General features: G+C 38.2%; 2 protein-coding genes across 5 annotated transcripts in view; one reads left to right on the top strand and one right to left on the bottom strand.

Moving 5' to 3' along the window:
- The first annotated feature begins 368 nt into the window (after positions 1-368).
- pde5ab (phosphodiesterase 5A, cGMP-specific, b) lies at positions 369-111,693 on the top strand. 4 transcript variants are annotated; one of them, XM_028474651.1, is made up of 23 exons: positions 369-589; positions 1,132-1,182; positions 45,394-45,889; positions 53,581-53,754; positions 59,475-59,564; positions 60,655-60,726; positions 62,803-62,892; positions 63,006-63,143; positions 71,861-71,928; positions 82,816-82,924; positions 83,006-83,090; positions 88,774-88,949; positions 91,143-91,202; positions 92,083-92,229; positions 95,261-95,386; positions 96,746-96,840; positions 96,972-97,059; positions 100,639-100,739; positions 102,382-102,459; positions 104,519-104,582; positions 107,633-107,707; positions 109,455-109,538; positions 109,633-111,693. In XM_028474651.1, exons 1-23 carry the CDS (start codon positions 585-587, stop codon positions 109,750-109,752), a joined length of 2,592 nt encoding a protein of 863 aa, XP_028330452.1. In that variant the 5' UTR covers positions 369-584; the 3' UTR covers positions 109,753-111,693. The 4 variants fall into 4 exon arrangements, with proteins under 4 accessions (XP_028330452.1, XP_028330455.1, XP_028330453.1 ...); XM_028474654.1 differs by lacking the exon at positions 1,132-1,182 and having other exon boundaries at positions 370-589; XM_028474652.1 differs by lacking the exons at positions 369-589; positions 1,132-1,182 and adding an exon at positions 39,008-39,230 and having other exon boundaries at positions 92,083-92,175.
- A 3,119-nt stretch (positions 111,694-114,812) lies between these two features.
- mad2l1 (MAD2 mitotic arrest deficient-like 1 (yeast)) overlaps positions 114,813-115,364 on the bottom strand; it is a 6,508-nt gene continuing 5,956 nt past the window's right edge. Inside the window, exon 5 of the mRNA XM_028474931.1 lies at positions 114,813-115,153. Within this exon, the coding sequence (XP_028330732.1) occupies positions 114,987-115,153 (167 nt within the window). The 3' untranslated portion in view covers positions 114,813-114,986. The remainder of the gene's footprint in view (positions 115,154-115,364) is intronic.

The raw sequence follows: 115,364 nt of genomic DNA, 5'->3' as shown, positions 1-115,364 counted from the left end.
CTCCTACTGATGGCCATTGATGACCAATGGGTCCATGAATATGTCAAACACTAAATAATGATTTATGGGACAGAAAAAAAATGTCAGATGCCAAATGTGGCCTGTAGAGTTGAGTTTGTCCATCACTGAACCAGAGTGATGGAGTGAGAGTCCCAAAGTAATAAACTTATAATCCATCATTTACTTTATTTCTAGACTCAGATTGTTCCCAAGAGAACAGGCTTGTTTTTTATACTGGAGGTAGTTCAAATCTTAAACAAGTGGGGGCAGAGGAGACACTGCCTCACTGCAAATGTTTTCCTCGCTGGAGAACAGAAGGAGGAGGAAGTAAAGCAGGGGAAAAGAGGAAGGATCTGAGAGGATAGTGGTTTGTCTGGTCAGGTCCCTGAGGCAGACAAGAAATCATATATGATCTCTTCCCCCTCACTTCATTGTGGCTTATTTTTTAAAATAAGGTCCTGCTGAAGGCTGACAGAAGGCGGGTGGAGGCAAACAGAAGGACGCCCCCCCCTTCATTGACTCCATCAGCACGTGTGTGTCAGGAAGATTCTTCAGAAAAGTCACGAGGACAATCTGTGGCCACCATGGGGTGAGTATGGAAATGCACCAAAACTAGATTCATCATCTAGAAATTCCATCCGTGTGTGAATTGCTTCTGATGCAAAGCTTAATGACACACTTTTTTACTCTAATTGTTTTCATTATGGAACAATCAAAGTGTAATACTTCACGAGGATGACTTTTAAATTGCAGAAAAGTAGATGAGCTAAACACATGCACATTAGGTGCTCACAATTACAAGCTCCCAGCATATGTTCACACTTTCTCTCCTTGTTGTCGCCCAGTGGCCCAGTGTTGTTTAACTGGTGCCAGGCTGAGCATGTCATCCCTCACACTTTGACAGCGCCTACTTTTGATTTTTTTTTTTTTTTGCTTGTTGCCGCCCACGAAAGCTAACGTAAATAAGCGCAAGCCATCACTTTAAAAAGTAGTCCCAGATCCCACAGTCCTGCCTCAGCAGGGTCGTGGGACTGAATCAGGTCCAGGGACTCTCGGGGGGGAAAAGCACTTCAAAGGCAAAGCTAACAAACCCCATGACCTTTGACCTCCTTCATCTTCTCTGGACTTCAGGGATTGGCTGGCGTCAGCAGAGGGACCAGGAGGATTTTTGTTTTCAGACTGGTCAGTTTGGCATTTACATTGTTCATCTCCGGTCTGGTTTTGATGCTTTTCTCTCCTGGTCATCGTGTTACCCCGAAGCATTTAGAATTCTTGACATTTCTCTATCTTTTCTCTTCTCATCTGTCCTTACGGCTCATCTGGAGCAGAAGAGCGGTTTACATTAGCACTTTCTGGCTACCTGGGTTCCAGCATGGTTTTGTATGACTATATAAGGCCTCAGTTTTCTCCCCTTGTTCTGTAGTTTGGCTTGCCTGAATGGAAATATATCAAGAGGATTTTTTTTTTTTTGCTTCATTTCCATCACATCAGATAACATAAATATCACATAAATATTTCTCTTGATAGGTGGTTGCACACTTTGCTGGATCTACTCTGAGCTTTGGTGTATATGGTGGAGGAATTGGTGCTTTGCGTATCTATGAGTTTTAAAGTGTCAGCTGGGTTGAAGATTTTAGCTGTTAGCTCATTCTTCATAACTAACTTTTTAGGAATCGTTCTTTCAACATCAATTGGTTTTACTCCTCAACTGTGAAACATTTCACTGTGCATGAGTTAAATACCTTTATACAGTATGTGCTTTAAAAATAATATATTGTCAAGAATGAATACAAAAAACTGTACACTACATGTAAACGTGTATATGCAGAGTGCAAATGCAAAGTTGGGAAGTACTTATAAAACAAGAGCACTCAGAGAGAATAAACTTCTGCCGAGTGCCAAATATCCATTTTGCCAGATATTGGCAGTTCAGGTTCAGTGATATATGGACACCCCCATTTATTTTTTTTCATAAAATTGCAATAAATGAAACAAACCTGATCCAATCAGAATGAAACTCGGTGGGGTAATATAGAAACTGACTCAACGTAACTGAGTCAAATTTCATAAAGATCAGTCAATTACAAACCGATATATGATTTTTTAATATATATATTTTGCCAATTATGAGAGAGAGGATTTTATTATTTTATGCAATCTTCTGTGACATAAGGTCTACCTTTGGTTAAAATGTTTCCAAAATCTGATGTAAATCTGTTAACAGACAAACAAACAAATAAATAAACGCTGGATAAAATATTACATCCTTAGCCGGGAGTAAAAACTCAAACAAGTTAATAAACACAGTCACAATTTAGTTTTATACGTAAGGGTGACATTACACTATCATTATTATGACATGACACCTGTCATTAGCATGAATAAGGTGTCATGAAGGCTGTCATAAGGTGTCGTTCTTTTTTTTTTTTTTACCTTGTCTGCACATGCTGTCGAAGGTTAACACTACAAGAAGTGCAATCTTTTAGCAGCAATGCATATTTTATTATTGCAATTAAATAAATTTATTTATTTCATTGCATAATTGTGACCATCACCAGCTCTCCCTAGGGAAGGGTAAGAAATACTTTATTAAAGGGAGGATGTAAAAAAGAGAGGGCAGTGTTACACCAAGGTGAGGGGGTGGAGGGGGGTGGGGAAGTTAACAGGGAAGAGGGATACAAGATAGGAAATGGAATGGGTGGGGAGTAGTTGATAGGTTTCAAGTGATGCGATGTGAAATTGTGGTTGTGTATATTGTGCTTATTGTTGTGTTATCAAGCCAGTTTGGTGACCAGTGTGCGGCTTAGGAATAATGGTGGTGGCTGTGAACAGAGGTAGAAGTGAGTGGAAATTCCATAAAACAGGTATTTGGGAACAACGTGTCTATGGTTGAGCCCAGTATGAGTGTTATCCCACAGGCCAAGGCCAGTGCATCCATGACAAATGTATTTCCAAGAACCGCCACTGCAAAACCCACGAGCCGCCCCCGGGCCCGAAGAAGCAGTCAGGCCAGCAGCAAGGGCGGGCAATCTAGGGGCCCCCGGCGACCACCCCAAGGTGTCGTTTGTAACCCTATCCCCTAACCCTACATGACCCCACTCGATCCCTCCACCTAACCCAAAAAAAAAATGCCAAGATGGTTTGTGTGTGTATTGGTTTTTGTGTGGACATGGCTAGGAAATGGTGAATTCTATTCATCACAAACGCAGAATGAGCTGCCTGTGTTTGTTTAATATCATTTTACCAAACCACCTTTTATTTAACAACTTCATCAGTGAGGATGTTGTTGTCTGTTTTTTCTTCTGTCTGCGTTAACTCCTCCTACATTGTTTGTCCAAATTTGACAAATAAGCTATGCATCGCTTTTATAATTTGTACATTTTAAACTTTTTGACTTTTTTTCTTTCCCATTCATTTCCATTGGAAACTTTTAACCCCTTCATCCCCAGCCATTCTTCAACCGATTTTGACCGTTCACCCTTTAACATGTTCAGCCACTACCATCAACCCATTTCAATCTTTTTCAACCTTCTTGCTAATGCTAGACTAATGTTAATGTTAGGCTAATGCCATTGCTAGGGTAATGCTAATGTTAGGTTAATGCTAATGTTAGGTTATTACCAAGCAAATGCTATTTTTAGGTTAGCGCCAAAGGTAGGTCAATGCTAATGCTAGATTAAAGCTAATGCTAACGCTAGTTAATGCTAATGCTAGCAAACACCACCTGCATCCTCGCTTGCATTTTCTTCAGGAAATGCATATATTATTGTTATAATTTGCTGTTACAATTGAAGAATTAGAAAGAACAATTATGGCGTTCCTCCTAGTTAATCGTATTAAGTGTGTGAGGCAAATTCCTTAGTTCCCAAAAATACTGTTCATTACAATAACAGGGATCTGTTTCTGCTGCTATGCTACGTTTCGACTTTCTGATTGGACAAAGCCACCATGGAGTGTCTTGTGTATTTACAGAGGGATATATTTGCTCTTTCTCCAGCGGCTGAAACCCCTTTTGGGTGCAACACTTTGATTAATGGCTGTGCTCTTCAACTACATTTGGATTAGGCCTGTAAACCTTGCATGGAAGTTATTGCTTTATAATGGGAACGTGTAAGCAAAGGCCATATGCTTTTCATCCCTGCTGGAATGACAATTATATAATGAAAAATGAGAGGGGAAAAATGCAAGATCAAGGATTTATATACAGAGTGTGATGTTTGGATATGGACAAGTGCTGGCATGGCTTTGTTTTTGTTGTTTGGATCCTATTTCCACGGTTTTCTTTCTCTCAGCTGTCTTCCATCTCTCTTGTTTTGGTGTCGATGTAGTTGTCTTGAGTTTACAAGAGTTACCAATTCTCGCTGAGAGTGATATTTTCAAGCTGATTCGAACAAATACGCTGCTCAAAATGGAAAAAAAAAAGTTCCAAGTGACTTTTGTCTAGTGTCTTACTTTTGGAAAACTACAAGTACCTGACCCCATGCCAGTGATAAAAGATATGAATGCAAGAAAAGCCAATATATTTATAACTTAAAATGCAAACATAAATATGGTTCTGAGCAGTGATGTGCCGTGATCACTAGGGTAGGGTAGGCAGGACGTTGCAAATCGAGACCACCAATGTCAACACCAATGACAATGTCATATGTTTCGGCTGGCAAGTGTTTACTCAATTCAATTCAATTTAACTTTATTTGTATAGCGCAACTTACAACAAAGTAATTTCAATGCGCTTATCAAAATATAAAATTTATAAGAAAGAAAAAACCCAACAAGATCCACATGAGCATTTAGCCTCCATACTCTCCCAACAACACGGCAGCGCAGAAACACGAAGAAAATGACAAAAACAACAACAACAACGAACAGCCTCAGTGAGGCGCATCCACAAAGCCAATCCTACCATTCACTGTGGAAAATACAAACAATTTTCTGACCTTACCTTTGCTGAAGGTCTGGTATCCCATCTTTTAAAAGCTGTAGTTTATCCTCAAAATAAAGTTTCTTTATCGTCTCTAGCGCTGTCATCCTGCCTGAAGTGTTATCCCGCCCACTCGCTAGAGAACGTAGCAGCAGCGGCCACATGATACCAATTCACTAATGCACTGTGAAGGTATGTATAGCATTTAGCATAACGCGGTTACGTCCAAAGGCACCGTAGAGAGCTGCCTTTTTACGTAAATGGTTTTCATCTTGGGGAACTGACTGCGCATTCGCAAACACATAAAAACACGCTTTGGGAACAGAAGCAGAGCAGCAATGTGCTTTTGGGAGGGGGTGTGGTCTCTTCCTCCCTTACAATGGAGTGAGACTGTGCAGCGTTTCTGCCGTACCAGGAAATAGCGATGTTTAGTCATTTGAACTATGAAAAGCACAAAATGCTGACACTTTCAAACTTATAGGTACTGTTAGCATCAGAAATTGAAAAAATAAATAATTTATAATTATATTATAATTAAAACAAATAATCAAAATATCAATTCACCCTTGGCTAGGCACTGCCTACCTTGCCTACCCTGACTGCATGTCATTGGTTGTGAATAAGGCATCGTCCCTCTTTGAGTTCTGTTGATAATCCCTCATGAGGTTATACTGAGGTTTTCCATCCTGAGCTTTGTGCCAGCATCCAGAGTAAAGCTCCCCAGGTGGTGATGGTAATGATAACACCCAACACCTACTGCTGTCTATTCATCAGGGCTCTGCCACTCAGGGCCTGGTCCAGTTAGCAGTGGTGCTTGGTTAACAGCAGCCTGCTGAGGGAATAGAGTGCTCTGGTGTTTATTTTCATCTAATAAAATGGCATAGTAACCCGCTGGCAATGATTTATGGCCTAAGACCACAGCGTAACATTAAAGTTGGGTTTTTCTGAACATAAAAAATGGTTTAATCATTTCTTTTTTTTTATGGAAGCCTTCATCTTTTTTTGGAGCTGGTTTTAGCCAAAGTTGGTCAATGTTTTAAGAGGGGGCTGAATCAGACTATTGGCGAATTAAGCAGTTGATTCCATCTTCTCTACTCCTAAATTCTGAATAAAGTTTAGTTCTATTCTGCAATTGGTTTATTTTTCTTCAGCTACTGTGGGTACTCTTTGTTAATCAAATAACTTGTTGCTACAGTGTCTTATCTGTGGTTTGATCAACAACAAAAAAGAATTAACAGCAAAAGAAGACACAACTGGTTTATGGCGAAGAGCATGGGAGTTAATTTTCCTGGACAACACCAGTATAGTTAGCTTTGGTGCTCATTAAAACATGTTTTGATTTTGCTATTTTTCACCCATCTCCATTTGTTCTAAGAACCCCAACAACATAGTATTTGAGGTTTATTTTCCCAAATTAGCCTGTTTTTCAGAGTTTTATGCCTGTGAAAAATGACTTTCTGAGCAGTTCTAAAAATGGGCTGTTTTGGGGCCTTCATGCATATGCATGAGTAGGCGCATAGATGGATTACCGCATGGGCAAAATGGGCACGTGCCCAGGGCCTGACATTCACAGTTTTTTTTTTTTTTTTTTTTTTAAACTTTAATTTAAAAGATAGATTTGTATTATAATTCTGTGGTGTTGAAAAAGCAGTATGATAATAAAAATCATAGGAATGTTAAATAATTTTTAACATTAGATCATTTATGTGTGATTAACGATGACGTACTTTAAGAAATGCCCTATCCTCCTCTGTCGTGAGTGTGAAGGGGGGATTGACCAATCAGAAGAGAGAATTGCTTTAGCGCACCAAGTATATACTTCGTACACTAGTAGTATATAGATGAGTGCACTTGTTAAGGCCAGGGTTAGGGGCGTTGTGGCGGTGGCCTAGTGGTTAAGGACAGCTGGCTTGTAGTCAAAGGGTCACATGGTTCAGGTCTCACCCAGGCCAACACTGTAGGCTGCTGAGAAAGTCCCTCAACCCCCAACTAGGTTGAATGCAGAGAACACGTTTTATATACAGTATGTATAACAACATATATGACAATAAATAAAGGTGAAAGCCTTGATTCTTGTTGTATACTTGAAAGTGAACTTAAAATGACCTGATAAAGGTTGCTTTTATAAACTTAAAATGTGGACTAGAAGTATATATTTAGTGCATTATTAGTACTTGTAAGTGTACTTTTATAAACTTAAAATGACCTTATAAAGTATACTTAAAGTATATTTTTATAAACTTAAAATGTTCCAATTTAGTCATAAAAAGTATTAAATTAGTATACTTTCTAGTATGCTAAGTACATGGTCCATAGTATACTTGGTATACTTATACAACAGCATACTTAATAAAATGAACTTCAAGTATACTACTTTTTGCTAAGGGGAGTTGTGGTTGTAAACTATAATTGGCACGAGTAATAAAAAAACATGTGAGTCTACACATTTGTGAATACAAATGTTAAATGTACAAGTTCACGTTTTTTTCCCGTCATTTGTGACATGAAATTCATTTCATGTATAGGTGTGGATTTTTTATACACAAGCTCACATCACATTCTACAAGCTCTCTCATTTTGCATCTACTCTTCATACTAAAGCTGACATCATGATGCTTCTGAATCTGATGTGTAGTTAAGCAACTCTACTTACACGGGTTGAAACACATGCATCAAGGCACAGACAAACAGATTGTATAAGCGCAGACAAAAATTGTTTCGTTACAATAATGGCCCCATAGCAGGGGCCCGTGGCAGGTTTGTGCCCAGGGCCTGTGGTCATGATGATCCGTGTATGAGTGGGCGTGTCTGTAGACGATTTTCTTTCTGCTAAACACACACTCTTGTTGTAATTTTCAGCAAAAAAACTACACATTACAGTAAAACACATGGATATTTAAGTGGCTGTTGTGATTGTGAGTCCGTCTCAGTGCTTCAGGCTGTGTGTTTATCACAGCAGCAGCAGCAGCAGCAGAGTAATTCAGCTGCTTCACTCATTGGCTGCTAAGTCACTTTCTTCTCCTCCTCAACTCAATTAACTACAGGAAGTGTATTTAAGATGATAATTATTTGTTTTGTCCATCCGCTGCGTCGCATTGTGTCACAAACATCAAGTCAAAGGTGATACGAGGCGATATAACGGATACTAAAAATGGAACAGTTCATTGAAAAATTCTTTGCGTGGGTGTGGGGCATCGCTTGTACTGCACCTGCGGCTGCAGTTGGATATACTTGCATTTGGTACTTACACCGGCAGCAGGCACTTCCAGGAGGGAATTTTGTGATGTCAATAAAGTTTTTCCATTTGTTTTTCAGAAGAGGCAGAGGATTGCTCAGAGATGCAGGAAAGACACACAATAATACTTTGGGGGTATTTTTGATAAGGAATTAACATTGTAACAAGGTTAAAATCTCCAAAAAGTTGATTTAGCATGGAAAAGGCCCTTTAAAAGAGAGATATGAACTTTGTATGACATATTCCCAAGAAACATGATCTGCATAATATACATTTTCTTATGCAATATGATCCGTTTATGTCTCAGTGACATCGATGGGACACACCGAACCTAGCTAAATCATTTTGCTACATAATAGCTCTTATTAGGTTTACCAGATGTTTAGACACTCTTTGCTGGCCAAACATTTTACCTCTGCACTTGTTGCTAAATATGTTTTGTTAATTGTCATTATCTTTCTGAACACTTAAGGGCAGTAGAGCCACAATTTCAAAGAAAGCTCATTGAGTTATGCTAACATTCTATGCTAACAACATGTCAACTTGATGTCCCAGTTTTTCTCACACTGATTTTTTTTCAGTGTCACAACTAAACTTGTGTTACAGCTTACCTAGCTGTAACACGTTGCCATTTTGGCAAAAAACGTTACTTTTTGCCAAATGGTAAAGGCAAACATGCCAAAAAAGCAGAATATTGTCTGTTAAACTGAGCTTTTTTGGTATATTGCTCCTAAGAAATCTGGACATTAATCATTGTTCTTCCCATAGCTCGTATTTTATTGTCATCTTTTAACTTGTTTTTCTTTTCCATTTTGTGGTTTTGAACTGCTGTGATAAAATGGTCACTGATATGAAGGATTGTCATGTTTATCTTATGACTTTGGTTATGTATATAAAGTATTGTAACTAAATAAATGACTGTAGTCATTTGAGTTACTCATAGACACTGTTTGTAAAGAATCTGTTACTTTACTCACACATGTCCTGCTAACGTCTCTCTTGAGTCTCAAAGGGAAAGGTTGCACAGATGACATGGTTCTGCACCATAGCGTAAAATGAATGGTAATATGACTTCATTACCCAGAAGGCATTGCAACGTAAACAAAATGGCGACCGACAAGTGTAAATGAATTTTTGCCTATTTGACACAAACTAAGATACGTTGAGAGATTTTTTTAAAAAAATGTATATAGCTGGTACAAATATTGATCATATAGGACAATAACGTCCTGTTAGCCAGAATTCCTTTAAAACAAACCATCTTTTGTAATGAACTATTTATTTTAATCAGTTTACTAATCATCCCAAACACCAACTAGGTACCCTTAAAGGGCCCATGTTACGTTAAATCAACTTTTCTGTGCTTTAAACATCATAAAAGTGCTATTTGGCCTTCATACACATGCCCAAAGTGTTTGTTTCATTCATTCCCTCAATCGTTAGTTAGAGGGTGATTTGCTCCTTTCTTACTGCAGGGTGAGCCCAAAACCTCGCTCCAATATGATTTCCCACTTTGATGACGAATTTGACGAAGCTCTAAGCTGGAGAAGCCGCGCCTCCAGGAAGCTCTCTGCTGTGATTGACATGTAAATATACACGCCCACAAAGGTGAGCATTTCAGCGTCCTTCGCGCAATGCTATGTATGTATTTTCTACAGTCTATGTATGTACCAGCTAATGCCCCGCCCCCATGCTCTGCCACGTGTTTACAACGCAGCATGAGCTCGGCTACGGAGTGGGTGGGAGGAGGGCGGGCCGTCCTCTGGCCCTACGTCACCATGCGGGGAGGAGGAAGTCAGTGTCCTGTCTATAGACACGCCCACTCATGAATATGCATAAGTAGGCCGCAAATCAGCCTGTTTGTGTAGAGTTGCTCAGAAAGTGACTTTTCAGAGGCTAAAACTCTGGAAAACAGGTGAGTTTGGGAAAATAAACCTTAAATACTATGTTTTTGGGTTCTTAAAACAAATGGAGATGAGTGTAAAATAGCATGACATGGGACCTTTAAATCTGATATCCAAAGTTTCTGAGAGGATGCCTCGATGTCCCGCCCTCAACAGCTCCACTTCCTCCCCCTGACTCTGCAATCTGCCAGAAGCCACGCCTCTACTTTTCTGCACGTGCATCGCGGAACAAAACAAGGTCACATTGATATAGGCCTTCCCATTCTATGCTGCTCTACAATCTGTCATATCTAAGCAGTTCAGAAATACCAAGATAAGGTGATTCCAGACTTTACCTTTAAGGAAGTTGCCTTTGATGGAAAGGAGGAAAATATGGTTTGACAGTCTACACTCAGTGCACACAGATCAATAATAGTTAATGTTTGATTAACTCCGGACGTAGGGATTTTCCAGGTATGAATGAGGATGCCTTAAAGGTCTGGTATGAAGTGCTATTTTCCACATTTATAACTGAGTAAAGATGACACTAAATCAATAGATATCTTTGATTGTTGAGGGTTTTTGCTCCTCTACAGTTTCAGTTTTCTTGATCCTCCTGTTCAATACTACTTTACTAGGTGTGTGTGTATTGCCTTGCATCTGGCGATACGATTCACGTTCCGATACATACTGTAGGTAACGATACGATACGATATATTTGATATTTAAGAACAAGGCGATTATTGCGATTTTTTTAATATATGACTTAAGAAATGACTAATCTGTAAATGTGTACACTTTCAAGAGAACATTATGTATGAAATAGATTTTATTGGCATATTTTACACTCAAAACATTGGCTTTAACATGTCATGTGCCAACAACTTAAAATTAAATAAAACATACAATCTGCCTGTGGCTTTTAAACCAACTTTGACTTTAGTGCAACATGACTTTAGTGCAACATAACTGAGGTATATACAGTATCTAGAACAACAAATAAATGCAGAAAGTTCGTACTTTCTTTTTAGATTTAATTGAAAAAACACAAGCTTAGCTTTTCCACTGCTTTCCTGAAGTGGAAAAGACTTTCCTGGTTAAATAAAGACAAAAAAGAAAATAATAATAACATTTTAAAAAATCGATATGGATGCATTTAGAATCAATCCAAGAAACGCTCAACGTATTATCACGATATATTGCCAAATCGATTTTTTCAACACCCCTACAGGTGACAAACTGTTTGGACCATAAACACTTTTTTATTTTTAGCGAAATAGAAAGTTAAACAGAGAACCATTTACAGTAGTAATTACTGTGCTGTGTCACTTCTAAACAGCATGAACTTTTGTTTAAGTTTTAAAATCGATACTTGAATACCGCATAAATTCAATCCCATCCAAGGTCAGAGTCTTTCTAAGAAGGATTTGCGTGTTTTTTCCAAGAGAAAATGAAGCGACTCCTGAAAGGAAATGTTAGTTCGGTACAAAAAACAAAAACAACAACTTGGTTTTCCCTTGAGAACTACGTCAGTTTTCTTCCATTACCAGTTTAAGGTAGCTTAGCTAGCCTAATCTTCCCTGCCTAATGCTACATGTGCAATAAAATGTGCAATACATGTGCAATAAAATCTTCTCATTGTCAATCAACCGTCACCTGAATTTCTGGTGTAGGTGGAAACTTTAAAGAGTAGCTGTAAAGTGGTTAGTACCATATTATGCTCAATTGGCCTGTTGCCCTAGAACAGACCCCATGTGTAAGCCTTCACTTAAATAATCAGGACAACTATCAAATCCATCACATTAACGGGGCCATATGTAGAATTTGCAAGCAATTTCTGCCACCACCAGGTGGCAAATTCTATTTTTTGGTTTTTGTACGTTTGCATTTATTATTATTATCATTACAAATATAAAGAGACAATAGTGTTTGTGTGTGATCTTTATTTTATTGAAGTAAATCTAAACAGCAAAAACAGTCGAAAAGGAAGTGACATCAATTTATTTAGCGCGCATGTTTGAAATGATCAACCTACTGGCGTATATTTCAGCTAACAGACCACTACAAGCTGAAAAAATAAAGTTGTACACAACGGTGATGGTAGTGAACATTACATCAAACTGTCCGGCAATATTTATTAATGTATATATAACTATGTAGTCTCAAAGAAATCACATATAACATGACAGCTAAAGACATGTTTCTTAACACTCAAATCAAATTTTGATTTTAGGTATTTCAGACATATTTAAAAGTGGAACATTCACAATAATTCTACATATGGCCCCTTTAAAGAAACCAGTGTATAATATTTAACAATATAGAGTACACCACAGTACATTTGTGAATTAAATTATGATAGCATTTCAATTTACATGATTATATTGTAGTATTTATTTTATGTTGCAAAAAATGGCCTTATGTTAATGTGACTATGAGAGAATATGATTGAAATTGATTGTGGTCTTGTTTATTTACATGAACACAAGCAGGCTGCTATGTGTAGTTAGTCCTGGGCAAGATGGCGTTCATTTTGAGACCATTTAACGTAACGGCCGAATGCCAAACATGTCCTATCTCCCTTATTTATATGTTAAGTATAGGCCTACTGCTAGTTTGGTGACTCTTTATTGAATTAATAGGTTTTATGTTTTCTCCCCTTATTTTTGGTATAACAGTTTCAATATACTAAATGTAAAAAACAAAGCAAGAAATACATGAAACCCAAAATGTCAAACTTTAGAATGTTATGGCTTGAGATATTAATGAAAACAAGGAGCTGCTGGGATGCTAATCTAATCATGACATAATGATATAAGGATGTTAAAAGATGATTAAAATAGAAATGAATCAACCATGCTTGACATCATAGATAGATTGTGGATAACAGAGATAAAATCTCATTGCGGGAAATGTAACACAAGGAATCAATTGTGTTCGAAGGAAGTAGCAAAAGTCAACAACAAAAGCTTCCAGAAAACAAACCAACATGTTCCAAGAGGAAAGAGAACATTCACAGGTTTTTTTGTAAGGAGGAGGACTTCAGTAGGTCGTACTGTACTGGAAGAGGTTGTCTTACAGACATCTGCTTTGTTCATTAACACTATTAATAGTTTTTTTCAACCAACTACTTTCATGTACTGCACATAACAAAAACACAAGGCTATCTTTAGCCTTACATAAAGCTAGCTTTGTTTTATAAGCATAAAAAACAGAGGAATAATCTTGAAATCCTCTTAGCTTTCCTTCAGTGAACAGTAAAATGCTTAAACTTATTCTAACCCATTAACACATTTTGTTGTTTAAATCCATTTCTCAAAAGATTAAATCAAATTATGAGAAACACCAAGATAGCTAGTGGCCCAAAAGTAGCATACTTGAAGTTCATTTAATTATGTTTGAGTGTAAGTACACCAAGTATACTATGGACCATGTACTTGTAGCGTACTAGAAAGTATACTAATTTAATACTTCTTCGGACTGAATTGGAACATTTTAAGTTAATAAAGGTATACTTTATAAGGTCATTTTAAGTAGACTTTCAAGTATACTCAGCTATATACTACTAGTATACTAGGTATATGCTTCTAGTCCACATTTTAGTTTATTAAAGTATACTTAGAGTGTACTTTTTTGAGCTGAGAATAAGTATAAGGTTTAGTATTAAAGTACAAGTGTAAGTATTATTGTAGACTATTCTTTATACTTTTCAGTATAAGCCAAGTATACTTCACTATTGTTTTATTAAGTATATAAAATATAGTACATAAAAAGTAAACTTCAAGTATACTGCCTCAGTTTTAGTATAAAATAAGTATACTTGTAGTACAAGTATAAGCTTTATTATTAAAGTACAAGTGTAAGTCTAAGTATTAATGTACTTAGTCTTAGACTATTCTTTATTCTTTTCAGTATAGGCTAAGTATACTTCACTATACTTTTCTTAAGTATATGAAATATAGTATATAAAAAGCACACTTCATGTATACTACCTCAGTTTTAGTATATAATAAGTATACCTTTTAGTACACTTGAATAAACTACTTTTTGCTAAGGGTGCTCAATAGTAGCTTGGTATGCATGGTGTTAATCATTGCTTGTATCTTAAATCTTGACTAACTATTATAACTGTCTTAGCATGTCTTTTCCAAGCATCTTTATTATACTATAATATTAGTAAAGATAGGTGTATATTTTAAATAATGTCTGATTGATCACTTATTACAGATGTTTTATCCATCAAAGAGGAAAAATTGATAAACACAGAGCAGATCAAGGCCAAGTTGAAACAGAACAATAAGTTACAGTAACTCACTAAACTCTACTGTGTAGTTTATCGACCAGCGTGCATTGAGATGAACACTGGCTACTGAAGTGGAACAGGCAGAATGTGTGGAAACTGAACCAAAGTAACAGTATGAGCAAACATATGCTGTTTTACACATGCTCATAAAGGTGTATCAAAACCTTTGGTAACCATGATAGATACTGTACATCCATCCTTTATTGATTTGGTTGGAGTGGCAGAAAAAAATTATAATCAAGAGGGAAAATAGCATTTTATCACAGGAAGAGCATCCTTCATGTATATCCCATCATTTCGGAATAAAACAAGTTATTCTTTTGATTCCTTTGTGCTACAAATGTCAGATGTACGTAGGCAATCATTTGATGACATCACTGATCATTAAGGTCACAAAATGTCTTCTCAACTTCTTCTACCTTCTAACCAGAAATATTATCTCCAAATGAGACCATCGATAATCCGGTAATTCTTTTCAGAGGATTAGAAGCCATCAGGAATAGAGACAATGGCATCAATCTGACTCATAATTGAGATAATTGTCCATGTGATTTGAATAAATAAATAACCATGAGATTTAAATGATCCAACACTGATGAAATAAAAAAGTCTACTGGGAGATTGTCGTTAGTTTAGAGAGGGAAGAAAATTGTATCTGCTTGAAAAGTCAATTTTTTTCACGATTTAACTACATTGCTCTTCTGGCTATAAATGATTTAGAAATATCTCATTCTCTGTACCAGGGGTTATTAGCATTCTGAGAAGCCAAGATGTCTGCTTACAAATGTATAGAAAAAAAGTGTAGAAGAGAAGATTAGCAGAATATGAATAGTCAAGACGTAATAATCATTGTGATGGAACTTATTCAAAAGTCAAATGGTTCTATCTAGTATCATAGTTAGGGCCATCACGCGTTAATTGCGAATAATGAATTACAGGGAAAAATAACTCGCAAAAAATAAATAACGCCATTAAATGCTTTTTTTTTTCTTGACCTCCAAACAGCGTGGAACCATTCTTATTTCAAGAGTTCCCCGTACAGTATACTAATAATACTAATGTACAGGCTACAATACAAGACGGGAGACTACCCTGAGACTACCGAGCTTTTCAACTTCGTTTACATTCATTTTGGCTTTGTGGTGTATTGTCTGCTTCATATGATAGTCATTTAAAAACACCGGATGGAAAATACAAGCCTAGTTGTGTGCAAATCGAGCACGAAAGAGTTTGCCGAACACCTCAGCTTTGCAGCCTCTGCTACAAGCTCAGTGCTAAACAGGTAGCAGCTAGCACATGCTCTGAGCACCCCGTGTTGCCAAAACTGGGCAAGATGACAGGGTTCAGAGCCAAAATGAACAAGTCCTGATGTTTTATTTCATTTGTATTTTCTATTATTTGGAGATTGAATGAAGTACAGTACACATCAATATGACTGTAACAACGAGGTGACGTTACTTATGGACTGTTATAAGTTAAAAAGACAAATTGTGAATGGCAGTGCTTCAATAAATTCAGAATACACATTTTGTTGCGTTGGTTTAATGAATTTGTTTAAAATGTCATTTGATGGTGAAGACAGGTGGTGAAGCACATGGCTCAGGCCCAGTGTTTGGAATAACGGCGTTTAAAATAACGGCGTTAGGTAACAGCGTTTGTTTTTCAGTAACGGGGTAATCTAGCTAATTACTTTTTACACCGTTACATCGCCGTTATCGTTACTGAACATTAAATGCGGTGCGTTACATGTATTGATTGAATAAACTTTTATCTGAAAGCATCCCCGGCTTCTGACTCAGCTGTAGTGAGGAGGCGGGTTAAAAACAAGGTGAGCGATTATGATTGGCTTAGGCGGTGTCATGTTTCATGATAGCCAATCAGAGCCAGTGTTTTTACACATGTGGCAGCAAGAGGAGGCGGGTTAAAAACAAGGTGAGTGAATATGATTGGCTAAGGCGACGTGCCAGCACACGCGACACACACACACACACACAGAGATGGTGAGCGTGGAGCAGTCTGATGAAAAGTTGTCATTTTTAAGGTGGCGATACAAACACTACAATATGTGAAGTGTTCATTATATCCCGTAGTGAAGACTTTGTCCACATCCGTTGTAAGCAACTCAAATTTAATGAAGCACCTCACAACGACACTCGCATAAAAAAAAAAACTGAATTCTGACATATAGCAACTTTTTTTTTAACAGTAACGCAAATAGTTACTTTCCTTGGTAATGAGTTACTTTTATTATAGAGTAATTCAGTTACTAACCCAATACATTTTTGGAACAAGTAGTGAGTAACTATAACTAATTACTTTTTTAAAGTAACGTTCCCAACACTGCTCAGGCCCCAGGACTTGATAAAAACAGAAAATACATTTGAGTGTAATTGACAAATAAATTATCAATGACATGAAATATAAAACAACTAAATATTTTTTGTTACTGTAGGTGTGATTGAGATGTACGTGCTCTCTTCCTCTTTCCTGTGGTGTCCTGGTAAAGTAATTCCCCTGGGCTTTGGACAACTTTTTATAGTTCCAGGTGGGAGAGACCATGTTGAGACTAAGAACAGGGGAGCCCAATGGTTGTCAATATATACTTTTATCATTTAGGGATATGAATAAGGTGAATTATATGAATACAGGGTTATTACTTGTGGTGGGTGTCTGGGAGATTATTTGTGCAAATACAGTATTTATGTTGTACTATATTGAAATTAAATGTCACCCCCATGCTTGGTACATGCTGATTATTGACGCACCTGTATATAAGGACCTTCATTCTGTTAACTAGAGAGTAGAGTTGAGTGGCGATTGAAGTGCACTGTGCAATAAAAAGACAAAAGCTGATGCATCAAAACCTGGAGCCTGGTTTCCTCATTGATTGCCTTCGCTGCTACGGCTGCTCTTTGACAATAACGGGCAGCCCTTGGGACTAGTCTCAAATACAGCGGAATGTAAATGGCTACGCCTGCATCTGTTCGAGTTTGTTAAAAACAATAAATGACTTTATAAAGCCACTTTGTTATACATTAATGTTTAGATCTGCCACAATAATGTAATTTAAATGAAAAGAGCTCAAGTTGAGGGCATTTCTCAGCAGTTTTTAGGTGCGATTACAAAAGAGATTAATTAGATCAATTGATTTCTTGACAGCTCTCATACTCGACCAGTCTTGGTCTCGAGACAACATTTTGGATGTCTTGTCTTGGTTTTGGTGCATTCTAAGTAAGTACAGTCAGTGAGTAATGTTTATTTATATAGCACCTTTCACAGACAGAGGTCACACCAATGGGACAGAGCTGCCATGCAAGGCGCTAGTCAACCACTGGGAGCAACTTCAGTGTCTTGCCCAAGGACACTTCGACACATAACCGGTATAGACTGGGTTAAGGAAAGGTGTTAGGAAAAGGTGATCACATTTATTTTGACGATCAGACGCACTTCCACTATTTGACGTAATAATCCTACGGCCGCACCTCCTTTCATCAGAAAATTTGAATGCTGTTTTATCACGGTCACCACTTAAACACTTCCTGGGGTTAAAGAACAGTGGATAGGAAAGGAGATAGGAGGGACTATTTGGACACGGCCCTGGTCTTAGATTGCGTGGTCTTGAGTACAACGTAGTATTGTCTTTAATCTGTCACATGTGGAAAGATGTGTTCAAACACGTCTGTATTTTCTCTTTTATTTTGAGTTATTTGTTATTACTCCACCCATTATGTCATTTCAAATCTTTCCAAGGGCCAAGAGGGAACAGCTTTTACTGCACCGTGTGCTGTTATCAGGCAGGCTAGATTTTGAGCGAAGCAGCGATTGATTGCCTATTCACCCCCACAGAGGGTAAGTGGTGCCAGATGACAGAATATTATCGTTCATTATCTGACTTGCTTGCAGTGTCTTGATGAGAATTTTACCATTGAACGTGATATCAGTGTTGTATTGACAATGAGAGATATGCTGCTGCTGCTGCTGCTGCTGTTAGATTGACATGACTCCCAGAGTGTGTAACAGAAGATAACACTGCCATTATTCTCTCTGAGACAGAGATGTCAGGTGTCACCTGAGCAGCGAGCAGTAATTGCCAGAAGAGTTTAAGAGCTAATTTCATATTCAGGCAGAATTAGACTAATGGAAGAACACTGACTTTTATTCAAACTTTTAGGAATTGCAGCTTAACCTGCTTTAGGGTCATTCTTGGAGCCAAACATTTCATAGAAATGCAAACAAGTTAAGAAATAAAACTAAAGGGGAACAAAACTGGTAGCTTGCATTTCCATCACATTCCAAAACATGTGTGTTAAGTTCATTTGAGTCTTTGAAATGCCAAAATTGGGTCTATTGAAAGATGCCAAATCTGCTATTTCTTTCGAATCTTACTAATTCCGACTTAAATTACAGTAAGTTAAACATTTCTGCTTTTCATTCTTCTACGGGACTCCCAATCCCACAATGCAATGCACAAAACTTTTCCAAAGTTCAAGTCACATGACCAATTGACAACAAAGTCAATGTTTGTGATGGAGTCAGAAACAATCTTGTGAGCTACAATTTCAACCTCTAACATTTGATTTATGGATCTATGTAGCCTACACTGTGTCTTTATCTGTGTTGGTTAGTTATCATCACCAGCAGCTTGAAGACACACAATATACGGTATTGAAATTTCCTTTTCGCTGTTGCACTTTGTAGACGGTTCCTGGCCACTTTGCTATTGATCCGTAGCTCATTCACATCAACGTATTTTATTTTTTTTAGCTCAGCAGACAGACTCTAATGGTGAAAACAGCTCTGTAGTATGTTGCCTGTGTTACACTGAGTACAGAGAGGGAGACATTGTGCTTTTGCCACCTTTTGATTGATAGTCATATAGGTCATTGGTGCTGTCAGTTAACTTTTATTTTATAGTTTGGTAATGTAATGGTCCCAGCGACCTTGAAAAGGTGCAAGCGGGTCAGAAAATGGATGAATGGGTAATGTAATGGTGATGGGATTAAGTCCCAGTTGGGCCCATCATAAAATTAGGCTTTTGTTTTCCTTCAGACAATGCTCGGTTTTAGTTCCTGACTTCTTCTGGTGTAAATCATTTTAGTTTTTTTCTCTATTGTTCCCACCCAGGTGTTTCTCACTCCCTGATTACCTTCCCTGCACTGCTAAAGGAGTGTCCCAGTAACTGCTTGTCTTTATAAGACTTTTTCCCTGTGCTCTTTTTGTTTTCTTTGGTAAACACTATTTCTGCTGCATTTGGTCAATTTGCTCCAACATCTTACCTTCCTGACACAACTGGCCTATGACCACGGTTACATGGTGTTCTTTAATTCCAAAATAAGTATTCAGAATTAAATAATTCAATTCTGCTTTGTCTTTGCAGCAAATTAGTAATTACAAATTAAGGTTTACATGGAAAACACGTTTAATTGCCTTTATTCAATTCTGCTTTAGGTCTGGGGGTTGGGAAAGGTTCGGATTGGACACGGGGTTAACGTGACATGTCACTTCTAATGGAAAAAACACACAAAACAAACCATTTCTCTTTGACTACAACATAGAAGACACTTTTATTTTGATTGCAGTCAGCTCGACAATAACATACTTTTGTCAGCTGAGGAGGAGAAGGGAGATAGAGTACCGGAGAAGCCAATGGTTAGTACAATGGCTGCTCTACCTCCACTATACAGGTCGCTGAGTGGCAGGAGAACTTTCGGACGACCCGCTCGTCATTAGTGAAGCTCTTTGTTCTGTGTGTGTGTGTGTGTGTAATATATTCTTGAATGTTCATGTGTTTATGGTTCAATTCATCCACTCTTTTCATTATATCATATCTACTAAGGCTCAAAGTTCAATGCTTGGTTTGGGTGGCTATCCTGGATTATTTATTGTGCAAGGACCAGCATGCGCAGAATGACCGAAATTAAGCAGAATGAACGTATACAAGATCAATGAATCATTCAAATTATAATTCAGAATTAAAAATAGAATAAACCAACATGTACTTCGGACTTAAAGTTTCTGAGAAATCTATGTTTATGTATGATTCTTTTGAAATAACCTAACTAGTCATTTACTATGGTCTACTGCCAGTGGTCATTCATATACATTAATGTATATAAGTCCCACAAATGGAAACGATCGCCGAGTGCGCCCAGCCAATAGGCTTCGACTTCCTGTTTTTGAGACTGTCAATCAAAGTGAATGTGGAACAAGGCCACGCGTCAGCAAACAGGTAAATATGATTTTGGCTCTTACCTGACCCATAGACCTAAATCAATGCCACCCAATGCAACCTTGTTATGTTCCGTGATGCGTGTGCAGAAAAGTAGAGGCGTGGCTTCTGATAGTTTGCAGAGGCAGTGGGAAGAAGTGGAGCTGTTTAAGGCGGGACATTGAGACGTTTCTCAGAAACTCCGGATATCAGCTTTAAGTTTACTTTAGAATGGCCATTTTCATCTGGAATTAGGCATTTACAAGGTAATTTTTAATCTTTTTAAAGAAGATTTAAGTTTTATTCTGAATTAAAGGGGAATTAAAGCTCTCATGTAAACTTAGCCAAAGTTAGGGAGGTTGGCCAAGGTAATCTTTCCAACTAACATAACGTACTTTTTTCTTCCTCGTTCCTTTTCAGTTATTTCTATGTCTTAGTTAAATTCAAACAATATATTTCCCATTTCTCTTCCGGTCATTTATACCTGTTTATCCTATACATATGCTGGAGCCTATCCCAGCAGACAGAGGGCATAAGGTCAAGGATAACTCAACTCATAAAACACACTAACTAACCTACCACACAGAATGACACCTCTGAGAATTTGGAGCGGACAAAATGATCTCCCAATATCATAGAAATTACACATTCTTGTAATATTTTAAGTTTTGATGAAAATAGAAATGTGAATAAAATCCTCACCAATCAAATGTCATACGTTCTTGTCGGTCCATGTCTTTATGGTTGTGTGCCTTCCTGTCATTTCAGAGAAAATCTGATTTAAGCCGAAAGAAAACATCTCTCTGTCGCTCTCACTGTGCTCGTGTCCCCACTCTGTGCCGACACAGTGCAGACACACGTCTGTGTTTTCTCAAACATTCAAAGATGAAGAGACGCCATTTAACAAAGCTCTGCTCTCCAAACTGTTCTGCTTTTGGGATCAGAGGTGAAGTTGAGATAAAGGCCAACGTGCGCAGCAGTGGAGGTGTTTAGGTTGAGGCTAAATCCCCAAAAGTGTTGCAAAGTCTTTTGTGTCAGACATGTTAATATAAATGGTATCAGTTCGACCAGAGAAGTTTACTTCAGGCGTGAATAATAACCACAACAGAACAGCGTTTGAGCACTGGTGCAGGCTGAGAGCTTGTTTAGGTATGGCTGGAGTCCGACTCAGCTTTCCCTGCTTTCCTTTGTGTTTAAAGTCTGTTTACTGCACAGCTCGAGATGTAAAAGCCTGAAGGGCAAAGTCCAGAAACACTCAAGAACTCCCTCTGATTCACGCATTTGCACGTGTATCAGTACCTGAGGCTCATTACTGCATTATATAATACTTTAGTTCATGTGCGTGTTCATTTGCATTTGTGTGTGAGTTCTCTGTAAGGCAACATCATAAACTTTGAGGGAACTTAGCATTTTCTCAATGTGCTAGCCTAGCCAAAAACCTAATAGTTACTTTAGCTTTGATAAAATCCTTAAAAATTTAGATTAGAGCAACTAACCACAACATTTATTTCGCATAATCACATAGACTTATCATCTATAGAAAAGCGATCCGGAAATTACACAAAGCTATAGGCTGATTTATCTCAAATAAATAATCTGTAATAGCCCTCCTGGTGGTTTTCATTAGAGTTTTCCCAAATTAATTTGAAAAAAATACAATTCCTAATATAATTTATATAATATACAACTATTTTGAGTGCCATAAAACACAGTAACTGTACAAAATATATATGAATTCATTTGTCACTCTTTTAGAAATAGGCCGTGCCTATAGATAAGTTAAATGTATTCATAGACACTCTATTCATACGCAGCGCACCTCATTGGCCAGTTCAGGTGACGTGATGGGTGCACCACGTGACTTAAAGTTCCGTCAGTTGTATTTTAGCTGATATGTATTTTTATCTACCCCGCGAACCCTTTTATTTTAGCCCCATCCCTAACCCTATCCCGAGGACTGTTCAGGCGGTTTCATCGAGTCCCATAATCAATAAACCTAAATCTAACCCAGAAAATACTCAAAAATGTTTATTTTTGTCGGATATGTATTTTTAATGGTGGATTTTGCAGTGTTAAATATGTTAAAATGAAAAACTGTATGTGTCAAAAGTGCGATTCGATCCCACAGCGCTGTACGCATAGTCCCGGGGCTATGGGTACGTTAACGTATCTCTAGACACGTTCTTTATTGGCGCTCTCGTCATGCGATTTGGTTCTTCTTCTTTTGCGCAATTCTTTTTCACAATACAAACGGTGAAGTGACACTGCCCCCAGCAGTTCATGTATGGTACTGCAGCAAAAATGAAGCAGAACGCAGCGGCTGGCCTGATTTTTATCATGAATTTTCAACATTAATCTAAAAATAAGGATTTTCTCCTTGTATAGAGGACGTTACATTTAATTTTTTTAGACTAAATGCTGGGATTCATTGGATTTTTTAATTCAGTAAGACATGGCATTGCTTTAAAGGTGAGGAGTGTCACTGGCTTGTTTATGTCGCCATTTTATTTTTTTTAATTTTGAAAAAATAATTGACTGTTTGCTGTGATGTTGTGTCTTATAATGGCTTATGTGGTTAAAACGGTGTATGATACTTGTGATATGCTGGTGTATTTGAGAAGCATTTATTTTCTTAAAAGCGTGAATCAGTGAGAACATGCATTTTGACCCGTATTTGGGACGGTAGGCCGTGGAGGGGTCTTTAAACGACGACGCCTTCAACGTTTTTGACGTCAACATTATCAATAATGTTACTAATCTTTTTTGCATTATTGTTCATGTTACACACATTGTGGTTAGAGTGAATATCGAGATGGTTTATATATTCAATTCTATTTCTTTATTTTACCCCCCTTGACAAGAATCTCAAACTCTGCCAATGGTAATAGCTGTAGGCAATGTGTTGAAAGGCCAGCAGGGTTATGCAACTTTGACTCGTGAGAGATCATCTAGTGCCGTGTACAGCTGTCTGAGCTGATCAATCAAAGATTTGTTATTTTGAATAGGTTAGCATAAGACCTTTCAACATACGTAGGTTTAAAGGGAAATGAGCACAATATAGTTCAAAACAATTAATCGTTTTATTGGATACTTTAAAATAATTTTAAATATGTGGGCTACCAACAAAAAGAACTAAAATGACTTAATAACGTAATGTTAATATTTCCAAATATGTTATTGCCTATGTATGCATTTCACAGCAGAAGATACAGTATGTGCAAACTTGCAGTGTACAATACCAGGTGCTTTTTCATATGCAGGAAAAAAAAAAAAAAGTGAAGATGTAGTCTTAAGAATGTTTCATGTTTTTGTTCCTGGATAAACTTGACAGAATAAAGCCACCTTTTTGGTGCAGTTGTCTTAACAATTTCATTTCTGCAAATTACACAGAGATCTGTTGTTCTTGTAATGAACCAGACACACCAGGATGCTGCTCAGCGCTATTTCTGGCCTTTAATGCTCCAGCAAGATTGGTTGAGATCAGTCCAAGTTGGAAACTGGCTCCAAAGCAGCCCTTACTTCCTCCAGAAGCTCATTTTTATTCAATTCAACTGAACTTTATTCATATAGCGCATCATCTCAAGGCACTTATCACAAAATATGGAGTTATGTGTGAATGAAAAAGCCACATGAGCAGCATCAGTGACAATAAGAGGAAAACTCCCTTTGAACAGGAAGAAACTGCCAACAAAAGCAGACTCCAGAGGTAGCAGCCATCTGCAGGATAGGATTAGTGCACTGGAAGAGGAGAACAGAACAGGATGGAGAGAAAGAACTTTAGAGGATCACAAGCTGAACCACAGATCAGGAACCGTCAACTTCAAAAGCCAGGATACCGGAAAATGAACAAGAGCGAGATGAAAGCACAGACAGCAGAGAGAAACACGTGTTACATTTACATATAATCCATTTGAAGCCCTATTTAATCTGTTTTATTTTGCCAGCAAGAGTAAATGTCGATGAGTTAAAGGGCCCATGTTACGCTAAATCGACTTTTCTGTGCTTTAACCATCATAAAGTGCTATTTGGGCTTCATACACGTGCCCAAAGTGTTTGTTTCATTGATTCCCTCAATCATTAGTTCCCACTTTGATGACGAATTTGATGCAGCACTGAACTGGAGAAGCCACGCCTCAAGGAAGCTCTCTTCTGTGATTGACATGAAAACAGACACGCCCACGAAGGTGAGCATTTCAGCGTCCTTCGCGCAGTGCTATGTATGTATTTTCTACAGTCTATGTATGTACCGGCAAACGCCCCGCCCCCATGCTCTGTCTCTTGTTTATAAAGCAGCATTAGCTCGGCTACGGAGTGGGGGGGAGGAGGGCGGGCCGTCCTCTGGCCTACGTCACCATGCAGGGAGGAGGAAGTTAGTGTGTTTATAGACACGCCCACTCACTCAAATCAGCCCGTTTATAGAGAGTTGCTCAGAAAGTTACTTTTCAGTGGCTATAACTAACAGGTGAGTTTGGGAAAATAAACCTCAAATACTATGTTTTTAGAGTTCTTAAAACAAATGGAGATGGGTGAAAAATAGCATGACATGGGACCTTTAACAAAACACAAGTGTCAAGTAAGTGTAGATATCTCTCTCCTTTCCAATTTCACAATTTCAACAAAAATCCAGCAAAATACGATGGGGGATTTGCAGTACTACATTATTTGCAGTGCTATTATATCGCAATTTTTTTCTTGAAAATTATCCTACAAGATTTTGGCAAATTACATTGCAAATTTAGAACATTAGTTGCAAACTCAAGGAATTTTGACCGATTGCCTAACATTTAGGATCTTGTGAAAGTGCAAAGTGCGGAACCACATATTTTAATGTTTGCCTCTGACCTTTGACCTCATTCAGAGGTCAAAGGGATGTAATTGTTCCACATTTTGTAAAAAGTCAGCTCCAAACTGGCAAGTTGGATGTTTCTCGCGTTGTGACATCACAACACGGAAACTCCTCCTCCTGACAATCCTGGCTCCTCCTACCCTATAAGAATGTGAGAATGTGAGCTCCTCCCTCTTAAGCTACCTCAGAGGTAAAACAAACATAGCAGGCAGGTTGATATCACAGTTATTATCTTTATGTTCAGTATATAAATAATCCAATATATAGATAAACCGAAGAGCGCTCTCAATCGGTTTCACTTTTAGTAGCCATTATACTACCTTATATCGCTTTTATGGGATGATCTGACGTGTATGTGACCCAATGCGACGCAGCGGTTGGACAAAACAATAGACTATCGTCTTAAATGGACTATTACTGTGACCAGAAGACGTGAAGAGGAGATGAAAGTGGCATAGCAGCTAATGTGAGTGTTTGAAACAGCTGACTCAGCTGATAGTTGAGAGTTTACTTCCTTGCGGCGCAGTGCGAGTGGTTACAAACAGTTCCATTTTTAGTAGCCGTTATATTGCCTCGTATCACTTTTATGGGATGATCTGACGTGATCGTGACCCAATGAGATGCAGCGGTTGAACAAAATAGTGGATTATTGTCTTAGATGGACTATTCCTGTGGTCAGAGGAGTAAGAAGGAAAAGGAAAACTGTTAATGATTTACTGTTGCTGCTGCTTACGCCCACTCATGCATATGCATGAAGGCCCAAAAAAGAGCCTGTTTTTAGGAGCGCACTGAAAGTGGCTTTTCAGAGAGCAAAAACTCCAGAAAACAGGCGAGTTTGGGAAGATAAACCTCAAATACTATGTTGTTGGGATTCTTAGAACAAATGGAGATTGGTGAAAAATAGCATAATACTGGACCTTTAAGGTTAGGGTTAAAGAGTCACTGGCCACGGTTACATGATGTTTTTTAATTCGGAATTAGTTATTCCGAATTAAACCATTTGGAATTAAAGTGTTCTGCTTTGTGTTTACATAGAAATAGTAATTCTCGAACTGAGGTTTACATGGAAAACTGGTTTATTCGGCTTTAGTTAATTCCGCTTTAGGTCTGGGGGTTGGCAAGGGTTCTGATTGGACAGGGGGCTAACATGACGTATCATGTCTATCGGGAGAAACACACAACAAACCTTTTATTGTCGGCTATAACAGAAAACCACACATGACAACTGTTTTCACCTTTATTTTGATTGTAGTTTTGAAGCAGCAGCTCCACAATAACACTTTGGTCCACGGATTGGAAGAGAGATATGAACTAATCACCGGTAAATAAAGCCCAGTAAAACATTAACCAGGAATAAATAGTTGCTTCCTGGTAAAGATAGTAGCTCTAACAACTGTTACAATGATAAACTTGGTGATATTACAGCCTGTGCAGCAGTATGGGGACGCATTTACTCCGTCTCCGAGTGAACAGGCTTCACCCATCCGATAAAGCCTGTTCCGTTTGCTGATCTCCATGTGTGTGATAAGTCCATGTGTCCGTATTAATGTCCGCATTTTTATGCCTTTGTCCATCCCCTTTTTCATTATATCCATGTCTTTTAAGGCTCTTATTAAATAGTGTTGTCTCTTTCCGGGCAGCCATGTTGGATTATGTTGTCACCCAGTGCGTCATCGCCAAGTCGCGCATGCAAGTGTTGTTAACTGTTTACAAGAAAGAGTAATTATATAATTTGGAATTAAAAAGGGAATAAACCAGCCACCTAATTCGGAATTAAGCTTAATTCGGAATTAAATTAGCATTAGGAATTGTGTTTACAAGGTCAGGTTAAAGAGGAATTAACTTTTATTCCATTTTAAAGAGGAATTAAAGCTCCTATGTAGTCGTGGCCACTGTGAGGACAAGAGTTAGGGTTTGTTGAACTGCAAAGTCTATTAGCAAACGCGTTGATGTTAGCTCACTGTTTTTTTGTTTTTTTGGGGCGTCTGTGCTGCTCCACTTTGGGATTGTATAATGAAATTTCTCTTGCGGGTGAAAAGGTTTACAGCCGTGACCTACTGAAGTTATTCCACGGAGGTGTTGTATGATCAGATACTGACAGCTAGAGACATTACCATTCCTTTGTAGATGCTGCCGAGGCAATAAAACAAGCACAAAGGCTTTCTGTTGAGTAACTTCCATTTAAATGATGAAAATAGTTCTCTAGATCAGCTGTCCTTTAGTTATTTCTGTTTTAAACATAATGCTGCTCTGCAGGGACTTTAAATGAGTCGTAAGACTCAATATCAAAGTATCATTAGCAAAGAGCTGATGAATATTAAAGTGTTTATCTAAAAAAACATGTTGAAGGAAACACATGGAGTTGATTGTATATCAGTTTATTCATAGGTGTAACATTTTATAACGCTCTGTGGTTTTTATTAACTAATATTGGACGTCTACAATGTAATTTGAACTAATTCTATATTCAGTTGATTGTTCCCAAGTTGTGCTTCGATAGACCCATTTGAAATTGCACCTTAGGGCTGGTGATGTCAGGGGTCATGGGGTCCTTTGTGATAAACACAGGCGCTTGTTCAGACGGTGCACCTGACTTAGTCAGTCAGGGCCATTTAACCCTTTTTACACTGTTATATGTAAAGCTGTTTAAGCGTAAATGTGATATCAGTGATATCAACCACAGTTCTAGATCTATTAGTACTCACATTGTGAGTGCATGTACTCCAAATTTGGTTAACTAGTGCACAAGTACATTCTACTAGCGATCGTAGCATTGGATGCTAATCAAGGGGCGGGGAAAAGTACATTCAGGCTTCCAATCAGGGTACTGGATTTGGTTCTAATCCCTCCTACTTCATTTGCACTGGTATTACGAGTGAATTGTTTGGCTTTAATACATGTACTCGTAGCACCAGTAAACAAAACATTTGTTCAGCTAGTAAAGGTTTTTGGCGCACTAGTGCACAAGTAGACCTTGCTAAATCCAAATCGTCTGCTCGTAGATTTATTGTTCAATGAATTAATATTGTATATCACTAATTTACACATGAACAGAGTCATCAATTTCTTGCCTGCATTCCTTCCATTATGGCTTTGGCTGCCACAAGAGTGTTGTGTTTGGCCTGGATTTTAAGTCTTCATAATTTTTTAAGAATAATTGTCTGTTCTTCCATTGTAAGTAGGCTGTTCTGCACAGTTTGCAAATGGTCGGACACTGTAAATAACACACCTCTTATGTGAGTGCACACTGATCCAGATTGGAAACGCCTGTCTTAAATTAACGTGTTGATAACCAGCTTCATAGTACAGCTGCTCTGGGATTGTCAGTGTTTGGTTAAGTGAAGCCTGCTAAGGAAGAGATATCCTAGATATTCTCTATCCAGCTTCGTATTATAGGCCTTTGGAGTCATTAGGTATAGTATAGTTGTTGTTTTCTGTGTTTTGAAGGCATTGGCCATCTGTTCTCATGTTCAGATCCGAGCGTACGACATGCGTTCAACTATATTCGGTATTTATCAATTCAGACGTGAGCGTACGCTACGATCAGATCTCACGTCAGGTCTGATCTTGTGTATGCAAACCTGAGTGTGGGGATTTGTGATACAACACAGGAAACTCTGAGTGCGAAAATAACGTATTAAACAAACCTCAGCTGTCATTTAAGCATGAAAACAGATCAAAACAGATTGTTAAAATGAATTGAACAAAATAAATAGAATTTCCAAAAAGCCCACATTATGACTGATACCACTTTTTTTGGTTTTCCTTACAAGAAACACCTGATAACCCTGCTGGTAAACCGTCCGAACAGGAGGAGACCGGACCTCATTCATGCTTTTAAAATGTAAATTACACCTGAAACTTTTAAGAATGCACTGTATTATTGAATCAGTAATGTGATGAAGTATTAAAATTGTCTGAAGGCATAATAAACACAGACAAGGGACAACATTTCGTCCTTCTTAAGGATTTCATTAATGCATTTTAACGTGTTATTTATTGCCTAAAGCTTTACCTCAAATGTGAGGATTTCCTTTCTTTTCTTGCCAGTGTTTGTTTGACCTCAGTGGGCGGGGCCTCCGAACCAGGAATATTTAATGGCGTAACATCATGTCAATGACGATTGAATTCAGCTGCCGCATTTACAACACCAGATCAAGTCCTGTCGTACGACTAAATGTGCACTTTAATCTGCACCTGTTTAAAGAGCAAGGTTGATAAATGAGTGCCATTGAGTGTATTTCTTCTCGTTTAGTAGATTTTTCTTTCATTTTGTGTATTTCTGCAGTTGTCTGGTGTGTTGTTTCTTGTAATGTATGTTTTTTTTGTTCTTTTTAGAAATTTTACGTATGTATGTTTTTGGAGGGTTTTTTTGCATTTAACTGGGAGGCTGCACAAAACAGTGCCGAGTTGCTCTTGTCTAACAGTCATTAAAGACAGTGGTCGGACATTTTAAAGTTGATATTGTGACCACGTTTCTCAACTAAAACATTTATTTTCCTTGACAAATGCTACACCTGAGCGTCGTACTAAAGTCACGGTTCAGCCCAATCGGATGTTGCTTCTTTTTTTCAATAGTCTTCATTAAACTAGAAGATGAGATGGAAAGCTTCAACCCCCTCCTCCCATTGACCTCGCCATTAAAACTGCTTGTGCTGCCTCTGATTGGCTACCCGTGCTGCAAGTGGTGGCAAGGACCCCAGAGGGGGTAAGGATGGGTTTCCTCCTGGGAGGACCAGCCACCATCTGCTGGTAAAATGACACCCCCAGTGAGGAGGTGAGCCTCCAAATGGGAGGACACTGGAGATCCAGTGCAGTGCTCACACAGCAGTCATTGGAAAACATCCATAAAGCACTGTGCATTAATGACCACCGACCACGAATAGTAGATAATAGTTTGACTTTTGCCTGATTAAAAATATACTGACTGACAGCAGACTAAGTCACATGTTTCCATGAGCTTTACGAAGTGGCCCTCACACTTCACTTCTGCCTCTCAAGTCTGACATTTGATCATTCTGTATTTTTGTAAATCATTTATTTCGATCATTTTTCTAATTTGCACATTTCTATTGTTTGTGAGTGTGAGAAACCGGAGCTGTCTACATCCGTCAGGGGAATTAATTACTGCACATGCTCAGGCTAAAGGATCCACTTGGTGGCTGCTATAAATCAGTGCTATGTAAACCAAATATCAGAGCACAAATAAGTGGGGAAAAAAAGGCTCCAAAGGTCTTTTTTCCCCAGAGATGATTAATGTGCGTCAGGACATAAAAGCCGAGATAAATCCCAAGAAGCTGAGCGTCTGGTTTCCTAATCATCTGCTCAAAACAAGCTCTGTTTGTGCATCTTGTTTACCCTATGGGTCAGTTGTTTTGTTTTGGGTCAGTGACCAACAGGGTTTAAACTCATTTATTCATCCTTCAATCAAGCAGTTTTGTTTTTGTTTTTTTTTATCTAAGGAAGGAAATGGGAAAACCTTGCTCGTGTGTACAGGAATACTATGACTGAGGTAGAATGATACTCTGCTTAATCTGCCGGTTTTCACACTCTTTGTTACCCCTGTTGTTTGCATTCCCAGTTTTATTAACAGAGTTGCTTGGCAGAAATCTTAAGAACAATAAAACGTTAAAGCAATGTCTGCTAAATTTCTAAAGTTCTAATTCTGTATGCAGTGATAGGTCTCCTTTATTTGTCTAAACAATTAAAAAAACTAATACCCAATGTTAAATGAAATGTTAAAACACCTAAACTGCAACATATCACATTTCTATCTAACTTCGTAGAGCGATGAACCTTAGTTTCACCCAAAGAAAAAAAATGGAACACACTGTCTGTCTACAGGACTCCACATCTTACAGAGCAATGCATGAAACTTTTCCAACAATATCAATAAATCAAGTGTTTACAGTAGAGATGATCAATATTTTACATATTTTTTCAAGCAATTGATCTTTGATTTATATAAGGCCAACATTACATCTTTATCTGATAACAAATGAACACCCCGAGCAGCTTTAATCCAATGTGTGAAGAGGGTGGGGCTTGTTGTTAATTGAGCCAATCAGAGGTAAAAAATAAAAAATAAAGAACCCACTCATTATCTTCACTTCAATTGAACATAATTTACTGTCATTTGTGTCCCTAAATGCCGCAGGAATGATAAAGATAAACTGACTTTCTTTCATTTGAGAAAAAATCATGTAAAACAGCATGGTCTATATTATTGTTAAAAATGTGTAAACATGAAAAATAAATCTAAATGTAAATGTTAAATCTAAATGTAAATGTTAAATCTAAATGTAAGTGTTAAATTTAAATGTAAACATTAAATCTAAATCTAAATGTTAAATCTAAATCTAAATGTTAAATTGGTTGTCAAATGTAAAGCTAAATGTTTAGAAATTACACAAAGTGGGTTGCTCAGCGCCACATTTAGCTTTACACTAGATCAGTGGTTTTCCAACTTTCTTGAGAATGAATAAATAATAATAATAATAATAATAATGATGATGATGATGATGATGATGATGATGATAAATAAGAATTAAACAGTGTATAGTACCTCCTGAAAAGACTTATTTCTACTGTTTCTACTGTTTTACGGGACCAAGACGTACTATTGTATTTTTAGTTCATTTTCTAATCAAGATCATCTCCGTAATCATTATTATGAACTAAAAATAAAACAATAAAACACCATGTTTTTAATGCTTTCATTTGTTCTCTATCCACTCCCTCTCAAGTACCCCATGCAATGCCATTGTGTACCCCTAGAAACACTGCACTAGATGACCAATTTCAGAATCAGAATTGTCTTTATTGTCATTGATCACAGGTGAACAATGAAATTATGATGGACTACTCCCTCCCCAGTGCAGTCATGAAAAAAATATATAAATATAAAAAACACCTACAATATGGGAATAATATAAAAACTGTAAACATTTACACCCTATAAATACAATTCCCGATTACAACCAATGAGAAACCTCCCCCCCAACCGCACACGAGATGAGGCCCACCACTGTGGTGTCGTCAGCAAATTTGATGATGATGTTGGATTGGCGGGAGGGGAGGCAGTCGTACGTGAGCAACGCGTAGGGGAAGGGGCTTAGCACGCAGCCCTGGAGAGAGCCTGTGCTGAGTGTCAGGGTGGAGGATGTGTGAGACCCCGTTCTCACCGTTTGTGGTCGGTTTATTACCATTTACAGGAGATATAAATTTACCATTCAGATTTACATTTAACATTTAGATTTAATTTTAGATTTAATATGAACAGGTAGATGTATTTTCTATGTGTACACATTCTTAACAATGATATAGAACATGCTGTATTACATTCATTTTTGTCTCAAATGAAAAAAACCTGTGCTCAATGTTTTAAATATGTCAGCTATGAAAAAGTGACCGAGTTTTTACATTCGGAACCCCATAAAGAACAGCATTAGTTCACTCAAAATTTCGCATTTCAATTTTTTTTTTATTGTCAATCAATCAATCAATCAATCAATCTTTTAGTTGTATAGCGCCAAATCATACCAATGGTATCTCAAGACACTTTACAGTAGAGCAGTACATGTGGATGCACCAGGGTTGGGGTCCATTGTAATCTTACTTGCAAAATTGATAAGTAATAACAATTATGCCATAATTATAATAGTATTTATAATTTTAAAAATCTGTTGCTGTTGTGATCATAATGAAATTGTAATTGAGTTTAGATAATTGACTGTAAAATTGCAATTGCCATAAAAATTCTGTAAAATTTGTCAATTACAATTGAATCCAAAATTGGGGAATCATGTCACAGTTCTATGTACAGCTCCACACATATGTAGTTAACAATTATTAAAATATGTTTTACATCAAGCTTTTCCACATTTTACCATTTAAAAAAAAATAAATCTCGGGGTATACTGACACAAAAAAGGCTCAGATGCCCACACCAAAAATATTAAAACCTATGGTTTCATTGATTAGGAAGAATAACAAGGTAACCAAGAGATGAGAAAAAAATTTGATGAAAGATATTTGTTTTTAGTGTATTTTACAGCCGATTCAGGATCCGTTACTATAAGAAATGCTAACGAAAGCTATGACAAGAGGAAGGGTACTTTTATAGAGTTTTGACAAACGTCAAAAGAAAGGAAATGGTGATTTATTGCCGTGTTTTTGCCTGTACCAATCGGTCAGACCGTGAAAAACATTTAGAGTTTTATAGACTGCCAAAAATGATAACAAATCAGGGAGAACGATGTCAAAAGTTATCAGAGGAAAGGAGACGCTTGTGGTTAGCGAAGCTAGGAAAAAATCTGGACAACATCCAAATTAGTTCAGCCCATTTCTTGTCAGGTATGAGTTGTTGACAGACCCCTATACAAATGGAAACAAGCGCCCAGCCAATAGGCTTCGACTTCTTGTAGCGGAGACTGTCAATCAAAGTGAATGCAGAACTGTGCACGGAAACAAGGCCGCGCGTCACAAGAGAAAACCGGTAAATATGATTTTGGCTCTTACCTGACCCATAGACCTATATCAATGTGACCCGATGCGACCTTGTTATGTTCCACGATGCCTGTGCAGAAAAGTAGAGGCGTGGCTTCTGGTAGATTGCAGAGGCAGGGGGAGGAAGTGGAGCTTTTGAGGGCGGGACATCGAGACGTTTCTCAGAAACTCCGGATAGCAGATTTAATTGCCTGCTACAGTAGCAACACAGTTCTTAAAATGTAGAGTTAAAATGTGCTGTACTTCTCATTGTGGGCGACCGTGGTGGTAGAGGAGTCATCTTTTGATCGGGAGGTTGGGGGTTCAATCCCAATCTATAACTCTCTATATGTCAAAGTGTCCTTGGGCAAGACATTGAACCCTAAGTTACTCCCAGTGGTTGACCAGTGCCTTGCATGGCAGCTCAGTCCCATTGGTGTGTGAATGAGTTGATATAGTAAAGCGCTTTGGGACTACTTCAGTGTAGGCATAAAAGTGCTATATAAATCAAGTCCATTTACCATTTCTCATTATATTCCAATACAAAAGGATGACCCAGATTAGGATAGGGTTAAAACCAGGTAGTTGATGATATCTGGATACGCAATACACGGAAGACTCTCCGGTTTATTCTTCCCACTGTCGCTAATGCTTGTTTATGTGTATTTGTTGGTTTTTATTCTTCTTATTACAAATTTTATGTTTTGACAGCGCTTTGAGATGACTTGTAGTAATTTGAATATATATATCTATAAAAAAAAAGTTACATTGAATTGAATTATAACGCATTTTGAGGAGCTTTTCTGTGGTTTTGGTCATTTATCCATCACAGTGTTTACCTCTGAGTGCCTCCAATATGGCCGTGCATCCGGGTTACTGCCCAGAAGGTGACGTAGGTGAACACTCTAAACTCTGTCACTCTGCTGCCACACAACACGTGACTACACACAGATTCTATTGGCTGATCATAACAACAGCTCTCGGTAACGTTCAAGAGCACTAATGTAAAAACATTACATCACACGCTCTATTAAGTTATTTATTAAAGACTCAGTAATTGTGATTAATTGCAATTGAACTTTAGTAATTAGGGTCCGAAGGTCATACTGGCCGAAGGAACCTATTGTTCTTGCTTTTCTTGGTTTTGCCCCTTAAGATGCCCAAAGTCTCACCAATATTTGCACGCACCTCAGGCCTGCTGAACAATTGGATATTTTGGAGCAATGAAAATAATCGCTAAAAAAATGTGCGCACAACGCGCATTATAGAGGCCAAAAATACGATGGAACCGCACGACCGGCAGGTTTGTCCGATTCATACAAAATTCTCCACATGTATTCTTGACCCCCAAGATCAAACTCAACCAGAACACTTAGGACCCACTGAAGATTAAAAATCATCAAAAGAATTTGCGTATCTCTAACGGTTTGGTCGTGACGCCACCTCAACGTTGCAATGCTAATTTCTGAAGCACGCCACAATTTCAAAAAACCCATAACTTTGACACACAAAGTTCAATCAGCCTCAAATTTCACACAAATGACATTTGCCCAAGCCTATTCATGACTGCCTTGAAACATTTCCCATCATGCCTTGCGTTTTCGACTGGCACCATTTACGGTCATGTTCACTGTTAGCAACTATGGCACGCCATAATAGAAAAATGCATATAACTCTAATATACAAAGTTCAAACCGCCTCATATTTGATACACATGATGATTGTCCAGCCCTAAACAAGAATCAATGTTAAAACTACCCATCATGCCTTGCGTTCTCAGAGGGCACCGCTTTTTGTGGCGTCTTACGCTAACAGCTCTAGCGGGAAGACGACATGTTGTGTTGACTTCAAAATAGTGTTGGATGAATCTTATAAGATGGGAGCAGGTTCCTGATGAAGAAAAAACATGCTGTAATCAGTGGGAGGGGCCTATGATGTCACAGGAAAACCCTTCGCCATCACATTCTAAATGGTGTATCTTGGCTATTTTCCAATGGATTTGCATCAAATTCACTGAGAGTAATTTTTAACTGGTTTTCCGTTTCATACTGGGTTTTTTCCGACAGGCGCCATTTTGCACACCATAATAGAAAAACTGCTATAAATCTCCTACACAACGTTCAAACAGCCTCATATTTGATACACATGATGACTGTCCAGCCCTAAACAAGAATCAATGTGAAAATTACCCATTATACTTTGCGTTCTCAGATGGCACATGCCATAATAGAAAACCGTGATAACTCTCACAAAGTTTGAACAGTCTCATGTTTGATACACATGGGTTAACAACCCCGGCCACTTCTTTGACGCTGCTCGCAGCTTTAGAATATAATTGTAATTAAACATCTACATCTATACTCTCTATCTATACTATAATTCAAGGGAGGTCTGTGGGGATGTGTGGGTGTGTGTGTGTGTGTGTGGAGCAAATAGATCCCCGACGCGTTGCGAGTTCGACCTGACACTCGGTCGACGGGTTCCAAATACCCCGAGTGCGTGTATCTGTTATTTTGGAGTAATTTGGTCATTTCAAAATGTTTATTTTAATCTTATTTCACTTCTGGACGGCCCCAAAATGAAACCTATTCAGCTTTTGACCTCAGGGTGTGAGGGAGCGCTAGCGCTCCATCTGTTGAGAGACGACTTCCGGCATCCATTTTGAAGGCGAAACAGATGAACTGTGATCAACTGCGACACATCTAAAAATAAAAAATAAAAAAACTATCGGCATCCACGTTAATTAATCTCATTTTAGAGTAAGTTGGTGTAGCAAAACGGTCAAATTAACGTTTATTTTATAATTACGGCTCCCTCGGTGAGCGCACTGCTTCCGGTTCCGGGTTCATGACGTCACCGTATCGCAGTTGGGGTAAAAAAAAAAGGTCAATATTAAAAACGTTTTTGTACCGCTATATTTAATGGTTATTTAATATTATTCCCGTGATTCCAAACTTCCTTTAAATCTCGGGTCACGAACTCACTTCCTCCGTCGTCTCCACGACTGTGGACGGAGGCTGTGCTGACAAGCATTCAGAGGAATGTCACGTTTCTGTGAGCGGAAGGGTCCACAACACGGCTCCACTATGATTATTGTTTGTGGACATACTATTCTGGTAAGTAAACATGCATGTTTATCCGTGAACACAGCATTATAAACGCTCATATTTTCACCACATAAGCAAAACAAAAGCACGTGAGGCTTTTACTACGGACCAGAGCATCCCACGCTGGAGAAGTCAAGTCATTTATAGCAGAAAAACCTGCAAAGTCCGTGTTAACGTGCACATAGTTCTAATGTCGGCAGTTAAGAAAGCTAAGCTAAAGCTTATCACATGGTGGTCGAGGTAATAAATCTAGAAGTTGCATCCAAAGAAGGAGAGTTGAATGATGTCACTACATATTAATCTTTCTTATTATTGTTTTATCCTATAGTTACTGGTATTCTCATTGTATTATTATCATTGCCATTACCTTATTTAATATTTATTATTGTATTATAGTTACTGGATTCTCATTATATGTTATTGCTATTATTATTATAACTATTACTACTTCTATTAATATTATATTCCTATCTAATTGTACTTCTACTTTATTATTGTTATTGCTATTCTTATTGTCTTATTTATTATTTTCTTATAACCATTACTATTACTACTTTCACTATTAATATTATATCTCTACATAATTGTACTACTACTGTATTGTTGTTATTGTTATTCTTTTATTCTTTTTTTATTATTCTTTAATCTTATAGTTACTGGTATTCTCTTTGTATTATTAGCATTGCTATATTATCATCATTTTTTATTATCATTGTATTATTAGCATTGCTATATTAGCACATTACCATATCATTATTTAATATTTTTTTAATGTTTTTTTTATCGTATTATTCTTAGATTCTTATTATATTACTTTGTTATTATTATTATTATTATTATTATTATTATTATTATTACTATTTTCGCTAATACTATTATATTCATATCATCATCTTTATTATTATCAGGGCTCTACACAAAATTATCCAGTGGTGACACTGGATTTTCTCTGTTGGTCGAGGGGGTGTACAGTATAGCCATGCATGCTGATGAATAGTTGACTTAACTGGCGTACTGTAGTTTTGTATGAAGTAAAGATTGACAGTGACTCAAGATGTATTTGCAAAATGTTTTAGCGTCAATGTTAAGTTTTTCTGTAACAAGCAGTGGCTGAAGTAATAATAATAATAATAATAATGGGTCCACAACACGGCTCCACTATGATTGTTTGTTTTGCGCAAGGTTGAGTTTTTCTTATATTATTCTATGTGCTAAGAAAGATGCTAGCAGCTACAATGTAAACACACACGCGCGGCTGATGCACGTCCGTGCACTACACCGGGATGAACTCACACAGAGCCGTTTAGAGAGTTGCGACTTTGGTGTTGCAAAACGTTTTTTTTTTCGTGGTACTTCTATGTCTCTCTTAACAACCTGCGACGGATTATGTGCAAGACGCGCGCGAGAGATAACGCACGGAGGAGATGGATGGAGAGACACACACAGTATTTATAATAAAAATAAACTAAATGAGTAAAATAAAACAAAAAATAAACAATATTTATACAAAAAATACACCAAATGACTCCAGAATCACACTACAATGGCAACAAAAAACAATAATTATACAAAAAAAATGCACAAAAAGACAACTGAAAGATTAAAAAAAAAAAAAAAAAAAAAAAAAAAAAAAAACACAATGATGACATTACACCAGGAAAATTTCACCCACATTTTGCACCTGCAAATATACCCCTTATACTCCCACATGAATGCATACTTCCGACGGGCACTGTACTAGTAATTGTAATTGAAAAAAAAAAAAATGCTGGTGACTGTAATCGTAATTGAATATGAATAATTGAAAAAAAAAAACACACACACACACTGTCCTGACATTGTCGCTTCCCTAACTGGAAGCGCACTGCCCTCTCTCTCTCTCCCTCTCTCTTTCTCTCCCCCCCAGTCCCTCTGCTCCTCTCTCTCTCTCTCTCTCTCTCCCCCCCAGTCCCTCTGCTCCTCTCTCTCTCTCTCTCTCTCTCTCTCTCTCCCCCCCCCCCCCCCCCCCCCCAGTCTCTCTGCTCCTCTCTCTCTCTCTGACTCTGTGCGTCCTGTCCGGTCCCGGTGTCCAGCCGTGTAGATGTAGCTCGGTGAGCCTCTCTCTCACTCTCTGTGTGCGTGTGCGCGCGCGTGTGTTTGCGCGCCATGGAGGAACGCTGTTCTGCTGATGAGATGATGGAAGCGTGGCTGGACGACCACTTGGACTTCACCCACTCCTACTTTGTGAGAAAGGCTTCAAGGTAAAAGCATCAGCGCTCAGCTTTGGACACTTTCCAAGTCCGATTATTGAACTCTTTGGCACGCACCCGCTCCGATCCGCGTCACGCGCGTTGGAAATATTGTTTGTTTGTTGTTGTTGTTGTTGTTGTTGTGTGGTTTACGCTCGTAGTGCTGATCGTATCTCAGCGCGCGCGCTCAGGTGCGTGCGTACCTGACGCACAGCTCTCAGCCTGAGCGGTAAATCATTAACGTGTTTTTACTGTTCTCCGCGTGTCCAAGTGCTCAGCGTTCAAACGGTGATAATTATACAGGCCCTGTTCTGGAAATGAAAGGCACTTCATTCTCAGTTGAAAACACTGAGTGGAGCCGGGGGCAAATCAGGCTTTTAATTTGGAAGGCAAACAGAGTTCAGTCAGTCATTTCCTGGTTATTCACGCAATCTTCTATTTTTTTCTTTCTTTTTGTAATGAAGTTGAAAAGATGTGACGGAGAGCCTGGTAATAATTGTGCATGTGATGGCATAGGGAATAAAATCCCTCTTTACTGTTGTGTAAACCAGAGGTGTAACAATATATCCTACTCAAGTAGAAGTATATGTTACTTTATTGAAATTATACTCAATAACAAGTAAGTTATACATAAAATACAAGTAGAAAGTAGCTCAATTAAATACTACTCAAAGTAAAAGTTACTAGTTACTTTCACCCCCCAATGTTTATTTTAATAAATCTTGCTACAGTTCCCTTGCATACAGTAAACATCTCATGTATAAACTTAAAAAGAAAGAGACAAAATCTTGCACAACTGGATCTTAATTTATTTTTTTACAAAGGCATCTGTATAAAATAAAAGGTTTTTTTTCCAAAATGAAAAATGATTTTTAAATAAAATCAAATAAAGCCAACATAGTGCTTGTAGGATCTTCTGGCAATGCTCTGAGAAAATATACACCATTCAAAGCTGTTTTTGCATTGTGCGTTACGATTAATCTGGTTGGTCGGCTATGATGTGATGCATTTGATTGTTGTCACGTCATTTCAAACAAAAAAATATATAATTTACTCAGTAACGGTTGGGTGTAGAAACGTAACGAATTACTTCTTTTAAAACGTACTTAAGTATAAGTGAATTACTGCTTCATAAATTTACTCAAAAGAATACAAGTACCCATAAAAGCAACTGAAGTACAGTACTTGTAATCTGTTACTTTCACCTATGGTGGAATCCAATAAGCAGTAAAATTTCAGAGGGAAGACATGAAAATAAATGCTATACTTTTTGCAGTCTGAATACGTCACAGAAATAATTAAACATAAACCTAAACTACTAAATATACAAATAAATATGCCATAAAACTGTTGTTTTTCCCGTCTGTATATAATAATGTTCGTCTACTGCCTTACTACCTGCAATATTACTCAATACTCATTGTAAAACCCCACTTACCACTTGTTTATATATATTTTTCTGTACTGTTATCTTGACCAATATCTATGATTTATTTTTACTTTTATTATTATTATTTTTTCCCCCTTAAATTTTTCTTTCTGTACTGGTATTTAGCTTTCTTTTTTGCTCTTTCTGTCTTTGCCTGCTGTAACGTGCATTTCCCCACTATGGGATAAAATAAAGTATTATCTAATGTAATCTAATCTGAATGTTCAGGGGTGTCATCTTTTAATGGTTAAAATTCTCAAACATTGTGTTTTTAAGTAGCTTAACTTGTATTGTAGTGTCAACTAATGTTAGTATACTGTTAAAACATTAGTATTAGTGTTTACAATGGGATTTGGGGGTGACAACTTTATGGTACCCCGACTCTGAGTCACTGTAAAGGAGCATGTGGGTCAGAACATGTGTGCCCTTGAATTATTTAAACATGAATACAGCAACACGAAGTAAATAAAGCTAGTTTTGAGTAATCTAACCAATAACCAAATGAGATGGTGACATCATGCACTTTTGCACTGTAAATTACTCAATTCCAACACATCAGCAGTTGTGCAATACAAAATCTTAGTTATATTTTACAAGCATAAGAAAACTAAAGAAGAAGATACATTTTAACCAAATATAAACATAACCCAAAACAGGGTTATACAAAAAGTCATATCAGAAATAAACTAAACTCCCAAAATAACGATAATGAGATGGAAGTATGTCTAAAAACATAGAAAAAAAGATGAAAACTTTAAACCTGGGCTAGAGTAGAAACAAGGCTCCAAGGTAGTTCAAACCATTTAGACACAAAGTCAACCCCCACCTCCTAAATAACCGTCATTAAACACAGGCCAATCGGTAATCAATAAAAGAGCTACAGCAAGTCCAAAGATGGCTGGATGTGTAAAGGTGTATTTGAGTTGGTGATGAAAAACTGTACCTCTAAGAAACGTCTGGCCACCAGAACCAGAAACCAGAATAAAAAATTAATATCTATTCATAAGTGATAAGTTAGAAAATGGTCCAGGTTTTTGGATTTTCTGTTCAGAAAATGATTTAAAAAAAAAAAAAAAAGAGTGGTTATTTGATTTTTCATTTTAGAACTCAAACATTTAGATGAATTTTAAGAAAAAGTTTACTTACTTCCTACCCTTAGTTTACTTCTTCCTACCCCTTTTCAGGCATGCGAATCAGATATGAGATATGTGTGTATGTACTGTATGTTGATAAGTATGTGTGGGTCTAATTAAACAGAGAAAAAAAGAAAGAAAAGAAAAAGGAAAAAAAATTAAACAGAGTTTATATATTTTTTATACAACTACATTTTCACAAGATATAATTAATTTTGTTTATTAACATCAAATGGTATATATATTTTTTGGAAATGTGTAGGTATAGGAATATTTTATATGTATGTGATTGCACAAAATGTATTAAATGTCACATGCCTGAAAAAAAATAATAGTAAAAAAATAAATAAAATGTTCTTCAGGGTCAAGAAGGGATAAACAAAAGTTTTAAAAAAAACAATAATTTTCAGTTGATGTTTATAAAACCAAAAAAATTAAATGTTTGAAGACGAAGCAGTTTTTTTTCCATAAAAATGCCATTTATTTGTATGGTGTGACTGAAAGTTGTCAGTTTAACACCGACCTGTCAAAGCCCACTACAATAGTCAAAAAGTAAAAAATGAAAACATTTTCCTTCGCATTAGCTGCTGGCTTGCCCAATCACAGTGCCTAGTTATAATCCATGAAAACAGTCCCAATCTGGTTTTCAATGTCTGGTTAGAGACTAAATCAGTCTGCAGCAGTGTAACAAAGCGTGTCGTAACCTGTCTAATGGCTGGCCAAACAGCAGCCAAAAGCTGACCCTAAAACCAACATAACCAATGGAAAACCGTCTGCATGAATGAAGAAAAACCAGCAGATGAGTTTCAATGTGATTTATCTTTAGATATATCTTGATGTGATGTTTAAAATATTTTCTTATCACTCAAATCAATCTAAATCTTTCCCTTTTCCATTGTAGTTGGTATGTTTTGCTTCCAGTTGAATTAAAAAAGCTTTTAACGCTTATTCAATATTTATCAGAGAATTGTGTTGAAGCCTTTTTTTCTTAAACTTTGAGTGTATCTTGGCTTTTACTCGAACATATAAGCTAAACCTGTCTTTGTTTAATGGACACAGTCCTTCAGAACCATTAAAGCACTTCATCGTGCCTTTGCTTCTTGAAATCATCAGGTTTTGCTAAACATCTCCATCCTCTCTCTTCCTTATAAAGCATTGTCAGAAAACCGGTTTTCACTCTTAACATTTTGCCGCTTCAAGGAGAGTTGATTGGGTCGGAGAGAAGGATTTGCACACATCAGCCGTTCTGGTTGAGAGGCATTTCTGAGAGCAGTATTGATTCAGCCACACCTCCCTCCTCTGGATACATTAGGGTGGGCTCTGTGGGGAGGCGCGCTACTCCACAGAAAGATGGAGGGACACCCTGATGTTCGGAGAACTGCTTTCACTGTCTCCTGAGTTTATTCAGCTCTCCACTCCTGGCCTGAGTTCGGCCTTCGGTTCAGCTTGAGTCGCACAACCTTCAGTGAAGTGCCAACAATGTGTCGATCCCTCACAATTATATTCACCTTTTAATACAGTTCTTTGAAAATATGTTTAATACGTTCGGAGGGCATGACACATGAATGCACACAACGTCACAAAAGAAACACAACCTTGGCATTATGTAACCATAATTGATGGCTATGACTAATGCGGTTAAGATGTTTCACCGTTTTTCATGTGCTTATCTAATGTCCCTCTGTGACGAAAGAAGACTCTTGTTTTGCTGCGTCTTTTTCTCTGTATGAGATATTGCATCGCACACACTCGATCTTTATACATTCAGGTGATTCAGGTTGGTAGAAGTGAGGAGACATGCAGGGCAGTAGCTCGCCAAGAACAAGAATGCTGACTTCTGGTGTATGTGGCTGAATGCTTCAGGACGTGTTGTCAGAGTTTTTCCTTGTACTCCCATGGCTATGTGTGAACAGAACGCACTATTACACACTGCCAAGCTGAACAGAAAAACATCATTCGACCACAAGTTTTTTCATCTTCGCTGAAACTCTTTCTCGATGCTTTTGTCATCTGATCACAAGGGCCCTCATTTACAACCATCAGTACGTTCAGATCAGAGTGTACGACGTGCGTTCGATCATATACGCGCAAGCTTTGATATTTCTCAATTCTGATGTGAGCTTACGCTACGATCAGATCTCACATCTGGTCTGACCTCGTGTACTCACATCTGAGTGTGTGGATTTGTGCTGCAGCACAGGAAAATCTGACTGAGTCTGAAAATCAAGTATTAAACAAGCCTCTGCTGTCATTTAAACATAAGCAGACACGCATTCAGAACAGATTAAATCACATTATTCAAACAAATAAAATGAAATACAAAGCCCACGCCATGCCGTTTGGTTATCGTAAACTCTACCACCATCCAAGCTGGAGCTCATAGGTTCACCCACTTTGCTCTGTCTTGGAGAATGAGGTCCTCTTTCCTCCGTACAGCACATCACTGGGAGCTGTACGAAGAACACCAGACCTCAATCTTGCTTTAAAATGTAAACTATATCCTAAACTTTTACAAATGTGCTGCAGTATTTAATCAGTACTGTGATGAATTATAGGTGAAATTGGCTGAAGGCATAATAAACACTGACAAGGGACAACATTTAGTCATTTTAAGACTTTTTTTAAGGGTTTTCGATCGTTCATTTCTTTTACTGTGATATTTATTGCCTCAAGCGTGCGGACTGAGTTTGATATACAGTAAATGGCATATTTCTATGTGTCTCCAGGATCTCTGCTGTGAAGTTGTTCGCAACGCACACAGGGGGGCAGACGTCACCTGCTCGGTAGCTGATCCTCTTCCACAGAGCATTTAAAAGTCCTCCTTAAGTCCTGTTTTCACATGTTCAAAAAGCACATCTTTGTTTTGCTCCACCTCAGATGTGAGCATTCGGGTTCGACCGATATTGATTTTTTAGGGCCGATACAGATTTTTTTTCCATCAGTCTTAGCCGATGACCGATATGGACTGCCGATTTTCTTGAGCCAATATTTGGAGCCGATACTACTTATGGTCCTTCAATTTACATCATAAAAATTACCCAATGATGATAACAAATGGTACGAGTCTCAATTTCTCAAAAAGGAACATTTATTGAAATTAACAAAGGTGAGGTCACACGTAACAACAAGTAAAACATATTTAGCAAATATTAAAAACAGGTGATGCAGAACAAGAACAAGTAAAAAATATTTCTGCTCTATGTAAATAATGCGAACGCAGCAGCCCGCATCGGCTTCTTGTGTTACCTCAGTAGGCGGGGCCTCTGAAACAGAAGGGCCTAACAAGTTAATGACTTATCGAATTCAGCTGTGGGATTGATCAACACCCGATCATTTAGACGCTGGGATTGGTCAAATACAAATGTTTCATAAATCATACATTGGTCCTGTCGTATGACCAAATGTGCACTCAAATTTGCACCTGTTTTCATGAAAGAATGACAAATGAGGGCCATGTTGTTTCATAGTTCAGCCTCTGATTGTGTGAGAAAGTTAGCTATTCCTTCTAGAGGCTTATTCAGTTCAGGGTTGTTGGAAAATGTGTGTAACATTTTTTCTCCTGCTGCTCTGTGGACACGAAATGTTTTCTAATGGACCTGTGCTGCCTTTTCAGGGAGATGGTGAATGCCTGGTTTGCTGAGCGTGTTCACACCATTCAGCCCCCGGCCTCCAAAGACAACCCTCCACAGCAGCGAGTGCACCAGTCCTCCCCCATACTCAGCTCCGCCCTCGCCATCCTGGACAACCGCTGCCCATCGCCAGCAACAGTCCCTAGCCCCGGCCCTGGGACCCCAACTCGAAAGATCTCAGCATCAGAGTTCGACCGCCCGCTCAGACCTATTGTGGTTAAAGACTCAGAGGGTTCCCTGACCTTCCTGAGCGACGCTGACAGAGAGACTGTTACTCTGCGTGGCTCGGTCATGGGTGAAGGTGGTGTTAGTGGGGGAGGGAATAATGGAGGGGATAGGAACAGTGGGGGTGATCGTTGTGCACGACTGCTGGAGCTGGTGAAGGATGTGTCAAGTCATCTGGATGTGACAGCACTCTGCCACAAGATCTTCCTTCACATCAATGAGCTGATTGCTGCAGACCGCTACTCCCTGTTTCTGGTAGGAGCCAAACGGGTTCTCCATCATGCTAATGTCTGGTGTTACTGCTAACCTCTAGGGCAAATGCACTTCATATGAGGGAAACCTTAGTAGAATATTACAGTATTCTAAAGCTGCTGAAGATCCAGATAAAAACATAGTGTACTCTAGGTTTCACAGATCAATACATCGAACATCAATTACTCAAAAAGATATCAAGGTTAAAATAATCTCTTGAAAGTTTGTTTTCATCTCCACTGCAAACAATTGACTTATTGACATTTTTGGAAAAGTTTCCCACATTGTATTATGGGATGTGCAGTTCCGTAGACGGTTACATAGAAGTTCATTCCCGACCTTGATTTCTTGTTTCTTCTCCACACAAGAAGGATAGGGATTGTACTAACGGCATTTTTGTTCTAGTTTGTTCTTTTAGTGGAAGCCCCAAAATGAACATCGGCCATTGTCTTGCCGCAACTCCCTGAAAACACCAGCGTGTTTACCGTGGGCATCAAAACAAACTTTTGAGCGCCAACTTTGAACCATTTACATTTTTTTACTGGGCAAACTGGAATACATTATGTCTTAATCAATTTAAGAAAAAAAACTGTCTTCAGCAGCAGCATGACCTGGCTCGATTGGGGGGGGAGAAAAGCTGGTCAATTTAACAGCTTAATTTGGCTTGGTATTTTGGTTAAATTATTCAACAAAAGACACACGATTGGCTCTTAAAGCTGCTCCTTTAGGGCTCTATTCTCCCATGTGCGTAAGTCCAAAAAGCCGAGCAACGGCGCTGTTTTTGACTGCATGCTCTTCTCCCCCTGTACTTAAGTCAGTTGCTGCACGCCATCATCACAGTTACGCACTGTGGGTGGAGCAGCCCTGAAATATGGGTGTTCGCATTCAAATCTGGCTTTACGCGCATTCTCCGGTGTGCGTAAGTCCTTTTCCTCTTACGCGCTTCTAACCCTGGAATAAGTGCAGCGCCCCAATAAGGTGAAACATTAGCTTGCACTAGAAATATGGACTTAGTTACATTTGAAGCCACACGGACTCGTGCGTCGCGCAGCAGCAGCAGCTGTGATCACTCAGCTGCTGCTGTGTGATTAATTAAAACTCTGACAGACACAGATTTCTGTCCACGTTGGTCACACTGCAATAATCTGATCAAATCAACCTGTTATATTGTTTATCAATGAAGGCGTTTCAAATTAAAAGTGAACTTTATCATTTTCACGGATTTCAATGACATTTACAAGCGTTGGGAAAAGTCCATGTTCCGTGATTTCTACACAGCCCAAAAAAATGACTTCACCGCCTCCTTTCCTTCAGCCCGCCTTCATTCACACATACGGGCTTTTGGTCTACCTTACGCACGGTGAGCGTGTCAGCAGCCTGGACCGGAGAATACGCATTGGAGAGAAGTGCGTAATGCAGGCGCACAAAAAAGCGCTTATGTCCAGATGGGAGAATAGAGCCCTTAAACATCACATCTGCTCTGAGTTTCCGGCTCATCTGCAGAGAACGTACATTGTGATGTCAACACAGTCCTCAAAACCTCATTTTGTGCACTCACCAAATAAAATGAACAAAATGACCTCAAAAACACCCAAAATTATAAAAATAAAAATACACTAAAAGAATGACAACAAATTAGGGATGTCCCGATACAACTTTTTCACTTCCGATACGACACCGATATTGCAGTCTTGAGTATTGGCCAATACCAATATCGATCCAATGCAATATCACCACTAATCATACATATTTGTACTATTTATTTTGTAGTGTGGAATGTTAGAAAAGGCTTGATCAAGTGATGTTACTCAAACAGAGAACAATAGTCAGCAACAGTAGGTATGAGCAAAACTGACCCATTTATTATTAACCAATTAGTTACATACATTTGAACCTTCAACATAATATCTACAGTATTGTACAATTGAATAAATATAATATAATATATATTGAAGATTTTAGATGGTCTGATAAAATCCGATATCCAATTTCTGGCTGATATCGGACCGATATCCGATATCAGTATCGGACTGGGACACCCATACTACAAATATACAGAAAAAGATTCAAAACGAGAATATACCAAATGACTCCAAACACACAAAATGACAACAAAATTACAGAAAAGGACTCCCAGAACAGACAAAACAACAACAACAAAAACACGGTTAAAGAAAAATACACAAAATGACGCCCAAGTTTCTCAACATACACAAAACTACAAAATGACAACAGAAATGCAAAAACCCTTTGTTCCCTCCTGTATTATTGTTCAGATCAATAATCTAAATACTGACATGAATAATAGAAATGTGGCCCTCTGTTCAGAGAATCAATCATTGATGTGTACTAGAAGATGCTCATCTCTGACTTAGAGGGTGGAAAAAAAGGATACACAGAGGCAAGAAGTCAGAGTTCACACCTTGAAAATACCTACGAAAATACAATATAATTAACTAAAGTTGTGTTTGTAACTGAAAGTCATCTGTAGTCATATGATATTAGTATGTTCATCTCTAGTTGTCATTATCGCTGATAATGATTAATCATTTATAGGGAGTCCAAGGCTCACAGTTGTCACACAGTGACAGTTTGTACCATAGCTGTTATCAATTGTACACATAAAGCACCTTGTTATTGATTTTAAACCCCTTTGTTGAGATCATGATTGGCTCTAAACAATAAAGTGTCCTCGGCAAAAATAAAGTATTAATTTTTCAACTTTTATGTTTAGTGTCCCTCAGACTGATGGCACATTTGTCTATTTATGGGCAAACCCTGGTTTTGAGATGATAGGAAATGAGTAATTATACTAATGCTAAGCGTTGATCTCAAACAATGGATACTGTATCATATATTTAGAAATGGACAATATTTTCGGACCAATGTTTTCGGCCGATATTTGCCATATAAAATGTAATATTGCTGACATTGGTATCGTTTTTTCCACAGATATTAAAAAAGTGATGTGTGCAGTTCTGCCTCAAACTTTGAGTTTCCTACCTACCTTTCAATGCGGGTCATTTCTTGTAAAAAAAAAACCGGGAGTCTAGAAATGTCTTGTTAACCTCCATTTTGTTTGCTAAAGCAATGTCTGTGAGTGTTTTCAGATCGTAGACAGTGTTTATGATTTCTTATTATAATATACCATAATCTCCGGACTATAGGCCGCTACTTTTTCTAAACAATGACTCGGCTAAATTGTGGATTTTTCCCGGTAGATAGTTGTTACCTATATGGCACTTCCTCAAATACTGAAGTTAGATATAATCTTATTATACAAGGATGATATTGATTTTTAGAGGGGATCACATTAAAAAAAAAAAAAATATATATATATATATATATATATATATATATATATATATATATATATATATGTATATATATATATAGTGACTCGGGCTGTTAATTGATTTGAAAAATCTCAACACCTTGAGAATTTCAATATTTCAAGAAAAGAAGTTTTAAGCATACCCAATCACACAAATAGCCACAAAATACAGGCCTTTATGTTAAAGTGCAGGATATATATCAAAACCGTCAAGGCAACTGGAAGTAAACATCAGTTTGGGTCAGTGTATGTTTTGGTCATTACATTTTCTGTTCAGAACAGGAAATTCAAAGTTTTTAATTTTCATTTTCAAGTTGAAAAACTAAAATTTCTTTATCAGGGACAAGAAGGGATAAACAAACACTTAAAAATTGGTTGATTTTCAATTTTTGTTTCTAAAACCAAAACACAGAAGTACAAGAGGACAAAAACAAACGACCGTTTTTTCATTATCGTGATACCGGAAGTTGTTCTTTTCAAAATAAGAGCACATATACTGTATGAGGACGCTGCTGTTTTTCTGGCACCAAAATTTGTGAATTATCTCTATATTTTCCCTGCCTTTTAAAACCATATATTCCGAAGTAATTTTTGAAATGGCAAAACAAGGTCATCTGCAGAAATTGCTGCAAATATATCGCATCAAAGTGTGAGTGGAAGAGGTTTTTCAGCAAGACGTGAGGAGATTTTGTATGGAAAATTGTTTATGTATATATACAGTATATATATATATCAATCAATCTTCAATCAATCTTTATTTGTATAGCGCCAAATCATAACCAATGGTATCTCAAGGCACTTTACAGTAGAGCAGTCTTAAGGACGGACTCTTCATTTTATGGATACACACATATGCATATATACGTATATACACATACATATGTATCCCACACCCAACATGAATTCATCATGGCGGCAAGGAAAACCTTCTGTTAAGCAGCAGGAACCTTGTGTGGATCCCATTCCTATGATGAACAGCCATCCACGTTATGCTGTGTTGGGTGTGTGCAGAGAAAAGGGTGGAGACAGAGCCGCTGAGTCTCTGTAACTCCACACTGAGGATCCCACGGACCTGCAAGACAAAAGCCAGAAGGAGTACAGGAGCAAACACACAAGGGAGTAAGCAGACATAGAGGGAGTGTTTGAAAGAGGAATGGGACCCTCTCCGGTCCCTCTCTAACCTAAATGACCTCTCTCTTAACGCCCTCTCCAACCTCTCTCCAACCGAGCATGCCAGACCCCCCCCCCCCCCCGGCAGTCTATGCCTATTGCATCTTAATTATGAGCTATGAGCTGGTTCCTAACTAAAAGCTTTATCAAAGAGGAATGTTTTGAGCCTAACCTTAAAGGTAGAGAGGGTGTCTGCCCCCCGAACCGTGGTTGGTAGATGGTTCCAGAGAAGTGGGGCCTGATAACTGAAAGCTCTTCCTCCTATACTACTTTTAGAGATGAATGGAACAACGAGTAGTCCAGCATTTTGAGAGCGTAGTGTTCTGGGGGGATTGTATGGCACTACAAGCTCCTTGAGATAGACTGGTGCCTGTCCATTTAGGGCTTTATAAGTGAGAAGAAGAATCTTGAATTCTATTCTATATTTTATGGGAAGCCAATGCAGAGAGGCTAATACAGGAGTAATGTGATCTCTTCTCCTAGTTTTAGTCAGTACACGTGCTGCAGCATTTTGAACCAGCTGAAGTGTCTTAAGCGACTTGCTCGGGCAGCCTGCTAAAAGAGAATTACAATAATCCAGTCTAGAGGTAACAAAAGCATGGACTAGTTTTTCGGCGTCGCCCTGAGACAGGATAGATCTGATTTTAGCAATGTTACGGAGATGAAAGAAGGCAGTTCTTGAAGTTTGTTTTATGTGAGAGTTGAAGGATAAGTCCTGATCAAATAGAACCCCAAGGTTTCTAACAGTTGTGCTTTGTGCCAGAGTAATGCCATCTAGGGCAGTTAGGCTAGCATAGGTTTCTCTAAGGTGTCGCGGGCCCAGTACAATGACCTCAGTCTTGTCTGAGTTGAGAAGAAGAAAATTTTGGTCCATCCAGGCCCTAATGTCCTTTAGACAGGCCTCAAGTTTAGATAGCTGATTTGTCTCACCTGACTTCATTGATACATACAGTTGGGTATCATCAGCATAGCAGTGGAAGTTAACAGAGTATTTTCTCATAACATTACCAAGGGGGATCATATAGATACAGAAGAGGATTGGACCTAGCACAGAGCCCTGAGGAACCCCGTAGCTTACTTTAGTGTACACAGAAGACTTATTATTCACGTGTACAAACTGGTACCTATCAGATAGGTAGGACTTAAACCAGTTTAGGGCAGTCCCTGTGATTCCAAGTAATTTCTCTAATCTCTCTAGTAGAATATAGTGATCTATAGTGTCAAAAGCTGCACTAAGATCTAATAAAACCAGCACTGAGAGTCGTCCTTCATCTGAAGCCCAGAGTAGATCATTAGTTACTTTAACTAAAGCAGTCTCTGTGCTGTGTTGAGCTCTAAAGCCTGACTGGAAGTCCTCGAACAGGCTGTTGTTTTGAAGAAATTCACAGAGCTGAGCTGCCACAACTTTCTCAAGAATCTTTGAAATAAAAGGAAGATTAGATATAGGCCTGTAGTTTGCTAAAGTGCTGGAATCAAGAGTAGGTTTTTTGAGAAGGGGTTTGATTACAGCTACTTTAAAGGACTGTGGCACGTAGCCTATTGATAGGGATATATTTATTGTCTCCAACAAAGATGGGCAGACTAGGGGAACAACTTCTTTAAACAGCTTAGTTGGGATCGGATCTGAAAGGCAGGTCGATGGTTTGGAGGATGAAATAATAGAGTTAAGTTCCTGAAGTCCTATATGTGTGAAACAGTTTAGGTTAGGCCTATTTACATTTAATGGTACAGCAGGCCCAGGTGAAGGCAGGGAGTGGCTAATTTTATCTCTAATCTTGTGAATTTTATCGTTAAAAAATGTCATAAAGTCCTCACAGCTGAGGGCTAGAGGAATCATGGGCTCAATAGAGCTCTGACTTTGTGTTAGCCTGGCTACAGTGCTGAAAAGGTACCTCGGATTATTTTTATTTTCTTCAATTAGTGAGGAGTAGTATGTAGATCGACTATGTCGTAAGGCTGTCATGTATTTACTATGGCTTTCTTGCCAAAGTATTCGTGACTCCTCTGTTTTATTGGAGCGCCACATTCTCTCTAATTTACGGGTTGTCTGTTTGAGTGTGTGAGTTTCAGAGCTAAACCACGGAGCTTTCCTCTGACGTTTAATAGTTTTTTCCCTCAATGGGGCAATTGAGTCCAAGGTGGATTTTAGTAGACTATATATACATGCATTGTGTTGCAGCAATTTCTGCAGATGACAATTTTGCAATTTCAAAATTGAGTTCGGAGTACGGTTCCAAAGACAATATAAACAGCAGGGAAAATAGTATTTAGATCCCAGAGAAACAGCAGTGCCCTCATATACTGTATGTGCTCTTATTTTGAAAAGAACAACTTCCAGTCTCACCATATTGGAAAAACCGGTGTTTTTTTTTTGTTCCAGTCCTCTGGCATTTATGTTTTTTGGTTTTAGAAACAAATATTTAAAAATCCGTTGATTTTAAATGTTTGTTTGTCTCTTGTTGTCCCTGATAAAGAAATATACCTTGAATGTCAATTTTTGTTTTTCAATTTAAAAACAAAAACTAAATAACCGCTGTTTTTTTGTTTTTGGATTTTCTGTTCAGAATGGAAAATTCAATGACCAAAACATACATTGACCCAGTTTGAAGGACAATTACCGTATTACTTAAATGAACGATGGGTAATAGAAATTATATTAACAGCAAAAAATCTGTCCCATCTTCATGCCAGTTGAATTTGAAAAAGGTACACAAGATTAAGTGCAAATATGTTTAAAAAAAAAGAAAAGCTATTCAAGTAATTATAGAATTGGCTAACTTAGTCACTTAGTCAGGTGTTTTGTTCTGAGTTGATACGTCAAAGATGAATTACTTCTGTGGTTGTTAAATTCTGCTAAAAGTGAAACTTTCCACCTATTATTTTGTCTTCCATCGTCTCTTGGCAGCACGTCCGACCAAAGAAAACTAAACTGTGTTAATTACGTGAATGTTTTTTAAAGAATTAAACATTTCAAAATATATATAAGAATCGGTTAATGTTGATTATTTCGTGTTGGACAATATCAGCTTATTGGATATCTGCAAAAAGCTAATATTGAACGTCTTTACCATTATTTTTTGTATTAACAGGATTTTTCACATAAAAAAAAAATGGGTCCTTTGGGTTTGGGATTTTTAACTTTAGTGCAATTAAATCTTAATTTATAACTATTGCATGTTTATGGTCTTAGGTGGGGGAAGACAGTTCAAACAAGAAGTTCCTGGTCAGCCGGCTGTTTGACGTGGCGGAGGGCTCCACGCTGGAAGAATCATCCAGCAGCTGCATCAGACTGGAGTGGAATAAAGGCATTGTGGGACACGTAGCAGCCACTGGACAGCCGCTCAATATTAGGAATGCTTATGAGGTGAGAATGGCCCTCTGTTGGGTTTGGGCTCATTATGGGTACTTGAAGCCTGTTGTGAGAATGTCTCTAGTGCGCACTAAAGCAAGTCAGCGTTTACTTTGGTGTGTTTACCGACAGAGCACAGACTTTAGTGGATAGAAAAGAAACCACAGTTGTGAAATTAGGCCACAGTGATTCCCTGGAGGTTTCGTGCTCATCAAACTCCCACAAGCACAAAACGAATGATGATTTTTATTATGTAGCTCAGAAGTAGCTGATTACACTTCAATCCCCCCCCCTACAACTGTGTCAATGTGGTGACCTACTGAGTAATCAGATTCACCTAAGCTAAGGTTGTTCAATTTCAAGGTTTATTGCACAATAAATCATTTGGAGGGAAATGAACCCCCAATTCGAGAGGAAGTGTCTGCACCTTCAACATCTGTGTCTACCTGTGCCTACTTTAATGGGGTTATTGAGTTATAGGTGCATAAATTACCTGTAACAACAAACTTGGTCTCACGTATCCCGTCCATAATAGCGTCATTTATTTTTATGTTTTATACATGTATTTTTAGAATGTATATAACGAGGTGTGGGAACCTCTGAGTACCTCACGATACGCGATACAAAGCTCACGATCACGATTATCTCACGATATGACGATACTGCGATTATCGATATATTGGTCAGAAATCAATCTACGATAATCTATGACATAACAAGAAAGAAATGAAAGATTAAGTGAAAAAATACAATTGTTATTTTATAACTCTGAAAGACAATAAATTGACACTATTTTAGTGCAACATTTCTGTAAATAAGTGTCAACATATCAATATAAGTGAATAAGTATCTCCAATAGTGCTTTCTGTAAGCAAAAAATAGGGTCTTTCTTCCCAGTGACACCATTATAGTGCAATATTCCAGTTAACAATATATTGGTTCCTTCAACAGTGACAAAATTTCTGTGAAGACGTACCTGCACATTTTTAGTGAAAAAGCAGAAAAGGTTTTGAAAAAAAAAAAAAGAAAAAATTGATAGCGCGAGCATATAAATAAAAAATATTGCGATATTTTGCCGTATCGAGATATCGTCACACTCCTATATATAACCTATATTTTACCTGGAGAATTTGATTTTATTTGGATTAATCAGCTTTAGAGGTAATGAGAACATGCATGCTGGTATTCCCGGAGTTGCTCCCATTTCTTCAGCTTATAGACTCATTGTGTTAATAAGCACTTAAACAGCTGTAACCCATATAGTAAAGTAGTGCTTTGTGGTTAGATTAGAGGTTCTAAGTGGACCACATGAATGAATATCTGTAGGATTGCCACTCCATCTCTGTGTCAGCTATGTAATGGAGTAGTGACATGTCTAATTGTAGCTGTGGTTAAGGAAGGCTAAGCTTTATTGTCTCGCCAGGTCCAAAAAAATTGATAAATCAATAAGTTTGAAAGTGTTTGATAAAGATACAGTGTATTTAGAAAATCTTTAGGGTTACAGTCAGTTTGATTAGCTGTTTTTTTTGTACTGTGCTGTGTATTATGGGCTTAATGTTAGGCTATGCTAGCTTTAGCGTCTATTAGGGCTGGGATCTAGTGATTCTTTTTTCGATGCATCAATTAATCTAACGATTAATTTTTCCAGTTCGATTCGACTTGATTCGATTATTGATTATCTCCCCATTAATTGACTAAAAGTAATTTATACATGTTGATTTACATATCTAAAATGAAAAAAAAAAAACATGAATTCCTTAACATTGCAATATATGTTTATTGCCCTTCAACTCAAAATTCCAAAATAAAGTTAAAGTATGAATGTAAAAGTACAAAATGATGCATTCAGAGTCCGAAGTAGCATTAAAATAAACTTTCCTTTTACCTTAAGAATTGTGTGTGTGTGTGCGTGTGTGCGTGTGTGTGTGTGTGTTGTCCTTTATGAAGTTTAAGGGAAAAATAAAAGGTCAGACTGCTAAGGAAAAACTCCAATAGATGCCTATGTGTGTCTATTATTTCTGTGAAAACTAAAATAGACTGTTAACAGTTAGTGGGATTATGAAAGGAATATTATTAGAAATCTATAGAAATGTTCAGTTTTTCCAAGGAACGTGATGTTGCCCCTATTGGAAAAAATCTAACAGCTTCATATTTTCAAAGTTTTTTTTGTCAGTTTGGGTCATGGCTCTTTATTTAATGTTGATGTTGGTGGACAAATACTAGATTAAAAGATATATTTATTAGAGTCAAATATTACGCTGGTTGGTGGTACCAAATTATTGGCACATACCAATATATAAATGGGGCCCATTACCCCGTACGTGTCACGGGGGCGCCTACTCCTTCGTTAGTTTTTGTTAGATCGGAATGTAGTGTAGTATGATTACTCTATGAATGAATATGATGAGACGTTCTGAGCCCTTTTTTTAAATGGGGACCAGGGCCCCCCCTTTTCTGGTAGTTTCTAAATTTATCGGAACATAGTCGTGTGATATATCGTTTCAAAGGTGATTCAACTTAGATTACATTTTTTGGCATATTCCATCCATTCCAAGTCGTTTTCTCATTTATTTGTGAGTCAAATATTGCGACACTTGGTGGTACAGAATCATTGACACATTCCAATATATGAATGGGGCCCATTACTCCGTATGTGCCACAGGGCGCCATATTTTTCAAATGACTACTCTTCCGTTAATGCTCATTGAATCGGGCTGTGATTTGACATGGATACTCTATGAGCAGATGTCAAGAGCCTCTCGGCAATCTTTTCGAAAGGATGGGGGGACAGGGGCCCGGGGGCCCATCTCCTTTTTCGGTAATTTCTAAATTTATTGGAACATAGTCGTGTGATATATAGTTTCAAAGGCAATTCAACATGGATTACGAGTTTACGTCGCACAATTTGATTTGTTTTACTTGGTGGAACCAAGTCATTTGACTGACTTTTGGGAAAGTGTTACGTGCTATTTGGCGCCGAACTTGTTGAGTATGCTGATGTCAGGCTAAGTGTCCTCAAAATTTGATCAACCAAACATAATGTATCGACTAAAACACAAAACATACAGTACTATACAAACGGGTATTACACTATACGCACATCTTCACGTTGCTCCAACTTTAACTCAGGATCCTAAGGGGATTATGTTGCATTGATGTCTTGTCAGTATTAGTGGTTGTTGATACAATAATTCCTGTGGTTTGGACACTGGTTTCCCAGCATGGCCTCAGGAATTTTGTGAAGACATCCCATTGGAAAGAATCATTGCGATTACGAAAGTCTTATAAAAGTTGCATCTATTTATATGGTTGGAGTGACTTTCTTCACATGCTCCTTAAATATCTAGCCTAACACATGTTAGATTCAGTTTTTTGTGTCGTTTTGGTTGAACACTTTATTTGGAAGAGTCACGGTTCTCAACAAAGAGAACCAGATGTGGACAATAGTTTGTGTGGATGGAGGAGAGCGGCCCATTGACTATAATTAGATGCAGTTATTCTGTTTCCCTTCAATGTGTGTGGGTGCATAAAATACCATGTCCATGCTGAAATTGATTCTAAAATAAGATGTATGAAGCAACTGCAGTTCCTAAACTGCATCACTTTAGGTTTTCTTCGGAACCATCAAAAGTTTCCGAATGGGATTCTGATCTATGTGCAGGGCAAACAGCTGTGATTAAATAATCTCTTAACTTGATAGACCTGCCGCTGTCATATTGGTGCTAGATAACACAGCTCACCTTTGCAGCTCTTCTGAGGCCTTGGAAGTTCATGGCTAATTTTGGCAGCCAAATGTAGTAATGCATAACTCGAGGCGGGTGATCTTAATGACCAGTGTTGGGCAAGTTACTTTCAAAATATAATACATTACATATTAGTAGTTACTGTCATTTAAAAGTAAGTACAATATTTTTGTCTCAGAATTGTAATGCGTTACACTACTTTTGAGTTACTTTCACCAAAATAACAGTGGAGGGTGATGTGGTATAGCATAATGACTGTGTAGGCTACTAAAAACTTATTATAATAGGCACAGTGAAGGCTCATGGTGCAATACAATAAGTAACAATAACCGTCAGAATCACAAAAGCAGGCAAAGTTAACGTCTAGTAAGTTATGATAAAGATATCATAAATATTTAAAGTCTAGGCCTATTCATATGAAACACAATAGAGCAAGAAACAACTATAATGTAACCTATAGCCTCATGGTATGACAATCTCTTTCTTTTTCTTTCTATTCTTTTTTTCTTTTTTAGTGCACTGTTTTTTACTGCTGCTAACATGGTGACCAGTAAAATTGTGCTCAATACAAACCAGTCACGGGATAACATGACCACCAGTCAAATTGATGATGGGGGCGGCGGCTCCGGTCAGCTCTGCCTGTTGTTTTTAGCTGCCAGCTAGCGGCGTTTCTACTATGAATGTCTCTACAAAAATCACTTCTATACCAAAAACTTCTACACCGCATATTGAAGAGCAGAAATCTGATCTTTATGAGCCTCAGTCTCAGCCATACGCGGCACGGTGACAAGAGTGAGACTTTAGTCACATGATGCGTTCCGGTGAAAAAAATGTGGCCTTTTTTAACATGGCTTTGGCCTGTTTTAACGTTGATTTATACCTTAAGACTGACGTCCTCACCTCCATGCCAGCAGCTCTCCCTGCACTGTGGCCTCCTAATGCTAGTTTTAATCAACCAGAAATTAGAAATGAAAATTGTAACAAGAATTTTAACAAAATACATTTATTTGTCAGTATTTCATTTAACCAACTCTCCATCATTTAGCTGGGGACATGTCTCATGTTGTAGGTGTTTGTCACAGATGTTGATGCCTTGATGACAGAGGCAGGGGGCTCCCACTTAAAACACTGTGGCCCAAGGCAGTGCTACCTTTACCTCAGCTCTCCTTATCTGCAACAGGAAGGAGGTCATTAAAAAGATCATCATGTAAAAGACATTAATAAAACATCAAGTTATTTTTGATTGAAGGAATGTCTTAGCAGCAGACTCAATGCTCATAGAAATACACTATTACATACAAAAATAATCAAATAAGAATAGTTCAAATGAACATTAGATTAGTCAAGGCATTTGTTTCATTTACTATGTACTGTATTTATGCTGACATAACCCACAAGTGCAATTCAGCTACTAGCAGTGATTATAACACTGCTAGTAGCTGGTCTTACTTATGTTTTTATCTCCTTTTAGTAACATATTTGGGGTTATTCACTATAAAGTCCTCTGTCTCAGACACATTCTCCTCTACATCACTTTCACTATGAAAGAGTTGACAGAGAGACATGTTTTACACAGCTAAAACAGCTTGGGGTCAAATTGACCCGAGGAACACCAATGCGTGCAATATGAAACATCATCATGATAATGTTATGCTGAATCAGTTTTACCCATTAAATTAGGAAAAGAAGTCACGAAATTTGAAGCAAAACAAATAAAATCAACTCCTATTTTTTGAATGATTAACATGGAATGGGGTCAAATTGACCCTAAGGATAATAGGAGGGTTAAAGTCACACTCTTTTCATCATCAACATATGAAGATAATAAGAATTGTCTTTCAGTCCTGAGCCTCAAGGATTTACCAAAATAATGTTATATTTATATATATATTTTTTTATTTATTTATATTTTCAGCACTGGTACCAGTCGGGTTGACTTTGCTGAGAGTAGCAGTTGATAGTGGATGATATGTCTTCATGTTTTCTTTCTAGGACCCCAGGTTTAATGCAGAGGTCGACCTAATCACTGGTTACAAAACACAGAGCATCCTTTGTCTGCCTATCAAGAACCACCGAGAGGAGGTGAGATGACACATCAGCAGTTTTTGGTCAAACCACAAAGATATTTAAGAGGCTTGTCAGCCAAGGTTAGTGGACAGCTATTTTTACATTTCCAACCTGATCAGCATAAAAAGGTCACAAGAAAAAGTCCTATTCTGTCATTGTAGGAAAAACTTTCTAGCACTTCCTGTTGTGCTTCTATCAAACAATAAAGGAAAAGAAAAGCTGGGAATCTGGTTTAGTGTAAGTCAGTACCAAAATTCCCTTGATGTCACAATATTCAATTTCTCAACTTAGAGCTAAAGAAGCCTGTTGGATGAGTAATTAAATGTTTGAAGTCTTCAAGGAAAACAGAACTCAAGCCCATCTGCCTTTAATGCCCGCCAGACATTCATAGAGCCTCTGATTTTTCATTGCAATTCATTTCCGTGTCATCTCCGCATCAGTTAACCCATTTATGTTTTGTTACATAAACTTTGACTAAATCAGATGTCATTACAGGCTATTATTAAACTTCCTAAATCATGCCAAACATACATAATAAGATTAATAGAGTTGAATATTGTCATTAATTTCATATTCATACAAAGAAGAAATGTGGCCAAACACGCACTCGCTTTGTTAAAACAAACAAATTGTCTGTAAATCAATTATATTTTCCCCCAAAAATGCATGTGAGGCTATGAATTCATGTTGGGTGTGGGATACATATGTATGTGTATATACGTATATATGCAAATGTGTGTATCCATAAAATGAAGAGTCCGTCCTTAAGACTGCTCTACTGTAAATTGTCTTGAGATACCATTGGTTATGATTTGGCGCTATACAAATAAAAGATTGATTGATTGATATATTCGGCATTACATTGCAATTTTCGGCTTGATTTTGTTTAAATAGAAAAAAACGAACAACAACAATATACAGCCATTGTCGTTTCATGAAGTGAATTTTGTATTTTTCGTCTATTTCCATCATAATCAGAGGAAAATCTGAGGCCCTGCAGACATTTAAATGGGATCAACTTTTGGGACAATATAAATGTTAAATAAAATGTGCTAATAGAATTATCAGTCTAAGTTCTCATTTCTTTTTATCTTTTCTATCGCAGGTTGTTGGAGTGGCTCAAGCTATTAATAAGAAATGCGGGTTGGATGGTGCCTTCACTGAGCAGGATGAAAAGGTAACTGCAAAGATTTGCTCGTAATAGATTTTAGCAATGGTTGATATAAAGGATTCACTGAGACTCAGACTATTTGGGATGCAATAAAACAAAATCTGGGTTAGATGGAACCCAACCCATACTGTACATACATGCTAATTTTTCGAGCATGGGAAAGGACCACAGATTGAAACAATTCAACTGGTTTCAAGGAATTTTAAATAGCACACCTGCAAAATAAGAACAAAAGGTACATTTTCGAAACATCTTTTTACTTTTTGATTGCACTTTTGTTGATTTTTAAGTTTAGTTGAGATTATGAGTTCTTCAACAGTAAACCAAGTCAACCATTATTACCCGCCTGACATTTTTCTTTTATCAAAATCTTCTCTTTTTTATTCCAGGTTTAGTTTACATCTTGTTTTTAAAGGTGGTGAGTGTGTTCCAAAGCCAGACTGTCAGGTGTAAGGGGTGATGTCAAGGTGTGCATGCAGGAGTAGGGCTCATAATTCAAAACTCATAAACAGTAACACAGCAAAGCACCAGAGTCCATTAAACAAAAGGTACTTAAAGAACGTAACAAACCGACTGACTGAGGGAAAAAAAACTGTAGCACAAAGATAGGAGCAGATGGCATGAACAATCCATGATAAGGCAACAGCACTCCCTTAGCGTCCAAACACTCCTCAAGTAGTGACAGGAGGCAATCATGGAAATAGGCACACCTGTGTGGAGACAGAAGGGAGCCTAATAACTCTCCTTGTAGTGCAGAAAACTGACAAAACCAGGTATGTTGACACAAACAGGTATCCATGACCTATACACAGCAAATAAAACTATGCACTTGGACAAGATATAAAAAAGAATCTCATTGGGATTTGAACTCACAACCTGCAGATGTATCCTCAAGAAATCAAACTTTCGTGGGCTTCGAAAATGTCGCGTGAGAGCTGAGAGTTCCTCTGGTGACGTCACAGGCAGTGCTGCTGGGAATAGGAATGTGTTAAAAAAAATATGTAAAAAATGCTTGAAATATGGACTTAAGGGAACAGTTAAGGACTGCATGTCTGCACCCTTATTCTACAATAATCCTTAAAAAAAAGGGTAACACCTTACTTGAAGTTTTATACATTAGGCTGACATTGCCTAATGTGACACGACACCTGTCATTAGCATGAATAAGGTGTCAGAGGGCTGTCATTAAAGGGCCCATGTCATTGATTCCCTCAATCGTTAGAGGGTGATTTGCTCCTTTCTTACTGCAGGGCGAGCCCAAACACCTCGCTCCAATTTGATGACACGTTCCCACTTTGATGACGAATTTGACGCGGCACTGAGCCCCGCCCCCACGCTCTGTCTCGTGTTTATAAAGCAGCATGAGCTCGGCTACGGAGTGGGTGGGAGGAGGGCGGGCCGTCCTCTGGCCCTACGTCACCGTGCGGAGAGGAGGAAGTCAGTGTCCCGTCTAGAGACACACCCACTCATGAATATGCATAAGTAGGCAGCAAATCAGCCTGTTTGTGTAGAGTTGCTCAGAAAGTGACTTTTCAGAGGCTAAAACTCTGGAAAACAGGCGAGTTTGGGAAAATAAACCTCAAATACTATGTTTTTGGGGTTCTTGGAACAAATGGAGATGGGTGAAAAATAGCATGACATGAGGCCTTTAAGTGTTGTTCTTTACCCTAAACCTGCCTAACCCCACTCGATCCCTCCACCTAACCCAAACATAGCTCCAAAGGTGTCATAATTTAGCAAACAACACTAAAATAACAGCCTTCATGACAGCTTATTCACAGATAATGACAGCATAATGTCAGCCTTATGTATAAAACTCCAAATAAAGTGTGACGAATAAAAGAGACATTTGCGGACATGTTTCTCGAATTGAAAGCAATGAAAATAGCAAGATTAACTTTGCAACAAATGAAATGAAACATCCATCCACCCCCCACTAGTAACAATGTCTGAAATGTCTAGAATTAGGGCTCTATTTAACATCAGCCAACCATCCCTTTCTTTGATTGACCTTTGTTTCACAGTCTTTCATCCTTCATCGGTCCTTCCTACATCTTTTTGTGCTCTGTTCCTCTCTGCCAGGACTTCTCCGCTTATTTGGCCTTCTCGGGCATTGTGCTGCACAATGCACAGCTGTATGAGACGTCGCAGCTGGAGAACAGACGCAATCAGGTGAGTGTGAGCCTCAGAGGCCTGCGCGCACACACACGCGCACACACACACACACACACACACAGATACAGCCCTGTATGTGAAGTGCATGTGTGTGATTGTGCGTTGCGCAGGTGCTGTTGGACTTGGCCAGTCTGATTTTTGAGGAGCAGCAGTGTCTGGAGGTTTTACTGCGGAGGATTGCAGGAACAATGCTGTCCTTCATGCAGGCCCGGGCGTGTACTGTCTTCATTGCTGACGAGGACTCACTGGTCAGCAACACACACACACACACACACACACACACACACACACACACTTTGTTCACTGTGAGTTGGGTACGATGTCCATGTTTTTATCGCTGCAGAGCTTCAAAGGTGCCGTGTGCTACACAAACTGGTCCTTGATGGTTTTATGGCTTTCATTAAAAATGAAGTGCTCAGATGAGTTTTATTTATGGGTGAAATGATCTACTGCTGTTTTACAGTTTGTAAACCATTGCAACAAGTGCAAACAGTGGGGTTTATTTCTGGCTCTCATTACCAGCGTCCTCTCATGGTTCTTTCATTAGTTTGTTTGATGTGATTGTTGATTGTTCTGTAGCCAAATGACCCTGCATTGGATGAATTATATTCTCAGGCTTTTATTATGAGCAGTGCCACCAGCTGGATCGTTAGAACAATATATACATGGTAGAACATTTCAGTAGAAATTATGAAAAAAATGTGAATTTGCTTCTAAAAGTTCTAAAACAGAAAAACGACAAAAAAGAATACATCTGAATTAATTTGTCCCTGGCTCAAGAGAGAGAGGAAAATTAACAAATGAAATCCTTCAAAATCTGGGGTTTTCTAATGTTTATTTTTAGTTAAAAATGATAATCATACTGCCCATTACCAGCAAAATGACAACAAAGACACACTAAATGAGAGAAAAATACACAAGATCATTATATTATACACAAAGATAACAGAGAAACAAAGAAATTGACATAAGAAACAACCCAACGGCATCAAAAACACACAGAGAGAGAGAAATTGTTACTGACAACACACAAAACGACAATGAAAACACTCAAAATAAGAGAAAAATATACTGAATACGAAAAAGAGCAAACAACAACAAAATGACACCAAAACAACACAAAATGATGATAGATTTTGCTTTTGAGAGGAAACAAGGAAACCATGGCAACATTTGTTAAACATACAACATTCTCTTTGAATTTACTCTGGAAATGCAATAGTGGCAATATACAGCACCCAATACAATTTATATAATTCAATCTTTTGGTTTTCAATTCAACCCTCCTGCTTGAAATAGATACAATTCAGTTCCATATAATGTGATTTACAGAAATACGATGCAATATTATATCATCAATTTACAATAAGACGTATCTCATTGAAAGGAAGTCTACAACTCAACAGTAGGGCAGTGGACTTCTCAAGACCCAAACTTGGTATTTAGTTGTGGTGTCTTAAGGTGGTTTTAAACTGGTTTTGACAGGTTTGTCATGCTCCAGCCAAAATGTGCTGGCCGGGTTACACTCGCGGTGACAAGAAGACCTTTAAAAGTGGGAAATAAACGGCAGCCTTGTGGAAAAATACGAGACGTTTGTGTCAAAGCTTTGACCTACCTGACAGTTGGCATAAATGCCAAATCTGGCTCTGAGAAATAAATCCAACAATAACCGAGTCTGTTGTGGACATTCCATAATGTCCCTTTCACTTTCCTGACGCACACAGCGGGACGTGGGCACGACCATTTGTTTTGACTGGCCCTCTTTACCAATGCAGCTCTGTCTAGTGCAACAGAAACTCAAAACGACACAGAAAATAAGCACTCACAGAAGGTAAAGCTCCATATTTACTCTCATTAGCAGAGTGAGGATATCTTTCCATAGCCCACCTTACAGGAATAACAGAATAGAAGGATGCATGGATAACCTGATATCTTAATTTCAACTGAAAATAAATACAAACAGCACAACAAAATGTGCCTCTTGGATTATTACAACAGTCACTATTTTAAGTCAGTGCACATTCTGCCATCCTCCAGAATGTGTTTTTCATCATCATCATCATCATGTTTATGACAGATTTAATGCTCTGCAGGTGATTATTCAGGGTGCACTAAAATAGACGGGGGGTGCACAGAAGAGTAACTGGACACCACAAATAGGTGCTGGGTATTTTTGGTAATCGCTTTTTGATTGCAAATGATTTGCAAGGGCTGAATAGTGTTTAAATATATAAGTTAGACGTTTTGATTTCTAGCGCTGTTGAGCATGAGGTCCCCTATGGTGAAATTTAGCTCCCCTACGGAGTGATGTTGTTGATTTTTCTGTTGTTTTTTTCCTTTTTTTAATCGGTACCGTTGTAATAATCGTTGCACACTTGTACATCCAGGTGTGCTTGTGTTGTTTAAACTCTCTTTTTAATCCGCACAACTGAGAAACACATACGTCGGCCACACCCTCCATTTAATACAGGCGATTTGCTCAGATGTTCCCATATTTACCTGAGGAGCCCCAGGACCCCTGCATCCACTTAGCTGCCCCCGATGCTGCCTGTCAGCAAACGGTGCTTCAACCGGACGTAGCTTGAAGCGGCACATGAAGCTGCTCATCATGTTTATAACGCGCAACAGATCATCTTACACGCTCACGGATGTGGGGGGGGTCCCCGAAGGATCTCGATCCACTGTGTGTGTGTTAAAGTAAAGCCAACAGAATCACCTGTTATTCCCCATGAAAATGATTTTACTTTTATTTTTTTAATTTATTGCACAAGTAAGTCTTTGAGGAAGGATTGCCCACAGCAGGTCTGCAATCAACAATTAACCAACAATGCCTTGCTGAGTGTCTTGAGTTAATTAAACTCTTTTAATGTGGCCTGTATGTGTAATTCCAAAGCAGCGTGGAGCCTATATATGCAAATAGATACCTGAGGATAAAGTCGGAGTAGACGGTGTCGGCTTAGTTTTGTCTATAATGTAATTCTTCATTTCAAAAACTATTTTGGGGTATTTAACTTTTACACAGCTTAAATCAATTCCTTTTATTTTACTACTGGTATCGCTGTCTCTTTCTTGTATAGCAAATATAAACAAGCCATATAGAGCATTATTGCATTATGGCCACCTACTGTTGGGGCTTCTAAACTGAAAGATTTGCAGAAGATTCAGTAAAAAAATGTTGTTGTCATCTTGTTTTACGGGGAAAATGTGACCAAAAACAGGATTTTACAAATCACAGAAATTGGTTAAAAGTTGCATTAGAGTGGCCAAAACCAGACAGAAAATGTGATTTAAAAAAATGGAATATTAGGTAGGAAAAGTGGTGTAAAGGGTTTATAAGTGCCGAAAATTGCAGAAAAGGCATTGAAATTTGATGAAGTGGCAGAAGTTTGAGTAATGTAGCAAAAGTGCATTAAAAGGAGCAAAAATATGGCTAAAAAGTGATGAAAACAGGTTAAAATATGACAAGTTTGATGTAGTTGCAGAAAAAGGGTAAAAAAATAAGCATAAATGCGCTCAAACTGTTGAAGTTTCTTGAAGGCATCTGGTGACCCCCCTCCCAGTGTCTTGCAAACCCAAATGGGGTCCTGACCCCAAGGTTCTTAACCTTGGGGTCAGGACTGATGGAGTCCCGACCGATAGATGCCCTGTGGACAGGTAGCCTGACCTTAGCAGTGACCACATGCCTTATTGCTGCCTTGCACGGTCTGCCAGTTTCTGTTTTTTGGATAAATGTGCAAAGTTTGGGATCTTTTTTCAAAACTTTAAACTTTTTAAACCCCTTCAGCACTTTATCCCTGACCTGGCTGCTGTGTTCCCTGGTCTTCACAATGCCTTTTTATTTTTTATGTTTTTAATGTTCTCCAACAAATGTCTAAGGCTTTCACAAAACAGCTGTACTTCTAGTGAGATCAGATTACACACAAGTGGACTGCATTACTTAGGTGACTGCTGGAGGCAATGGGAGTCCTGGATTTTATTTAGGGAGATCAGAGAACAGGGGGCTGAAGACTTTTCATTCCACAGTTGGATTTTTTTTTAGTTCTCTTTAAATTTAAAAACGATGTATCATTTTTCATTCCACTTTACAATTATGCAGCACAAAGTGTTGGTCTATCACCTACAATTCCAACACATATAATTTACATTTGTGGATGTAATGTGACAATTTGTGAAAAAGTTCCATCAATAATAATACTTTCACAGAACAATATAAAAAGTCATTCTGCATTTACATTTGCAAATAGTTAATTTCTTAACTGACTGTATTCTAATGATAACTAGAATATTTGCACATCCTGAAGAAAATGCAAGTGAGGATGTACTGCCCTGCGTCCCACTGCATTAGTTGAGCATTAGCATTAATTAGAATACATTTGTATTAGCATTAATAATAACTACTATTAGCACTAGCTAGCATTAACATACATTTGTATTAGCATTAGTATTAGCTAGTATTAGCATTAGTATTAGCATTAATATTAGCATTAACATTGATTAGCATTAGTTAGCATACATTTGTATTAGCTTTAGTATTAGCTAGTATCAGCATTAGCTAGCATTGCCATACATTTGTATTAGCATTAGTATTAGCTAGCATTAACATAAGTATTGATTAGCATTAGTTAGCATTGATTAGCATTAGTTGGCATGAATTTGTATTAGCATTAGTATTACCGAGTATTAGCATTGACTAGCATTAGCATTAACCTAACATTAACACTAACTTAGCATTAGCACTAACAGCATTAGCTCTAACCTAGCATTAATATCTGTCTAACCTTAGCATTAGCCTAGCAATAGCATGAACCTAGCATTAGCACTAACCTTGCATTAGCAGTCGCCTAGCACTAGCATTTACATACCGTTAGCATTAATCTATTGTTAGCATTGGCCTAGCGTTAGCATTAGCTTAACATTAGCATTAGCCTAAGATTGGCATTAACCTAGCATTCGCTGAAAATTAGCAATAAGGTTGAAATGTGTTGAAGGCTCTAAATTTTCAATAGAAATGAATGGAAAAGAAAAAAAATAATAAGTCAGAAAATTTAAAAGTTACAAATTATACTGTATAAGCAATAGCATAAATATCTGGACCTTTCTAAATTTTTTGAAAGCTTATTTGTCAAAATCGGACAAACAGATAACAATAGTGAGGATGCCTTCTGCATTAATAATAATACAATTCACAAAGTAAATACAACTGTGAATCACATTTTATTAATGCAATATGAATATACCCGGTAGTGTTTTGACTTGAGCCCCTGCAAATCAAGTACACGGGATAAACTGTCTGGGATGATTTTACTACATAATATTGCCGGAATATACTGTACATATATAGGAAATAAAATTTATTTTTTAAACTTTATTTACCAAATGGTTCATAGACCGGTTGCAGTCAGGTGCTCTTACACACATTCCCACACCTTAAGTTCCAACACAACAAGCTCTAATCTTCATTATCAAAGCATAAACACTCTCTGTGAATGCCAGTTTTTTTTATTATCAGTCCTAAAGCCAATAAATAAAAGCTGTCATGCATGTTACACTTAATGCACCTGTTCATGTACATTTAGGTTGCTTAGAAAGCCTTTTTTGTTGAGAGGATAAACCCATTATTCCCAAGTATCAACATGTAAAATGTAATTTTCTAGAATTATTTAATATTTTACTATAATTGTTACACAATGTAAGATTATTCAGCTCCATCGCTGTAGAGGCCCACAGCATTCTCACAGGTCCATTAAGTTTAATCCATTATGTTTAGCTAGCGGCTAACTGTACTGAAGGTTAAGATCTTCTAAATATTGGTTTTATGGTGAATCAACAGCATTGGTGTTTCTCTGTGTAATATTTGTGTCTAGCTTTGGGTTAACTCTTTGGAAACTGTTGGTCTGCTAAGGAGTTTCTATTTGTTACCAAACCATGTGTTTAACTTCCTGTGGTATCGGTTACAGCAGAGTTAGCTTAAATAAGGTCACGCTCTACTTCTTGACAATTAATTTTGTTTTACAAAGGTTCCATAACCTAACGTAACTATCTTTAAAAAAAAAAAAAATAGCGTTAAAACACAATAGATGCCCAAAAAAGGTTTTAACTCTATACAAATATTAGCTAGCTTGTTAGATTTCAACTATTGTACTTATTAGGAAGCTTTATTTCCACTGAGTTGGGTGAAAAGAAGAGGAGTCAGTTAAGTAATGTTCATTATTTACAGGCTGCAGCTCCCAAAAAGGTTTTTTTTTTCCCATTTTGAGACAGATTTAGTCATTGTTTTAGCCTTTTGTTGAAAACTTCAATGAACATAATTTGACCAAAATATTTTTATGTGCAAAAGAACAATAAATAATTGCTAATGATTGATTCAGCAAAATTCAGGTCATGTACAGTAACAAACAATAAGCTAAGATAAACTGTTTACCTGCAGGATTGCACTCATAGCGTTGTATTGTACTCAGGCTTATCACAGCCACTGAAGTTGATATTGTACTATTCCAACAATTTATAATCAGAATACATTCATTTTAAAGATTTTAAATACATTTTTAACCCACTTTGAGTATTAGCATTAGCTGTGCGTTTTAGCTACGCCTGCTACTAGCCAAAACATTGGCCGGACTGTTTATTCTTACAGAAGGAACTAATCAAATATAATGGCTCTTTGCTTTGTCATTTACACTCAAAAAACAACTGTTGTTTGAAAAGGGATATTATCTGAAACACGGGGCAGTTGTGCCTTATCGTCAAAGAAGCAGGCTTGTAACTAGAGGGTTGCAGGTTCAATTGTGCTGTGGGCCCATGAGCAAGGTCATTAAACCTTGGGTTGAGTGAAGAAAACATAAATCACGTATGTAAAATAGCAAAGTCTGTGATATTATGGCTTTTTAATTTACAGGAAATTGTTGTGGTTGAGTCCAGTATTCAGGTAGCCCAATACATGCTAAGGAAAACATACAGTTACCACAATAGCCAAAATGTTTAAAATGGTCTCAGAAATAATGCCTACCTCCAGATCAGTGTATCACAAGGTTTTTGAGACCTTTTAAATCAACCGCGCGCCACACTTTGAAAACCCTTGGGCAACCGTGGCTTGGTGGTAGAGTGGGTCATCCAATAGCCGAAGGGTTGGGGTCATTGTTGTTGTATTCTTAAGCAAGGCACTTTACCCACATTGCCTCGTATGAATGGCTATGAATTGTTCATGAAGGTTGGCATTGCCATTCCTCTGTCAGTATGCCCCAGGGCAGCTGTGGCTACATTGTAGCTTACCACCACTGGTATGACTGGTTATAATTGATAATGGTTTCTGTACGTGCTTTGAGTTTGCTTGAAAAAAGAGCTATATAAATCGAAGCTATTATTATTATTATTATTATTATTATTATTATTATTATTACCTGCCATCAATTGAATTCTTAAAATGGGTGAATTTCTCCCTCCAACCAATGCGCTAGTTGTTTTTGTTGCTAACATTAGGTTCAAAAGGCTGTCTACAAAGAGGAAACATGCAAACTCCCCTAAGAAAGTTCTTAGGATAGACAAAAGTTGTGGTATATGAAGTAAGTGTTATGCTAAAATGAACAACCTAAGTTTTGTTTTTTATTCATTATGTAATACTGCAAATGGATATACAGTATAAGGGTAAATGGATATATTTTTTTCACTACCAAAGTGAAATTGGACTATACACGTACATTATTCTTACTGTATGTCTGATCAGTTAAAGTGGGTTAGGCTGGTTTTCTGCATAGATCTGCTGTGTCTTTGTCCCCGTCCTGACCTTCATACTGCCAGACCATCTGTCTCCTTTTCTTGCCCATCCCACATCTTCTCCCTCGTTCCTTTGGTTTCTCACCAAACATTTACTCAGAGATTAGAGACTTTTACTGGCCTTATCTGCCGGACAGTCCTCTGTACACAGGCGTCAGTTTTACATGTCTGTAGTCTATCAAACGGGACCTGTACTGCTGTGGAATTTAACGGAACCATTCCTGAAGGAAAAGATGGCTGGAAGTCTTGTAACTGACAGAGCAGCTCTTTGAGCACCGTAGCAACAATAACAGGAGTTTTAAGACTTTGGTCTGCATTTGCTCACTCAAATTTACAGCCTTGTGTGGCATCTGTTTGGAAAACGTACAGTGTGGGATAAATTTACCAAACGTATGCAGGATACATGCAAGTGTGTGGGCCAGCATAGACCTGACCTGAGCAATGTCTGTACGGGAATTTTCTATAGTTAGTTTTAATCATGTTTGTTATAGTGTGTTAGAAATACATAGTAGCCAGGATTAGTGACAAGTTGTGCCAGCGCAGATATTTTTATACGCCATTTTATTTGAACTAGATTTATATTCAAGAAAGTGAAATTATAGAATACAGATGTTTAAGTGTGTGTGTTGTTGAATAATAACAATAATTTGAAATTTGGTTAAAAATTAATCTTTTTATCTCTTTTTTTAATTTTTTTATCAATTACTAGACATTTCAGGCAATTAAAATTCGAATTCAAATTTGTTGTTCTTCTCGTTCTTTTTTTAAAAATATCCAAAAAAAAAAAAAAAAAAATCCATTATCCCGTGTCATCCTGTTATAAACTGTCCTCCTTGCCAAGGACCCCAATAAAAGTCAAGTTCAGATTCAGTTTTAAACAGCTTTACTACAGTCACCTAGATCAGGGTCTTTAACATCCTGTCCTCACCTCTTTAAAAATGGTATAATGACCCTTTGTGAAGGATATGGAATTCAGGTTAAGAGAAAACAATTCCCTATATGGGAGAGAACGGAGAAAGGATGAAGGAATGTTGAAGTAAACTCTTAAGACATGCTGTGATGGGTGATGCATTAACCTTGGCTTTTTTTTCATGCTTGTTAGGACAGAGTGTACATCTGAGTGACCCAGGTTATGTGGACACTAATGAAAATCAAACTCGACCGAATCATTAATCATCTTGTTCTTCTTTTGCAGAACTCTTTTTCAAGTGTATTTCACATGGATTATGAAGAGCTGGGTGAAGTCCTTGATGGCCAAAAAAGGTAAGAGGTTCAACCACATCCAACAAATCTGATCAAGTAGAAGGTCAGCCTGATTAGTCTATTGAGCGGTGCCTCAACTGTTTCCATTGCTGATTAGCGCTAATGCTTCCTTGAATTTGAAGAGTTCTTCAAAGGCTCTTTGATAATGTTTGGGTGATGGAGACGTATCTTTGTCACATGGAGGAGAACATAAAAAAAGACATAAGGAGCTGTTTTGGCAGTTATGGTTTTCTTATCTTGCTCATTGAATTACTTTTGTTAAAGCAGAGAGGAGACCACACAAGGAGGCTCAGTCCAAAAGCCATACATTTACAAGACTTACCTGCCAGCCAAATATCACACACAAGCCACAAATAAAAAGGCTATTTTAGTCCATGTGCATTGATTTGACAGCTTCTCAATCCAAACATGTTTATCTTGAGCTTTGTCGCAGTCCTAGAGGCAATATCACACTTATGGACTTGTAATGCGTTGACACAGAAGTGTTAAGGCCTATGTCCGTCATATACTGTATGCAAGTCCACATCTAAGTATTATCTACACATCTGCAGTAGTTGGAACAGTCGGTGAAGCTGTGCTGCAAAGAATGTTTTTTTTTTCTCTATTAAAAACCAGGATTACTTTAGTTCAGCTTACTCTATGAAGTTAATCAATTGTGTAAAGAATGTAAATCATTATTTTAGAGGGTACCTATAGTGGAAATGTACACACAGAATGTATTAAATGTAAAGGGCGACTGTGGCTCAGGTGGTAGAGGGGTCGTCTTCTGATTGAGAGGTTGGGGGTTTGACCCCCTGTGCTATGCCTGTGTCGAAGTGTCCTTCGGCAAGACACTGAACCCTAAGTTGCTCCCAATAGGTGATTAGTTCCTCGCATGGCAGCTCTGTCCCATTGGTGTGTGAATGTTAGTGTGAATGGTGAATGAGCTGATATTGTGAAGTGCTTTGGGACTACTTCGTTGATTATAAAGAACAATATAAATCACGTCCATTTACCATGTATTAACATTCTATTATATTATGAGCATATTTATTTTTAAAGTACTTTTTTAGCAAACTTCAATACCTTAAAATTGGTTTTAAGGGCTGGGTTTTATTGTTTTACTTAGGTTAGGTTTGGCGGTTAGGCTTTAGAACTGACTTTTGGGCTTCTTCACTATGGTTAGGGTTAGGTTTTAAGTGAAGGTAGTTTAAAATTTGTTCTATCATCACAAAAAAAGGAAATTGTGTTGGCATGCACAAAACAATTGATCAAGTGAGTAGTTGTAGCTGTGATGTTTCTCTCTGGTAGTTCAAGCCCCTCTGTTTTGGATGGATTGTGTTTGTTTCCTTGATTTCTCAATATATGGCTCCTCTTGGCCAGTCACATGACATGGCAATGCCATTGCTGTGGATCATTGAGTAGTTAATTCTTGGCCTATAGCTGGAGATGGCTTATCGTTCTTAACCAAAATCTGTAGCAGTCCCTATCGATCGATGTTCTGTTTATACTATACAGCTTTAAGCCTTGCAGTATGGATGTTTCTATAGCATTGAGCAACACACACACCTAACCTCTGCCTGTCCCACCTTTTTTCCCATGTTGCTGCTCTCCAGGGTGGCCTGGTGACTGCACAGCAGTTGCTATGCAGCGTTAAAAATTCCATCCGAATATCAACTCAAGCAACAGAATTGAGTTGCTCTGGTCATGTGTTCATATAAATTTACCACAAGGTGCACTTTATATGTTTGTCCTTTATATGCTCTGAAGTAGTTTGTTGGTTTTCTTTATTGAAGGAGATTTATCAGATTTGTAGGTACACAAAGCTTGCATCCCATACATAACATTGTTGTTTGTCATGTTTGTTTTATTTGATTCTATTAGATAAGAGACCGGCAAAGATAATATAATTCTTTATCAAAGCGATATCCCACCCATCACATAAATAGTCTTTAGATGATGGATTTAAAGGTGATAAATAAAACAATAATAATCTGTGTCATGTATCTCAACTTAACACGCGTAATTTCACTTTATTTGTTGGCGTCGCCATTTTGGAGATTTTCTGATATAATTTTGGCGGTGGTGGCATAACGGTTAAGGAAGCGAGCTTGGACCCAATCTAGGCCCTCACTGTGAGATGTTGAGCAAGTCCCTTAACCTTAACTTGCTAAGTCGCTTCGGATAAAAGCTCAATGAAATTGTAATTTTGTCATATTTTCAGCTCCCAGAGAGTCTAAGGTAAAATAACATTTCAATCAATGTTTTAGTGCTTAGTCATCTAGTTCCTTGGACAATATAAAGGCATTCCTAAGAAGACCAGGAACTTTACAGTGGATGGATTTTGACAATGCACACCAGGATAACAAGAAGTAGGACTTAGAAAATGGCGATGGGTGCAACATTCGGCCAACAATCAGCCATTATACTACAGATCCAACCAGCTGAACAGGGAAGACAGGGTAGACTTCTCTACCATTGGAACCATCCGATGTCTTTTACCTTATGAATGAGTTTGTGAATGAAGCGCCTTCTTGAGTAATCACTTCAAACGGAAACGAGTGGAGGTTGACAAACTGTGATGAAGTGCTTTTTATTGCCTAGTGGGTCAGTCCTGCTATCTGTGGGCCAATGGGTAGGTCCGGGCACCTTTTGGCTGAGGTCTGCTGTATCGCACCGGGTGCCATTGGTGTGCCTCCCTCTCGTGGTGGCGACCAGTCGATTGCTGTCCGGTGGGTGGTGGGGCCTGGGCGGCCATCATTGCGCCATTTGGGGCTGTGCAGTCCTGCCAGATGGTGGCTCGTTTGTGGGCTGGGGTGGGGGGGCTTTCCCCGGGGGATTCACCTGGGGGGTTGCCCTTGAGGGGTTCCCGGTCCCGGGAGGATGGACCTTGGGATCCGGCAGGCTTGGTCTGCTGGCTAGGCCGCTCTCGGAGGGGGTCTTTCAGGGCGGGCCTTGCCCTTGTATGCCTGTGGGTGCCGCATGGAGTGGCCTCTGCTTGGGCGGTGCCCTGCACGGCTGTTTTCTGCAATTCTTCCACCTCAGGGCTGTGCTCATCCCACTGGCGATGTCGGTGGGGGGTGATCTGGGGGGCTCGGCTGGCCTGGGGGCCAGTGGGGCAATTTGTGGCGTTCTCTTGGCACTCTGGCGGGGTCGGGGTCGGTGGCAGGGTGTGCTGGGTCCTCGGCCCCTTGGGGCTTTCTCGGGTGTGTGTGTGGGGGTCGGTGGCTGCCTCTCGGCCTGTTGTTGCTGGAGCATCTGGGGGGTGGCCTGGGGCTGTTTGGCCCCCGCTCTTTGTGCTGGTCTGGCGGCCTTTTCGGCCTGGGTTCGCAGAAGCGGATCTTGCACAAACTTTGGTCATGGACGCACTGGCATGTCGTGGGCTGTGGGATAAACTCATACTGGGCTTAACGTCACCACCATTAAACTTGAGCTCCACACTTGTCACCAGACTGGCTGAATGGATTTCACAACACAATAAGCACAATATACACAACTATAACATCACATCTCACTCTCACTTTAAAGCAATCACTTCTTCCCCACCTTTTCCATTTCCTACCCTGACTCCCTTTTCCTTGTTCCCTTCCCCCTCACCTAGGTGTAACACTGCCCTCTCTTTTTATATTGTCCCTATATTAAAGTGTTTCTTACCCGTCCTTAGGGAGGGCTGGTGATGCTCACAAGTATGCAATAAAATTTATTTATTTAATTGCAATAACAAAACATGCATTGCTGTCTATAAAAGATTGCACTTCTTGCAGTGTTAACCTTCGACAGCATTTGCAGACAAAAAAAAAAAAAAAATTATATATACTGTATATATATATATATATATATATATATATATATATATATATAAATACAGTGCTTTTTTATTGCGTATGCAGCTTATTGCATATGCAGCTTATAAATCACCTCTCAGGTTTACATAATAATAGTCTTTCAGTTGAGCTGTCTTTGTAATGTTGGTTGAGTATCCTTTTAAACCAGAGAGACATCAGGTTAGTTTACATAAAATGTAGGTGTAATTGACCCTGAAACCAAAATAACTTCAACTTCCATGCTGCGGAGACAGCAGACGTCTGCATATTGGTGCAAGATTCTAATATCATTGCCATTTATGTCTTCTTTTTTATATATTTTAATTTAAAATATATTTAGAGTGTGGGATCCCACAACCAAAAAGCATAAATCTGATAGAAAAGATGCTTTTTTGTTGATTTATCTCCTTGACTAGACTTTGATACCACTCAAATGCCTTGTTCTGATTTCTCTCTAGAAATACGCACTGGTGTGTGTAAGGATTAGGTTTCCTATTGGAAACCTGGGACACAGTAAACCTGGGCATCCCTAACTGGGCCAACAACACGGAAGGGGAGCGGCGCATCGGGATGTTCGCTTTTAATTTGTGGAACCACAGGAGGATTTTTATAGTGACGTTCACTCTCAGCTGTGGCTTTTCTGTGACGGCATCTGTTACACCAAGGCTGAAAATGAAGTTGAGCTGAACCAATGGTGATCCGGCTCACAGGAACAGCAGGCCGACCACTTCAGGCTAAGTGGGGCAACTGATGTTTTTCTGGATCTCGGGGTAGATTGTGGTCATGAGATGGAAGCCAGGCTTGTGCTGTCATCGTTTTTTTTAAGTGACGCCTGAAGCTATTCTGTGGCCTCATTTAAGTCAATCACAAAGTACAAGGGAGGAAATGTGGATTTCAGAGCATTTAACTTTAGTACAAGTGTGTGTGTTTATGTGTGTATCCTTAACTAGCCATTCTATAAGATGCTACAGTAATCTAACCAAAGGCCAACACAATGGGACTGACAATCCAAACATGAATGCTGTCAACATTAGTGTTTTGAAGCGGTATGAAGAAACCCCAGTGTTCTGCCCAAAGTCACCTGAAGGTTCTCACATACGGGATGTGCTTGATAAATGCAAGTCCTGGGTTTGACTTCTGTGTATATATGTTTTCTACATGCTTGCATGGGTTCACATGGCATACTCCAGCTTCCTTCCACAATCCAAAAATATGTATTATAGATTCATTTGAGTTTTAGAAGTTCAGAATAGGAGTGAAAGGGTGTGGGAATGATTGTTTGTCTCGGCTACAAACTGGTGTTCAATAGACGCAAGCCGTTCTCATGATACTGACGTTTTTTTAATCAGCTAAAGATATGGTGTAGGCCTCATAGATCAATAAATCTAAGATCATTTGCTTGTAAAAAAAGATAGTTGAAATTGCCACTCAGAACTTGAGAAGTTGTTTTGATCTCCACTGTAAACATTCGGTTTCTTGACATTGTTGGAAAAGTTTTGCGCGTTGCAATGTGGGATGTGGAGTCCCATATTCCTCGTGACATCACGTCACTCCGCGAGACATTCAATTTCAGATGGATTGGGATCTTCCCATGTAAGCCCCAAAATAAACATCCACATTTGTTTTTGCCACAACTTTGCGTCTGGCAAAGTGACTTCCCAACGCATTTCTGGTTTTCGCAGAGTTTTTGGGAACAGACACCAGAAATCAATGTACAGTCTACAGTACTCCACATCCCACAATATAATGCATAAAACTTTTCTGAAGATGTCAATATGAGTATTTACGTTTAGATTTTTTTTTAAGCAAATAATCTTCAATTCATTGATTTATGAGGCCTACACTGTCTTTATCTGATAAAGTACTTAAAATAACATTTCCTGAGATATAAACCAAATGGTAGAAAGATCCTGATTCAATACAATTCAGTGTGTTTTTAATATAAACTCATGTGAAATCACAAATATAATTTTGAAATTGTTAAATTGATGACTATTTTTTTTACTCAGGGTTTCAGTTGTGACCACAGTTTGAACTCCAGTCTATTTACTCAGTTACAATCCGGATCTACATCCACCCATGAAAACTAATGTTTTCTATTTGACCTCCTTTCTACCATCCACAAGCAGTCTCACATTCCAGCCCCCCTCCACACACACACACACACACACACACACACACACACACACACACACACACACACACACACACACACACACACACACACACACACACACACACACACACACACACACACACACACACACACACACACACACACACACACAAACACAAACCACAGCTCGACAGCCCACATCTTCTGGCTTTAACTTTAACTCAATTATATATTTACATATCCACTCTATATCATGCATTATATCTGACTGTGTGGTTAGAATTGAAGCAGCTAAAGATTTTAAACAAGCTTCTTAGGCACTGACAGACCTAAGCAGGGATGGAAAGTAATGAATTACATATACTCTCATTACTGTAATTGAGTAGCTTTTTTGTGTACTTCAACTTTTTTGGGTACTTTTTAAAATCTGTATTTTTACTTTTACTTCAGTAAATTTAGTTTCAAGTAACAGTACTTGGCTACATTTGAAATAGATTCCGTTACAGAGTAAAATAAATCCCGCATGCGGACGGGAGTCTGCTACATTTGTGCTATTGAACGTACCCTAGAGCTGTTGTTAGAATCAGTGTGTATATGTCTATGGCCTGCTCTGTTGATTCACGTGACATCACTCACATTGCTGCATCGCGACAAAGCAAGAGCGCTAAATTCTGATGGAGAGCAGGAAACTTGAGAATCTGTCGTCTGAAATCATCAAAATGCCCATGTTTTGTGGAGTTTATGAATGCGCCAATCGTTGTAACCGAGAAAAGGAAAAGAGATTTTATAGAGTACCAAAGATTGTCGTTCACAAGGGTGAGAAATGTAAAAAGCTCACAGAACAACGCCGTAAAAAGTGGATTTTAAAGCTACGGCTGCGGTCGGGAGGAGCAGAGTCTGCTGATGCCCGTGTCTATATCGACCACTTGGTCAGATGTATGTTAGCGAGCTAACTTTGTTTTTGTGGCTGTGTTTATATAACATTAGGTTGTGTGCGACTCAAAGTGGAGCGTTTTTGTGCCCCCAAAGTATTCTTAATGCCCCCCCCCCCATTTAATGCTGCCCAGCGCCGACTCTGGTCTCCTGTGTGTCTCGTCCTCCAGCAGTGCCAGATAAGCCACTGTGTGTCTTTACGCATTGTGTGCGCTAGCTACAAGTGTTGTAGCCAATTGATCAGCAGTTTTGCGCAATGATCATGTGATTTTAATTACAATTATTATTATTAATATAAAACTGTATTTGTAGGCCCGCGCACGTCACCCTGGGGTGTCAGTATCATTTCTTCCTCCTTCGGCTCATTCCACCTAGAATGTTTTATAGACTTTATATAACATACTGTACACATTTCTTGTTTTCAGAGATGATTTATTGGATGCTCTGACACATTGGATATATTGACACAAGCGCTTACTTCATTGAATTGACATCCTTGACATTTATTTTATTTTATTTATCTAGGTTAGCCACACTATGTAATTTTGAAATGGTGTTTTCTAATAAATTATAATAATAAAAAAAGAACCTAGTTTGATCTGTATACACAACTTTTTTTATTTTTATTGCAATGGAGAGATGCCCCCCCCCCAAAAAAAAAGTAACTAAGTAATGTTTACTCTGAGTACATTTTAAGTGAGCTACTTTTTACTTTTACTCAAGTTGATTTTTACACCAGTAACCCCCAATTTCCACTGGATGCGGCTCCGCTGCGTTACAACACCGCCGCGTCACTGGAGCCCATAGGTTTCCACTTCACTCTATGTGTTAATTTCCACTGGGTCTGCTGCGCTGCTTGTCTGCTCCTTCCCAGCTGCGGTAGTCCGGTGCCCTCCACCAGATATATACGCAGGGCTTCTATTTCTGGCAGACACCAAAGCACGACGCATCAATCAGCACAGAGCAAATGAAGCTAAACAGGAAATTAAGCACGTATTCCGCAATTAAATATCGGGTTACTTTTCAAAATAAAACATTTCAGATTATATTTCAAGTCAACACATCACCAAAACGTCAAAATGTGTAAAAACAAAATCACATCCACTATATTGATTCCTCTCATACTGTAACTGCACTGTAAACTGCAGCAACTTTGATTTAGTTCATGTTTTACTGGTGCAGTTTTATCTCCTCTGTTGGGCTAAAAAATGTGTCTATGACAAAACCAGAGTCCAACCTTCTTGTTCTCCTTCGTTAGGAACACTGACCTGTTTAACTGTTTATTGTTGCGTTTACAACACATACATTTAACTGCGTTCTCGCACGATTATATAAATATCGTGAGAACTGCTCTGTCTCATGACGTCACAGTCGTTCAACCGGAGTGCACCATGGCGCACTCAAAACGAAACCGGTGTGGATTACTTTAAGTAAAAGTTAACCAAAGTAACAGTACTTTTACTTAAGTAAATTTTTTTTTGAACTCTTTCCACCCCTGGACCTAAGTGACAGCTAGTTCACAGATACCGGCCTGATGCATTGGAGATGATAGCTAGAGTAAGCCAGCACCAGTGTTGCTAACTCATCAGTAAGGAAAGTAGCTATTGGCTGTCCCAAAAGGTGCTAGAAGTCGCAAAATGACGTCATTGCCTAATTTGCGTAATTTTCATAACCTCGTGGGAGAGATGGAAAGTTAGTAAAAACAACATCTTAAATATGTTTACAACTACAAATGAACTTTCTTCTCTTGATTCTTGTTTTTTTTAATCTTTTTTTTTTATTTTGCCATGAAAGAGGCCGTTAAGTCTCAAAATAACTTCACTAATCAATCGATCTTTATTTGTATAACTGTAGTTCATAATCGCAAGACACTTCACAGAAAGTAGGTCTGGGTACGGAGTGGTGTGGGTCAGGGTCTTCTATGCTATGCTGGGAGTGCTGCGTGACACTCCTGTGAGACTGACTGCCTGTGAGTGCTTTGGAACGGGGGAGGGGCTCACGGCAGCACCCGCTGCTTGTTGACGACAGTAACTGCAGATCGATATGTGCTTTCACTAGGGATGTGTATTGATAAGGATTTAGTGATTCCGATGCTTTATCGATTCCTGCTTATCGATTCCTGCTTATCGGTACGGTTTTTTATCAATTCCCAAATAGGCTGAGAAACAAGTAGTACATGAGTCCAGAAAATAATACAACCTGGTTTATTAAAATAAATATCAGGTTTATTAATATAAATCTTAATTATTCACTGCTGAGAATAAACAATATTCAATAAAATGAGTCCACAAGTCAAGTGGCTATTGGCATAGGATAATAAATTAACCTACTTTTTATCATTATCACACAACATTAGTAAATAAGTTAATGTTATTTATATAGCACTTTTCATAGATAGAAATCACAAAGTACTTTACAGTAAAAACACAGTGCTTTTCAAAACAGAATAAACAGTGATTTACAAAGATACAATCCAAGACAGTCCTTCAAAATAAAGAAAAAGAAAATACAACGCTAACACCAAGTTAATAAAAGAGGTTAATTAAAAGCTTGTCTGTATACAATCTTTAGCTGCATTTTAAAGGAGTCAATGGAGTTAGTGCAGCGTAGCGGCAGAGAGTTGTTTAATTTTACCTGCTGTGCTAGTGCTAGCACTGGTGCTGCTCAATGCAGGCATACACTGTGCGATATTTGGCCCATTTTGAGCCATCTTTTGACTCGTGCATCTATTTTGTGGGATAGTGCGAGTCTCAGCTAAATCATGTGTCGTGCATCGTGTAGTATACATGGGATTCACGAGAAGCGATGAACACCTCACAACCAGCTCCCGTATGGTCGTAAGGAAATCAAACATGTTTGAAATCCAGTCGATCCTCATGAGAGTATCTCACAGTGCCACCAACCTGCTTACCGTAAACACTCACACTGCGCGTGCGTGAACACCGTAGGACCTGTAAAATTGACGGACTGTCATGCCCACGTCTGTCCAACCAGCTCCTGATCCATCACATCCCCGTCTTTTCTTTTTTAAAGCTCTTTTTGCAGAGATTTGCGAGTGTCTCTTCACTTCCGTGTTTTTCTTCTTCGTCTGTTTTAATGATGACGCTTCAGAGTTCTTCTTCTTCTAATTTAAACGTTGCATTTCCGAAAACATGACCCCGACGTGTCGTGTATGAACGTACAGTGTGAGAACATGCATCGTGCACATTCGGGCTCTGCACCTGAGTCGCACAGTTTGAACTGGAGCTGAGTACAATTGAAAAAATCGCACAGTGTATTCCAGCCTTAAGTGTGTCAAAGTCACGGCATTGCTTGAGTATAATGCCATGTTGTGTGGCCAAATGTTTGGACATATTGGTTGTGTTACCGCCTTTGGCGCACAGATCCCTCTTGCAGGAATTACACGTGACGATCTCTGAGGTGTCGTCCTTTTTTGTGAAATGCAGCAGCTCAGCTCACCTCTGCTCTGCAGCAACTTGTGTGTGTGATGTCATGGCAAATTTACGAGTGGAGTACATTTGTCTACAGTCGTGGCGCAGCCCGGGAAGAATCGTAAAGGGTTTTTGTTAGCGATTCCAAAGAATCATTTGATTAAGAACCGGTTCCAAAATGAAACCGGTTAACGATGTGCATCAGGAGCTTTCACATCATTGTCTCAAAAACATCAGAAAAGTCTCAAATAACACCAGGAAAAGTAGCTAGATTTGTAGCTTGTAGCTTTTAACAAAAACAGTCGCCAAGAAGATCTAGCGAGATTTAGCGAGAAAGTCGCCAAGTTGGCAGCACTGACTAGCACTTACCCTAGCTACCACATGGTAGGTTGGAGCTGAGTGAAGAATGTTTTTGCTAATTTCAATATCAATCAGCCATATCCACAAAAGAGTTTAAATTGAAGGAGTGGAAGTGTGAGCGAACGTTTCTGCTGGAATATCAATTGCAGAGGAAGATATGTAGCGTGAGGTTATTCTGTCGAAAATCCAACTTTCAACCTATTAATTATTTGTTGCACTTTTTCCATTGCTTTGTGTTTTTCAGAGATTGTGATGTAAACCAGATAAACTACATGTATGCCCAGTATGTCAAAAACACCATGCAACCGCTTAATATCGCAGATGTCACAAAGGACCAGCGTTTCCCCTGGACGGTGTGTCCTCCTCTACTTCTATCTTTCCATTTTTCTTTTCTTTGGTATTCTTTTTAATTGTTTTTGTGTTTTTTCTGACAGAGTGAAGCTCCAGATCACACCAGCAACCAGATAAAAAGCTTGCTGTGCACTCCCATAAGGAACGGCAAGAAGGACAAAGTCATAGGTAGGTTGGATTCTCTGTTTTCTCAGCTGTTTGGTAAAAGCAGCTTGTATTAGCGCTGGTGGAGCTCTAGTCCACGTGTCAAACTCAAGGCCCGGGGGTCAAGTCTGGCCCTATAGATCATCCAATTCGGCCTGCAAAGTAAAATTACATATGATGACATCTCAGAAATTACATATGATGACATCTCAGCCTCTCCAAATGCACAAATTCCATATTTGCAGCGCATTCATCACATGATGGCAATCATTAAATATTTCACCAAATTCCCCCAAATTAAAATACACTAAGTCACACACTTTTCTTACAATATATACATTGAAGTGCAAACTCGGGCACATTAATATGGAAATTAATGATTTTCCCACCTGAAAGCTGCAGCCCACTTGAAATCAAACTGGTTGTATTTGGCCCCTGAACTAAAATGAGTTTGACAGCCCAGCTCTAGTTGATGAGCTTGTCTAGGGGCATTAAACTTTCTGTGTTCATTTCTGTCACTGGGACAGCGGCACTGAAGCGACCTTTTTTGTGCAAGGGTTTTGGAGATCTTCGAATGCCCAGATATAAGAATCCCCATCTTGGCATTGCTAGCAAGGTCCAATACAGTAGGTCCTAACTAGCCTAGAGACTCTTTCAGGGTGTATTCCCTTAGAAACCTGAGCGGTAGTTTCCCTATAGCTGGGGGCCAGTTTTGTGGGCACCAGGGCGTGGCTCACATGCCAACGGGCTAGCGTGTGCCACACATCTGGGGCTAGACCTTCTCAGTGTCTCTTGAAGGTGTAGACTGGGTCCGAAGTGTTGATGTGTGTCAATTAATGTGCCAATACCAATCCTAGTGTCAGGAGGGGCCCTGATATGGCACTAAAAGGCTGGCATAGGTATCGGCAAATACTATTAACATGCCGATGCCATTTTCAGCATCAAACTCTTCTTCAAGCGCCGTGCCTTGTATTTTTCACTATCCCGACTTTCACTTCTGCCATGAATCGTGCATTATTATTATTGTGCGGGGCCACGTTTTCATGTTGCTGAAAAACAAACAAACAACACATACACATGAGAGAAAATGTTGGCGATTTCGAGGACCTGATTTTTGGCGAAAAACAGGTCATATCTTTTTTTAAACACTGCAGTATCGGCATGTATTGATATGGGCTGAGTGTGTGCAGCGGGGCATCGGTATTGGCAAAAAAGGGTTATCGGAACAAGATTAGTCAAACCCTCCAGGAATTTGCAATGTTGCGAGCGCAACTATTAATGCAAATTTAACCCATTCCCGCGAATTCTGCACCTCCCTCCTCTGTCCAATCACCGCAAATTTTGCGCCCCCTGGTGGTATCTCCATGCACAAATTTACAAATTGCTAAGACTCGCATGAAACTCTTCTGCAGCAAAAGCCTTTGTAGCAAAAGTCATGAGTGCATTGATGAGATTCTCACAGGAAAATAGCCATTTATTTATTGTAGGATTTTTTTTTGTTTTTGTTTCAAAAACTTAAACAAACTGATTCTCTGTGTAATATTCTCTGCAGTGGAAACCTTTCAAATTTGATGGAAATAATTCATACCTTGGTAAATTATTGTGAATCTGAGCTCTTTTCTGTATTGTTATTAAATACTTAAATGGAAATTGACCAGTTCAGGTAAAGTTATAGAACATAATAAAGCCAGTCTTTCAATAGCATATCTGGGGCTACTTGATTGGTTGGTGCACAGGTGTTTCTTCCAATCAGCTATAGAAGTGACCAATCAGGGCTCATCCACAGATTCAGCTCAGTCCAATCCTGCTCATGAGACCACACAGGGACATTTAATACAAATTCATCAACCAGCCTAGTGATTACTGATAAACTGTATTATTTTTGAGAGAACACTAAAGAAAACAATGCTGAATCACTAATTCCGCAATGTTCCACTAATAATCCAATCCAATCCAATGATATACGGACACAAAAGACCTGCATAGCATTATCACAGCTATTATCCGCCCATGAATAGCCCTGCCACTCTATCTATCACAGTGATTATAATCAGCATAATCAGCCAGTGGCTTCTCCATTAGTTGACGATGATGATGATTAATGATGAATCTCCTTCTTCGGTGATCAGCCACTTGTGTTTTCTCAAAGCTGAAGTCTTAGAAGAGAGCTAAGAAGGACAATTTTAAAGGTTGAGCTTTGTGTTTCACAGTTTGATGTTTTTCAACTCTCCCCTCCATTAAAAAAACAAAAAAAATGGCTATTTGTTATTTATAGGCAAGGCTAATTTATTTGTGTAGCGCATTTCATACACCAGGCTACTCAATGTGCTTTACATGATCAAAAAGTACAACAGAAAACATTCAACAGCTTAAAAATAACATTGAAATCAGCAGTAGAGAAAAAGAGTGCCTTTAACTTTGATTTAAAAATGTTCGCATTGGATGCTGATTTCAGCTCTGCTGGCAGTTTGTTCCACTTCTTTGCAGCATAACAACTAAAAGCAGCATCACCATGTTTGCTGTGAGCTCTGGTCTCCACTATCTGACCTGTATCCATAGATCTACGTGACCTGCTGGGTTCATACCTGACTAACATCTCACTGATGTATTCTGGACCAAACCCATTCACACATTTATACACCAGCAGCAGAACTTTAAAGTCTATTCTGATGCTGACTGGGAGCCAGTGTAAAGATTTTAAAACTGGAGTAATGTGTTCTGACCTCTTTGTTCTGGTTAATGCTGCGTTCACCCATGCGTCACGAAATGTCCGTACGTCCAGATTACATACAAAGTCAATGGATAGATGCCTCCCAGATGCAAAATCTTTCCTGTGCGGCGGCGCGATCCGATCCGCACGTCAAGTGCGTTGGCCGTGCGAGCGCCCTCCCAATTTACGCACATTCGCAAGAGTTGAAAATTTTGAACTCCTGCGACTGTTTTGCATAACGAAAGCCAATCAGTCTTTGTTGACAATGATGTCAGGCCATCAACACGGACACCGGTCTGTTTACCCATTCAGCCATGGAGTAGAAGCTGTGTGTGACCACCTGGAGCTGTATGACATGGCCTTTATAACCAGGACCGGACTAGGAAGGATTTGGCATGGAGGAGAATCAGCGAGGAGGTGTTAGTAGCAGGTAAAAGTTCTCTCTGTAGTTTTCATCTTTGAAAGTCGGCACTGAGCTAAGATAGCACTAGCCGCTAAACACACCAGCTTTTTTCACTGGTGGTTTATGTTTATGAGAGGAGAAAAAGGAGTGCAGCTCCTCGCTTCAGCAGGTAATGAAACTCACAGAGTTGGATGTGTCGCTGGTGGGCGGTGCTTCACTTCAGACTCGCATATAAAGCATTTTTTGATACTGCGACAAATGCGGAACATTTCGTAAGGCAGACGCGTCCGGTGCCACAGAAGACGCATTCGATGTGAACGCAGCATTAGAGGATAATTGTGTCCACTTTTATAACGTCATAGATGTGTTTAGTTAAACAAGTGTGAATTCACTGTAAAAAGTGTCTGAACTAATATATTAGAGCACAATATTAAAATATTTTTTCATGAGACTACATTATACAATTTTCTACTAATGACACGTCAACTAGAAAGTCCAGAAAGAGGAGCTTCAGGCCTTTTGCTCTGATTTGGTGCTTGGCAACAGAGATTCTACTTCTTATAAGATCGCTGTCAGCTTTGAGGGCAGGGGAGAGTCTGTGCAGAAGTAAGCGTTTTTGAAACAACCATAATTTGTAATTGTGATAAAGCACATGTGTGGTAATACCAGGTACTTTATCGATCAAATGTGTAATGACTGTGGCGAACTTTGACGTTGACCAGACGTTGCGCATTGTTACTTGAGTCCCCCACAGTATAAATTAAAGTAACACACAAGTGGGACAAAAGTAAAACCATGAATAAGAATCAGCGTAAATTCTGCATTTTTGTAATAATCGGTAACGCTTGTTTTTCCCCCGATAGCGATCATTTTCTTTAATCATAGATCATTGTACACCAAAAACATCAAAATTTTAATTTTTAAAGCAAAGGAATATCAGTTTTAAATATTTGTTATCTGTTTCCTGGATTACTAATCATCAGTATCGGCTCTAAAAAAAATCCTCATCGGTCGATCCCTAACTGTGAAATACACTGGAATTTTAAAAAACAACTTTTTTTTTAGGTAAAACAACATTTTTTTCATTGTTTAAAAAATAACAAAGTACAAACTATATTAATTGTAGTTATTTCTTTATCTATAATTTTAAAATGCTTCTCAACAGGAAAGAATTTTGAACATTTTATGAAAAATGCAGCTGCATAAGCCGTGGTGCACAAAATAACAATTGTTACTTTTGTCCTGACAGTCACTCATGATATAGTACCAGGACCAGGATGTGTTACAAGACTGAAAGATCAGTCAAATCATCATTCATCTGACACATGAAACAATAAACACACAATTATCAAACATGTTCACCTCTCGAGTAAATGTACGAATACAACTTTGTGGGATTGTTTCATCAATATGTACTTTTCCCAGTTCGGACGAGTGTTGATGTCATTAGAGGCGTAAATGATCAGCTGGGTCAGAGTAAAAGTCCACTTTTGTCTCGTGTTACTTTCGTTCCAGCTCTCTATACTAGCCATGTTTACAACATCAATAGTGTGTTCTGTATTAACACTAAGAAAGTGTCTATTTGTACGGTTGATGTACGGACAACCACCGGTGCCCGAAGTACACGTACGTAGCGTGTTATGGTTAGGGTTAGGATTAGGTTTAGTGTTAGGTTATAACCCTATATCGCAACATTTTTTAGGGTTAGGTTTAGGTTAAGGTTTAGTTTTAGTCACGCGATCTAAACTGACCAATGACTGACCTATCACGTGACCTACAGTAAACTGGCCAAATATGGATAGAATATTGATGGATAGAATATTGGTATATTGATATGGAAGTCATACGGATCGCCACTGCCTTACACTAAACAGAAGCCATGCAGACTAAAACCCTTGGAAAGTACTTTTTTATGAACGTTTTTATCCCTTGAAATTAAAGCTGGGCAAAAAAATTGATTTAATCAATTTATCGAATTTGTAGATAAAAACAATTTTTATTTTACAAATTTGAGTTTAAAAAATAATAATAATAATGATTTTTTTTTTAAATGTTTTTAATTTTTTCATTCATTTATTTTTTTCCCACCACAGTATTTTCTGACTTTTTTGTGCTCCGTCCTTGTGAGTTACCGTAGCGCGCTGTGAGCCAGCCCCCTCTTTGTTTACATGTGTTTACCCTTTGAGTAGGCTATATGTGTGTCACAAGCATGTTTAATTTTTTATTCGCACTATGCTGAGATGCTAAGGGACAAGTTTATTATTTTTTTTAATTGTAATGTTGTATGTTATAAAATATGTATTTGTCTGATTTCTTAATCAGAAAATTTAAGCTACTGGCAAGTTGCTGTTGCACTTTTGCTTAAACTTGGGATAAAGCTTGAAATTGTTGAATGATAGAGCCTCATTTACTTTTTATTTTGGGATTATTCTAAGCATTTTAACTCTTGAGGACAATCACAGCATTAAAGTTGCACTTTTGACAATATATCTGATGTTTGCAGTCATTTTTAAGTGCATTGAGAAATACCCAATTGGTATTTCACCGATTCACATCAATCCTGACCAATCACTGTGTGTGTTGTTATTGTCCAGGTGTTTGTCAGTTAGTAAACAAGATGGACGAAGCCTCAGGCAGCGTGAAGGCCTTCAACAGAAACGATGAGCAGTTCCTTGAGGCTTTTGCAATCTTCTGTGGCCTCGGCATCCAGAACACGCAGATGTATGAAACTGTGGAGAGAGCCATGGCCAAGCAGGAGGTCACACTGGAGGTCTGCCTTTTCTTTTTAAATAAACACACGCACGCACGCACACACGCACACACAGTCACACAAACCAGGCTGTGGGGAGGAGGACTCTTTCCTGATTTTAATTATAAAGGACAAGCTCAACCACGCTACAGATGCACGCACGTATAAATTCCAATGTCACACTATTGTACTCTGCGGCTCACACTCAGACACCCAAATTGTCAGCTTCAGGGTGTCAGCGGCGGCGGCGCCTCTCGGCTGCAGCTGACGCCCGCCTCCTCCTCGCTTCACTCAGCCCAGACAAACCAGCAGACAACCCTGTGTTAACACCTTCAACAAGAGAGCTGATGGCTGTGAGACGGCATTTCTATGACGAAACGAGATAGTGACAGGCTGACAAAAGTCAAACATTTTCTGTGGCATTGCTGTGATTCATGATCCATATATGAGAGTCCTGGTTCAAAGCATATGAGAACAAGAGAACTCAGAGAGCGCAAACCTCAGCGCCAAATATTATTTTTGCCAGATATTGTGGTCATAGTACAATTTAAAGGTTTGGAAGAAATTTGAAGAAATCCACATTGATAACCAAACAGAAGGTCTCCCCCCCCTTTTTTTTTTTTTTTTTAATTTGCGATGATATGCACAATCTGGATCCGATCTGCATGTAACAACCGTAGGCGGAGTTTGAGATTCTTGCCAGGGGGGAAAAAGGAAAAAATAGAAGATTTGTGCCAACCACAATGTGTGTAACGTATACAATAATGTAAAAATGATTAGTAACATAATTGATAATGCTGAATACAAAGATTTTGCGTCGACGCATTGTTTAATGTTGTAAATGTATGATAAAATCAGGCCGGTGGCCGCTTTTGGCTTCATTTTTGCTGCAGTACCATACATGAACCGCTGGGCGCAGTGTTGCTTCACCATTTACATTGTGAAGAACAATTGTACAGCCACTGTGTTTTATGGCACTTAAAATAATTGTATAATAGGTACATTATATTAAGATTTGTATTTTTTCGAATGGATTTGCGAAAACAGTAATTAAAGCTTTTGACCACTAGGGGACGGCAATGCTCCCCTTGCCCCCTCCACAAACTCCACGTATGGGAACAACCCGACATAACTAAATAAAATTTCATAAAAAATTCATCAATTAAAAACCGAGATGGAAATTTCAGAAATTTTGCCGGAAAATGAGAGACAGGAACTTTTCCATTTTTGAAATTGATCCAGAATCAGTATATTAATCCGGCTACTCGCCAAAATTTAATAAAATCTTTTATAAGGTAAGGGATATCTTTGAATTTTTAGTTTTTTGTCAAAATCCATTTAGTACTGATAAAACAAAGACAGACAGACAAATAAATGTCGGTGAACATATTGTAACGAGGCAGGAACATGTTCAAGGAAACTGCCAATGTGAGCTAATTTTAGTGTTCTTTTGTTTGATGGTTGAGGTTATTGATTGATAGTAAGCTATGAATAAGTGATAGAAAGAGGGCAGTGAGCAGCTGCAGCCATCGGACCAACGCTAGCTCAAGAAAACTGCTACAGTATTTCTTCCTTGAACCACCTTTGCAATAACATCTAGGGTTAAAGTTCTAAGGTGGCCAAAGCCAGGCAGGTGATGATGCTACATGCAAGCAGACATCTCCATCCACACAGGACACAAGGAACATTGTGAAGCCAAGTTACGCAAAGGTATTTTAGAGACGGCAAACACTGTTTCAACTGAGGAGGTAATACCAGGGCAAGGTGGATTCAAGCTTCATAGCCACATCCAGGAAGTACCATAGTGTTAATATAATAGAAAGTGTCTATTTGTACGGTTGCCGTACGGATAACACCGTGCTAGTGGTACTTTTACCGAACTACACGTATGTAGCATCTTAGGGTTAGGTTTAGGTTTAGGGTTAGGTTATAACCCTATATCGCAACAATTTTTAGAGTTAGGGTTAGGGTTATGGTCAGGTTTAGTCTTAGTCACGTGACCTAAACTGGCCAATGACTGACCAATCACATGACCTAAACTGGCCAATGAAGGACGCTGCGTACGGATAGAATGTCGGTATATTGATATGGCAATTGTAGGGATAGCCACTGCCTAATATAAATACAACTGAAAGGAGTTGTTGCCACCACAGCTCAAAGGGCATTGTGTTTGACATCTGAATGTTTTTGTCTTTATTTGCATGTTTATTTTAGGTCTTGTCATACCATGCTTCAGCTGGAGAGGATGAATCTAGGGAACTCCAGGTAACAGCGGTAAATTGACATTTTTTCCTTTCATCAATACAAATATAATACAATCATACCGTGGCTTCACCAAATGATAAACACACAAACACTCAGACACACAGGCCGATGTTGTCCTTGAGGGTCAGAAGAAGCAGACATTTGTAATAAAATACTGTGCTGCTGATTCAACAGGAATTCTCCAGAAATGCAATTCAATACAGGTGATTCCCAGGCACACTGTAAATTAATTGCACTTAGCAACAAATAATGCATTAGCTTGAAAATGAGTTCAAATTCTTTAAACACAAAAAGAGCATTTCTCACTGTGAAGCACGGTGGTGGTAGCATCATGTTGTTTCGGTGTGAATAGTTTTGCAAAGGTCTTTCCAGATTACGGAAAATCGGAGGCCCTAGATATCTAATGAATATACAATGTATCTTTTGCTCCATCTATTGATCATCCACCTATACATCCATCCATTCAATGTTTAACTTCATAATCTAAACTGTCAGATGGTAGAGACAGAAAAATGACTTTATATTATCATTACGATAATAACGTTTCTCTTTATTTATCAGCTGCTAATATCATAATGCCCTAATGTCACAAGGAGGCTGAACTGTGACTGCTACATGTGTTAAATTAGCTAAATATTTGCAACTAAAAAACATGCGTTTAAAGTCAAAGCCAATACACAGCCAGCATAACGCATACTCCTTTCTCATCGTCTGATTGGTCAACCATTAGGTTAAGTGAGTGATTCAAGGACCCGTTTGTAGTTGTCCAATCACTGCAGTCAAACCGTACCCCATTAAGGTCAATTCCTCCTCTTGTATTTAAGTGGTTGAGCCTGAGTGTCCCTTCCCCCCTTACTTTCATTTTGGTGTTTGTGTTGTTTTTAAAAAGCTTGCCACGGTGCCATCAGCCCAGTCTTTCCGTCTGATGGACTTCAGCTTCAGTGACTTTGAACTGTCGGACACGGAGACCACGCTGGCTGCTGTACGCATGTTTATCGACCTCAACCTTGTCCAGAACTTCCAGATGAAGTACACCGTAAGAGTTAGACTGAGACGTCACATGCTTAAAAACACCTGCATCACTTATCAGACGAGTGACTAATCATGTGATTGAGAAAAACCTATGTCATATGCGTCAAAGTCAAGGCTCGTTGGCCGATTCCGATCCTTTAGAGCAGGGTTTCTCAACCAGGGGCCTTTTTGGAGTCGCGAGACACTGGGAGGGGTCCATCAGACTCCTTCAAGAAACTAAGAATTTTTTTTGCACAATATGAGCACATTTTGCAAATTTTTTTACCTTTTTTCTGCAACTACACCAAACTTACCAAATTTCTACCTATTTTCATCACTTTTTTTTTGCTCTGGTTGATGCATTTTTGCTTTTTTCCTCCCATTATTGATTCCCCTTCTTTAGAGTTTAATTTATTTTATGATTATTTACTTTACTTTAATTTAATTTATTTACTTTATTTTAATTTTTATTTATTTATTTTTATTATTATTGTTCATTTAATTTAATTTTTATTTATTTTAGTTTATTTTAATTTAATTTTAATTTTAATTTTTTTCTGTTTTCCCTCTTTTCTCGATTTTATTTAGTATATTCAGTATTTTTTGGATTTCTTTTTCTCATTTTGTCTCTCATAGTTGAGGTACTGTATACCTATGATTAAAATTACAGGCCTCTCATCTTTTTAAGTGGGAGTACTTGCACAATTATATATATATATATATATATCGTTCCGTTCCCCCACATATTTGACTATTATTAACTTGTTGTTGTCTCCTCCCCTTACCATTTTTATAATTATTATAATATCAGACATACACACAAGCACCTACTCTATTATATATGTATAAGATTTGTGCATATTGTCTATGGTCTATGGCATTTTTACTGCATTTGTCTCTTTCTTTGTGTTGTATGTGGCAAAAATAAAAATAATAATAATAATAATAATAATAATAATAATAATAATAATAATAATAATAATAATAAATCAAAAGTAAGACAAACATTTAAATTGATGTTTCCTGACCCATGGTTGGAATTCACCATCAATAAATCCAGTCATTCATAGGATGGCACATACTGACCATCAGCTGCTCACTGAGCAATGGAAGCTGAAACGAACGCAAAACAATCTCCACTGTGTGTGTTTACAACTCTGTTGATATTTGTGTTTGCCTGCCTCTTTACCTAAGACCACACACACACACACACACGCACACACACACACACACACGCACGCATACACACACACACACACGCACACACGCACGCATACACACACCCTCAGTAAAACCAGTTCTGTTTCCCTCCTTGATGCCAGTCTTGTCCAGTCCCTGGCTTCGTTGGCTCACTTCACTGACCTTCTCTTCTCCTAAAGAGGTGCTTGTATGTCGGTGACTAATCTCTGCGTGCATGCAGTGAGAGGCCTTACAAAGAACAGCTTTGATTGGATGAATTTAAGGCCCTCCAGCAGGCTGTCAGTTTAGCTCCCACAGAGTGCTACAAGCTCCTACCTTCATACTACAGTGTGCTGTTATTGAACTTTTTCCTAACATATCTAATCTCATAAAGTATGTAGACTTTATTCCAAACCTAGACGTCGTTTTTGGTTTGATTGGCTGAGGAACGGTTGGGGGTGAGAAGTTCTGATGGTGCCTGAGGTTGAATAAGCTTTACCCACTGAATCTAAAACAGAAAGCAGTGGTTTACAGGTCCAATGCAAACATCCCAACATCCCTGGGCTCATCACAGCCTGTTTTTGTTCCTCTGTCGTGGTTTTCCACCCACTCACAGTGTGGGGTGGATTCAGAAGTTATGTCACTCATAGAAAACAGTGGGTACGTCTTGATTGTTCTTTATTTGCTTTTTTTTTTATCAAAGCTATAGGAAGGTTGTATGATTATACTGCTTTATTCATGCTCAGACAAAACGCTACATCCATTGTTTTGTTCTGTATCATTCCAAAAATAATCACAGAGCACTCAGTCCTCCATGTACTCAATCATTATAATGGGTGGCTTTTTTCCATTATTACTGTTGTGTGAATTGGAACTAATGAACAGAAACTAAGCTTAAAAAAAACCTTATGATGAGTTGAAAAGTTGGCACTCAATTAACAATGATTTCCACATTTGGAACAGTAATTACATGCATTAAAACAACAACAACAACAACAACCAAAATAAACAGGATCAAGGATGAACCAATAAGGGAAAAAATAACAGCAGCAATGACTGTAATTGTGGGTATAATAGCAACGATAGTGTTAAACAAATAGTCCCACAGAGCAAATGATATTGGGAACAAAAAAAGGGTCACACAAAATTAGAATGTACGCATATAAAGGTATATAGACACCCATATACCCATATATATATGTCATATACGCGTTTAAATAAATCAAACAAAATTTACAAAATAAATTAAATAAATAAAATACACAGAATAAAAATTAAACATTTAGCATACGGATAGTTAAAATAAAATGAAGTAAAGCAAATCAAAATTATGTAACTAAAGAACAATAATAATAATTAACTAAATAAAAATAAAAAAAATGGGATAAGTCAGATGGCAAACGGTCAACGGAGGTTCATCAACAATACCAGTCATAACGTACCAATGTGTGCAGAATTACAAAATAATACGTACGATACACATCAATCGAAACATATTAATAAAAACAGCAGTAACACTGCCCTCTCTTTTTATGTCCCTTCTATAATAAAGTTCTTCTTACCCTTCCTTACGGAGGGCTGGTGATGGTCACAATTATGCAATAAAATAAATTCATTTATTTATTCAGCTTTGTCTCTTTGTCCCTACATTGAGTAGATAAAGAAAAGGAAATTGTCACTCAACTTTATTTACTTTGTGAAACGTTGTGTTTTCTTACATTGCTGCTGGTTCTTTGCTTGTTTGGTAATGACTCAGATTCAAGTTCTTGGATCCTTTTGTATAGATTGATTATAGAAGTACAGTAAATGTCATGATTCTTCCAGTCAGTGTTGCTGAAGTGAGCTTCAACGCTTCATTTGGGTTCTCACCTCCACAGAGTCTGTGTCAGTGGATTCTGAGTGTGAAGAAGAACTACAGGAGGAACGTGGCCTATCACAACTGGAGACATGCCTTCAACACAGCCCAGTGCATGTTCGCCCTCATCAAGTCTGGACGCATGCAGGTGAGCACAGTCTGTGATACTTGCACAAAGCCCAAGGCTTCTAGCTGTTAGATGATGCTGTTTTCAGAGTGAGAATTGATAGCATTGACCAAGGTCTCTACCTGGCTACTGCCAGGGGTGGACTGGCCATCTGGCATACCGGGCATCGTCCTGGTGGGCCATCAACCCGAGGTGGGCCAGTCTGGTCGGCTACTTTTTCTTTTTTTTTTTGATGAGCAAGTGGGTGCAGACATGGTAACAGGTGGCCAAAAATAGTCAGAAAGTGGCAAAAACCTGGCAAAAAAGAGTGAAAAGTTACTAAAATGGGCCAAAAGCAATCAAAAGAGGCCAAAAAATGGACAAGTGAAGACGAACGGTAGCTTAAATGGGCAAAATGTGGAAAGCAATAATGAAAAATTGAACAAAAAGATGCAAAATGTTGATAAAAAAGGAAAGAAGTGTTATTTAGTGGGCAAAAATTAGCTCATTTGGATGAAAAGTGGCCAAAAAATTAAAGGACAAAAATTGGAAGTGTCAAAAAGAAATTGCAAAAAATAGGAAAAACGGGATATTTATTGGCAAAAGGTAGCTCAAGTCTGAAAAGTGTCAGAACTTTTTTGAAAAGGGGCAAAAATCAGACAAAGAAAGTTGCAAAATGGCCAAAGGAAACAGGTAAAAAAAAGGGTTAAAACGTTTCCCCCTTTTTAACATTTTCAGGGGGAATAATAATTCAAATTAAGACATAAAGATGTTAAACATGTTGAGCATCACTGACTAAATAACGTCTTCTACATGGTGTCCGCTGATAATGTAGTGGGTTAGTCTGGACACAAAATACCAGGGCTGAATTTTTGTCCCTGTCCATCCCTGGCTACCGCTATCGGCAACATTAATAACCCCGATGCTGCGTTCACACTGAATGTGGCGAGAGCGCGCATACCGCGGCCAACACTCTTGCCGTGCGAATCAAACCGTGCCGACCAACAGGAGAAGAATTTGCCTTTTGCTGTCTCTTTTCATTAACTTTGTATGTAATCTGGTCGTGTGAATGCAGCATGAGAGCACTGAACAGCACTGAGGCACACTGTTTATGTCCGAATCCCAGAGCGGTCTGTTCCCTAGAACCTTTTGACCAAATAAACCCTGTGTCCGCATCTGACCAGCAACCCTAAAGCTTGACCCCGTCTCATTCATTCAAACCGCCACAAGTATCATCACAACTTCACAACAAATAGTTGACTTGATATTTGCAAATAGACATATCTCCTTTGTGAACAGTGTTAGAATGTTTAAAAAAAAAAAAAAAAGATCATGAACTGGTATCCATGTGCAGATAATGATGTTTCCTTCAGTTCAATGGTTTCCTCCACTTCCTGACAGAGTTACCTGAGTGATCTGGAGGTGTTGGCTCTGATGATCGCAACTCTTAGCCACGACCTGGACCACAGAGGAGTGAACAACTCCTACATCCAGAGGTAGAATAGGAGAGCTGTGTGTATGTGCTGTGGTATCTGCACCAGCAATAACAGCAGAAATATATTGAAATGTCTTTGGATCTCAAGTCGAGGCAATAAAAGATTAAAGTTAGTGTTGTTTGTTTGTTTAGGAGTGATCACCCCTTGGCTCATCTCTACTGCCACTCCACCATGGAGCATCACCACTTTGACCAGTGCCTCATGATCCTCAACAGCCCGGTAGGAGCTCATATTCCCACTTAGCACATCAGTGTGTGCTCTGCACATGCAGTCACCATCTAATCGGAGCAAACATTAGTCCTGAATGGTTTCTTTCTTTATCCAACTGGAAGAATATGTCATGTCTGGTTGATGGTAATTTGGGATAATTGGAAAGCACATTCCCATCCCTTTGTTGGCAGAGATCAGTCTTCATTGTGTTGTGTTATTTTCAGCATCAAATCTTCCGTCAATCTTTCCAAAATACTGGCCTATAAAAATGCAGAAAGGCTGGATTAATCTCCTGGCCTGTGCAAAAATAAATTAATAATCAAGCTTACAGTATATGAAATCGATCAAGGTTATGTCAGAATCATAAGGTGAGTTGTGACACAATTCGTAACGCGACTAAATGGTGATTTTGGTCACTTTTGTGGCGTGGAGCCGCCATCAACTGCCAGCCTCAGTGGCTGATGGTGGCGCCACCAAATTTCTGTACACCTACGAGTCTATGTGGATGTTTTGGCAAATCCTGTGACCCAACTAAATTGTGGTTTCAGTCATTCCAATCGCTGAAATCCGCATTTACTCAAGAACTTGCGCCACCCTATGTAAGCCACCATCAGTCACTGAAGCCAACTCCACCAAAGCGACCGGAATCACCATTTAGTCGTGTCACGGATTGTGTCACAACACCTCCTACGACTCTTATGCACAACATGGCGGCGAGCATGTCTGAGAAGTTGGTAGAATTAACGAACTTTTGGCTGCTTTAAAAAAAGCTTTTAGAGAAAATAACTCAACAAAACATCTAATATTATATATAATATTTCGATAGAACTTTACATTAAAATTCATGGCAGGTTCCCTTTAACTGTTAATCTCTCAATCAACTGGACATGATGATGCCACCACCATGCTTCCCTATGGGAATAATGTGTGCATGTTTTGCGTTTGGACTTCAATAATAAAAGCTTACAACTTGAAAAAAGTATTTGAGGTTTTTTTTAAACAAATATAGTAATCATGTTGGGTTTGGAGGCACCCACACACCAAACTAAAGACCAAGAGTTCATGTGTTTAGTGATTCGTTAGTTTGACAGATTCATACATTTTAAGACAATGTATTAATGATGGTAAAATTAGCTTTTAAGCCTCTTTATGATTCTTTTATAAAACCCTGCCTTGCTGTTTTTACACTTTTTTGAAATGTCTTATCTGTTCTTTGTTCTGTGTTATCAGTACTTTATTGTTACATTAGTGTTGGAAATGTCCTCTGCTTTTTTACATTTATTCTGTCGTTCGGAATAATGGAGATCTATTTACTTCTTGCGATTCTGTGTATATTTGTGCGTTTGTCCTTTGGTTTTAATGACATTTATAGACTTTTCTGACAGCTGTGGATGAGGTACATGATTGTGTTAATGTGAATAGGTTTGTTCAGTTAAAGCAGCTGTTCATCTGTCTACAGGACTCCACATCCCACAATGCAATGCATGAAACTTTTCCAACAATGTCAATAAGAGAATGTTTACAGTGGATATCAAAACAAACATTTGAGAAGCAATGGGTGAATGAGTGTTAAAAGACGTTTCCTCACATTTGGCCAAATATTCAGAGAATTCACATCAAACTATAATATTTGAGGATACAGGCATTAGCTTAGTATTAGCTTAGCATTGGCTTAGTATTTGCATTAGCTATAGCATTAACATAGCATCAGCCTAGCATTAGCCTGACAATAGCATTAGCCTGCCATTAACACTAACCTAGCATTAGCCTAGCATTAATACTAACCTAGTATTAGTTAGCCAAGCATTAACCTAGCAAAAGCATAACATTAGCAATAAGGTTGAAAGGTTTGACAAAGGTTGACATGGGCTGAACATATTAGCTGAACATGTTAAAGGTTGAATGGTTTTTAATTTGTTTGCATAAGTTTGAAGGTATAAACTGGAGCAGCTCCACTTTCGCTTAGCGGGCTGTCCATTCTAAAAATGGGATCGGAGCTGAAAAGTCAATGCAGTTTATTATTATTTTAATTACCATATTTTTCGGACTATAAGGCGCACCGGATTATAAGGCGCACCATCAATGAATGGGTCTCGCTGGGTCTATTTTCGTACATAAGGCGCACCGGACTATAAGGCGCACCGGTTTGTTGTTATTATTATTATTATTATTAAGACGCATTAGGCGAAACAAAATAGTCAGATAAGTCAAACTTTATTCAACTCATTAACAATAACTGTCAAATGGTAAATGGTAAATGGACTTGATTTTATATAGCACTTTATCACCACACTGAAGCAGTCTCAAAGCGCTTTACATATCAGCTCATTCACGCAGTCACACTCATGTTCACACACCAGTGGGACAGGACTGCCATGCAAGGCGCTAGTCGACCACTGGGAGCAACTTAGGGTTCAGTGTCTTGCCCAAGGACACTTCGACTCATAGTCAGGTACTGGGATCGAACCCCCAACCTCTCGATCAGAAGACGACCCACTCCCACCTGAGCCACGGTTCAGGTTTAACACACAAAATGCAGAACAATACACTCACTTTTTCAGTTCAGTATGTTGAAGCACAGTACAGGTACATATCACTTCGTGAGGCACCTGACTACGGTAGCCCTAAAGCGCCAAAAATCCATCAAGAGGTGCAGCTTCATAGTTTATCAAAGTTGTACTAAAACATTTTGACATATTAATTTCATACAAAAGGCGCACCTGATTATAAGGCGCACTGTCGATTTTTGAGAAAATTAAAGGATTTTAAGTGCGCCTTATAGTCCGAAAAATACGGTAGAAAAGTATAAGCATAAATCTCTGGAAGTTTCTGACTGTTTTGATAGCTTATTTGTCAAAATTGGACAAACGGTGTAGGAGGAGTTAACGAACGTAAAAAATGGATAACAATAGTGAGGTGCCTCTGTCACATCACATAGTTTAACAGACTATATTGTCTTCTACAACTGTGTATTACAACAATAAGGTGCGGTATCTTTGAAACTATCATTACCAAACATTTATTCCACTGAAAATGATTAAAATGAAATATCATTGATGACACTCAAATTGGTTCCCAGTTCCAACCAGGACATCCTGGGAATTGCAGGACAACAGGTGTCTGGTGACAGGGCTACTGTTTTATTCACTTCCTCCAATTTCCTGCCTCACTTAATCTTATTTATTGGAGCCATTATGGCCATTTCGCAGCTGTGAAGCGTGCATGAGACTATGATAGTGCTATTAAACAAGAAACACGCTAACAGACTGAGAACAGACTCTAAACACACTCCTAACACCAAAGGTGATACTTGAATTGACAGAAAGCAGATTCAAAACATAAAGTTAAGTGTAGTCACATGCTTAAATGTTACAGGATGGAGTCAGTGAAGCATAGCCGTGTTGTCATGCCAACGCCTTATCAGTCTATGACAGGCAAACTGCTGTTTGCTCCTTCAGTCAAAGCATCTGCTCCTCCGAGGTTTGCAGTGGCGTCCTGTGCATGCACATGCATCATCCATGTGTGAACTCGCCAGGCTGTGAATAATGACATAACAGAGCGTGGCCCTCGCTCTCTCTCTTTCTCCAGGGAAACCAGATCCTGAGCGGCCTCTCTCTGGACGAGTACAAGGCCACTTTGAAGATGATCGAGAGGGCTATTCTGGCCACTGACCTCGCCCTGTACATGAAGTAGGTACCTGACGTCAAGCCCAGATGGAAATCTAGCAGGAGAGCGACAAAAAGAAGGCAAAGGCTCTGACCTCTTCAGTAAACGTTCATCCACTCCCTGTAGATTTCTGCTCTTTGTCTTTTAGGCCGTTTGCTTAAAACGTGATGCAGTAGTTCACATAAGTGTGGTTGGACATGTCGGAACCATGCTCGATTGAGAGTGTACAACATTTTCCCATTAGGAAAATGCATATGTTGGTTAAAACTCAGCAAATAACGCACTATTGTTGAAGTAGCATGCATACGCGGAGTTTGCTGGGCAGGGGGAGCATAGCCCCCTAGTGGTCAAAGGTTTCCATTATAGTTTTCCCCAAATTCATTTGAAAAAATACAATTCTTATTATGATGTACGTAATATACACATATTTTAAGTGCCCTAAAACGCAGTGACTGTACACTATATGTATATAAATTCATTTGTTGTATCCTTTTAAAAAGTTATTTTTTGACGCTCTTTGTCACAATGTAAATTGTGAAGCGACACTGGTTTTGGTTTTAATCAACGTCAAATGCAAGTAATGGAATATTGATGATCTAGACTAGACATGGGCAACTGGTGGCAAGTGGGCCACATGCGGCCCTCACTCTAATTTTGGGCAGCCCTTGAAGTAAATGCACAAAATGAGTCAAAAACACGAAATTACGCTAAATGACTTCAAAAACACACATAAGTAAAAACACACAAGACAACAATAGAAAGTGTAAAATGAGATGTAAATTACACAAAAACCACAAAAAACCTAAACAAAACAAAAAATTACATGAACATTGACACCTGTGTTGATTAGTCATTATTCTAAATGCTGACATGAATGTTGATATTGTGGCCCTTGGATCAGAAAATCACTTTCTTGTGGCCCCGCCGTGATAAAAGTTTGTATAAAAGATTTTAGACTTTGGTGAGTATTTTTGTGAATATACTGTAAACTCTTGCCCCTCTTCAGTTTTACAAGAGAGGAATACCAGTAAATACACCTTAAAATACACCTTAAAGTACATGTATCAAACTCTAGGCCCAGGGGCCAAATCTGGGCCTTTAGACCATCCGATTTGGCCCGCAGGAGAAAGTAAAAAAAAAGACAGAAAACGCATGAATATCGTGTAAATTACCAAATAATTATGTTGTAGATCTCCCAGACCTTCTAAATATGCAAATTCAATGAAACCACAATATTTTGAGGATTGAATTTTTCTCAAATTATTTCACATAATTACATTTAAAAAAAGAAAAAATCCTGCAGAGACTGATGTATATCACTTGTTGACTAGATTTTGTCAGCCCCTTATATACTTTATGTATCATATATACATTGAAGTGCAAACTTATGCACATTCATGTTGAAATTGCTTGTTTTCCTGCCTAAAATCTGTGGCCCACTTTAGGGCAAACTACTTCATATTTGGTCCCTGAACTAAAATGAGTTTGACACCCCTGCCTTAAAGGATGATTTATATGATATCATCCGTCATTAGGATTCTTTTTCCACCTTTTATTCTGATTAAGCTTCATCTGTTTCCTTTCTTATCTTGATTTGTGGGTGCTCACAGTGGCTAAGTGAGTTATCTCACATAATGACCTGCTGTGTCACTGTGTGTTTCTTAGGAGGAGAGGAGAGTTCTTTGAGCTCACCAAGAACAGCCAGTTTGTCTGGGAGGACGACAATCACAGGGACTTACTGAGGTATTATTCACATAATTTCACACCATTTCCAGCCCACAAGTAGAATTTTGAACGTTAGCATTAACATAGTTTACGTTAAGCCTGCGTGAGCCCATTGACACTCATAATTTCTCATAAAAACAACTGGTTCTCAAACTTTTTCTGTTGCGCACCAAACCCCACCCCCCTTAAAGAATGAAAGATTTTAAGCACCCGGTTTTTTTGTCCCATCCCAACAAAATGGGTCAGAAAAATTGTGACTCTTCTTCTTCAAAATACATAAAGATGACATCAAATATGCAGTCACATATTTTAGAACAATAACAAAAAAGTAGTTATACAGTACGTATATCATAAAGACAAAAGTACAAGTGCACCCCCCCTTTCATGACATCGCTGGGGGTGCCCCACAGTTTGAGAACCCCTGCCTTATCTGTAACCCTTACCCTATCCAGTGTGGACAAATTGGGTTACCATGCTTTTAATTTGCTGCTCTTTTGGATGGGATTGTTTTAAAGAGTGATACCCTGCTGCCAGTGCTTTTATTTTGAAGTCTTTGAACGTAACCCTGAACCAAATGTTCTAATAATATGCAATTTCTCAAAGTAACTTCCAATCGTAACACAAGTTTGAAAGTTGTGTCCAGTAGCATGAAAAAATGCAGAAATTGTGTTGACACGAATGGAAAGAGAAACATTTCTTTTCGTGACAGTGTCACGATTCCCCGTGAGATGGTGTTGAATATAATTCACAGCTCCTCCAACATGAGAACACCATACCCACATGTTCACTGACTTTCATTCTAACATCTGTGAGTCTTTAAGGTCACTGGTCCAATATAAACGGGGGATGGAAAGTTTGATTTGCTATTAATTACCATAATCAAGTAAAAGCCACATGAGTTTAATTGTACAGCAGCACCTATAAAATACATACAAAATATAATTAAGCTTTCCTAAGCTCCGAAGCCGCCGCCCTCATCTGACTCATTGATCTGTTCCCCCTGCTGTTGATCAGTGGAGGAAAAAACTGCCATGAAGAAAAATGGCAAACAAAATTTAAATGAATGGACTGTTAGAAAATCTAAATCAACTACAATATTTACATTTCCTGAAGAAAATGCCGGTGCTGGCCCACGTCGCACTGCATTAACATAGCATTATCTAGCATTAGCATTGTCATATTAGCATTAACATTACCATTAGCTTAGTATTAACATAGCGTTAGCATTAGCCTACTGTTAGCATTAACCTAGTGTTTGCAGTAGCCGAGCATCAGCATTAGCCTAGCATTAGCAATAGCCTAGCATTAGCATTACATTACATTACACTTTTCAACTTCGACCCCATTTAACATGTTCAGTTAATATGTTAAACCCATTTCAACGTTTTTCAACTTCTGCTAATGTAAGGTTGATGTTGTGGTGAGAATGCTAGGTTAATGCTATTGCTAGGTTAATGCTATTGCTAGGTTAATGCTATTGCTAGGTTATTACAAATGCTATTGCTAGGTTAATGCTAATGCTAGCCTAATTCTATTTGCTAGGCTAATGTTAATGCTATTGCTGGGTTGTTGCTATTGCTAGCCTAATGCTATTGTTAGTCTAATGTTAATGCTAGCTAATACTAGTTAATGCTAATGCTAATTCATGCTATTGTTAGGCTAATGTTAATGTTAGCTAATGCTAATGCTTATTTATGCTAATGTTATTTTAAGCGAACGGGTCGGAAAATGGATGGATGGATCTTTTGAATTTGCTTATGCAGTGTACTGCGATTCGGGTCAGCACCTGCATCCTCAATTGCATTTTCTTCATTAAATTGAAATATTCTAGTATTTAATGTATGCTCAAATGGTTTCCATGGTAAGGAACAGGAATGAGGACATGATGATAGAAGGCACTGCCGATGATTTTTGTTCGCGTGCTTAATTGGTTAGTAACATCAGTGGTATGAGTCGTTGCAGTGAGAATTGAGGTGTGTGGCTGGAAGCAGGAGTCTTCACTTTATGTTCAAGAGAAACGTTGTGGATGCTAATGTTTTTCATGAGCTGTGCATGTTGCTTTTGTCGCCCCATTTAGGTCAATGCTGATGACTGCGTGTGACATTTCAGCTATCACAAAACCCTGGCCTGTGCAAAAAAGGGTAAAAAGCTCACATTTTTGTATTTGTTTGTTTCTGGTGTATGTGAAGGATCTGGTTTGCTCTACCTTTAGCTCTCATTTTGTTCCTAATTGTGAATACCTGCATTTGTAGGAGATCAGATGTTAGCAAAGTGCTTGTGTCTCCTTGCTACATTTGGATTAGTTAATATGAGCGTGCATGGGTCAGAAATAGTTTCCACACATCAGGGGACGTCCTTATTAGGAGCACATGCTGTGACATCACAGATTGGGAGTGGGGCCCACTTAAAGGTTACGTCCTGTGGTCTTTCATCTTTCTGACATTTCTATATTTAAGTTCTTTACTGACATCTTCTAATCACTCTCTCTCTTTGTACACCCATGAGAGTCACACTCATCCACAGCCATCAAGAGGCGCTCTCCCGCTGGGTCACCTCCCACATGGCCTTCGTTAGTCTGCTTCTCTTTAGGAGCAAACACAGCTTGGTTCTCACACACACATCATCATCAGTCGGGCCTCATTAATAAAGCCAGCTGTGGCTCTGTCCTCCCATCACCACAGTGGAAAACTGTCAGGGCTGTAAACATATAAACACACTCATTAACAAGAAGAGATCCTCTGTCTAAAGAGGATTATTTTTTTCTTTAAGGAAAAAACTTGCTGTTCCTCAGTACACTGAATTAAAAACAACAAGCTTTCATTATGTTGTGCTATCTCACATAACAAAGTATTAGAGATGTTCAATATTAGCCAGGGTCAACAAACTCTGAGTCTATCCATAAACTCTGGGTCAACGCGATGGGAAACTCTGGGTATCAGAATCAGAATCAACTTTATTGACCAAGAGTGTATGAATACACACGAGGAATTTGTCTTGGTGACCTGTGCTCTCTCAGATAGTGTAACATCAAATAATAACAATCAACTAGAATAAAGAAAAATAAATAAAAAAGAAGTATAAACATAAATATAAACATATAAGTATAAGAGTAGTTAGACTAATATGTGCAAACTAAATAAAATAACAAGATAATAATAATAATAATAATAGTAATAATAATAATAATAACGAAATAAAATAAAAATACAATAATAATAATAAGATAATAGTGCAGTAGTGCATTGATGAGTAGAGCAGGTAACATTTAAATGAAAACATTATGTCCATGAACATTCACAGTGACAGGTTGATCCAGGGTTGTTATGTTTAGTTCCATGGTTATTTCACAGTAACAGAAACAGGTCTGACACTCCATGACTGTTTAGAGTTGACTGTTTAGGGTATCTGATTCCATTACAGCTGGTATGAAGTGGGTCAATAAACCCTGAGTATGTAAACCTTGGGTTACTTACGTGCACGCGCGTGATAAAAAGCCATCATCAATGGATCGACGATTACACAAACTACCATGGTAACCACCCGGAAGAGAGTGATTTATTCACCCTGATGGGTAAAATAAGCCGGTGCTTGAGGAATATGAGCCTGTTCTAAAGGTGTGTTCACACTGAACGCACCTTCAGAGCCCTCCCGTTACACTTGCTATAAAGACAGTGACTGCCGCTTGATATCGAATCAATTATATTGATTTTTAATGTAATATTGTCGCCAGAGTCATCTCAATGTCCAAAAAATATGTCATTAAAAAAACTGAAGCAAGACACGAACCCACGACCCATTGCTTTGAAAAGCAGTCATAATTCACTGCACCATCATAACTTGTCTTTGTTTCCTTTATATTATCCACAGGTTTGTATTCAGGGAACTTTACTACAGACATGACCAGCGACCAGGTTTATTTCACGGACAATGTTGCCATGGTAACATACTCAGAGAAGAACATACCTCGCATTTAGGAATGAGATACTCAGAGTTTTTCTCATTTGAGCCTGAACATACTCAGAGTTTGAACATAACCCGCTTTATGGAATACCCCTCTGGTATAGATTGATAGACATAAAACAAATAATTCTGCTGTAAAAAAAGAACATATTAACCAAAATACAGCTGCACTTATTGTTATGTATTTAAACGGAAAAGTTTTAATTTAGCCTTTGTTTACATTTCTATAAATGGACCTTCAGAGACGCCGTCCCCTTTGTTACATGTGATGTCAGGAGGTGCATTCTCCTCGGTGGACAGCAAACAACTATATGGTGGAAGGAGCTTCACGTGGTGCTAGCATAAACACACAATATACAGGACCTGTGGGAGTTTATCGTTTTGTTTTTGCGACATAAGAGGAACCGATATGCGGAATTTACAGGCAAGCAAATGATTCCTAGGAATTGGATGACTGGGAACCTGTTCTCAGAAAAAAACGGTTTTTGATTCCCATCCCTGACTACCACTAAATAGCTTATTATGTGTGGACAAAATAAAGACAGACACAGTTCATGATAATAAATGTATTTTCAGCAGCATAGCCAAAGAGCCCCAGCACAAAAACATCTTAATGGAAGTGACATTTTAGAGTTCTACAGTTTTGTAAGTGGTATCACAGATTTGGGTGGAAAAACACACAAAATAACGCATTGGGAGTAGAATGCCGACGCAAGATCTGAGGCCGACATCGGCGAGACGTATGCGTGCTATCTGGGAAAGGACAATTCTCTAAAACAAAAGACCTCAAAGTTACTGTTTCAGGAACTGGTTTTTAGTCTCCAAATGGTAAAAGAAATCCTTCATCAGATGAACAATGAACCATTAAAACCCACCACAGGTTCTTATAAATACTTCTTGGCTCAGTTATCCTGTAGTAACTGTACTGCAGCCCGAGTCACTCAGTAAGGCTTCAACACACAAAAGCAGCGCTGCTGGCTGCACTTTACACATAATTATCTTTGTGTAAACAGAGAGGGATCATGAAGTCGGTGTGTCCCTGAGGAGACCTCATCTTCATTAGTATCTGCTGTACCTCAGTTGAAGATGTTCTCCTCCAGTCCCCTGAATGGGGTTTGCACACGCTTCACCAAACATCACAGTTATGATGGTGTTTCTTCTTTAGAATTCAGTAACAGCACAGCACTGTGATGGTCCAACTCAAACTGACTTAGTCTTATCTTCCACATAGATTGCAGAGCTTGTGGCCACAGAGTTCTTTGAACAGGGGGATAAGGAAAGAAGAGAGCTGAACATCGAACCCATCGTGAGTATCCACCATCACCTCCAGGGTTATATCAGGGGATGTGGGGAAACAATCATCCAAGTACTAGTGCAAACAAGTGGAATTGAGACTATTGGCCGGTCTAGCCTCCTGAAGTTCTCCAAAAGTGCACTTTGGTTTGATTGGACAAAGGAAGTTAAATCAGGAACAGGGTTGTTTCCTTCCAAAACATAACCAGATTAATGCTAAAGTGAGTCAAGTTATTATATATTTTGTATTTGTAATGCTTCCCTGGACTGCTTGTATAGGAGGGACTCAACCTGACAAAAAATAATACAGAAATCCTTTAGTTGAATATACTACCTCTACAATATTCTTAATACATACATGGCATTGAACAGTGGCTGTTTTTTGAATTTTTTCATTATTTTTTTTTTTCTTAAATTGAAATAATCGGTAACACTTTATAATAACCATCATCTATAGACAGTAAATAATGGTAAATAGATGGTTAATTAACCTTTAGTTAATAGTTATTTACTGTTAACAAACAATTAAATGATAGTTAATAATGTTTTTTTGTGATTTGCAATGTTATATTAACAGTTTATTGATGCACACATTATAACATATTATACACTTTATAGTGTATAGTGTTTGTTAATGATTAGTAAACCTTGATTTTGGTTTATAAAACATCTATAAACATTACAGAGACGCAGAGAACAGATAATTGTTAATAGTTTATAAATGTTTTATGAAGCATCTATTATCATTATTTGGATGGTTATTATAAAGTTGGAACTGAAGGTTATAATCCCTTACTAATGCTTTATAAAGCCTTTATAAACACGTTTTAGATAGATAGTTAATACTTTACTAATGGTTAATAATTGGTTTATAGACTGTCTACAATCATTATCTGGATGGTTATTATAAAGTTGGAACAGATATTTATAATGCTTTGTACATGGTGTGTAGAGCATCCATAAACATTAGTTGAATTAATGTTTATAAAACTTTAACAATTGCTTCATACATTGTTGAAATATATGGTAATGATTATTATAAAGTTGCAGCTAAATCTTGTAATATTTATTAGTTATAAATAATTAGCCATTCGTTCCACTCTGTCATAACCAGGTGATCTGGGTTAGGGTTAGTTAATAATTAATTGGTTTAGTTTAATTAATTCATTCATTAAATATGAATAACACATTAGTAAGGGATTATAAGCTTTAGTTTCAACGTTATAATAACATCTAAATAATGATAATAGATGCTTCATAAAACATTTATAAACCATTAACAAATATCTGGTCTCTGCGTCTCTCTCTCTCGCTCTCTCTCTCTCTATATATATATATATATATATATATATATATATATATATATATAGCATGTTGCATCAGCAAATTTAACACAGAATTGTTTTCGCGTCGCAGCATCGTTTTCCTATTGTTGTGTAATCAAATACACCGGTACGGCGGTATATTAAAAATTCAAATAACAGAAATATATACCGGTATTCGGTATGTACCGGGTATAGTGCCTAGCCCTAGCAACAGCCTATTTTTAATGCTTTCATTTTTTTATTTGTTAATTTTCCTGTCTCTGTAGTGCCCTTAGCGGTACACGTACCCCCATTTGATAACCACTGCTGTAAAGGATGCAACATCTGGACTCTAGAGCAGTGGACACATGTTATTCCATTTAGTAATCTGATGGTTGAGCCTGGATTGGGTGGTTGTAAATGTGATTGTGTGTCTTTATCCTTGTGCGATTGCAGGACCTGATGAACCGAGAGAAGCGAGACAAGATCCCCAGCATGCAGGTGTCTTTTATTGATGCCATCTGCATTCAGTTGTATGAGGTAACTCAGCACTGCTGGTTCATGTTGGTGCCAACGTTGCCTTTAATCATCTCACTACTCACCATGATGATGTCATGTCTCTTTGCTGTCACAGACCTTGACTGGCATGTCAGAATATTGTTCTCCGTTGCTGAATGGATGTTTGGAGAACCGACAGCATTGGAAGCACTTAGCCGACGAGTGTGAGAAAGGACTCGTCAACGGCTTAGCGTGATCTCAGCGCCACTTTGGCTTTTCCTCCCCGTACGACCGGGTCTCACCAAATTGAATGAAAATAGCATGAATTGTACAATGAATAGGGTAAAAAAAAATTACCATATTCTGAGTGTTGGCTTTACAAGTTTACAACACCTGTTGTGGTCACAAAGTCAGATGTAATATCAAAGCTAACAGCAACTCAATCTGTGCTAGCTAACATTAGCTCGTCCCTCCAGGTAGATTTGTTTGGATTTTTGCAATCCCAGTATCAAGGTTTTCAGGAGAAATTGCGAGCCACATAACAAGAACAGCAAATTAAATAACAATGCTAACATGCTAACCTTTAGCGGATATCTACAGGAATGTTTCCTAATTTATCTCATTCTTAGGGCTGGGCAATATATGGAGATTTAAGATATATCGAGTTTTTATTTTTATTTTGGCGATATAGAAAATTACAATGTCGCCTGTATCCATGTATTTTTATTTTATTGCTAATTTTGTATGAAGATACTCACGTATACTAACCCTGACCCTCTTCTAAGGAAAAGCCAGTCCTACTCATTTTGTTATTTTAATTGTGGTCAAGCAGTGAACTCACGTAGTGCTTCATTAAGCAGGTGTAAACAAAAATACAAATATCTTTTATATAAATCTAATTGGTTTATACAAAGAGATGTTTGGGCTACTTACATATTTTTGAAAACACATTAGCTCAGTCTGGGTTTTGTAAATGGATATATATATAAATCACAAATATATATTTTACCTCTTATTTAGAAGACAATGAAGCATGTTTTTTTTAAACGGACCAGCATTTAGCACAGAACAGTCGGCAGGCCCTAGGACCCAAGTTTCCAAGACTAATAAAGGAGAGTTTTATTACAAAGTTCATATTTTGTTAAATGTGCATCTCTTATATAACACGTTGATTCTCTCACCAAAAAGGCATTATTTTATTGTCATTTACCTCCTGTTGGTTATTTTTATAAAACTAAATGAAAAACGAGAAAGGACTTTGTAGTTGTAACCTAGTACTAAAAATAAAATAAAAGAACCTTGTTTATTAGGTTTGTTAGCATATCTTGTGCTAGCATGGCTGAAACACTGCGCTGGTTAGCATGTTAGCAGACGTTATCCGCGCCGTGTCTTAGTCGTTTTGTTAATCCTCACATTTTATCGTCGGTATTGGAGAGGTTCAAAATGCAAAACTTAAAGCTTGGATCTAAATTGTGTGTTAACACGTTTTGACGTTGTGCTAGCTTTCATATATAAGTATCATGCTATCTTCAAGTCCATTAGTGCGACCCGTCCACCTGCCGACACCATTTTCATCCATCATATCAGAGTCAGCACTGAGCTATATTTATGAACCATAGCTGTTTTTATTTTTGCACAGAGTGGCTTTTATTTTGAAGTGCTCCCGCGGGTTTTAAGGAACGGTTAAATGGTCTGTACTATTTCAGTGGGATCACATTCTACTTATGGTATATATTTACATAGGGGAGGGGGGGGGGGTCACAGTAACCTGATAACACTAAGTTGAAGTGTTTTTGTTCACAGCACACACTCAACATAGGCATCTTACATTTTTTTCACTCATTGTCTTAACTATTGCATATTTATTTTTATTTGACATATTTATTAGAGTTTCTATATGATGTGAGGTCATCCTTTTGTCAAGAGCACACAATCCTTTACTTAAGAAATATAGTTTTCTTACAAAAAAATAAAAAAAACTATTCTGCTTTTATGAAAACTCTTTCTCCAGAAGACACATGGATGTGTATTGTTGTACCGTGTTACAAATGTAGTCGTTTCTCTGAACATGGACGAGAGCCAAAGACCAGACCTGCAGTTTCACACAGAAATGGGTCTACATATTTTCACTGCCTTGTTGTGATAAAAAATAAAAAATAAAATAGGGACTAATTCATCATTAAAAGAATGAATCTATTTTCATTTGGTTGTAATCTTTCTTTACACATCTCAGGACACAACTCTTTTCTTTTCATGTAAAGTAATTCTGTTGTTGCTGTTTTAAACTCAATTTATTTCATGTACATGTACACGTTCCCACACTTTTTTCGCAATGATTTTCCAAAACTTTTCTGAAATATTTTACCAAATTTCAATAACTTGGTTCTGAAGCGCTAATATCTATGCCAGACCATTACAGTAGAAATTAAACTAACTTACCTGAAGAGTGAATTTGTGAGATCTCGTGATTTCCGCTCAATGATGCTGCTGCTATGCAGCACTTTCACTTTGAGATAAGGCTTAACATCTTTGGGCTTTAATAGATTTTAAACATTAAAATAAAATGGGCTATATTTCCAAAACAGTTTCAATATTTTGTGACTTTTCAAGACTGGAGAATTTTTTTTGTTTTTTTTTTTTTCAAATTCCATAACTTTTCCAGTAATTTAATGATCGTGGGGACCCTGTATAAACTTAAGTCAGAGGTGTTTTAACATAAATAAAATAATGAATTGTATTGGTTAAAATTAAGAAAAGCAATGAAAAAAAAAGAAAAACTGGGAATAGAAATAACCCACAGATGGAAAATATAATCTCTAACCAGCACACCACATATGTGTGTGTGTGTGTGTTAGATTATCTGAATTTTCATTATGGTTACATCTTTTGTGATTCAAACTATTTAAAATCAGAAACATGTTGCCTCACATCTTTTGGGTCAATCACATTTTTTAATTACAATTACGTCTTCAATTAGCCCTGTTTATGTCAGATTACCAGCATTTTTTTTCCCCGATTACAATAGTTTTTTCTCTAAGTCAATTATAATTACATTCCCAATTACTAAATTTCGAGTTGAATTAATTACAATTACTTATATCTTTAATAAATAAGCCCATAAAACATAACCTTCCTCTTGTGTTAACATCTCCTATAATGGCTCAGTGTGACTCGTCTTAAATCAGCTGTAAAATACACTAAAAAATATCATCTTATTCATATCTGTCCAATTTAGGGTCCGTGGGCCAAAGTTGGCCCACAGGCAATTAGTTTTGGCAAGCTGTCCACATTTGAAATAGTTTTTTAAACATTTTGATACTTTTATAAATATATAAAATCATGTAATACAGTACAGTGATATATAAGAAAAAAAATCTAAAGCTTCTTGTGAAGCATTTTCTTTGAAAAGCGCTATATAAAACTTATTAATAAAGCTGAGGTCCAATTAGATTATTTTTGAGTTTTAAAGGAGACATATGCTTTTTAATCCTTCCTTTTTACATATAAATCATACAGTTGTGGTCTATATAAAGCGGAACTGCAATGCTTGGGTCTGAATTCCTCATTATTATAGCTCCACAGGCCACTTTTCTGATGTGCTTCTGAGAGCAACTCGTTTTGATGCGTCCTCTTTAAATACAAATGAGACACTTTCATACCCCGCCCCCTCTCCAGGTTGCAGAGGTGACACTCATTTTAACTCCACCCCGTTCGGCCATTTTTGTAGTTCGATAGACGAGATACATTATGTAGCGGTGCAGAAAATGTAAACAACGGAAGACTTGTCCATCCAGCCTCACATGTTCGAGGCAGAGTCGGACCCGGCGAAGCGAGATGAAAATGAAGATGATGAACCTGCAGAACAACGTCTTCATATGGATGTTAACAAGTGAGCTAACACAAGCACCCAGCTAACGCTGATTCTGCAACCTCCGCCAGTTTAATGAAGGATTTGCCGAAAGACTTTGTCTGATTGAGGGTTCAATTCCTTCTATCTTTGGAGACGACGAACAGAGCACTTCGGTAAGCTGTAAATAATGCTAAAAAGTGTGATGATAAGACGTCCCTGTCATTGTTTTGTTAGCATTAGCAGTTGCACCGTCTTCATATGTTAGCGCTGTGTGCTCGTTTTAGATCCTTGATGATATGGCCTATGTGATTTAATTTAAGTCTAAAGTTTTCATTAGTCATTTCATTTTAAGTTTTTGTCTCCGAAAAGACTGTATTAAAATGCATTTCTTGACGTTAGCGTCATCCTTGAAGTGCTTCACACACACAAAAATGACCTTACCCACAGATGTGGGAACATTTCCGTGAAAAAAAAAACAACAACCAGGCACTTTGAAAAGGTTCTAATGCTGGGAGACGTTGTAATGAAGCGTGTGGGTTACTACATCCAACAACCAAACATTTTGACTTATCCTCTCGTAACTTCGGTATCCTGGAGCTTGGACTACAAAATAAAAGCGAGAAATAAAAATGCTCGAAGTGTTGGGCCTGGAGTCGATGTCCTAATTTGGCAGTTCCGCTGCAAATACTGTGACGTTATTGTTCAAAAAACGTAATAGAGAATATAAAAATCGAAACAGATTGAAAAATATGACCAAAACAGAATATAAAAATATCAACGGAGCACCTGAAGAGACTTATTTGATTTTTTTCTGTACTTCTAAACAGTATAAATACACAACAAAATGCATTTAAGGGCTAAAAAAGTGGATTTAGCATGATATGTCCCCTTTAAATTATTGTTCAAGGCAGAGAAAATGTAGTGTTTTGATCATGTATGTTGTGTCCCATTTTGTTGAATTTATTTTGCACTAAATGTCTTAACGATAAAGACGAGGGTTCTTCAATTTCCAACCAACTTTAAGTGTTTATTTTGCGCAGTTATGTTATTGGCATATTTAATTTAATGCACTGGAACATGAATGTGTAGTTTTGGCCCACGGCCCTCCACCGCAATTCATTTTTGACCCTTCAATGAAAAGAATTTGGGCACCCCTGCTCTAATTTGGTTCTTATCTCTTGGTTACCCTGTTAGGCTTCCTTATCAATATAAATATTGGTCATAATATGTGACAATTCAATTACAACAGCAATTATGAATCCAATTCTAATTGAGCCCAACCCTGTCTTTAGCACTTCCAGCACACAGAACATCTTTGATGTGTGCAAAGAGGCTCCAGTTGAACCAGTCCATTCACCAGCAACTATTAAAGTTGCAGATCACTGGTAACTTTAGGTGTCAGATAAAACACAGGTTTCCTGGTGCTGCACTGCCCCCCTGTGGCCAAACATGGAAACGCATCAACGTTTAGGAGAAAAAGCAAAAAGCATTTATTTTAGACACTTTCTTTAAAAAGTTGAACATATAAACCACCATGTTCTAAAACAGAGGTTGACAAACACAGAGAAAAAGGAACAGAAGAAGAAGAAGAATGAGCAGTATGTACATCAGTGTGGAGGTGAGAAAGGAAAAGCAGCTCTTCAGTCATTCTTCTTGTACGCCACCATGCTGTTCACCTTGTGGATGGAGGTGGTGAAGGAGCGCAGGCGCACCTCCTCTGATTGGTCGATGATCCGTGGGCCAGACTCCTCCCACTTCTCTGGAACGTCGTTGTCTTTGTCGATGTAGACCAGGAGGTCGAAGGCGCCTGTTGTAGAGGGGTGTCAAACTCATTTTAGTTCAGGGCCCAAATACGGAGCAGTTTGATCTCAAGTTGGAAACAGATTTTATACAAGAAAACAATGCATTTCAACATTAATGTGCCCTAGTTTGCGCTTCTACGTTTACATAAAATATTAAAATATGGAAGAAACCGACAATATCCAAGCAATAAGTGACAGATACCAATCTTAACAGGA

The sequence above is a fragment of the Gouania willdenowi genome, chromosome 18 (genome assembly GCF_900634775.1).
Source record: "Gouania willdenowi chromosome 18, fGouWil2.1, whole genome shotgun sequence".
Classification (NCBI taxonomy): domain Eukaryota; kingdom Metazoa; phylum Chordata; class Actinopteri; order Blenniiformes; family Gobiesocidae; genus Gouania; species Gouania willdenowi.
The sequence above is the reverse complement of the archived record's forward strand: the minus strand, read 5'-3'. Positions and strand labels throughout refer to the sequence as shown.

Coding starts and splice junctions, on each gene's coding strand:
- pde5ab (XM_028474650.1), top strand. CDS start 39,136: ATGGAGGAACGCTGTTCTGCTGATGAGATGATGGAAGCGTGGCTGGAC. Junction 39,231..45,393: donor TTTGTGAGAAAGGCTTCAAG/GTAAAAGCATCA, acceptor CTGCCTTTTCAG/GGAGATGGTGAATGCCTGGT. Junction 60,727..62,802: donor TCACTGAGCAGGATGAAAAG/GTAACTGCAAAG, acceptor CCTCTCTGCCAG/GACTTCTCCGCTTATTTGGC.